This window comes from Gymnodraco acuticeps, unplaced genomic scaffold (genome assembly GCF_902827175.1).
Source record: "Gymnodraco acuticeps unplaced genomic scaffold, fGymAcu1.1, whole genome shotgun sequence".
NCBI classification, from domain to species: domain Eukaryota; kingdom Metazoa; phylum Chordata; class Actinopteri; order Perciformes; family Bathydraconidae; genus Gymnodraco; species Gymnodraco acuticeps.
This window is the reverse complement of record NW_022989803.1, coordinates 1,169,425-1,298,731: the sequence shown is the minus strand read 5'-3', so window position 1 is coordinate 1,298,731 and position 129,307 is coordinate 1,169,425. Positions and strand designations below refer to the sequence as shown.

The 129,307-nt window shown below is 42.2% G+C and overlaps 5 protein-coding genes across 7 annotated transcripts; 2 read left to right on the top strand and 3 right to left on the bottom strand.

Moving 5' to 3' along the window:
* Positions 1-13,222: 13,222 nt before the first annotated feature.
* On the bottom strand, positions 13,223-17,921 carry spast (spastin). 2 transcript variants are annotated; one of them, XM_034227100.1, is made up of 16 exons: positions 16,974-17,921; positions 16,806-16,889; positions 16,635-16,721; positions 16,361-16,518; positions 16,136-16,269; positions 15,939-16,032; positions 15,774-15,848; positions 15,605-15,676; positions 15,445-15,520; positions 15,264-15,355; positions 15,105-15,184; positions 14,978-15,020; positions 14,785-14,864; positions 14,126-14,196; positions 13,996-14,036; positions 13,223-13,903 (listed from the first exon to the last, which is right to left on the bottom strand). In XM_034227100.1, exons 1-16 carry the CDS (start codon positions 17,089-17,091, stop codon positions 13,778-13,780), a joined length of 1,431 nt encoding a protein of 476 aa, XP_034082991.1. In that variant the 5' UTR covers positions 17,092-17,921; the 3' UTR covers positions 13,223-13,777. The 2 variants fall into 2 exon arrangements, with proteins under 2 accessions (XP_034082991.1, XP_034083000.1); XM_034227109.1 differs by having other exon boundaries at positions 16,635-16,718.
* A 25-nt stretch (positions 17,922-17,946) lies between these two features.
* memo1 (mediator of cell motility 1) lies at positions 17,947-25,142 on the top strand. Its single transcript, XM_034227122.1, has 9 exons — positions 17,947-18,376; positions 19,707-19,788; positions 19,866-19,934; positions 20,109-20,221; positions 20,624-20,735; positions 21,788-21,930; positions 22,086-22,162; positions 22,394-22,498; positions 22,857-25,142. The coding sequence occupies exons 1-9, from the start codon at positions 18,316-18,318 to the stop codon at positions 22,986-22,988; spliced, it is 894 nt and encodes a 297-aa protein (XP_034083013.1). The 5' UTR covers positions 17,947-18,315; the 3' UTR covers positions 22,989-25,142.
* Positions 25,143-25,565: 423 nt separating this feature from the next.
* On the bottom strand, positions 25,566-29,440 carry mkks (McKusick-Kaufman syndrome). Its single transcript, XM_034227075.1, has 4 exons — positions 28,019-29,440; positions 27,506-27,687; positions 26,730-26,840; positions 25,566-26,639 (listed from the first exon to the last, which is right to left on the bottom strand). Exons 1-4 carry the CDS (start codon positions 29,001-29,003, stop codon positions 26,211-26,213), a joined length of 1,707 nt encoding a protein of 568 aa, XP_034082966.1. The 5' UTR covers positions 29,004-29,440; the 3' UTR covers positions 25,566-26,210.
* slx4ip (SLX4 interacting protein) lies at positions 29,308-69,523 on the top strand. Of its 2 annotated transcripts, XM_034227087.1 has the most exons (9): positions 29,308-29,555; positions 30,071-30,161; positions 30,909-30,966; positions 40,824-40,913; positions 41,239-41,365; positions 53,012-53,089; positions 54,955-55,043; positions 66,662-66,768; positions 66,852-69,523. In XM_034227087.1, exons 3-9 carry the CDS (start codon positions 30,940-30,942, stop codon positions 67,618-67,620), a joined length of 1,287 nt encoding a protein of 428 aa, XP_034082978.1. In that variant the 5' UTR covers positions 29,308-29,555; positions 30,071-30,161; positions 30,909-30,939; the 3' UTR covers positions 67,621-69,523. The 2 variants fall into 2 exon arrangements, with proteins under 2 accessions (XP_034082978.1, XP_034082975.1); XM_034227084.1 differs by lacking the exon at positions 30,071-30,161.
* jag1b (jagged canonical Notch ligand 1b) lies at positions 68,975-94,877 on the bottom strand. Its single transcript, XM_034227064.1, has 26 exons — positions 94,523-94,877; positions 93,967-94,272; positions 87,601-87,652; positions 84,852-85,109; positions 84,263-84,323; positions 81,961-82,091; positions 81,744-81,863; positions 80,121-80,234; positions 79,920-80,033; positions 79,723-79,836; positions 79,322-79,368; positions 78,656-78,829; positions 78,099-78,249; positions 77,034-77,198; positions 76,811-76,924; positions 76,561-76,674; positions 76,277-76,390; positions 75,721-75,837; positions 75,047-75,074; positions 74,551-74,636; positions 73,851-73,964; positions 73,655-73,764; positions 72,477-72,716; positions 71,721-71,852; positions 71,338-71,485; positions 68,975-70,770 (listed from the first exon to the last, which is right to left on the bottom strand). The coding sequence occupies exons 1-26, from the start codon at positions 94,577-94,579 to the stop codon at positions 70,301-70,303; spliced, it is 3,651 nt and encodes a 1,216-aa protein (XP_034082955.1). The 5' UTR covers positions 94,580-94,877; the 3' UTR covers positions 68,975-70,300.
* Positions 94,878-129,307: the final 34,430 nt, after the last annotated feature.

Genomic DNA, 129,307 nt, shown 5'->3' with positions numbered 1-129,307 from the left:
AGTGAAAGGTTTGTGCCCAGAGACTGGACTCTGGAGACCGTCCTCTGGCCTTCTGGGGATTGAGGAGATTAGTGACCTCCACTGAGGAGCTACGTCTGCAGGAGCCTCCAGAAACTGACAACCTATCACACCGTGGATCTCTTTGGAGCCCACCTGTCCCCCAACTTGATGTGTTGTAACACATTGGCGCCTCTGTGGATGGCAGAAAGGCGTAAACAATCTTGAAACTGTCAGTCAGGATCAAAGTCGCATCAAACAAGCATTTCAAATCTCCTTAAAAAAGCGTGACCCCGTTAACAACATGGATGTTCTCAGTTGTCCTGAACCACCATTAGGGTCACTGAGTTAACCCCTGTGTGACAGGAGGCTGGTGGGCAAGACCCTTATCCTCTCCCTCAGCAAGAACTTGTTATTCTTAAAGATGACTCTGATGAACCATGACACCTGCCTGTTCGAGCCTACTTAAGAAGGAGCAAAACCGTTTTTAGACTGACCTGCTGACCGCTTGGTGAATGTGGCCCCTTCAAGGCCCCTTTAACCCTTTAACTACCAGACCAAGAAAAAAGCTATGGAACAATTATTTGTTTGCATTTTTTAATCGAATGGGACACAAATAACCACTACCAATTGGTCGAGCTGGCCTTTTATGGTAAAACTGCATTTTCAACAATCATCATAAGTACAGTATTTGTATAAAAAGATCATAAATTATAATTGTAAAACAAAATAAAATGTAAAAAAGTAATGTTTAAGGTGGGGTGGGTAATTTTGAAGAAACCAGCTCGAGTGCGCTAGAATTTGAAAATACACAACCGGAAAAAATCTACCACTTCCTTACAGAGCCCCTCCAACACACACGAACGTGCACATGATCAATGAGGGCACGAGATAAGTTTGTGCACAGATGGAAGGCTGACAGGCAGGTAGGCCATCCAGTTACTTTAGCCGGGCTGGCTAATGATTGGTCGTGCTTTTTACAGTACTACGGCTTCCACAGATGACATTTCTTTATGTAATTATTGTCAAAGGAGTTCATGTATTCATTGCTATCGGAATGTTAAGAGCATTCCATGGAATATAACAAAAAGTGTTTCTGAAATAAATTACATGCCCCACCTTTAAGTGTTTTTCATAATAAAAAAAGACTTGCTCATCTTACTGTATATGCTGAATTGGCCTAACAAGAGACCACTGGCCTAACAACAAATGTCTATATCCTGTTGGCCTAACTTGCTCATCTGTGTGCAACTTTGGACTGCATTTCATGCATGAAAGGTGCTATATAAATTATTATCACTCTTTCACTCTGAGACTAATAAGGCAGAACTAGATTTAGTAATACTACCATGAATCTAGCTATTTATTTACCATATTTTATTGGAAAACATCTCTGAAACTCTGAAAAAGTAATATTGCTAGTTTACCATAAAAGGCCAATTGGACCGATTGGTTGAGTATATTTTCCAAAAATGAATTACACCCTTGTTAAAACTTTTTGGGTGCATCAAGTTATCTAATTATGTTCAGTCAGTGCTCTGACACTAAAATATGTCAAAAAGGATATGGTTACCTGACAAAAGTTGACCAAAAAGAGTGATTTCTTCAGCAGTGATTTTTAGCATGCCAACTTTCTCAGTTGAAGCTAGCTGAAGGGCTTTCTGTTCGAACCACAGTGACATCTAAAGGTTGCTTTGTGCATAACATGTCAACCAAAGGGTAGAGCTGGCTGAATCAGATGGAGTAAAACTTTTAAAAATGTTTTTTAACAAGATATCAAGAGACAAAATGTGCTCTACCAAATGGTGGCGCTGGCTGTTAAAGGGTCTTCTGAATTTTCCAGAAGTAGTTGCCTCCGCCAAGGAATTCCTGTTTTTAATTCCCTTTGTCTTTTTGTCTATCAGCGCGAGAAAAGAAAAACCCCTGATGCAAGTTTTTATAAAACGTTGTGAAAGGTTGTAGCATTGGCCAAGTATCCAAGTTCATACACAAATGAAGTTGACCTTTCATTCAAATTGCACGATTGGATATTTGGCATTGGTGGAGTCAATTATATAAATATAAACGAACCAAGTGAATCACCCTTTTTCGTGTTGTTAGAAAGTCAATTTATTAAAACAATGGTTATTTTTCGCATTTAGGGTCACCAAGTATTCACCAGCAGGGGATGGAAGGCAGCGAAATGCTCCTGAAATAGTTTGAACTTATGACTACATTAATTTGCAAAATCAAACATGTTTGCTCACTGTGTGGCTGGAGGTACGTTGAGAAGATCCACACCACTCATGAGACATGAGAGTGCAATCTTCTCATTAGCTCTTGGCAAGAAATAATAAAACAGTGAATAAGTGCATTTTCCAAGGTATCAAACTTCTATTTACAGTGGCTAGAAACAAATACATTTGAGAACAGGCAAACTATGGGGCCATTGTATTGCGTCATGGAAAACCCAATACATTTGGAGTTTTATTGATCACACGAAGGTCTACTGATCCATGCTGAGAAAATAGGTCATTGCAGTAATAGTGTTGGACACTATGGGTGCACCCAACTCTCTCAGGACCCCACAGAGAGGAAGGAGATGAGGTAACGGGAAGAGAGAAAGATTGTGGGAGAAAGAAGAGCTAGAAAGTTAGAGACAAAGGAGGAGAGGGTTAGGCGGGTACTTACAGGAACACAGGATGTTGAACAGATTAAGTTCGGCCCTGTTCTGAAATACACAGCTTATTCAATAATGATGTATTGTAAACATTTTACAGATGAGGTGTACTGGGGACAGGTAACTAATGTGTATGCTGACAAAACATAAACATAAAGACAGATAACAGGCTCATCACAGACAAACTGGATGTGGCCAAGTACTTGAACATTTTTTTCACAAACATAGCCACAACTCTTGTAAATAAATTACCCTCCCACTCAGGGCTTTTTGGAGTAGATCACATCATCACCTACTACAAAAACCTAGGGGTACGCAAAGATGATTTCAGTCTAGCAAGGGTAACAACAGCAGAGGTACTCATTAAACTGAGCGCCCTCCAACCTAACAAGGCCACTGGCCACGACAATATCCCCTCCAAATTCCTCAGAGACACAGCAACCGCCATCTCACCAGTCATAGCTCACATAATTAACCTCTCCATAAAACAGGGGAAAGTACCCAAAGACTTCAAAATTGCAAGAGTAACCCCCCTGCACAAAAAGGGCAGCAAATTGGACCCAGGCAACTACCGCCCTGTTTCTATACTTACCTCCATCTCGAAAGTAGTCATGGAAAAAATAATATATGAACAGGTCGAAAAGTACCTCGCGGAAAAGAAACTAATCTATGAATTTCAATCTGGCTTTAGAACATCCCACTCCACTGACACATGCCTTCTTTATTTGAGCGACCACATCAAACAAGAGGTGGACGAGGGCAAGTACTGCGGCATGGTGATGCTGGACCTACAAAAGGCTTTCGACACTGTCAATCACCCCATTCTGATTGACAAGCTAAAAGCAATTGGTTTTGATAAACTATTGGTGAGCTGGATGCAATCCTACCTGGAGGGGAGAGAACGGATGGTGGAGGTAAATGGTACTCTGTCCCCCCCCCCCTCCCAGTGAGCTGTGGTGTTCCACAAGGAAGCATATTAGGTCCGTTACTGTTCCTAATTTATGTAAATGACATGTCATCAGCATGTGACTGCAACTTGTTCCTGTTCGCGGACGACTCAGCCCTGCTGGTCTCTGACAGGAACAGGTTGCAGGTTGAAAAAACCCTCAGCTCCGAGCTCGGCAGAATCTGCACCTGGCTCGCCGATAATAAATTATCATTACACCTGGGTAAAACAGAGTCCATTCTCTTCGGTTCGAAACATAATCTCAGCAAATCCGACGACTTCTCAGTTGCAGTGGGTGACATTATTGTCACAAGTAAGAAGGAAATTACATACCTAGGATCTATTCTTGAGGCAAACCTCTCCTGTGACAAAATGGCATCCAATGTAATAAAAAAAGTCAATCAAAGAACTAGATTCCTATACCGGATCTCCTCTCTGGTAAACAAAAACACCCTGAAAACTCTGGCAGGAGCACTCATTCAAGGGTACTATGACTATGCTTGCACGTCATGGTACCATAGCACCTCCAAGGCGCTAAAAATAAAACTTCAAACATTGCAAAATAAACTGGTCAGACTACTGCTTGACCTTTCATCTAGAACCCACCTCACCTCTGCCCACTTTGACAACCTAGGATGGCTTAGAGTAGACGACAGAGTACAGCTACTTGCAATGGGCCTGGTCTACAAGATCCACTACACCTCTATGGTACCCATGTACATGTCAAAATTCTTCCCAAAGGTCAAGGAATACCATGATCATAACACCAGAGGGAGCTCCACAAATCATGTGAAACCCAGATTTGGCACAAAAAAGGGGGAATACACGTTTCGCAATTATGCCACATCAAGGTGGAACGCTCTTCCCACAACTGTAAAGGAAAGTAAAACTATACTTACCTTCAAAACCTCTCTTAAAGAGCACCTTCGGGGGAGAGCATTGCAAAACTGGCCCCGGTAATGGTACAAATCTCAACCTGTCGTTCAATGGACAGCTTCCCCCCCCCCATCTATGTATATACTCGCATTTTAGACTCTGTTACTAACTGTATATCTGTAGACTTGGTATGTCTTAATGTCCGGTTAGGATGTATTAGAACGAAATCTAAAATGAAAATTGTAAATAAGCAATCTGTATGTAAAAAACCACCTGTATGTAAATTGTAAATAAGCCATCTGTATGTCAAATATGTCTTAAATGATATGATGAATTGGAAATGGGGGACGCTGATGTAAACAAGACGAAAGTCTTTCTCTGGTCTGCATCCCCTTAACAATTGTATGTTTTGAGCTGTACTGTACTGTACCCAATATACAAGCTGTTAATAAACGTTTCAATCAATCAATCAATCAATCAATCATGTATTGTTTTGTGGAGTACATTGTAGATGTAGGGATCCAAATTATTTTCAGTTAGTTCATTTCTAAATGTTTTAAGATTAAACCTTCAAGAACCTAGTCTAACTTTAGAGGACGTGCTTCCGTGACCACCTGGACACATACCAGACGGTTTGAATGGTGCCTCACTTAAGCGTTCAATGCCCAGCTGTAGAACTCCTGGCAAGATCTGGGCTTCCACTTAAAATAGCAACCACATGGTATTGTATATTAACAGTGTCTGTTTCTGATAGAACGGATGAGACAACCGATCAGATATTTACTCCTCTGATCTTCACTATCTCAATTCAAATCTGCTAAACCGTTTCTCATAACAATTAGTTTTGAAATTGACTTCAAATGTCTTATAATTTGTAAGATCAGAGCAGCCATAAATCCAAGTGAGGAAGATATATAAAATGTGCTCATCTTTTGAGGATCCATGTGGCATATGTAAACGACGCCTCCTGGTGTTACATCAGCCAAGTTAGCAATGTGATTGCAGTTAGTAACTTAATCCTTTCCTGCCAGCATGACACAAGAGTGCTAGATCTTGGGTCGATATAGTTGCTTCAAACATTTATTATTTGGCCATTTGAGGGCAGCAGAAACAAGTTGTGAACGCAGCAAATACATATCATCACCTTTAAAGGCACAATGATCTGTCTTGAATATTAAATAAAAGGCAAGTAACTGTAAAAGATTATAAAGCACAATGAACTACATTCAGATAATAATTCTCTGTTAGTTGTTTACTGCAAACAACGCTATTCAAATTAAGTAATTGTGGTTCAATGCTTCTGAATAGCCTCATAATCACAGGAAACTGCCAGGTTTGACGCAATTACTCTTCCTTGCTTATTAATGCTCTTTGAAGGTGTTTAAATACACCTCACACTGTGGGAACAAGCTCTGTGGCTGCCAGGCTTGGGTGGCTATGCAAGATGATGCCAGTTATCAGTAGTACCACTGGGCACATTGCGGAGGTTAATTCACACTTTACATTAATTATATAGTGATTTACACAGGATGCTGCAATGGTACACATTACACTTTATAACCCTTGGTGTTGCGCTACCCTATGATATATCAAAATCCCGCCTAAAACATCTAATGATCACTGCAGTCATTTACTAGCTCCAGGTTTTCTTCCTGTTCCATATGAGGTGGCATCAGTTTAACCCTTGTATGGTGTTCATATTTTTGTTACTCAGCCAGTGTTCGTGGGTCTGGTGGACCCGCTGCCTTTTTGGGCTTCAGTTCAACACAATCAAACTATTTTATGTTAAAATACTCAACAGATGTTTACTTCATCTCAATTACAAGCAATATAAACAACAAATATGGTTAATATTTGCCCTTTTACATTTGTTAGATCACATTAATTAATTAAAGTGCTACTTGTTTTTTTGCCCACTGACCGGCTGGTCCTGTGGCTCGTCTTTTTTTTTTATCTAGCTGATGCTCAATCTCTTCCTCTTCTTCAAAGTCACTATCAGAATCAGAATTCTCAGAAATATGATCCTCACATTCTAAATGAAGCCTCTTCCTCTACATCATCATCAAATGGTTCTCTCTCTTCCAGAATCATTTGCAAGGCCCTCTGAGCAGAGAATCTTTTGGCCATCTTGATCAGTTGTGATGAGGACCCAAACTGGCAAAGTTTATTTATTGTGTCTTGCCCCACATTTGCAGCTTGGATAGTGTGAAAAAAATAAAGATTGGTTCCCGCAAAACATAATGCGGAAATATGAGAGCAGACAGGTGTCCGTGCTTGAATTTATCAACAATGTTGCAACCTTGTGCAAGAATGGCAGGGGCAGAAACACAAAAGTCTCACACACACACACACACACACACACACACACACACACACACACACACACACACACACACACACACACACACACACACACACACACACACACACACACACACACAACACACACACACACACACACACACACACACACACACACACACACACACACACACAGAAGGCCCAGACAGGTGCAGGACCTACAATTTCCACACTTGTGTTAGCCCCGAACACCCTGTATGTAATGTAAATGTGTAGGGGGGGTACAGTGGATGGTCATTGGAAATGTGTTCTGATATGTTCTTCACAGAAAATGAGCCAAGGCCATTGAGTGTGGGTTTGAAAAAACAATTTATCATATAATTTTTCTTTAGCTAAATAATGAATACCATACAAGGGTTAACGTATTTTCCAGTGATTCGGCCCTCATACATTTATCAGTATGTGTTCAGTTGAGATTTCATTATAGTTCAGTTTGTGTTTACTCTGCCACAAAGTCCAATTTAGAATCACAGTGAAAGACGTTGTGATAGCAGAACATCCATCACCAAGCAGACACCTCAAAGTCTGATGCTGAGGATGAGGAGCACCTCTGTTTGACACAGAGCCTGATACAGCAGTGACTTTTTTTGTATCATGGCAGCCATTTCTGGTAACACAAACTACAGAATTAATCTCACAAACCAAATCTAAATATGTTGGCATGAATATATCAATCTTATTATTTAAAATGACCACCACAGAGCCACAGTGTCACGGTGTACCACAAAGTAAAGAATTACAAATACCACAAGATGTGTGATGTGTCTGCTGTGTTGTGAGACAGTGTGAGATGCTGTAGGACCTATAGGATACAGGGAGATGAAAGAGCTCCAGGCCTGTTCCCGGGCACGAGGCCAAGACTGCCCGTTTTAAAACATCCTGATGAAACCAAACCTCTCCATGGGCTCGTTTCAACAGGATGTCTTTGATGGATTGTGATGTCCAGCACAAATGGCCACTAATGTGTGACCAAATGCTTGAGAACACAGTATGCTGAATACATCATTTTAAACAGGTATACATGACATGGTAGTGGCTTCTATAGTAAGGGAGTGTACACATTAAAAAGTCTGAGGATCTACAGAGATATTTTGTGTTTTTTTGCTCTTTGGTTTTGTTCATACTGTCATATTTCGTAACTTTTATTTCAATGATTTATTAAGATCGCTTAAGGAGACTTACAGTAGGCATGCCAACATGTTCAGATCTGCAAATCTCTGACTCTGCTTCAGTCCTTTTTGGCTCTTTCACTAATGCCAACACAGGAATGTGTGTTTTGATCTCAATACCTGCCAAAGCAAATTATATTCAAAAGGCCTTCATTTAATTGCTTTAATCTTTTCACAAACAAAACAAAACACATACAAAAGGGCTTGCGTACTTTATGATCCTGTTTTTAAAGTAATTAAGATTATTAAGATATTAATTTATCACGAGGAAGAAAAAACAACCTTCTCTGAGTTCACTCAGTCAATGTTGTGTTGTCATTTTTTAAAGTTGGAAAATATTGGTGGTCCATCATTTTTTCCTGAAAGCATCAATGGTCCCAGAAGACGACTCAGAAATACTTTGGTCATCCCCTGACTTTTCCTTTCACCCCATCACAAGGTTAAAACTTTTGGTTTTGAGTGAAATATTTAGGCAACTAATGGATGACTTTTTCAAGGCATTTTCAAGGCATTCAAGGCATTTAAGGTTCATTCATGATGAATTCTAATGATTATGATAGTCCTCTGACTTCTCATGTAGCACAATCATCCTATTAGCATCAGCTGTAGGCTACTACGTGTTTTGTGCTAATTAGCATACGTTAGTATGCTGACAAACTAAACTAACATGGCAAACATGGTAAACATTATTCGTGCTAAACATTAATGCTTAGCATGTTGGCATTGTGAGCTTGTTAGCATGTTTAAATGATCATTTTGCTTCATGAACCACAGTGTGCATGAGGGCTACAACCGGACAGAGCTATTAGCATGGCTGTAGACTCATGTTCAACCGTAGTTTATGGCTGTGTCACCATAATCACCCCCTTGTTCACTCATTCATTACTCCCTCTATAATAATGGACTCTCAACAGTTTAACCTATGGCAGGGGTCACTTTTGAGACTGAGATCTACCTGAAGTTAAATAAATGTAGGCCTACTTGTTTTTAAGTCTTAAGTCTTTTAAGTCGACTCTAAGCAGTAATCTGAAATGTTGGATACTCACCCATAATCTATAGTTTTGTAGAGTAATGCATTGGAAATTCTTGCATCTATTAAATGTGTCACATTAATAATAATAATACATTTAATTTATATAGCGCTTCTCATCTGCCAAGACAAATCTCGAAGTGCTTCACAACAAAGGATACTAATACACTTTGATAGATTAAACAAATAATTGTAATAATAATAAGAAATCAAAAAATAAAATGTAAAATATAAAATAAAGTACAAAAATAAAAGTCGGTGATAGTGATAAAAATGGCAGTACTCCAGGTGTACCATGCTAAAAGTTTATTGGAAGGCCTGCCGAAAGAAGAGGGTCTTAAGGCCGGTTTTGAAGACCTTGGTGGAAGGGGCAGATCTCAGCTGATCTGGGAGGGAGTTCCAGAGGCATTGTGTTTTAAGATTCTTAGCAGAAAGAAGTGCAATTGATACTACATTTTCATCCAATTGTGGAACTTTTTAGGGTAATAGTAGATATATTAACATTCAAAATGTCAACACTCAAATAATACGATGGACTGTAAATGAAGTTAAATTAGAATTGATAGGGAGTGACATTTGCCACAACCTATGACTGACCAACTTCACATTATAGGCTCAGATACCAATACTCACCCAATCAGGCTTTATTGTGCTTCAAGTGGTTGTAGCTGTAAAAAGGTGATAAAGTAACACTGTCCTGTGTGAGTTCATTACTGTCAATAAAAAGCCATTTGCCATAATATTATATTGTAATACTCCCTTTAGTACAACATGATATACAATGATAATCTTCAGATAAAAAAAGTGATTTTAAAGGATTGACTCTGATGGTAGGTAGGTTGATACTAACTTATACATTATGATATGGGAATGGGCTGGTTGCCGCACAGTGAACCTGACCGGGGTCAGAGGTGCAGCTGACTCTGTCCTCACATGAATGACCCGAGGGAAGGGCAACAAAGGGATAAAAAGGGGAGGACAAGAGGGAGTAAGAAAAGCGGAATGACTGTCAGAAAGGGCATTTTTCTTTTGAAAATGCTCAGTCCTCTCTGCACTTTCACTTTTCATCAAGTGTTTTGGCTGCACACGAGCTGAAGGAATGCACCGCAGGGCAGCCTGCAGCTAACCTTGACAGTGAGTGCACCCTTCCCCTCAGCATCGTCTCCCCGCCCTCCCTGCGTCTAACCCCACGTCCCAACATGTCCACCTCGGTCCAAGGCCAATATGTATCCTGAGCATCATCTGGCAAGGGTGTTTGTCCACACTAACGTCATCACTTATTTGTTTGGGTGGCCATCTGGATGTGAGACTAATGACAAACATAGTTTGTTTTGTTTTGACAAGCTGCACTGACTGATATGAAGTCTCAAACATCTGTCAAAGACAAAAGTTTGGCTCCTGATCACCTCTCTGAAATGAATGGCTTTTAGGGTCATGTGCGAGCAAGCCAGAGCGTTCACTCTCCTCTGTCCACCTCACACTTTAAAGCTTTACAGCTTTGTGGCTGCAGGCTGCAGTGGAAGAGAAAATAAAACATGAGCTTAACTGTGTTCACTCTAAACTAAAGCATGCAGACACTGATACATTCTGAGTTTTTTTTTTCTATCACCACAGTCTGAGTGACTGAAAATAATCTCCTTTCACTATGGATCAATCATCTCCATAAATTGCTACAACACTTTATAAAAAGTGTATTTTCTACAGGCTTTTTTTCTAGTAAAAAGGTGCCAGCATCCCAAATTAGATAGTGTAAGACTAGCTATTTCAGACCTTACCACAGACCTATCCCTCTGCGAGAGTGAACATTGGTTACTCTAAACACTTTCCATGAACACAAATCAGGCAGCAAAAACAAACCCCTCTCATTTTAGCTTTGCTACATTTTGTGGATGACATTCTTTCACAATTGTTATATATGTCCCCTTATTGAAGCAATTCCCAATGCTCCCATGTGTCATATCTGACCATCATTTATGTTTACAAATAGGTCAGTCTGGTAAAAACCACCCATGATGATTTATTCTCAGGGCTACAATCTTAAGAAGTAAGGAAAATCTATGCAAGAAAGTGAATAATCAAATTTCCCAAAATGTTAAAATATCCATTCCATCCAAAGTGTCAACTTCACATGATCTTGATTGCAGTTTCCTTATTGCCCCAGGCTAAGGCTGACCTAGTATAAATAGACCCATTTTCACATATATGTTCATATTTATGCAGCCCATTTATTCCACTTTCATACACTCACAAACACACCCACCATAAATAAACAGAGAGCTAAAATATATGAATTTGCTCATAAAAGACAGATGTTGCCATTGGATACAAGATTAGACTCGGCATGTAGCCTCCCCTGGGGGAGAAAGATAACACTTGCATGGTAAATGAAGTTATGTATTGGGTGTTTTGAGGCCGGGGGAACAGTAGCAGCCAGAGCTGGAGAGTGGACACACTCAACCCTGAAGGCTTTCCACTGTGAGCCCTCAACCACATCTTCAAAATAAGGGTGATAAAGGGGCCAAATCCAAAATGTTGAAGGAAGTCCCTTTCCACCAGCTCAACAATTTACAACCAGGCTTTTCTTAAAAAATAGCCAAGCTCACAGCCCTACTTCCGAAAATGCTGCTGCACACAGCCAGTGTACTGTATTAAATCATCTATTACTGTAAGGCAGGACCATTGATAGGACATGTCCTGTTTCTAATTGCTACCTACATAAACTTAAAGATCCCAGCAGCATTGAAGTGAGACACATGCATTCACTATAACAAAACCCTCCCATCCACATGCTGTTTTCATAATGGGCCACTTGAAGAAACACTCTTACTGTTTGCTCAGTCAGTCAGAGGTCCTCACTGTGTTGACTATTATTCTACTCTCTACAGGGTGGGCTATTTCACTGGAGGTATCAAATGATCACCTATTCTGTTTTCCCTTGAGTGGATGTCGTGGTCAAAGCATCAATGAGCCACTGTGGAGGTGTGGGCCTCTGACACGCACCCAAAAAGGGAAGCTGTCAATCATCTCCAAGGTTTAAAACCACCTCAATAATGCTCTGTCTTCTGTCAGCTTGAAATATTAAATTCTGTCTTGTGCATATAACTGCTCTTTACTGTAATTACAGGTGATATTAAAAGTAATAACTTGTAAGAATGTTGATATGAGGTGATAAGCTCATTCTACCACCTGCAGGCATTGATTTCATATTGCCACATGGAAGCTGTGAGAATAAAATGATGAAGGTTCATGCAACAAGTCTCTCATAAAGACCATTTGTTTACTGTGCAGGATGTTCTCAGGGAAGAGTAAACACATCCCTAACACTCGCAATTCCTGTTTGGCATCGTGAAAGAAGCTCTTCAGTCATGACAAGTTTTAAAAACCCACTCCACCTAATATCTTTCCCCTGAGGAAAGAAATAGTCGTAGGTGTGGTTGCAGCAGTGGTTTGAATGTTAACCCCTTTTTTTTTGTATTCCGTCTAATGGTGTGGAAATAAAACTCAGAGATGTTTTATTAATCGCAGAAATAGTTTGCATTTGCAGTCTGTAAACATCTGCAGGGAGGGATGATGCAGCTGCCGTGCCACATTAACCACAGGCAACACCACCGGCTGACCATAGGAAGGGCCTTTGGGAGAGAGGTGGGATTGAAGTTGAGTTTTTCAGTGGAAAGGTTTGGAGTGCACTGAAATAAAATCTCCCTGACTGACCACAAGCATTTACTCAGCCATGCAATACCAGCTGGTAACCCATCCAAACTTCAATCTTCTTATTAATCACAGTTCAGCATAATGTAGCTTCACTTGTCAACCCTGAGATTTTCTCCGTGTAAGTACATGAACACAACATGCAGACGCTTCTACAAGTGTTAACTATCTGACGCAAACTTCAAACTAAATCAAATCCAACACTCATGCTGGACGGTGTTCTGCAACACAGCAGTTTGTTTTCATTCATAGAAGTTTACTGCATTCCACAAACCTGTGGTTGCAGGCAAAATATCGACTGCCTCTAGATGCAAGCTGAGCAAAAGGAAGGAGTTGTGTAACAGATGGAGTGGCAGCACCATCTACCTTCAGGTGAGAGGATGTATAGAAGAAAATGTATTTGAATGGAGATGGGAAATAAAAACAGAGCAAGACCTTAATTAAAGAAGGAAATACAATGAAATAATAAAGCCGAGGATATTTCCACAAATTAATTTATTGATGCATGGGGAAAGTAGGAAGCCGTTGCCATAACTCTCTGATTCCTTAGGGTCTCATACTTTCAAATACAATGAATTTATTTTTCAAGTGCAAGTGGAAAGAAAAGTTATATTACAAATGCACCCCAAATCTTCCCACGACTGTTATCACTCATGAGTGTGAACGGAGAGATTAAACCATCAACATGTATGTACATCATGTTACTAATGGGGGGGGGGGGGGTAACCTTATCTAAATCTGTAGTTATATCAGGGTTTACAGCAAGTTGCTGCCCTCCTGAGGCAAGAGAAAGACCACTTGTAACTTTGCAGGACATTCTTGAGAATAAATAATGAAATTTCAAGTTCTAGAGTGTTTAAGGACAAAATACAGTAAAGAAACCTGCTAGCAAAGTGTTCCCATAAAACAGGAAGGGTTTCCAAATGTCATAATATTTACACATTATAGATTTATCCCCCTACAAAGAGTTTAATTGTTGTTTATAAGTTCAACTGCTATTTTATTAACAGTTTTTCAAACCAAAAGAAAGTTCAAAAAGCTGTCGTGTCCCCAAAATCCTTGTTCCATTTGGCGTACATGCCAAGAGTCCCCGGGCTAACACTGGGCTTAATGCGCTTCAGGGAGTCCTCAAAGTCTTTGAGTTTGATGTTACGCATCTGTGGATACAAGCAATATAGAATTACTATAAATACTGTTACATAATGACACTTCAGAAACCTCTTTTGTGTTGTGAGAACTGTATCATTACCTCACTAGCAGCCATTCTTCGGACTTCGTCTGGTCCCAACTCTGTAAGAGAAGATAATTATACATGAAATAGAATCCGAGTTGATGTAGCCTGAAATATATATGAGCAGCAGAAATATGCAACGCGTTACCTCTAATGGGTCCGAGCGCAGCGTCTTTAGCTAATGACGTGAGATCACTTCCTGAATATCCGTCGCTCTTTCTGTCAAGTTACAAATCCACGAATGTTGAATATTACATTACATTACATTTAGCTGACGCTTTTATCCAAAGCGACTTACAATAAGTACATTCAACCAGGAAGACACAACCTTGAAGAAAACAGAATCATATAAGTACATCAGGCTTCATAGAGCCAAAACATTTCAAGTGCTACTCAACTGGCTTTAGATAAGCCAGTCCTTTATTAGTATATAAGTGCTTTGTTAATAAATCTATCGCTCGAAGTGGAGTCGAAAGAGATGAGTTCAGTCTGCGCCGGAAGATGTGCAAGCTATCTGCTGTCCTGATGTCAATGGGGAGCTCATTCCACCATCTTGGAGCCAGAATAGCAAACCCACATGTTTTTGCTGATGGGAACTTGGGTCCCCCTCGCAGCGAGGGTGCAGCGAGTCGTTTGGCTGATGCAGAGCGTAGTGCACGCGCTGGGGTGTACGGTTTAACCATGTCCTGGATGTACGAAGGGCCAGATCCATTGGCAGCATGGTAAGCAAGTACCAGTGAATACATGAATGCACATGTACACACATAAATGAAAGGCTGCAAGGGTACGGTAATATGAAAAACTCACTTTGCGAGATTGGACAGCTCAGTTTTGCTCAGTGGATTCCCATGCTTTGCCAAAAGGTTTTCCAGCAGTGTTAATCTTGTCTAGAGGGACGACAGTTAAATCCTATAAGTTCATTCACTTTAAAATATGTTGCATTATTAAAGATGACACTGATCATAGTAATGAACTGTGATGAATGTTCAAATGTGTTTACCTCAGCATCCGGCAATGCCACATAAACCCTTTTTGCAAAGCGCCTGTAATATTTACACAAGAGGAATATTGTTATTGAGCTTGTAACAGATGAAAACTGAATAATTGTGTGGAGTGTCATCATTTACCTCAGCACTGCTTCATCGAGCTCCTGAGGCCTGTTGGTCGCTCCCATTACGAGCACCCTGTCGTCCCCTCCTGACTGCACCTGAAACAGAGAAGCACTGTTTTGCTTAACTCCACTCGAAACTCTCTGGAGCTGGTTCACTTTGACATGTGGCTCTTACCCCATCAAACTCAACGAGGAACTCTGTTTTTAATCGACGAGACGCTTCGTGTTCTCCCTCCCTCCTTTCACACAGCAAGCTGTCAATTTCATCTGAATGGAAAAACAAAAATAGAGCTTTATTTATGACCAGCAGATGGGGGGGATAACCCGGAGCACATTTGGTCAATAAATATACAAACCAATAAAGATGACAGAGGGCTGCAATTCTCTGGCAACTGCAAACAGGGCTCGAACAAGCTTCTCACCCTCTCCCACCTGTAATGGTGATGAAATAAAAGGTTAAAAGGCTAAATTAAGGGAAGTCTGGAAACGTACTCCAGGCATATTGAGCTTTCTTACATATTTAGAGGTCAGACTGGCAGCGCTGATGTTGAAGAATGTGGCGTTTGACTCTGCTGCGACTGCTTTGGCCTTGTGAGAGGAAGCAAAAGGCAGTGGTGTATCTGATAAAACTGAGGCAACACCATCAACAACATAATTATAACACAGCTTCTAATCGAGTGCTTACCAGCATTGTTTTCCCATTTCCAGGTGGGCCGAATAAAAGCAAACCACGTGCCGGAGATCTCAGACCAGTAAAGAGCTAGATGGCAAAATGTGACAAAGCGTTGTTAGTACATCTCAAATTGTTAGGATCAGTGTAAGCAGAGAATACATTTTCATAAGTGATCACCTCTGGTCTTAAGGCAGGGAGGATGACAATCTCTTGGAGTGCTTGCTTGGCCAGTACCTGTCCCGCAATGTCTTTAAAAGATACTGATGCCGCACTGTAATGAACACAGAAAGCTGTTTTAGGAGGACATTTTCATTTTGTTTAAATGTACGGACAGCTGAAATGGCAGGTGTTGTTCTATCATTGCTTGCAAATACCTTTCAACAATTTCATTCATGATTAGGGAGGCCAGTTTGCTGTCAACATTTTTGAAGTTTTTCATATCCCTTTTTGCCGGCTGCTTCACAGTTGTGGGTTTTCCATTTTGATGTCTTCCCACCCGTGGGGTCACCTTTGAAGGGACAAAAACATTACACACTTCATCAGAATTAGACGTATTGAAGTGACACACAACTCGACGACTAAATATAATTTGAAATCACCTTTGGATCGGTGGGTCTGGATGGTGGGCGAACTACAGTGGAGGGTCTGATGTTACCTCGCACTGCAGGCTGGCTTTTAGGCACAGGATTTGGTTGTGGAAGACCATGATTGAAGGACTTCAGTGGATCGCTCCTCCTTTTAGATGCCATTGTTGCTTCTGTGAAGCAAGAACAGCATTGAACTTCAGTATCAGCTCAGATAACCAAATCAATTTGTTAACAAAAAGGTAAGTCAAGAATTTAGGATGTCAACAACAACAACAATAGAACTTACCTAACAGACTGAGCCTTTCTTTTGCCATGTTGAGATTTGTGACCATTTTATCTTGAAGTCTTTTTGCTCTGTCATACTGCTCTCCTGCTGAAAAAACATGGGAGTATAATGCTAAATCATGTCAACACTGCACACTGTGGACATCTGAGAGTTATGTTTGTTTTAACACACCCTGTCCCGTGATCTCTACAGCAATCCCCCTTTCAAGCTCAGAAATCCCCTTTTTGTACCACTGCACAGCCTCCTCTTTCGCTCCTGTCATAACAGAAAGCGGGTGTTTGTTACAAGCTGTCACATGACACAACACATCACACAATAACTCATAGACACTGAACAGACCTGAATCATCTTCGTCGATCCTCAATGCCTTCGATACATACTCAAACGCCTGTTTATGGTAGTTTTTAATGACTTCGCCGCTGTCTTTGCTTTTACTTGCCATTGTTTTGGCCGACATCACTATCACGTTCTCGCCAGTTGTAACTCCACGTTAGCCACTTTTAAATGAGGGCAGGGTCAAATAGCACTTATAATTCGGTCAATCCGAAGTCATGGGTTTATAAAACAAGCCATATGCAAAATATGTACCAGTAAGTCCAATGCTCATCGGTCTCATTGCAACAAAAACATTTCCAAACCTAACTTCCGCTTTCCCTTGTGTACCTCGATGTCTTCTTCTCCTTCTTTTTGTTTTTTTGAGGCAGTTGGCATCCAGACGTTGCATTACCGCCTCCTACTGGATAAATAATAAAACTACAATTTCCAAAGTAACTAACAGGAATTACTATATGAAAAGTGGAAACTAAATACACATTTACCTCTTATCGCAAATAATTAGCCTACTACCGTAATAATTGCTCAAAACTCTGAGAGGATATGGAAGCCTCTCTCTGCAGTCGTTATTTAAATGCATTTCATAACCTTTAAAGGGAGTATTTTTAATTGACACACGGTTCACAGTCCTGCAATACTATACAAACATACATACATTATAAATTGCAATACTAATGCAATACAATACAAAGGATCTTTATAGGTAGTACCACATCAAAAACAAAGCATTCCGCACATGATTAATGCTTCAATGCCTGTGAGGTGAACGGGTAATACCACTGGACCCGCTCACTTTACGGGCAGTGCAATTTCGTAACCAAACATCCATTTTAGTAACGGCTACGCCTCTTTGATTTTTCACCAATCACTGTCTGTTGCATAATATATTAACCAATCAAGATATTCTGACGTCACTGCCATAACAGTTTCAGCGACGCCCCTCACCTGGCTCCACACAGACAAACAAGGAATCCTCTGATTCCGTCTGTGACAGCCGCTTTTTCTGTCACTGCTTTTCTGGCTGTACAATATTTGCACAATATACGGGTTTTGTATTTCGTGCCTTTTCGGTTTGCATAATAATAACGATAGACTGTCTAAAAGGTGACGTTAGCTGCTCTCTCCGGCAAACCTATCAACCGGTAACAACACCACGGCCAGCTGACGGAAACTGAGCTTGTTAGCCAACTAGCTGTCTTTCCAGTCGAACTGCCCTTTGTCTTTACAAGCAAGTCTGCTAGCTGGCATTGTTTTTCCTCTTGGTTAGTAGACATCGGCTTTTGCAATTTCACCTTTTTTTTAACTGACAAAAGTTAAGCAAACCAAGATAGGCAGCTTGGGAACCAAGATGTCGAACCGAGTGGTGTGCAGAGAAGCAAGTCACGCCGGGAGCTGGTACTCTGCATCGGGTAACTGTCAATAAAGCACCGTCCGTGTTAGCAGGCTGTGTGCTAGCTGGCTGGGTTTTTTTTCATGGTAGTATGGTTTATTAGCTTTGTCGGCTCTATTTTGCATTGCCTTCATTATCTTAAGATCAAACACTGTCTAATGAAACGCTTGTCACAGCAGACAATGACTGTTAATGTAATAAATGTAACGCTAATCCATTTGATGAAAAGTCGAGTAGCTAACATTAGCTGCTATTGACTGCCCCTTCTCTGTTATCCCGTTTAGTGCACGGTTGGTTTAAGCCTATTCAGCACTTCTCCTCCTCTGATGGTCGATGGAAATCTTCCAAAATAATCAGACACATCAGCTGTTCAGCATTTTGACAATACATTAAATATTCTCTACATAACAAAAGCTAACTTGGCTAATTTTGCAGAACTTCCTGGCCTAGCTGCCATATCTGGTTATAGTAAGAGATTCCCCGAAATAGCTACATTTTAACTTGAGCTTCTGGTATTGCGGTCTGGTCTCTTACTCTGAGTTTGGGAGCAAAATGTTCGCTGATGTGAAACAAAGGACTTGGAAGGGCAGGGCAGAACATTGAAGGTTCATGTTGCACCCCTTCCCCCATTTCACTAGCTATCTGCTTGTTTATAGGTATTTGACGTCGAAAGCCTGCCTGTTTATCCCTTTTAAGCTTGCGGTACTGCATTGTTTGTACAGTACATCTGTCGAACAGTATTCGACAGATGTTTCATAAATATGTTTCTGTTACAAATGAACAATAATATTTCCATACAATACATCTGAAAACATAGATAACATTATCGTCCCACATTACAACTATCTTTTTTCGTTTTATACAAAACAATGATCGTAGTTGTTTTTTTCTCCTGCAGATTTAGTTACGTTAGTTAGCTATGACTGATTGATGTTGTAATAACATGAAACCTTATATAGACTAACAATTGTAGTGTTTTCCAGTAGAGAGTGTTGACAAGCTTATTTTTGTTGTTTAACTGTGCAAGAACACATTAACTTATGCTTTTTGACTACAATTTCCTTAAGGGTCCAGTGTATGATTGCAATGTTCTACATTTTTCCACCAACAATAAAATAACACTTATTTTTTAAATATCACACCAACCACTTTAGCAACACTTTTATCCATCAGGGATTATTACTGTGACATATTACCTTCATTTCCCAGGGAGCTATCCCTTCATCTGTACTCTGTCAACAACATCTCATTTTGATTGTATACAATTTTTGTTTTTGATGCTGTCCCTTAAATGTAGTTATTTTTTATTGGTCTGAAATACAATTATTTTTGAATTTCTACCTTTTCAGGATCCCAGTTGAATGCACAACTAGAAGGCTGGCTGTCTAAAGCAGAGTCCTCCACCAGACCTGCTAGAGCCATCATAGCACCGTAAGCAAACATTGAATAAAATATGTCAAAATAAATCTTTGATGTCTTCTTTGAATTGTACATGCTTTTCTTTGCAGGCATGCAGGGTATACCTACTGTGGTGCTTGTGCAGCATATGCCTACAAGCAGGTTGATCCCTCTGTTACGTAAGTCATTCGGTTTTCATCTCTTTTTCTCCTTGCATTTAAAAAAGGCTTTGTCTTATCTTACATTTCCCTCAGAAGAGTGAACAGATTTGAGTTTAGATAGAAGAAAATATGGTGCTGGTGGTGTGCCTTTTGTGAATAGAGTGAGTGAGATAAAATCCTGTTGCCCTTCAGTCGTAGGGTGTTCATCCTGGGACCTTCACACCATGTGCCCCTCTCCCGCTGTGCCCTGTCACCGGCAGAGATCTATAGAACACCTCTCTATGACCTGAGAATCGACCAGAAGGGTATTCAACGTTTTCACTCCTGAATTTGTAACTGTGACTGTTTTTTGTGTGCGTGTTTGTTGCTCAACCTCAAATGTTAACACATGCTAACAGGTTCATTATATAGGAAGGTATTTATAAGGTCATGTAGTAGGAAGAATAGACACAGTTCAGGTTTGTCAAGTGTAGAATGTAGTCGAGCTGACCTAAGCAAAGTGTAGACCTTTGGAGGTGAAATTTTTTTTTTGGATCATCCAGGCAGTTCCCTCACTTAAGATAAAGGGTTTCAATAATCAGGTTTTTTTTAAGCTAGACTCTTATACCTACGGTAATTTTGTGTGCGGCTCAAAACAATGACTTGATCAGTAGACATGGTCGTTATAACATGCACAAATTAAAGTGAAACTTACCTCTGTTTTACAGTTTATGCTGACCTCTGGAAAACTGGGTTGTTTGAGCGGATGAGTCTGCAGACAGATGAAGATGAGCACAGTATTGAAATGCACTTGCCTTACACTGCTAAAGCCATGGAGAGGTAATGCACATAGGAGTGGCATTCATTGAAACCAAAGAATCAACACTGCATTTGCAGAGACCAGGGTCACGTTTTTTTACATTCAGTGTTTCTCAACAAAACACATTGGGTGTATTCTTGAGCTCTAACAAATGATTTGAATGCATTTACTTCCTCCTAAATCATTTGCTATACTAAGGTGTAATTTGGGCCATTGTAGGTACAATCAAGAATAATTACAGAGGCTTTGAAAATACTGTGAATTAGGCCCATTTTGAAAAAAACAACATTGATTTGGATAAAATGATTTTGTCCATACTGTTACACCTCTTCACTTATGTGGGCTTATGCCATCCCTATATACCGTCTGAATCTGTAGAATGATGAGATGGATCCAACTTTTGGAAATTAACTCAATTGTTTTCCCTTTATAACTTAAGAGAATATTTCTTTTTTTCTACTAGACTTGGTGTTTTTTTCCCCTTGCAGAATTACAAAAAGAAGTGGTACATTTATAGTTTTTTCCCCCAGAATATCACCCTCCTTGCGTGACTCTGTAATTGTTTTTTTGTGCCTAAACATTGCCCTAATTAGCTGTCATATTTGCAAAGCCAGTTTTTAAGTCTTGCATAATTACGTCCATGTTAACTTGCCTGCAGTCTCCTTTCTTGTCTTTGCTAGCGCATTGCAGCATATTTTGTCATGTTTGTGTCACCTGGATCAGTCGAAAACCTGAATGTGTAGTTCTGTTCATTCTTTCATTGTCATTCAAAACGTACTGGCATTCAGAATCACATTGGTTCAGTGACACCTGGAAAGTGTGATGTGCATAATTGATACAGCCTTCTGTCAGGGCTGGCAGGAGTCAGAGGCATTTTCTTGGTTTACTAAAGCAGGGATCGGGTGTTATGAAAGTAAAAAGATTAGCATTTACTCATTAGTCTCAATAATGGATGAAAAATAAACCTGTATTAATGCAGATTTGATTTCCACCCATGGCCATAGGAGAGACCTTTGACAGTGAGGTGCAGATATTGTTGACAAGTTTTTAATTCAATATTGTGATGTTGCAGCCACAAAGATGAGTTTAGCATCGTGCCTGTGCTCGTGGGAGCCCTGAGCGAATCCAAGGAGCAGGAATATGGGAAACTGCTCAGCAAGTACCTGGCAGACCCTTCCAACCTTTTCATTATCTCATCCGACTTCTGCCACTGGGGTAGGTGCTGACAAATTTAAGCACTGAAATATACATTCATTTTATATTATCATATATTATTCTGCATTTAAAGGAGTATGGTTTGTCATCTGAAGATAATTCTGCCTAAATGTCATAGCTGTGACATGATACTGATGCTATGTTTGTTTTTTCAGGTCAACGGTTCCGCTACACATACTATGATGAATCTCAAGGAGAGATCCACAGGTCCATTGAGCATCTTGATAAAATGGTAACCACTAAGCCATATTCAATTCCAATGTGATGATTACAAATAAAAAAAAGTCATTACACAGAAGGTCAGAAGGTACATGGACATAGACTTCTGTTTTGTTTTCTCTCGATCATGAAGTGTGTTTTCTTGAACACACAGCACACAGAACAAAAATGATACAGTATTGCATACATGATTCATTAACAACAAAACAAATCAAAAGATGACCTTTCTTCTGTGCTTGTGAAGGGGATGGGCATTATAGAAACGCTGGATCCAATGTCTTTCACCAACTACTTGAAGAAGTACCGGAACACCATCTGTGGGCGGCACCCGATTGGAGTGCTTCTAAATGTAAGTACCACAGAAGAAGAGCCTTAACAGGTGTATCACTATTTAACATTATGTAGGTCTTTGGATGGGGGTTCAATTGACTGCTACTTGCTTGCATAAATTACAACTGTGAAAACATGAAATACTTGCTTTTAAGACTCCGACCTCTTAATATGAAGAGTATATTCTTACTGCAGACACATCGTTTCAACGTGGAGAAATCAAATCTTGAAAGGATTGGACAATAAATATTTGGGGCAGTGCTTTAGTTATCAGTCATTTGGCCCTGGAGAACTGTTAAATAACTAAATGATTGTTTATCAAGAGAATGACGCATTGTATCCTTATTGCCTGACGTGCTAATGTTGCTGTTTTGCAGGCTGTTGCTGAGCTGAGGAAGTCTGGCTCGGAAATGAACTTCTCTTTCCTGAACTACGCCCAATCCAGCGAGTGCAGGAACTGGCAGGACAGCTCCGTGAGTTACGCTGCCGGGGCCCTCATCGCTCATTGAGGTCGACTTTTGCAGGGGCCACCGCAGCGTTGTCGCCCTGCCCCTTACTATCTATCGCCATAATCTGACCCAGATACCCCAACCCCAGTTACGCCCACCCCTTTGCAGGAAGGACCTAGACACTCAAAGCCAATACAGTCTTCTTTCTCTGTCTCTCCCTCTCCTCCGCCTATCTCCTTGAAGTGCAGTTTTGAGATTATGTAGGCCTAATTGATTGGAGGAAATGGGAGAGAGCGTAATAATTTGGCTCAGAGTTAGCGTTGGGAAGGGGAAATCTTACTTGGGTTTCGAAGTGAGTTGTAATAATGCAATCTTTACATTTTGCCTCTCGATCTGTGCATATGTAATTTGCCTCCAGAAAGGAATGAAAATAAAACGGCAGATCTTAACGGAGCATATTGCAATTTTGCCGGATAAAAAAGAAATGGGTGTTTTGACTGACTGCTGCAAGACACATGACACTTAAAACAGTTTCATTGGTAATTACTACCAATCCTTAACATATGTTGTAGTTGCTAACAAAGGGCTGCACCCACCAAATGTTGCTAACTCCCTACTGTACATACCAAAAACATTTATTACTCTTTTATTATTTTTTTCTTTACTCATATTTTATTCCTTTTATTTCTCCCTACCTTTTATATTTTCATTAGACGTGAACGTATTTACTCGAGTAGTGTGTAGATTTGAACAAAAGCAGTGTTGTTACTTAGGCTCGTATATGGCTTGCCCAATAAATTATTGTGTGCAACACTGCTTCCAGATTCCAATTCTATACCTGTAGCATTATAGATATGTTTTTCAGACTCCAGTTGTGCTACAGAAATGTAATCTAAGCTGGATATCGTGTAAATCACTCCAACACTGACACCTCTACTCTTTGTTTACACTGCCACCTTGAATCTCTGTTATTGAACTGTCAGAAGACTCAAGCGTTAGTTTTATTTTTAGCTAGGTATCTAGAAAATGTCCTTTGTTACACATGCCATTCTGTGAGAGCAGCTAAACGTATGCTTTACCCCGACCAAAGTGGTTAAGGACTCGATGATCTGCTAGAATAGTTTGAAAATGTAAAAGATCGGTTCATTTGGTATTCATTTACAACTCTTTGTTAATACGTTTTGATCTAAGAATGCCAAACCTTATTGAGAATATATAAGCCATCCTTATTTATGTTTGTTTCCAGCATCACATAGACAAGGTTGGCTATGACGAGCAATGGGTGGCCCAGTTTCAAGATTAGCGCATAGCATAGCATTAGCATACTTTGCTACAAGGTTTAACATAACCTAGAAAGAGACACACATTGCTCCTAGATATAAAAAAAAATGTAATTTACAAAATGATAACAATTATTAACAAAAAAATAAAATATGTATTTCCTTTTTAATATAAAATGCTCAAATATTTTTCATAGATTAACAAACGGCATACATATTCTGAATGCTAACACCTCATGATCCATAGTGGCAGTATAGGCTTTAATGACAATATGATATGGATATTTGATTATCTCTGACGCATTAAGCTACAATGTCTTGTTCAACCAAGTGGTCACAGACTGAAAGATGAAATGCTCAGACTCACTTAACTTCTGACGCTAATTTAAGGGAAACTAGTAAAGCATGACACACTGTGCTATTGTGCCTTTTATCACTGTTGTAAACATATAAAGTGTATTCTCACTTTTAGTCTTATTGTAGTAGGTGTACTTTGAGTTTTTTGTTCTTCTACATGTACCCCTGCCTCGTGCCCAACAATATCTCCAGGTAACCCGCCTGGCACTCCAGGAGTGTGTGTGACCTGCCCCCCCTCATCTGTTGGTCTAAAATGGCACCAGCTGTTATCTTTATTCTCCAGCAGGGTATGGTGTTTCTGTTCTCCAACTCACCTCATTCCCGTAGAGACAAAAGGCTGAACCTCAACACTGTTTATTTTCTGTTTATGGATATTTGTTTGTCTTTTAGGAATGGTTTTGTGTATAATAGTTTTTCTTGCTTAGAGAATGGGATCTTACACGTCACCAACCTAAAATATACCACTCCCTACATGGAGTTTTTTGATCTCAGGTTCCACTGACAAAGCATCCCAAAAGGCTCTTCAGATAAGGCCTTGGATTCATGTTACAAAACAAGTAAAATGTACTGAAAAGCATGTCTGCTCTGGTGTCTTGTTCTTCAAGTATTTACAGTACTAACCTTTCCATGCATTTTATTTGTTATGATCTATCCGAAGTCGCAATGGATTAGTAGCCTCTTCAGCCTTCTATTGTTAGCTCTACAGCAGATAAAGTGTTGAGGGTTAGTTAGCGTGTAAACTGCAGTTTTTAACGTTGGATGATAGTACATTTACAGTGCTGTGCTACATATACTACTTCTCATGTAGATATTCACTATGTTTCGTGTGTCCATTTAGTGTGGAGACAGTTAGAAAAGTCACCACCAGAGAGAGCCAGATGGTTCAGGGAATAGTAAAATACACATTGTACCTCCATCTAAAAAAATTAATTAAAAAAATACCAGATAGTATTGCATATCATATGCTACTGTATGTATAGAAATAAGGCAAATGTATGTGTCAGCTTAAACTAACCAGGATCAGTTTTATTGCCAAGTATCTTTCAAATACAAGTCATTTGCTTTGGTATAATGGTCCATAAATAAACAGTAAGAGGAAGACATTTTTAAGATAGGAGCAAATATAGAACCATTTAAAAAAACATTTTTAAAAAGGAGGAGAAATGTAAACAGGAAATATAAATAAACAAAAAAGGAAATACAATAACACTGACAAACTATAATGAAATAGATGAGAATGGACTTGATGGCAGTGTTGGAGTTCACCATCAATTACTTCGGCAGTTTGTACTTCTTCAGCTGATGCAACAATAAGACCGACTGAAGAGTCACACGGGGTGATGGGGACGTGTGGGGCTGCGTTCTTACGGAAATCCAGAATCATTACGGTTTTCGTTTCACATTAATAGTATACATCAGTGTTTATTATTGATATTGCTGACAAGTAGGATAGCAAGTCCACAGATGATGCAACACATTTCCACTAACTGATGCCTGGTTTCAATCAGATTTTCACTCAAGGCAATGCTTACATCTAGTGTCACAATGTAGGCTATATGTATATATATATTTAAATATAAAACCCCATTCATTCCTCATCATGATCAGAAACCAGAGTTGCACAATGGATAATATACTTGTTCTGCTAGTTCACATCCTGAATTAGATATCGCACATCCAGTGCAAGATTAGCAGTTTCTACAGCAACTTGCAATGCATTGAGTTTAGCCGTGAAGGAGTCAAGCACACGTGGCTGCACAGAAGCGTCTTCAGACAGAGGTGCAGGTGAGAACTGTGGGTATTTAGAGTTTAAATAAGTCCACTTCTGATTTGGGCTACTTTCCACAAGTCCACAGCCACAGGAGCCCAAGCTATCCCCCATGTGTTCTGTCAGGACATCTGCAGGGTGAGACCAGTGGTGGGCATGAGTGAGATCCATTAAAGAACTCCCACCATCGTGCTCCAGCGCCGCGGCAACAGCCTCCAGAGAGCGACAGAATCCCTCCACGCCGAGGAGACACTCCGTCTGTGAGCAGCCTAGCGCAGATACTGTCTCTGGGATTTCATTCATGCTCTGAGATGAAAATATGTCATTATTAAGACATGTTTGAATCAGAACACAGTGACCATTTGTAATTAGATTAAATACAAGTTTGGTTCTTACCTTGTGTCTGATGTAAGCAGCTAAGTGGGTCTCTGTACACCCACCCCCAAGTAAAGCAGATGGTTCTCTGAGGGTGAGCCTCAACACATGCTCTGTTTTCTGGCACACCACCTTTGACAGACGAATGGAAATGAACACATCAGTTCATTGGTTAAACTTGCTTCATATTAATAGACATATTTTCTTTCAAATACCTATTTTTATTGAAACGCTTTCTCACCATTTTCAGGTTTATGTTCTATTCTGAATTATTGAGTAACGCTGTTTGTGTTATCATCTGTTGGTTTTTCGTTTGTTCTTCCTTTCCCTGTTTCTTTTAGTATTTTACGACAGTATTTTGCATTTTATTGTTGTGTTTTATGTGGTCGCTGTAAAACACTTTGTAATGATGGTTTTAATAAGTGCTATACAGACAAATTGTATTGTTATTACCATATTATTATTCCAAGCCAATGTCGTAAATGCAATTATTATTTGTTTTTAAATGACCCTATAAAAATAATCTATGCCCAGTTGATGGATGCTTTTCACAATAGTGCTGTGGAAGAATTAAATCGTTCCCCCTGGCTGTGGTAGGAAAACACTCCACATCAATGGGCTTTATGGGGCTGTATTGGTTAAATCATATTTTTGATTTACGGAATAATATCTAGATGAGATTGCAAGTCTTAGTGGGCGTGAGATCCATCTGATGTTAGGAGTAATATAACAGACAGTTGGTTTGCTCTTCTTGTGCGTTAATGACTGAAAAGTTCTCTCTCTCTACTGTATCTTACCTTCAGCTCACTGAGCATGGTCTCGTTCCTGTGGCAGAGTATCATTGTGCAGATCGCACACTCTCCAGGAGGATGTAAATGCAGCATTGTCTTGGATCCAAATGTCCTGATCCTTAGATCCCTCACCCTCCCGTAGGCCTTGGCTGGGATGGTGGTGTGCAATGTGGCCACGGGTTGAGCCCCTGTTGGTTAAAGTGGACAAAATGTGAAGAGGACCTCAAACACTCCAAAGTAACAGTAGAATATATACCGGACAGTACACTTTACATATGTTCATCCACAATATCACACCCGAAGGAATGCAGGAATCTCATAACATTAAGTAGCATTTAAGAAGTTTCAAATTTAGATAACATATTTTCAAACACGCATATAAAATAATGCATCTACTTGTTCAAGTGCTTAATTAAAGCATCCATCTATTGAAGATATATTATGACTATAAATGTGTTTTTCTACAAATAGTTTCAGCTCTAAAAATGATATTCCTTTCAAATAAAGTATGGCACCTACCTGTGAGCTGAGTAAGGGGCTCCATGAGAGTGATTCCCAGTCTTTCTATCACTATGATACCATGACCCCTCAGGTATTGCTGCAGAACTGGGTGAATGACCTTCTGGCACACAAAAAGCTTCACCTCATCTTTAACCACCTGTTTGCCGAGCTCCAGGAGCTGATCCAGTATCTGTGAGTCAGTGTCTACACCTGGATGCACCTCGATGATCCCATCTCCCAGTTCAGAAAGGTCCCCAGCAAGGGAAGCACTGAACAACACCATGCGCAGTGCATCTGAAGGCAGGTTCTCTACTTTATCTATAGTAAAGACATCAGGCATGTCCAGCAATACACCTGGAAACACTGTTGAGTTGAGCACACCATGGCCTTCAACAGACACAGTCACTATTTTGCCAAGACTGACTATACCTGGGCTGCTGCAGGGAACAGTCAGCAAAAAAGCCTGTACAGCCAACCTGCTGATGTGAAGGGTCTCTGGCTCTGTTAGCACACATGTTGGTTTGCTGGAGATAACACTGCGGGCCAATGTGATCAAGCTCTGGCTGCTGCAGAAGTCGAGCTTCACTTTACAACCACAGTCTTCTCCTTGCAGGTAACTGGTGCACAGACCCAGCAAGTGCTTGTTCACTCTGATGGCCACATTTCCTCTGAGACCAGACTGCTTTGCCTGCTCAATAAGAGACAAACAAAGAATGGCAGCGAACAAACCACAGTCACTGAAACGAGAAACGTGGTTGAGAATGGAGGTTTTTATCAGATTGATGAAAGGCTGTGAGGAGGAAATGGCTGGAAGGAGAACTGAGGAGGTTGAGGTGGTCACTACGTGCCCCCCGATGTTGTTGTGGACTTGTTTTAGTCTACCTGTCGGACCAAAACAAGATCTCAGGAGCTGCCTCAGCAAATCAAGCTTTTTACAAATATCCGCGTTGTCCAGAGGTAGATCCGTACACAGAGATGGAGATTTCTTGGAGAGTCGAGACATGTCCTAGCTGCAAATTCTCAATCAGAGCAGGCTAACATTATGAACATCCTCGACAACTTAATATTTCAGAATCACATTTGCTTCGGTATAGTGAAGCTATTTGTATTGCCTGCCCTAAACTAGACACATTTGGGAATACACCCTTTATATAGCACAATAAAGCAATATAAAATGTGTATTAGATGATAAAGGGACTATAATATGTGAAAGAAAATACTATTCAGACACAAGTTTGACAATCTAAAACCAAAAGTTGCATACAGGCTCTCTCAATACGCAACTTGTTACCATGGTAGCGCACAGAGCCTGAGGTCCTAAAGGGGTCCTAGTCGCATTCTCCCGTCAGTTTGGAAACATAAACCTTAACTTTATACATTTACACTAACCTACTTTATAAAAGAGAAAAGATAGTTACCTTGCTACCTTACTTACATTTCACGGTGTATTCTTAACCAAAAGTCAAGCTCCAAGTCCGACTGGTTTTGCAGTAGTTGGACTACAAACGATGGTGTGACGTCATCATCGTTTGACAAACATTCAAAATTGGTGGCGGTATGAAAGTGATCTTTTCCTAATTTTGATTAACTTACAGAATGTATTACCAAGGAAATGTGTTTGATTCCATCTTTGTCTTTGCATTAACTTGACACTTTGTTAATACTAGCATTGGTTGGAAGCATTAAGGTGTTACTTAGTAACGTAAATAATGATTGTTCTTGTATTCCAGCTGTGCGACCGTACGGAGTGAATTAACTCTATAGATCTTTACGTTACGTTTCCACTAACTAACCCTGTAACTTCCAATCATTCTGAGGCTTAAGTGCTTTAGCTTGATTTCAGATAAATTGGACGAAACTTTGTAGTCTAAGGTATAAATCATATTAGAAAAATGAAGGTAAAATATGTAAACCAGCAGTGTTAGCTAATAATTGCTAATATTCTGGATTTTTCCTTTCTGGAAAGAGATGTTTTGAATATTTGGTGAATTGTTTTAAAGATCCTCACCAGCATGTCCCCAATGTTGTCTACTGGGAGAGTATCCTTAACACTAGAACTATCTAAAGCAGAATCTGGCTATCACTGCTGCTGGAAATATTATTCACAACTGACTGGTTTGAACTGATGGCTGGATAATGCGCATACTTGATGATCAATATGGTAAATAACAAGACAGGAAAGATATGAACACGTCTGAGATAATTTGTTAAATAAAAAAAGTAAATATTTGCCTTTTTTATTTATTTAACAAACTTCAAATATCAGGATATATGGGATGTATTATTTAATACAAAATGATTATGTTGATTGTTATGTTAATGTGATTATATGTACATTATGATATGTGTCCTTATTATCCAACAAATAAGGACACTTAAGCTTTAAATAAAAGCTTAAATAAATTAAAATAAGCAACCTGTTTAGGTTACTGTTAGAAACATGGCAGTGTATTGTGTTTTAGAGAACCCTTATGCTGAAGTTACTATTATAACAAACCTACAAATTATCTTTGCAAAACATGAATTATACACGGAAACAACTGAAACGTTGACTTTGATTACATGTATTATGTTAACAGATTTCACAGAACTGTAATAGTTAAGTTGACAGCAATAATATTCATTTTTTTTAAATGTAAATTTAATAATATTGCGTTCAACTAACTTAATTCAGTTCTGTGAAATCTGTGGACATAATTTACATTTAATTAAAGTCAACAGAGTTTTTTAAGTGTAGAGTGAGGTAAGGTAGGTTAACTGTGGAGTACCAACATACCATGAGTGTCTGTCTATGATAATGCAGTCACAATTATTTTCTATTGAGGAATGTACTAAAACCAGCCTACCAGTATTGTGTGTTGTTTTTAGGCTACTATGTGTAATGTATGGCTTTATACACTTGTTTCAGGTTTAACAAGCTGGCTGCTGTGTTCACTGCAATGACTCCCCTCAAGTTTGTTATTAAGGTAAGTGAAACAAATATATTCAGCATACAATCGCTTGTGCTGTAGTGTTGTCTTTAAGTAATATACTGTATAAAATGCAATGCTTTACATTTGTTTTTTGAGCCTGCTGTGTTTGACTTAACATTTATTTGTTTGAGTTTGAAGTTCTGTATAACTTTCACGTTGAGAAGTTTTAATTTTAATTTTATAAGCACAAGTGAATCATATTCTTTAGTATCTTGGGAACATGTATATTTCTTATTTCATATTTGGAAATTTGTTATTTCTAAGCAAAGAAGCATTTAAGATATTTTCATGGGTTGCGTTCCGATAATCCAAAAATCAGCTCCTAAATTCTAACCCTATCTCCTATTTCCTGACCTCTGAGTGAAACGTCACGGGGTTAAGGGATAGTGGATAGGAGAATTCAAAAGGACTTAGGAGAAGAGACCGCGGTACTTTAGAGAATCCGAATGCACTTTCACTATCCGACGTGTTTATGATGCGCCAGCGGACGTCATGAATGTGCGTCTGCTGCTGTGGGGGAACTATGGAAACTACAGTTTTCTATAGCGGACTACAACATGGATGTTTAATAAGAAGGAGGGACTACTGTAAACTCATCTAGAGACTCTGCACCGTGCTCTGATGCTGTTGTTTTATGCTTTATGAACGTGGACAACAGAGAAACATATTCTTCATGACCAAAGTTGGAATTTAAATAAAAAAGGAAAGTGAAACTTATGCTCGTCACCCTCTCCCTCCGGTCCACATTAATACAAATGATCCCAATATGTATGATTGTATGAAAATATCTTAAAATCATAAATGTATTTATTATAAACGTTAGTCCTTAACATCTATCACTGTGTATATCACCATTCAAACATCTTTTAAAAGTTGAACAAACCCCACACAGCTCAGTAAAGACTGTGAGATGTTGACTTTATTTGATCATTTCAGTAAAAACTAACGTTCATATTTCTCTTTTTGATTATAATACTGATGAACGTTCAGAAAAAAGCACTTTGGCAACTTACCACATTTGTTTTAAAATGCTTAATAAGCACCGTAACTTTCATGATATAATTTCTCCGTCATAATCGTTTGTTGACTGTTGTGTGACGGCAAATGCTGCGGCTGCAATGCATTGTGGGGCAGCATTTTCTCCTCTCCTTTCGGTTAGGGAGGTCCAGTGGTTCCTAAGCTAAAGGAGGTTATAAAGGAAGTTTGAAACCTCCTTTCCTTTCATTTAGAGAATTGGAACGGCACTTAACATGGCTGCCAGTGACGTACTTCCGGGTCATTTCACTTGGTTAGGAAGGTTCCCAAGCTAAATTGACTATTGGAACGCAACCATAGTTTCATAATAACTCGTGGGATAACATAACGTTTCTCCACAAAATGCACACAAGAAAAAAAAAAATGAACGTGCATTTGATTAAAGCTTTCCAGCTTGTTTAGCCAGCTGTCACAAACAACAGTTTTAGATAGAATTTGAATTACTATACTATAAATAACTACAGACACTTGTTCTAAAGTGGTGTGAGCTATTATGGTCTATTTTAAACCAGCTGTTGTGCAGTCGGGGAAAAATGAAACACAGGGATAATTGCGTGCTTCTTGTTTTCCAACGCCTTGCATGTTGCCATTATTCTTAGTTTTGATCTTCTCAGTAGCCAATTATTTGGCCACTAGAGGGAAGTACAGACACATGGTATAACTGTGTGGCCTCCACATTCTGATGTTGTTATTCATCCGTTTAGAACACGTTATTCAGAGTTTCTGGTCACCTTTTGCGAATCTCAACTGACTGCCTCGCTCAGTGCGTTTTGTTAATGGACCAGCCATGCAGAGCAGAGGAACCTCATTCTATTAAAAAGCCAAGCTGTTCATCCTCAGTCTGAGGCTCTGTCAGGAATAATGCACATCAGATGTTTTTGTTAAGTGCAGGAAAAGCCGCTGGTCTCTCTTTTGTTGATGTTTCATTTATTGAGAGTTTTGGATGAGGGCTGCAGACATTTGCACTGATCTCTAACATCCTCTGTAATGCCATGTGTGCCTCGTTGACCAGATATTGCATTCACTCCCTTTATTTGTTTCATATGCATGCCTGCATACAGGCTGCCCCACCACCCCCCTCAGCTGGTTGTGGGAGAGTAAAACCCCCTGAGGGTCACGGAGGGTTCCTTCCCACTGGGCACTTAATGATACTGTTGTGTTACTCTGCCTGAGAAAATGCACACAGCCTCGACCACGCTTAACCAACTGACCACAAACAAGTAGGGATCAGTCTAAAACAAAAGCATTCAAGACGCTACCCGAAGCTCCTCTATCGCAGAACAAACACCAATACATACCACCATGTTTTTTAATAAAATAAAACTGCACAGAGATTTTTTTTGCTCATATTGAAATTGTTGTTATCTGGCTTGCACAGAGAGCAAGTATCGTTGGAGCAGTTATGGGTTATGTTCTTGGATTCGCCATGCCATGTTTAGTCGGATGTTAAGCGATTCTTTTTCCTAGAATGTTTTCAAAGCAGCTCTCTCCCTGGTCTGTGAAACTGCAGGAGGTGGTGGTATGCTCCTTCTTAAGTAGGCTTAGACGATATAGTGACCTGCCACTTCTCAGACCTCCCGAAAAGGGCCTACAGGCTAAAGCCCTGATCCACTGAAGCGCTCGCTGTCTGCCAGGACATTACTGAAGCAGAGCCCTGCAGTCTGCCTTCTATTAGCAATATGCACTGCTGACTTTCTAACCATCTAATGCAGTAGGTTGAGACAAAAGTGTTTTTAAGAATACAAAAACGGAGATATCACAGAGCAGTTTAATGTCAGAGGTTTACGTGCTGTTTAGTGTTGTCACTCTGTAGATGAGCTCAAATCGGACCACACATCCTGCCTCTGTACAAAATCATCGCAGAAACATTTTGACACTTTCCAACTTGGGGAATCTTTCACAAAAGACTGTGACAAGGATTTCAAAAAGAAACTCCCTTTCATCTCAGCACTGCCCTACATTGCTGTACATAATTCATTTTTCATAATGAGGCCAAACACTTCTCAGCCTGCTATTTCTCTCAGTCTATCAATTATCAATTTCTTAAGGATGTGTCTTCCTGAGTTTTGTTTGCTGTGTGTTACCTGGAGATATTCCTGTCTGTTCTTGCTGCTGGAATTCCTCTCCTGGGTTGTGTCTCTTTCTATTTTCAAATAAGGAGGACTCAGGTGTGCTAACATTCACCTGAATAAAGGGAGCTTGGCAGACAAAACACTTCCCGAAACTATCTGTAAATAACCTTCGCTTTTAAAATAATCAAATCTCAAGCTTCACCGCTCAGTATCTGGCAGTTGGAAAAATTGGAAAGTGAACTGTCTTTTTCTTATTTATATCAAAAGGGGAAACCCAGGTGACTCACAGCAAAGAGAGAGTGCTGGGAATGAGACAAATAAAGCCGGAGAGCAAGATTGTCACACCCACAGATCTAAAGAGCTCCCCCGGGTTCTTTGCAGACTTGCAGAAAGAGGGAGAGAACGTCAGAAAAAGAGAGAGACAAAGGGAGAGATGCAAGTTTTATTGAGTGAGACCGCATCTGCTGCCCCTTCTCTCCCAATGTAAACATCTGCGGCTGGTTAGTGTTAGCCTCTGAGCTAAGTGCAGTCCGAGAAGGTCTGCTTCTTATACGGCGCGATAGTAATGGCAAAGGGCAGCGAGGTGGGGAGGCGGGTGAAGCTGCTCGCAGGGTTTGGGCCCCGTGCCCAACATGGAGCAGTACAGACGGGAGGACGAAGAGCCGGGTCTGGGAGAGAGATAAGGGAAGGTAGAGAGTGTTTTGGGAACTGAGAGTGATAAAGACCAGAGCTCCAAAAACCAAAAGGAGCTGTCGATGGGTTTGAGTGTTTATTTGCAGACAGAACATATGAAGGAATTTTCTGATGTTGACCTGTGAGCAGCTTGGGTCTCCAATGATTTCCCTTTTTTCTCCTCACAGCTCATGACTGTCAGATTGGCAGTGGGGGGAATTAGGATAGAGAAGTTGAGCTTAGCCTGCAGGAAGATTCCGTCCTATTCATTCACCGTGTGACAGCGCACAAAAGATGGCACAATAAAGGATTTGGTATTAAGTAGCACTCCTTGCCGCCTCTCATTCAGCCTCTGTTCATATCCCTAAAAAGCAAGACGGGGAACAAAGCAGTGCTGGCCCACTTTAGTGTGTATGAAAGGACTAACTTCCTCTAGAATGTGGCCCTTTATCAAACCTGTCTTTCCAACAGTTGCACAGAGTATTGCTTCAAATGAGTCCGAGCAAATGACAAAATAGGAGCGCTCATGAATTTGATAAACAAACATGTAAGGTTCATTAATCCTTCAGGGTTCTGCTGATTGTTCTTTAAAGATGGTGTTTTAGAGAAAGGCAATGATGGTGGGATTTGCAGACAGACCGTTTTTGAAGTTGCTAATCCCGCTGTATTTCACTCTTTCAAATAACCTTTCTCGAGGAAGACAAGCTTCTTGTGGTCCAGATTACTGCATTATCTCACAAAGTATTAGGCCCTTCGCAGTGATCTCACCAAAGAGGGGCCGTAGCAGGGGTCATAGTTCATGGCAGAGTTCATCTTAGAGATCCACTGGTCACTCTTTGGACACATTTAGACCACATGATGTGATTGTAGTCGGAGCCTTTGTGTTTAATTAGATTCTGCGTCTTTTTTGTCTTATCTGCCACACTCAACACAACCTCCTTTTGTAAAGGCTCTGATAGCTGCACCTCAGAAGTGGAGCCTTGACTCGGAGATTGACACTTCTGCAGGAAATTCGGGCCAGATTCCAAATACATTTGTTCTTATTAGGCTTATTGCATTAGTTTGCTGCTTTCCTGACAACAAATCCCCCATTTCTGAGAAACCCAGGGAATCACATGCTGTTTTTGTGTGAGGGACAGACCAATGTTTATCATTAAAGTCGCAGTTCCCAGTTGGGTCTTGTCTGCTGCTCTAATGTGATAAAAGGAAGTTAGTCTAACGCTTGCTAGATGTCTGGCTTCTTGCCCAAAACATAGACTCAATCAGAAGTTTAGAAACCAGTTGAGGGGATTCACCCTGCCGCGTCTCCATCAGTGCTGCACTCCCTACACGGCTCTCTTCTTTCCATGATAGTGATCAAATGAACCTTGTGTCGCTCTTTTGAGCTCACATTAGCTTGTGAGCCATGTGATCTTGTGGCCCCTATTATGATTAACATACGTGCAGGGGTCAACATGTTTGAAAAATCTATATTCAAAGCAGTCCAATGCCACAAACATTGAACTAAAACCTCAACAATTTCCATTGAAGTAATTTACAATTTCTCTGACACATAGTCAATATTTAAGTTTCACAAGATTGATTGTAAGGCCATTATATTAAACTGCTAACTCATGCATAGTGGCAGCGTTGCTTTCCTTATCCCCAAGGCCAGGGACGTGCACAGGTACGGGCTATTGTTGCCCGGGCAACGGCCCGTTTCCCCTTTTTGGCTGACCTGCCCCTCTGGAGAGAGCGAGAGTTTATTATTTTTTTTCTGTTGTGGTCGAATCAACATGATAAGCCCACAATTAGTATTGTAGTGTCTCGCTGCGGGAAACACACCAGCTTAATTCTTCTTCTATAGAAAACCTTGATCATTCTGTTCTCTCCAACTTTAGACCTATTTCTAAGCTTCCCTTCCTGTCTAAAGTCCTAGAGAAAGTGGTTTTAGCACAACTGCAATCACACCTTGTTTTAAACTGCATATCAGAGAAGTTTCAGTCTGGTTTTAAATCACGCCACAGCACGGAAACTGCTCTTCTAAGAGTTTTGAATGATCTTTTTTTAACTGCTGATTCTGGGAATTCTGCTGTGCTTGTGCTTTTAGATTTGTCTGCTGCTTTTGACACTATTGACCACCAAATTATTTTATCACGCCTTGAACTGTGTGTTGGTATTAAAGGTAATGTCCTAAAATGATTTCAATCCTATCTGTCAGAAAGGACCTTTCTGTGCATCTTGGCCAGTATTCTTCAGCTGCAGCCCCACTAGCATATGGGGTCCCACAAGGCTCTATCCTAGGCCCCATTTTGTTCAGTCTGTATTTACTACCTCTGGGGTCAATTTTTAAAAAGCATAACATTTCTTACCATTGCTTTGCAGATGATCTGCAGGTATACCTGCCTATAAAAGCAAATAAGGAATCTAGGATTGCCTTGCTTAGCTGTCTGAAAGACATAAAATCATGGATGGAAATCAACTTCTTGACTCTTAACGAAAACAAGACAGAGATTATCATATTTGGACAGTCTGAACTCCTGGATGGCTTTAATAGTGTACTCGGCCCCTTAGCCTCCTATAGCCGTCCCTCTGTCAGAAATCTTGGAGTCATCTTTGACAACTGTTTTCAATTTGATAAACAGATAAGCTCAGTTGTCAAGACAAGCTTCTTCCAGCTGTGGCTTCTGGGGAAGGTAAAAGCCTATCTTCCTAGTAAGGAATTTGAACAGCTAATCCACTTATTTATAACGTCTCGTTTAGACTATTGTAACTCCCTCTATATTGGTGTTGACAAGTGTTTGATCCGTCGCCTGCAGCTGGTCCAAAATGCGGCTGCACGCCTTCTTACTGGGAAGAGACGTTATGACCACATCACACCCGTTTTGGCAGACCTTCATTGGCTTCCTGTCAGTTACAGGATCCAGTTCAAGTACTTACTTGTTGTTTTTAAATCATTGCATGGACTGGCACCACATTACCTGTCTGAGTTGTTGCACCGCCATGCTCCAGCTAGAGCATTGCGCTCAGCTCAGCAGAATATGTTGGTGGTTCCTCGGAGCAGGAAAAAAACCAGAGGTGACAGGGCCTTCAGTGTTGCAGCTCCCAGACTGTGGAACAGCCTCCCAGCACATATCCGGACTGCTGAGTCTATTGAACTTTTTAAATCTCAGCTAAAAACTCACCTCTTTGCACTGGCTTTTAATACTAGTTGAACATTACATTTTTATATTTGTATGTGTTTTTTAATTATTTATTTTTTATATGTTTCTAGTTATTGTGCTTTTTATTATCTTTTTAATTCTCCCATTGTGTTATTTAATATTGTAGTTACTGCCTGTACAGCACTTTGGTCAACTGAAGGTTGTTTTAAATGTGCTATATAAATAAATAAAGATTGAGATTGAGATTCTACTACTACTTCTTCTTCTTCTCCTTCTTCTTACATGTAATTGCCCGCATGGTGAACTCCCTCGACTGGGCCGCTCGCTCTCTTCTCTAGATCGCCCCCTCTCTCTTCTCTTGATCGCCCTCTCTCAGAGAACACTTCACTGCCCGCTTCATTGTAGGATTTTTGCCATGTCTCTACTTTAATTTGACCATCTCTGTTATTATGTTATGGAATACTAAATAAATAAGTAATTAGATACCTTACACATTACTGTGCTCATAAAGAATGATAAGAATAATGCGTATTGAACTGGTTTCATTAATTAGTGAGTTTATTTAAGGTAATTATAGAAGCCCTATTTTATCAGTATGTCTGCAATAGTCAAACTACATTGAATTGTCCCCATTTTTTCTTTAGTAGTTACTAACATTAGATATTTTAATGAGATATGGACCGCAAAACCAAAAATGTCCCTGGTTTTCATTTAAAAAATCAAGTCACCGAATGCAAGTAGTTGCCTTAGCTTATTTTGTTATGAGATGATGATGTGAATTACTGTTCAAATTAGTTAATGTAATAATCGTTTTGGTCTTATATTTTTTTTCAGGGGGGAGGCCCTTTTTCCAGTTTAGAGCAATAGTCCCTCCAAATGTCTGTGCACGTCCCTGCCCAAGGCCTTCCTTCAGTCTCCAAAGTCAAAGACTGCGATCAGGATTCCAGGACCCCTCCAACGTGTGTCAAGTCCAACCCCAAGACACCAGGGTGGGGCTCATCCGTTAGTCGCTCCCTGTGTTTTGATTGACAAGGTCTGACCCTCTGTTGCTAGGCTTTCCCACACACTGGTGCTTGTTGAAGGCAGTGAGCTGAAGCCACCAGTCATCCGTGGGCCGCTGTGAGACAAAGGGCTGAAGATCTGTGGGGACGAGCTCACTCTGACAGGCAACATGCATACATTTTATACAAGACGAGCTTGCACATAAGGGGGGCTCTGTTCTGGTCCATGGCATTTTTGTCTTTGTGAAAGCATTTTTCTTTTTTTATAGAGACTTTAGTTTATATTTACGTTTGTACAGAGAATAGTTAACAGTTTTGTATTTGTGACTATCACATCCTGATGTTTGGACATATTTAAAGATATAAGTCAGTATCACAGATGAATGCATGGCATTTCTAAGGAATTATAATAACATAATTTTCCCATTAGTCTAGGTGACACCGGTGCCAATTAGACATACTTAAGAACAAGTTGGAACCCATCAGGGCTTTAGGACTTGCCATATCTTGCAAAAGAACCGTGTAAAACAGTGCAAGCTATGACTGAAATTGAATCAAGTTCCCTGATCAGTCATATGGGGGCGCCCTCTCCTCTGGTTAACCTGTTAGGAGAAGTAAGGAAGCAGCTTCACTTCAATTATTACTGGGAAAAAAGTCCCAGAGAAAGGAAAATGCTCAAAAAAATGGTGAGCTTGATTTGCTCAGAGGCGTTATTCAGACATTTCATGTAATTGGATCAGATGTAGTCAATAAAGCACCCTCAATCTTCTTCTTTGACGAAGGAGCTAACCTGAATCCTTTTAAGAGGAGGGGGCAGCTGGATGGAGTAGTGAAGTATAGGCTTGTGTCTAGAATTAGGACCTAAGTAGCGGGGCCTTCCCGTTCCCGCACACACCCTGTTAATTCTTTCTCCCGCGTCATCCACAGAGCGGGGCTGTAAGAACATCCCTCAGTCTGGTTTGTGAAGTTCAGTCATTCTGTCTGCAATACTTTCACCCAGTGGGAATCGCCTGGCCCAAAACAAAGCTTTGAGTGTGCATAAGTATCCCCAGTTACTAAATGAATAACCTCTTCTGTTTGTACACACTCTCTGCCAGTTCTGCACTGCAGAGCTTCAAATCTGTGTCTGGTTTTGTCTTTATATTACTTTGTTTTTGCTACCCCATTCAGTTTGATGCTTTTTTTGCTGCATGACCACTGTGGGTCTTTGGGCAGTTGTTGCTCCTCTGTGTCAGGTTGTGGGTGGTCTCAGTCCATCCATTACTTCCTTGTCCAGGCTGAGGCGAAGTTCACACGAGACCCACGTTCATTTGCTCTCTGCAGCGGGCAGCTTTTGCACTCATGTGTAAACCATAATCAGGCTAGCCTGAGAAAGATGTAACAGCAACTTAACCAGCCGAGGCATTTCTGGCCTCCATGTCCCTTGTAGCTTATTGTCATTGACACGGTGACGTAGCGCTTCAGGAATCCACTCTGCAGCCCCTCTACTCAGCTTTCTACAGCACTCAGAAGTTGTAGTGCAGAAGTGCTTTAGGTTAGATTGTGGGGTTTTACAACCACTTGGATACATAGTTGGATAATCCTAATTTATGTGGTACATCGTCAGACTTTTTTGTGCAGCCTTCTGGGACGTGAGGCAGTAGCTTTATTGGTAAAGCCTACAGAACAAGAATATACGCTTAAAGAGGAGAAATATGATTAGACAGACAGGGCCATGGTTTACTTGTAAAGAGATTGGTAAAGAGATGGCTAGACAGAGGAACTGGAGGGAGGGCAGTGCGGTGAGAGGCCTGGGGCGATGTTTGAGGACATTGGGGGGTCGTTGTGGTTTGTCTCGCTGTCAATCACCCACACTCTGATTTCCTTTGTTGTCTGTAAGCTCAATGCCCCTCAGCAACCTGTGGCTGTCCTTCCTCTTTGTGTTACAGTGTGGGAACTTTGCTGTGCTGGTGGATCTCCACGTTCTGCCCCTGGCCGGCCTTGAGGACACCAGCTGGTTTACTGCGCACCACATCGAGGTACAGACACAGGCAGAAGGGCGTGCGTGTGAATAAAGTGTGTGCGTGAATGTAAGGCTTCTGTTCTGCTTGGGGCCTTTTCAAAAGTCTGCAGCAGCGTGGAAACTAAAATGACTCTGAGCCTTCTGTCTGATCTTGTTAGTGGCTTTCATTGTCGCATAATTGTTCTCATCGCCACTTGTTGAATTACCTTTTCCGACCTTCAAAATGAGACTCCTACTCTCCTGTTGTCTGCCTTTGCATTTCATAAATCTAACTTGTAAAGTCAAATAAAATAACTTCTGTGTTGTAAGTTGAGAAAAGATGAAATATCTTCACACTGTAGGAAGCCACAGCCCTGGTACGAGATGCTGTGGACCGCAGGGTGAAGCAGTACGCAGAGTCCCTCCACCACAGAACACAGCCCAAACAGAAAAAGGAGCTGCCACCTGCTCCAGCCTTTTTGGTAAAAGGTAAAACACCTTCTTTTGACCCTCAATACACTGCCCCAGAGCAAAATAATCCACTATTACATATGCTTATTATTGCCTTTTAACAATCCATAATATGAGTGACATTGCTTATTCATGTGTTTACTGGTAAGTGAGTCTGAATTGTTATTATGTAATGAGAACAATGTTTTGATTTCCCTATTGCTCACATCTCAGGAATGCAGTCATCTTTGTCTTCCCTTGCCATGTCTTAGGTGTGTCTATCATCAAGTCTTGAATAGGAAAAATGGTTTACTTTGGCTTTGAACTCAATCCATTATTTATTCACTTGGCCCTCAGAGCAGAGATATCGCTGCGTGCATGGGAGTGAGCCACTGAGCCCTGAGAAGGATGGGAATGGAGTTGTAAAGCACAAGTAATGTCATGGCTACCTTTTTTTTTAAAGTGTGGGAGAAAAGACACCAGAACTAGTTGGGACACGGTGGCTTTCTACGCCCAGGGTGTGACCAGGAGGTGAGAGCTGATATGAGTTCTTATATTGTGCAGCACTGTTTAACTTGGCACATAATGTAAGTCCATTAAAAATGGCTAATGTTTGTAACCCTTCGTGGGGGTTGGTACACCTGTGTTTATCTCTACTTGTGGTTAGCCTAAAAGCAGTTGCCCTGACACATATGTTCCCGTATAAATGACGTTTCAATATGACTAGGCCAATTCAATTCATCCCTATTTATCCAATGCAAGTACATTCCCTCAGCCACCCACGCACATGCCTTTAAAGCGTTGTAAGCCCTGCTTCAGAGTAACCCCCGGCTGCGTGTTGTAAGGCAGACAGGTTTGTCACAGGTAGCAGTTAAGGGCAGTTAAACCGCGCTCACTCAGCAGGGCAGAGAGAGTGGGATTACAGGGCAGTTGGCTCCATAAAGTTTCTCCTGTGGCTGCAGCTCTGCCTCTCACGCTACTCCCCACCCACTCAAACCCTGCGTTCACATGTGCATTTGTTTTCAAACACAGATGCATGCGTACATTATTCAACTTTTGTTGTTTTCTAAATTGAAAGTATTGTCGTCACAGGCAGCATTTGCATACTTGTAGCATGCATGTGGATGCTTACATGCACAGAGGCGCTGATACTCGCCAGAAACATTGAGAAACAAAAGGAGCGACAGTGCGTTGGAGAGATATATCCTCCCCCTGGGCTAGGTGTGAACAGGCTCACAGTGTACGGTTACAGAATAGCATGTATCATATTTCCCTTGACAGACTGAGGAGAGACAGACATCTGTAATGATGGAGATCACAGACTGAGGTTACACACACACGCACGCACGCACACATGCACGCACGCACGCACGCACGCACACACACACACACACACACACACACATACACACACACACACACACACACACACACACACACACACACAGACTATCAGTATTTCAGCAGGAAATCTGCATGTAAAAATTATTAAGCTCCTTGCAGCGTTGCCAAAAAGAATGTAACCAGTGGAACATGACTCCATACCATACTGTAGAATTCCCCCCCCCTCTCAGAACATGAAAAGGTATCGCGCCTCAAACAGGCCCACACAGTTCATGTGCTCTAGTCCTATTAAAGGTCTTAAGTGAGTGTAATCACATTCTTGGTCTTTTCATTGTCCCATGTGAGGGAGGCGGCAGAGCAGTAAAGGTGGAGACTGTGACTGTGAGAAGTTAGCAGGCAGGCAGGAGCCATAAAAAGGGAAGGACAGACTATAGGCTTAGGGAGGGAAGCCCAGCAAACCTCAGGGTAGGTATTAAGTATTGGGGTCGTCCTTTCTGCAGGCAGGTCAAACGCTAACATGCTAAGCCTAACAGGACTTTTAGCCCCGTCCATAGCGGGAAGTGGAAGCCGGTTTTCTGCATGTATCTGTTTCAGCAGAAGACCTTTTTTAACATCTGTGTGCAACATTATGACATTTGAGAGCAGAATTAGGCTAGAGACCCTGAAGTGGGACATGTGTATGTGCTGTATCATGTGCTCATGCATGTTGTTACACATAGAGAAAGGTGTCAGGCAGGGTGGCACTGATGTCTGGGCCAAGAATAGGCAGATGGTGTGTGGTGCTATGTGTGGGATGGTATGGGAGGGGGATTGTGGGTCCTGTATGAGGCGGTGTTTGAGCTGGTGCCAGTGTGAAATCACAGGGGCTTCCGCCAACAGACAGCAGTAAGAGAAGCGTAACAGCCTCAGCTGTTGGCACTTCAAATGAGCCATCAACAGCTTTTTGCATTCCAAGGCCCTTCAGTGCAAATGCTTGTATCTGAGTTATCTCTATGGGTTATTGTATTTATGTATGTGTGTGGGTGCATATGTGTCTGTGTGTATTGCACCCACTGAACATGTCAGAGTGGGGCTTATCTCATGTCTTCTGCCCAACATAAATCCATCCTTTTCTTCGTATCTCAGCTGCAGAGGCCAATTTCCAACTGTCAAATCCCAGCCCCCCCTCTTTTTTTATACCCAGGCTACTTGAGACTTCATGATTAGCTCATAGTGATGTGATTTATTTATGTTTTCAGAGAGATGAACAGGGGGAACTTTTCCCACCAAACATCTTGGCTCTGGACAGGCAGAAATGGACATGCTAGACTTTAGAAGCCCAGGGAAGGAGAGCTTGGGAGAGGCCTGTCGCATTCTCCCTGGTAGACCGTGTTGAACACACCCACATTTCTCAGGGTAATTACAGATTGAAAATGAGTGGATAATAGGTTCTCTGTGCTTTGAGGAATACATTTTTGTCATTTAAAATGATATTCGAGGAAGGAAGCTGGTGCACGAGTGTCACAGTTGTCCTCCTAGAGATGCCACTGCTCAGCAGAAAAAGAAGCCAGAAAGAAAAAAATGTTCACTTCAGACATGGCACAACACAACGTGCTGTACATACTGCGCAAGAAAGTATTTGTCAGACATTACGGATATACTCACTGTAGATTAGATTGTGTACTTGATTTCCGTTTGCTCTTGTACTAGTATTGTTTTACCACAAGGGGATATAGATTTTTTGTCCATAATGGTGTATATATTGGTGTATGAGTGTAAACTGAGAAGGCCCATTTTACACGGATTTAGTTAGCATGCAATTTAAAACTGCCAAAGCACATTACCAGATGTCTTGCGTTTACTATTATTATCGATTCAGCCGCATTGAACCCTCCAAGCCAGGCCAAGCTCGGGTATATCGTAGCCCTGGAGTTTGAAGCGCTTCCTACCAGTCGGAGTTAGAGGAGTCCTGGCAAAGTGGCACCTTGAGTCCATTCTACCCCATGGCAGAGCTGGTTCCTTCTTCCTCTCCCTGCACAGGTGCCAGGGCTTAGGGGGAGGGAACACCTGCCAGCCTCTTTCCCCATGGCCACGGCAGGCTGGAGAGGCATTTTCCCAGGCTCCCCAGATGAATGGTCACTAATAGCCGTGGGAGAGGGCTTTGCGAGTGCTGCACAGTGTACCACTGACTCCTCTTGGCAGCCCTATGAAGGGGGCTTAAGGCAGCCTGGCCACGGCCAATGCGGGAAAAAGCACAAGTGTTGCTGGATAGCTTTACGGTTGGAGAATGTGTTTACGAATGACCATCTCCCTCCCAGTGAAGAATGCGGAGGATGAGTAGAGACTAAAAGGAAGATGGTTAATTTTTGCACCGCCATGTCATAGGTTGTGCTTTGTTTGGCTTCTCGGGCTCTTTGAAGGCCGAAACAGTTTATCACATTTTTAAGTGCTATTTAGTCAAATTGTGAGTGTTAGAAAAACAGTTGTATGGGTGTTTTTCGGTGAAACATGTCATCCTTTTGGGCTCGCACTGCAACAGTTCCATCACTTTCTGAAGACGCAGAAAATACTTTTAAAGTGACAACCTGTATTAACCCACCTTGTGTCCCCTCAGTGCTTCCACAGCCATTACTATTTCTGTGATGGGCTGTTATGCGGGGTCTGCTCTGTAAATAGAGAGGCATGCATGTGGCAGAGTTACCTGCCCCGCTCTGTGTTACTGGGCGTGAGGCAGGCTGGGATTAAGGCGAGGGGGAAACGGAGACCTGTGACAGGAACAAAGGAATTCCAAGGCCCAGGCTGGAAATGGATCCTGATCAGAGTAGCCACTCCAGCCAGTCTGCCCCTCTCCCTGCTCGCCCTCCCTCCCCTGGCCCCTGCTGGGCAACCCCCTTTCTCCTGGTGCTTTGTGGTGTTGCTGTGGCTCTTTAAATCCTTCCTGTAAGCCCCTGGCCTTACTCAGCAGCAATACATTGCGCAGTCTGACTCCAATGTTAACCCCCCCTTCCCCATTATTGCACACTACAATCACACTTTCGCTCTTTTTCTTTGTCCTTGGCATTTTCGCACCTCTATCACTCCCTCCTCTCGCCGGTGCCATCGGTGCCTTCCTTGTCCACTCTGCTCAGCTCTTCTCTTGTCGCCTTTTAATGTTTCCTTCTTTCTCTCCTTCTCCCTCTCCGCAGGGTCAGCTGCACTCTCCTAGGAGACAACCGCAATCCCAGCCATAGCTGTCACACCACACTGTTTTCCCATATAATTAGGGCCTGAGTCTGAGCCTGAGCACGGATCACATTCAAGTGACTGTTCCCATTCACCACATTCTGGTCGGGAGATGGCACACACTTTCTTGAACTCATGCTGTGTGTTCTGCACGACCAGAATGCCTAGTTCTAGCAATTACTTAAAGGTTTTCAGTGGATGTTTCCCCTCTGCTCTTTGCTTCCACTTTAGAGGAATGGACCCATGTCATGTGCTCCTATGAGCTTTGTGGTTTTTCCTGTGGACAGATGTTATAGGACTGCTGCCATACAGTATATGCCTTGTGTGGTCAGGAAAAGGTCACCTTAAAATAGCATTTAACAAAAGCAACACAGTTTTATTTTTTCAGGGCCTTTGCTCAAGTCAATTCAACACATCATGTATTTGCATGGCCTTACCTGCTTTGTATCATCAGTCCCCCATAGCAAAACCTCAGATAGAATTGCCATGTGTGCCTAGTTCACCTATTTGGAGTTATAAACACAGGCTAGCAGATTTGCAAAAACCCAGCAGCCTGGTTCCAATGAGACCCTGACCTTGGATTTTAAAGCCACAGTGCAGAACCCAAGTCCAAAAACTGATCTGCACAATATGAAACTAGAGGAGCATATTTTAAAATAAGCAGTTAGCATCCTCCTCATTCTGAATGCTCTTAAATATAAACAGTAGCAGCACTTATAGAGATGTGTGGCCTCTTGGGCTAATTAAGATATAATGATGATTTAAATATGACATTTTGTATTGTGACTGCATCCCTCTCATCAGATTATGTTTCTGAGGAATGGATTCTTTCCCTCGATAATTGCTCTGTGCTCCAAAATGCTCCCCACCACTTTAGTCACATGCTGCATTATGGGTTGGCCTGAGCTACCATGCTGCGGCGTATTTTGTAACTGCGATGAAGGGGTCACCCAAATGTTAAATTGAACACTCATGTGCAAATATTGTTTCAGGTGGACGTTGTGCAGGATGATAAGGCACAGTGCTCTGCTACGGCCGTAGTTACAGTTACACACAGAGAGTGATGTCCTTCCAGGAAAGCCCCCACTTGCATATGGGTAACTTCCTCAAGCTCTCTCATCCTCCTCCACTCCACCCCTCTCTCTCGCTCTAAGCCCCAACTCTCCACCCACACTTGAGGACAGAGGGAGGGGGTCCACATCAAAGCGGAGATGTCAAAAGAGCAGGATTTTCAGGCACTGATGTCTGACTGTCCTGCTGATTCAACTCCTGTTCATAAAGGGGTTTGCGTGGGAATTGCAGTTCGCCTGACACACAGCCACTACATTTACATGCATGCTAAAAACGTGGTTAATAGGAGGAATCAGGTTACCGCTGGAAAACCGAGAAGGTCTTTACATGCACTGCAATAACCAGGTTACTGTAAAACCTGATTTTACATGAAGCTAGTGGATACTCAGATTTATTTCCTTCTCATTGCCCTCTTTGAAGCAGTTTTGGCAGAATTGAAGTGTATTAATAAGAGTGCACAATTGATAGTAGTTGTAGCCTGAAGAGTTCTTTTTTTTTGGTGGAAACATTTGACTAACTTTTCCCTCTGCACATCCATTTGAACCATCTTATTTTGTATTAATTTAGTTTAATTTAAGTTAGTCTTAGACATGTTATTATCTTTCCCTCCATATTTTGGTCATGCTGCTGTGCCATGATTATATTGATGTAAAAAGTCCCATCATGCATGGCAAATAAATTGGTTTCCTTAACTGTTGAAAGACCCTTTCACATACTCTAAAAAAAACTTGGATGGTTACAAACCAAATCTCATTCTCCTGTCCTATGCCCATTACTTCCAGGACACATATATTTTTGCGAAATCCTCACTATTTAAATGACTTCCAAATCACCTGTCCTTGCAGCCATTTTTAGATTCTTTGTTCATCTTGGCGGCATGCAATAAACCCATTTCTTCCATAAATGATAGCTAACATGGAGTGAGTAATTGATAAACTAGTATTGTTTATTCCTGGTAAAGGCCCTAGACATACTGTGGTCAGCCTAATACACGGACAGAACGTTTAATGATCTCCAGAAATTCTCATGGAGTCCTGCAGGAGTCACAACAGCATGGGCTGTTGGAATGCGGATGGCGAGAAGAAGAAGGCTGTGTTAGCTATGGCTGTTTTTAATGATCTCCTCAGGATATAACTGAAGTTAATGAAGTCTGTTCCATGGGGGCTTACCTTTGACCCTGCTCTGAGAGTTTCTCACCCCTTTCTGTTCCCTTTTACAGTCCTCGTCACTCTGGATGCCTTTTGGTTTGTTGACTTTTCTTTCCTCTCATTGTTTTCCCAGGAAGCGGTGAAAGCTGCAGGGATGTGTGTGTGCATATGTGTGTGTGTGTCTCGATAGTACAGTATTCTAGCCTTGGCACCAGCACTGTGGAGTCTGTCTTTTTCCCGCAGTTGTTCTGTGGTATATTACAAGATGGTATAACTCTCAATACAAGTGGTTTCGATATTATCTACCACATTTCTGAAAACATGGCGTGCTGGCTTGTTTACTGTTTGATTTGACCTTGTTATAATATTGTTGTTCATCGGGTTTCAAAACAATTAAGCACGGCCATCTTCTCTTGCAGGAAGTACAAATGAAATCCTTTAAAGTCTCCACTCTGCAGATTTGAGTATTGCACCACTGTGGGCCACAGTTGCCACAGAAAGGGGCCACTCATTCCCAGAGGAGGCACTAGCAAACTGTTTGTGAAAGAGAAACATGAATGCAAGCTTAGCACGAGAGGACCCGGGCAGAGGGCCAAGAGCAACTCTGCGCTGTGCAGGACGTTATTAAGTTGGAGCAACAGCTGATGTCTCGGGCCATGGCGTTGCACTGGTTCCCAACTCTGTGTCCAGACGTCCCTGTCAGACTTGTCCTGGGAATTGGCTAGCTTGGCCCACCAGGGACACCAATGAGAATACTTGTAAAGCCAAACATGAAGTCAAAGAGTCTATGGAACAAAGATCTAAGCTTCTGAAAATATAGAAAGCCATGATTGTTCAATGAATGATGCTTCCCTTCTGAACCAAGAATGGGCAGAGAAAACACAACAGAGATTCAGATCTGCATTCCTCTCTGGTTAGACATCCAGAACTGGCGATAGATGAGGACTGCTTCCCTATTTTAAGAATAATAGAATATCTGAAGTTCTTTCCAATAAAGGAATGCTGCTATTGTTAACTACAAACATGCTCAGCATAGCATACAGCGTGTTTATGCAATTTTCCTTTGGGATCAATTAACCATTCTATTTAAAGCTTGTTGACTTATCCTACATACTTTGTGAACATCACTTATTAAGGGACAGACTTGCAAAGACCATAACTCTAAAGACAATTTAGTGAGAGCTACTCCAATAGCATTTATACTCATGAATCTAGCAAACGACAACCATGTGTCTCCTGGTTCAAAACGTCCACTTTGTACTGTATAGTCCACAGGAATGACTAATCTTTTGGTTGTTTGGCCATGTAAATCTACTGATTTCAATCCAACATATTTTTTACTTGCTGAAGATCTGACTTAAGCCCCCCAAACAAACAAAAACTAAAGACGTCTGCATAAGAAGCCTGGAAGACCTCCACTAGTAAAATAACCAATATGTCAGCGGCTTATGCAAAAAATATTTGCAACCCAAATACTATGTTAGTGGTATGTTTTATGTTTATTTGCTCAACTGCATTATGGACAAAAATACAACTACTATCATTATACATTGATGAACCCGCTGAAATTAAAGGGGCCCTATTATGCTAATTCTCAGGTTCATAAATGTTTATGCCTCTACTACTGGGACATGTTTACATGATTTAATGTTCAAAAAGGTCTTTTTCTTATTCTGCCTGTGCTGCAGCACCTCTTTTCACCCTCTGTCTGAAACCAGAGCCTAGTCTGCTCTGATTGGTTAGCTGGCCAGCTCTGTCTTGATTGGTCAACTGTTAACAGATTTCCCACCCGTACAATGTGTTGGAGCGTTAGCCACTATAAGCTGGAGTGTTACACATTGATGTCATTCTTTTACAGAAGTAAACAAAGGACTACAATCGAGGCGTTTCAGGCGTTTAGGATTTCAGCCTTTGCAGACCACAAAAATACAACACACTACAGGAAAGGGTAAACCCAACAAAATATAATAGGGCCCCTTTAAAGCTAAGTTAGCACTCAGTCTCTATTCGTGCTATGCAATTATCTTGTAGCCAGTGTATCCATGGCTGTATCAACTTCACTGCCATGTTCGAATAGTCACGATTATCCTGGTAACGGAAATGTACAATCAATGATTCCTATAAATATCTATTATTCACCAAAATATGTCTTATTACTTATTTGTCTCTTCAAAGCTGAGTGAATGCTTTGAGTTGGTGCCCTGCATGGTGTATAAATCAGTCCCTGATTATTTTTGCTAGAATGAAAAATAATGGAGCAGAGAAGGAATCTAACACTGACCTATAATTTGATGGATTAGATTTTGTTCCGTCTCTTGAGAGACTTTATGTATGTTCACACATCTTGACTAAGCTGTCCAACTTGTGGATTTAGCTGAAGGCTGAATCTTTACTTAAGAGCTTTTGAGGATCAGATGTGTTCCCATAGGTGTAGCCTGTCACCTAGGTTCCAATTACATTTGATAGTTTTGGAAAAATATTGATCGTAATTGCTTGGTATCAAAGTAACAAACCGGTATCCATATTTCAAAGGCACTTTGATCTCTCAATTTAGTTTTATTTCAACTGGTATTAACTTTAATTATAAGGATGTATTCCTACTTGAAAAATGGAGCTTGGTTTGTTGAATCGAATTACTGATGTGTTCATTTGATGTATTATTGTTTTATTCGCTACTCTAAGAAGTGTTTGCTAGTGAAATGATCCTAGTTCCTGATTCATCCACAAACACTAAGAAAAAGAAAGCCATGGTGGGCCGTTAAATCACTGTCCAGTGTATACCTGTGGCAGTTTTGTGACACACTGTCTCTGTAATTGTCCTTTGTTTTCTGTCATGTTTGTATTAATGTTTGGAACTAATTGAAGCAGGTCACCATTGTAAAAGAGGTCTATGATCTCAATGGGTTTTATCTGTATAAATAAAGGTTTTGAATTGAATTGAATTGAATTGTAATTACATGTCATTATCCAAAGAATCCCAAGATGGTTTCTTTTTGAAGACGATAATGAAATGCTTTGAATTGGTGCTGAGATGACAACAGCCAGCGGACCAGGAGGAATGTTATTGAAGACCCCCTCACACAACGCTGTTACCCTGCAGTCTGCCCTGAGTGTTGTACAGTAACAATACGTGTGGGACATACAGTATTTGTCATAGCTGAAAATCCACAAGAGGAGACTTGTCCAAGTTTTATTTACGAGTTTCTCTCAGTGTTTTTGCCGAACGGGTGAAAACCTCCCCAATTACAAAATGACAGCCTTTCAAAGCCTCGTTTTTTGCTCAATAACAGTTCATATTTGACATTATCCAGGGAGTTCTGAAAGAGCCTCGAGTGCAGAAGGTCAGGATTCTTCTCTAACTACGAAGATGTGTAATCCTTTAATTGACCTTAAAATACCAAAAATCCCCATAGTTAGCACTTACGGAGGTTTCCACACAGCAACAGCTACATAACAAAGCCAGAAAAATAAACATGAGTGGTAATGCTCGAGTCAAAGAGGATACAACATTACAATTATTTTAAGGAGAAGAAGGAAATGGTAGCAAGAAGGTACAAAAGGGTAGGCAGCCACTGTCACTTTCCCAGAACTGTTGTTCTGTTTACAAGAAACAACTGCATAGCGTGTTTGCTCGACCCTCACTTTAAATCAACAAATCCTTACCAGATGAGGCAACAGGCCTGTGACTCTGCCTCGCACGTCTTACATACCATGACAAACATTCCATGACAAATGGAGCAGAGGTGGTTTCTCTGTTTGTCCCAAACTGGGAGGTCAACTGGATTAACACAGAATAAATAGTTTCTTACTGCAGGGATGAGTCAGATGCTTCAAAAGTATGGCCCTTAGATTGAGCATGAGATTAAGATTGGCAGGACATTAGAAGATCATATTTTAAAGGTCCCGTGACATGGCCATTTCTACTGATCATAATTCCATTGTTGAGGTCTACTAGAATAGATTTACATTGTTCAATGTTCCAAACTCACATTGGTTTCTCATACAGCATCTCTGTATAGGATGTGTATTCACTCTGTCCTACACGGCTTGTTGGAGCTCCTGCCCCCCCTCCCTATGAGCCCACTGTGCTCTGATTGGTCAGCTCGCCCACTCTGTTCTGATGAGTCCACCACCGTTACAGCGGAACATCAGTGATTATGTGTTACAATGGCGTTTGTTAGCAACCAGAAAATGACACCAATAATGACAAACAGATGAGAATGCTGCGTGGGGTCTGGGTGCCGTGTTGGCGGGACGTTGCGCGGCTCGCTGCTCCGCCCTTTGAGGATCGAGGAGCAGACAGTGTGAGCTGTATTACTGGTGTCGTTTCCTGGTTGCTGTGTGGGGTCTGCGAGACACCGCGGAAATCAGCCTGAGCACACACACACTCACAGCCAGGCTGGAAAAATGGAAAAAGAGAAATCTCCAACGAGGCGTTCTGGGGCAGCATAGACAGGTATTTTCTGTGTTCGAGTTTTACTCGCTGCAGGGTGTACTTTAAGGGTTTGTGACTCTGCAGACCGTTTACATGCATAACAAGCTACATAACACACAAGGGGGCTAATAACAGGCAAAGCATGTCATGGGACCTTTAAGCATAGCCTATAGAGTTTATAGTACAATAATGTGTAAGAATGAGCATAGGTTGTTGTGTTAAAGCAGTAGAACTGCTTTATCCCTGAAGTGTTGACCTAAGTTTGAGTCTTAGAGCTGACATTTTTGCAGCCCAAGAGCCCAATCTCATCATAGAAAGTGCTTTCAATCGGAATTCAAATATTTACATAGTGTGTCCTTTGATTTACTCCTTAAACTACTTTATATTTAAGCCTTAGAAACAGTGTCACATGCACAGGAGTTTTTCTAATGTGTCTTTCTGCTAGTTTTTACTCTTAACTGTGTTTCTGTTTTGTTTCTTTTATAGGAAAAAGTTTTCACCTGGTTGCAAATTTTCTGAAACGGCACTTCAACCTCAGATGTATCGTGAAGCAGCTCTATGGGGGTATGTAACCTACATGTTCCATGTTTTAAAGTATCAACTCCCAGTTAAATGAATCAGAAATAGACGTCTCAAAGGCACATACTCAGCCACATTTCCCACAGAACGAGTAAGACATCAGTGGTTTACATGTTGATTTTTCTCCCCCTCACTTGTTTTTATGTCCTGTCCCTACCTGCTCGGGGTGTTGTTGAGAACAGGCAGCCATTAAGTGGTTCCCTCGAGAGGCTACTGAGAGTGGGAGAGAGAGAACGATTGGAGGGCTGTCTATGGAGGGCAGTGAGAATCTATCTGCATGGCCCATCTAGTGCCTGTGACCCTTGGCCACCTTTTCATGGGACCAACATGGCTCCCTTCCTGTCAGTAAAGTTAATATCTGTTCCCTGGGGGCCTGAATGTTGAGGCAGCACTGACCGGCTGCAGACTGAGATGACGGCTTCTCTCAGCAGGTCCGTTACGCATCGAATTAGAGCCCGTCTCCTGGGGTCAAAGGTTGTGTAATTCAGTCCTCTGAGTTAGCTGGACAGAGTGGTCAGGCCATCATATATTATACAGATGGTTAAAAAGGTTTTATTCTGATAGTTATACTTGGCAAACTTGTATGCTTTGAATCAGGTTAGGAAGACTACTTGGTTAAAACACAATCTAATACTATACATGTAATTAGCCAGTCAGAATGCAGTGGTATTTTTCTGATTAACTACTTTTTTTAATTTTACCCTACAACACAAACATTCCAACAATGTTTCTACTCTTAGTTGAGCAAAAACTGTCAAATCTGTCCCAAGCTGGCCATTAGGGGAGCAGCAAGAAGGTAATTTATTCCATTCGGGGACATAATATTCTCAGTAAATGTCGTGGCAGTCTGCCTGTTGTTTTATGAGATATCAATTGAGTACTTTCTAAACTTTCACTGGTGTAGGTCTAAAGAAATGCTTGTGGAATATCCTCTGATCACACCTTTGCTCAGTAAATGTATTTTTCTGAGAGTTGTAGGTCTTTTAAATATTTATTTTACAGTTTACATGTGTGGCCTGATAGTGGACAGGGAATTCATCTTCAGAGGCCAAGATTTGTTCCTACTGTTTTTTGTTTGGTATTCTGGCAAGTTATAGTCCTAATTGACATCCAAACCTCCCACCAACAAAGTCATCCTTTTCAAATACTGCACACCAGTTGTGTTTACATTATACAGGTGTTTGTATGCAAGTTTATAGCCTGCTTATTAACCAAAGTTTGTGTCTTGGCTGTGTTTATTAACGGCTGATCCACACAAGTGAAGCAAGACCAATGTATTAAATAATGGCCACTGAGGAGGAATATGAGCTTTTACGGACTAATACTAACCCACAGCTGTAAACTCTTTGCACACACTCTGTGGATCAAGAATGCAAATGGAGAATATTGTAAGATTGTGCCAACGCTCCTGTTATTTGTTCTAGCAGGAAGTGACTTTTTTGTCAATATTCTTTTTTTATTGAGCCCGCGAGAAACACATGGTGATGCAGAAGACAGAGTAATGTTACAAACGTTCTGGATTGCTTACGGACAGTTTGATTTATTATCATGATATACTGCGTGTAATAGTATTGTTGATGTAAATGGTCTCTGCCTTTGAAGCCGATGGAATAGTCTTATAACTCCCAAGAGCCGTTTTGTGATATTTCATGCTGCTTACGCGGCTAATAAAGCTCAACAGTTATCTCTGAGCTGCCATTCTCTCCTTGGTCTGAGCTGAATACTTGGTGTTTGTAGATGTACATTTAAACCTTCACCACAATTCCCTCCGTCTGACTTTGACTCATAATTAGAGGTGAGCCCATGTTATTAACTAGCATGGTCTGTGTTGTTTCTTTGCCTGCCTTCAGATATGCGTGTGTTTCCTGAACGCTATGTAGTGTGTGTGAGCTGCCCGGAGGATGCCTCAGCGCACTATGGAAACCCGAGCCTGGCCGCGGTGAGTGCTGTTTATACTCCTCTATTTCCTCTTCCAGTCGCCTGGCGAAAAGTCCTGCATGGGCCTGTGTGTTATTATAGGGATGTGTTGCCAAATTGTGCTCTCTATTTAACATGTGCTGCTGATCCTCGTTACGTGAGGCGTGGAGGGAGGGGGGGGGGGGCTATAGTGCGGAGGAAGGAGATGATGGCAGGGGGATGGAAAAAGTGAGGTGGGGTCCAACGATGCAGAGTCATCACTTCTTCAAAATGTCACTGCTCTCAAATTCTGCCAATTCACCCGAGCAGTACAATTTGGGTTGTTGTTTTTGTCAAGCGCAAATGTGGCTTGTTGCAAACCTCAACATTAATGGGTCGTCAAAAATATAGCCAAAACTAATTTAGCTCTTGGGAAAATCAAGAGAGATCTACAACGTTTATCCAACCTCATTGTTGCAAAATGCAGTCAATGTTTACATTGTCAGAACATGTAATTTATATTTGAAAGAAATCAGAATTTTGTCTACCCTTTAACCACAGGACGTTTTTAAACACATAGTTTGATATACACTAAATATAATGCATCATTAACACATGATTTAACCCGTTTTAAAGCATATCACTCATGGCTCGACTAAACACTCACACACATTTTTACAGTAGATTCAGGTAATGTGATTGTGTGCAGTTGACTCTCATGTGCCTTGATCGATTAGTTTCAGATGAAGGTGGGTTCAGTTGGTCATTTTCATGTAGGAATTCACACTGTATATATTTGGATGTACTGTCATAAGACCTTTTACTGTACATTAGTTCCTTTTTGTCCATTCATATTATGGACAACTCTCCTTTGGCCAGTGCTCACTTGATCTCAAACTCCCAGGAGTATTATGGGAAATGGTGGAGGAGCCTCTCACCTTGGCACTCACATCAAGGACAGACATCTCTCCCATCACATCCCATGATCAGCGGCCTGCTGTTTTTCTTTTGCTATTGTTTCCCTTTGATAGGTCTCTGCACTATCCACAGTTTGGCTTCCAATGAAAGCAGTGATTGTAATATTTTTAGTGGAGCAGCACAGTCGTCAGTGAAAAGTTCAGATTGTGTAACCAATTTTCCAGTTCAAGGAGGCATTGCTGTCGATTGCGTTCCTCTCCTCGGGATGTGGTTCTCAGGGCTCATACAGTACGAGCAGAGGGAATTGGAGGGTGGGAGTCCTGTGGTGGAGCTCTCACTAGCCCAGCTTCGAATGTGGTTTGTAAAGGGAAAGATACCAGACAGCAGGGCGAACGGTTTTCACATGACAAAAACAATCATTTGTTTAAATCGTTTGCTCCGTTCCAATTTGTCAGAAACTTCAGTCTTGGCATTTTCAGTGTTGCCATGAAAGAAAAAAAAAAGAAGAATGTATGCAGTGAGTCACGACTGATGTAGGGCTTAATAATGTTGCCATCTAAAAATAATGGAGCCTATGTCAATGTGTAAACAAATATATTTTATTCCACAACTTCTGACAGCACTAACCTGCTAGTCCCAAACATATGCCGCATTCCCTGTATTTAGCGGTGTTTTGTTGTGAGGATTCATTTTGTGTGACTTGCTGAACAAAAATCCTTAACCACAGTGGAAATGTAGCCTCATACAATTAGCACTTCTCATAGGGTCAGGGGGTTATGTTGTGAGGGAACCAAGGTGACATGATGGATGACCCTTTGTCCTGTCAAAACCAACATCTCAGTCACACACTTCATCATACTGTAGTCCTGTGGGCTGTTATTAGTCATGTTTTCGGCTGTGGATCTGTTAGAAGAGGAAATAGTGATATTTAGTCATTTCCTTTAGCGTAGGGGGTTAGATTTATTATAGATTTCCAAAACCTAGAGTCAATACCAAAATACAAAAAATGTAAATATTGTGTGCTGATTAACCACATCTCAATAAATGTGAATGGGCTTGCTCATAGTGACAATTTTCACCCAAATGTGCCGTTCCCAACAACTCTACAAAGTGTTAGCTCATCTGTTTGGTTTTACATCAACTTTACTTTTAGATGGAATCTCACAGCTCTCATCAACAACATGTCCAGCAGGCTCAGGCATCTTTATTCAACAAAAAGCTCTGATAACCACACCAAGCATACACACCAAGCACCAAACAGACACATTTAGTGACTAGCAGGTTATCTTATTTGAACATGTAGTAGCAGGAGCTTGTGGGAAAAGCAACAGATCTAAAAGGGGAGTCACGTTTAAGATTGCTAACTTGCTAAAATGCTAAACATCAATTTAAATATTGATAGTATGTCAATTATTTTTGTTTTTGCTGCCCCAAGTGATCAAGTTCAGCTTGAGGTATGCTCGGAACAAGCCCGTTCTTGCGACATGTCACACAACCTCGTCTGAAGGCATAGACATGTAAAGCTGTTCCAAACTGCCACACCTGAACCTGGTGTGAACAGTTCTCTGACAGTCTGTACTGGAAGGCATTTACAGTGCTACACTAAGTATGCAAGAACAAGTTAAAGAATTAGTTGTATAAACAATGAAACAAAACAAAAAACACCTTAAGAGAAGAATTCAATCCCTGTTTATTTTCTAAACTTCAGGCACCTGGCCTATCACGATGAAGACGGTGTGAATGTCAGGTAGGAAAGTTGAAGAAATTGTTGGATGCACTTCAGTTTAAGCATGTGTACACCTTTAATTTCATGTCTGGAGATGTTGAGTCATATTAAGAGATTACTATAACACTTACACATCCTAAACCTAGAACTCACTGTTGCTCTGCAGAGGTAGGGCCTTTTTAAAACAACTATATTTTCATGGGAAGCAAACATCTCATAAACAACGTTTTTCTTCTTCTTGACATTTTAAGATTCTAATCCCTCATAATAATCTTGCTCCCATTGTGAGTCAGCACCAACAGCGAGGAGGGCAGCATGGGAAGGAAGAGCTAGTGTTTAGGATTGTGGCCGATGTTTTGTAGTCAGGCACAGAGTGGGCAGCCGAGGTGAGTGGCGTGCTGTGCCGCAGAAGTTTGGATCAAAGGCAGAGCAGATGTGTTTCCAGTCCCCCCCCCCCTCTTCTGAGCCGTGGACGAGCCTGTGTGTTTACTCATGACCTCAGCACGTCTCTGTTCTTCAACAGCTAGCAGCAGAGCGTTCCCAAGCCTCCACTGTCTCTCCTCTCAAGGCCCAACACACGGCTGGGATCTCTTTACACAGCCATGTCCCTTCATTCCTCCCTGTCTTAGGCTGCTTTCATTGATTGATTCATTGAAGAGTTAACAGCTTGTCTTAATCCTTAAACATGGGCGGATCCAAAAACGTTTGTCATTGTACAGGGATAAGAACCGTGCTCTTTTTTGAGTCAAGTATGTGCCCATGCATGTTTGTTGACTTTGTTTCAGGGAAGATGTGGTGAGCTTAGACAAACAGGGCATGTTTTCCTCAGTGGGAGCAGGGTGGGTGGAGGGTTGGATGAGGAGGGGGGGGGGGATTCACGAACATCTCTGCAGGAGGTATATCGTCCCTGGCAGTTAAATAGTGTTGTTGTTTCTTGGTGCCAGTTTAAGGATTTTGTATACTTAGTTGTACCATCATAAAGCTGTGCAGAGGCTTTTCTGTGAAAGGAAGAATTCCGTTTTTACATCTCGATTCCTTTAGGGATTCAAACATTTCAAGTGGTGAGAATCATATTCTTGACAGACGAGTGAATAACTGCCTTTATAGGACGGCATCTCGCTGGCTTTGTGTGTGTTGGGTGAGATCAGACACAAACACATTAGAGTAATCCAAAAACAAACAATCCCCTGTGGCAGATCACAAGCAATGTGAGTTGATGGTTCATCGGACCTTTTCATGCTGAGTTGCTTTCTGACTTTTTATCTTGTTTTGTTCCTCTGGTAGTTCCCATGTTTGAACTTTAAACAGCGGGGCCTCTTTCCAAAACCCATTGGATAAAGTAAAAAATGCACGGTTGTCAAGCTGAAAAAAGTATTTACTGATTATACAGAGCCAACCTCTATGTATGTCTGAGTAGCTTACCGAATAAGTGATGTCTTTGGATACCAAGAGGGGTTTTGTCATCCTATGCTGCAGTGAAGTATTTTAGACTCTTTAGAGACTATTTAGCCATATCAGGTCATTACTTTCAAGTGCAGCTGCCTTAAAAGATAGCCAGCTTAATCGTCCTATCTGTGTTCCTCCTTATCTTGGATGGTTGAGGAGAAACTGTTCATTCCCTGTGTTTTATGGAGCCTGTAGCCAGTTATCTTTTTGAAGTTGTTTCCAGGAGTCGTCCAGAGTTGGGGAGAGCTCTGAGAATCAGTCCTGGTATCCTTTTTAAAACCTAATGATTCACTCTCCCTGCTCCTCTTGCCCTTTTTGCCAGGCTTATCTCCGTCTGATCTGACATCCAGATGTGCCGTCTCGCTGCAGCTCCCGTGGTGGAGCCGTGTTGTTCTGGAGGCTTCGGGGCCGGGGGGGGGGGGGGGGGGGGGGGGGGGGGGGGGGGGCACCGTTGGTCGGTCCGCTCTATGTGTTGCATCACGAGTGTTTTGCAGCCTCGTGTGGGGGCGAGCAGACTGGCTGGCGGTTAAACCCTTGTTGCTGAGGGAGAAGTGGTGGTAGAAGTTGTTATTTACCACCATCCCTCCCCCTCCCTGTTCACGGGACGCGCTCCAGCTATTGGGAGTCTGCATCATTCCGTACGAGATTAGGCCACCTCGGTTCCCACACAATACTTACTGTTTTATCCACAGAGCTTGTGATAATTATAATGTTGTTCATGCACCGGTTTACTCCCCCTCTCTCCCCCCTCCTTCTCTCCATATAATCCCTCTACTTTCTTCTGTAGTTGCTATACACAGAATATCCGACCCCTGGTGATAATAATTCATGCATCATTTCTCTCTGTCTCGCTTTTCATCTTTCTCCTTCAATGTCTAACCCACCTCTTCCTCTCTTCATGCTTCTTCCTCTCCATCACTCTGTCCTCTCTCTCTCTCTGTCTTTCTCTCTCTGCTCGTTTGAAGTCGTGCCGACAGGAACAGAACAGGCACACAACTTTCCCAGAGAACCCCTTGGTTTGTGTTGATTTTTCTTTCAAGTTCATTTTCAAACGGCATTTATTCATATTAAACAGACGCAAATACATATCAAGGCCTTGCAATGCAAATGATGGCACCCACATCTTTCTCACAATTGTTGTTGTTGTTGTCGGGGTGGGTGTGTGTGCACGCAAGCAAAGGCACGTTTGGATGTGTCACTGTCCCAAATCCAAGGCGAGCTGCATTTGGATATAAGGGAGCGTAAAGAGGCTCTGCCCACACTCTGTAGCATGACTCTGTCTCTGCACAAAGAGCAGCCTGTGGAGGACTTCCTGTGAGAGGATTCTTGAGTTTGTGGGCATGCTGGAGAGACTGTTGGGGTCAGACGATATGACTCCTGGGGGTGCCTCTACTTTTGTTGCACTCCCCTATAAACTCTCCCTTTCTCTAATTCCTTCTGTAGTATCTTGTCCCCTGTTCGTTCTCGTCCCCGCCTACCTCCCTGTTGCCCAGCCTCCTTATCCACTCCCCCTCCTCCCTCCCTCTGGCCTCTGTATTCCGTCCGCCGCACCACAGACCAGAGTGTAGCTACGTCTCAACACCCGGAGCAAAGCCACAACGCCCCAGCCTGCCCGTGCAGCTTGGGACGATTACTACTTCCTCGTTGTCATTGGTATCGTGACATGAGGAAGTAGACATTAAGGATTTTTTAAGGCAGCTGGTGGAGGACAGAGTTTGCCAAATTCCCTCGATCATTTTACCAACCAGTTTATGGAATAGTAATGATTTGAAAAAATGGCTGATATTACATAAACATAGTGGCCACAACCTTGGTAGAATCAGACAGAAGTTTTTTGTTGTATTTTCCCAATGCAAGAGTCTTTTTAGCCACGCTCCATGGACGGCAATCTGTCTGTCAGGCCCATAGTGAAATATTTTAACAACTACTGAAGGATAGTTATTTAATTTGGTGCGGGCATCCATAGTGATGAGAGGCTGAATCGTAATGACTGACCTTTCATCAAGTGCACCAGCAGGTCAAATCTTTCATTCAAGTGAAATACCTCGAACTTTATGGATTGGCTCAAAGACATTCGTGGTTCCAAGAGGATGGATTGTACTGACTTATCTCATCCCCTTGCTTTCACTAGCTTCACAATGAGGTTCAAATGTGTGTTATAAGAGTGAAATATCGCGACATCTATGGGATAGATTGCCTTGAAACATGCTCATGCGTTCATTCCTCCCTCAGGATGAATTGTGATAGCTTTGGTTATCACTTTATTTATCAGCTAATGTGATCATCATGTCAAAATGTGTCCATTATTTTGGTTTATGACCAAATACCTGCAAAAATTGCATTTCTATCTGCCTTAAAAATAACAGGTGCCTATTGCTGATTAGCATTTGTTAGCATTCGATGACGATAAACATGGTAAATATCATGCCAGCTAAACATCAGCATAAAGCATTGTCAATTGGGACTAGGTAGTGTGTGGGAAACTTCTGTGTAGCAATGCAGTGGGAGTCACTGACTCATGAAGGAGACACGGGATGAGCATGAGCTTTGATGTCAAACACTGATGGTTTATTTAGGAGTATCGGCCGGAGGATTCACATCACAAGTGACGATCTGACTGCACGGGAGAGTTGCCACGTCAATTCTGGAGCGCCTCTCTCTTGCTAGACCTTTTTAACTAGTTTCACAGAGTAATCAACATATTTGAGAAGATAGCCTAAACAGCTGGGAACACTGAGTTACTTGCGTCTGACACTTATGGCCTCGAAGATTTCACACCTTGGAGTCCACAAACACCAAGAAGGAAGTGTTCCAGTGTACCCACAACAATAAACCATCTGTGACCGAGCGTTGCCCGGTCATAGAATGGGAACAACAACATTATGGCTGAAGCAGCCCATTTCCTTAAGGGAGATAACAGACGTCAGGGTTGGTCATACACGTCAAAGGGCAAACATTTTAGATATCTAGGAGTCTACAGGGCTCGACAGTAACGGTTGCCATTGGCAACCATTCAGAAACAATTTCAACCACTTCTTGGCCTTTGGTTGCCATCAGTGGAAACCAGTAATAAGGACAGCAAAATGTGCACCCCAAAATAGATAAATGTTAATTATTTATTGTATTAAGAGTGATATTTAATTATTGTTGTGACCAGTCGGAGCCTGATACTCAAGTTGCACATGCATTGGTGTGATTACGGAGCCAGAAAGCGATGCACGTTTACTCGCGTGCGTGGTGCGCTATGTGTTTGTTTTACAAAAAATGGCGAGGCAAATTAAGTTGTTTGACTGTGGGGTAAAAAGTTCGGCCAACCCGTCAACATCTCAAACGAATGTTCAAAGTGATTCAACTGATAAAGCGCAAGGTGAACCTGAACGAAAATCAAAGAGGAAATGGGTAAAGTCTTGGGAGGCGAAATATATATTGGCCGTTTCTCAATCGCGAGGAAACTGGCTTCCAAGCCAATATTTCAAGAATACTACGTCATCGAGTGCCGCCGAAGGACTGTTCCAATCTCCAGCATACTTGGAATTCCACCGAGGCCGCGTCCTTGGTTTGGGGGTAATTTCGAGGCTGCACATGGGTAGACTTTGCGTCCTTCAAATCCCCACAATGCTTTGCGCACGGACCAATTTCCCCAAATCTGTGGCGGAAAATGTAAGGCGGGGACTCTCATATGACGCACACTTGTTAGCCTGTTCCACTCTTCGTTTTCCGAATGCCAGGAAGGATTCTTGCCTAGCTTCTGAAGGAAGTGACTCGGAAGACATGTGTACATTCTGCTCCGTTTTCCATTCACTTCCGGTAAAAGTTCCTTCAAAATAAGAGTCCCGATCGTATTACTACCAAAATAAAAGTGCAAACGAAACTTTACCATAGGAACATATTGACATACAAATATAATCACTTACATATTAAAGCTAATTTACAGCATTAATAATGAATTCTTAATTGTGAATGGCTTTCATTTATTTACAGTGACGTGCGGTGAGGTTCATGGCTGGTGAGGCACTGACTCTTTCAGAGTCAGATTTACAAATATTATATTTTGACCTTAATCGAAATATTGGGTTATTTTCAAAAGCTTTTTTAGTCTGATGCTTCGATTCATTTTAAACAGACCGTTCAACAAAAGGATACCCAACATCTAAATATTGGATTGTTCTTTCTTGGTAAGATGCCATTTGCATTACAATTGGGGTCTTATCTTGACTTGAAGATGAAGTCCATGCTATCCTTCTGGACAACAATCTCTATTACTTTTTTGTAAAAGTCCTCCTTATCTTCCTCTAGTTTCAAAAGTCTAGTTTGTTGTTCGCGTCAGTCGCGTCTACGGTCCCTGCGTAGAATAACAGTAGCAACAAGAACCTGTGGGCTCACTTGCGCCCCCTTCAGTGCGGCAGAGGTTATGGCTGCCTCCCATGGTGCTTTTTTCATTGCCATTGTATGATGAGACCAGCGAGCCTAAATATCATATATACGTGAAATAAGTTATTTAGAGACTATAGATGGCGAGGATAAATGTAATAAAGGGATCTACAAACATTACATTCGTGACATACAGTGAGATGGTGCAGTCATGCGCCATGCGCCGCTTAGGGCCCGCTTTCCAGACCGTTTCTGTGGGGTGACGCATTCTGAGGTGAGGCAGAGCTCATCTGTGCCTCACCTCACCACACAGTAATTGGCTTGAGCGCGTTCACAAAATAAGTGCCCGCGTTAAATTAGTGCTCGCGCTCCAGCCATTTACTGTGGGCTTACGAGAGGCAGAGCTCGTCCCTGCCTCACTTCTCATCGCTACCCGTAGTTGTAGCGGAGCTCCGCAAATTTGCTGATTTTGACTATAAAAAGCGATTGGAATCATACATAAATCACATTTACAACACAGATCAGTGGAGACATTTTATTATTATTACTATTTAGTTTTCTTTAGTTGTTTTTCCGTTACATTGGAGTATGACAGGTGAGGCTCTGCCTCCCCTGCCTCCCCTGACTGCACGTCGCTGTTTATTTAACATTAGAAATGTATTAGTCTGGCCAATCCAAGGGTGTTTCTCAATCTCGAGTACTCTTGATTGGTAGCACATGTCTTCCGAGCGTCTTGCTTCAGAAGCGAGGCAAGAATACTTCCTGGCATTCGGAAAATGATGGCCGTTTCTCAATCGCGAGGATACTTGCTTGGTAGCACGTCTTCAGAGTCACTTCCTTCAGAAGCTAGGCAAGAATCTTTCCTGGCATTCGGAAAACGAAAAATGGAACAGGCTAGCAAGTGTGCAGGTGTGCGTCATATGAGAGGCCCCGCCTTACATTTTCCGCCACAGATTTGGGGAAATTGGTCCGTGCGCAAAGCATTGAAGGACGCGAAGTCTACCCATGTGCAGCCTCGAAATTTCCCCCAAACCAAGGACGCGGCCTCTGTGGAATTCCAAGTATGCTGGAGATTGGAACAGTCCTTCGGCGGCACCCGATGACGTAGCATCCTTGAAATATTGGCTTGGAAGCCAGTTTCCTCGAGATTGAGAAACGGCCGATGAGTGGAACAGGCGAGCAAGTGTGCAGGTGTGCGTCATATGAGTGGCTCCGCCTTACATTTTCCGCCACAGATTTGGGGAAATTGGTCCGTGCGCAAAGCATTGTGGGGATTGTAAGACTGCGGAGTCTACACATGTGCAGCCTCGAAATTTCTCCAAACGAAGTACGCCGGGCTCGGTAGAATTCCAAGTATGCTGGACATTGGAACAGTACTTCGGCGGCACTCGATGACGTAGTATTCTTGAAATAGTGGCTCTGGAGCAGCTTTACTCGCGATTGAGAAACACCCCAAGACTTCGATGCTGAAGGGCCAATGGATCTATGGTGGGGGTCAGCACAAAGGTCAAGAAAACCCACATTTGAGAAAGGGAGACAACGGATGACCAATAAACTAGTGACTTGCTCAATTCATTTGTGAGGGATCTGTGAAGACCATGACAACTGCTGCACTACTGGTAGTGGTATTTTGTATACCAGCAATTGAGGATGGACAAATAATTGTGTTAATTACTTATTGAAAAAGCATTTGAACATTATTTTGTGTCACATGTTCCTTATTAAGTTGATGTATAACTGTATAGTATCTTAATTATTTAAAATACAAGGTGACTAAAAATGGCAACCATATTTCAGTTTTGGCAACCAAAAGCTGATGCACTTTTAAAAGTTAGCGTTGAGCCCTGGGGAATTATTCCCCAACAGGGACAACAGTAGTAACAAATATCACAATACTTTTGAAAACATGACTCGATCGATTTTGTAGGATTGACTATTAGTAGTTGCATAACATACAGTATATACACAATGAGCTTTTACAAACAAATCTAATATGTACATAACTTTGCTATGATGAAGTCTTTAAAACCAGGAAAAGACAACACTTACACGATAATATAATATGTTGAGATCCAAAATCGAACACAATACTATCTAGTCTCATATCGAGATATCAATATGAAATCGATATATTGCCTATGCCCAGTCCTAATTCAACACTTAGCTCGAAGCACTGCTGTGCCTTATTGCAGTCTGATGGAAATAGTTTACCAAGTGTCACTCTGATCATTTAGCCTTTCAGCTGTATGCTGCTTATCCAAGTTCAACAAATATAGTCCAAACCAAATCTACTCTGATATTCTCCCTCCAATTTTAATGCAATTATTTCATAATAAATTGGCGTGTTCTCAGCCTTTAAGTTCTGCTCAATTTCCCACCAGCGTCTCTCGTTCCCTCATAAAACCAGAGTCTGTTCTGGGTCAGCCAAGGAGAGGACCTGTGATTAACCTTCATTAGCGACCTGTTGAGGGCACACGTTAGTGAGATGCAATCTCTGGCCAGTTCCCTGTTCTGCCTCAGAGGGTCCCCTCTGTAAGTGGGTGTATTGAACTTTGAACCTGCAACTCAAAGTGCTGCTACAGTCTACTAACCACAAGGCAATGTTTCCTACTTTTTGATCTTCTGTCCTCACAGTGGCATTTTGCTTGATATTTGCGTTTTTCCTTTTAAACGTCTCAGTTCCATCATCCTTTCTGTGATCGATGTTTTAACCTTTCAAAATGGTTTCACCGTTTTGTAACCCTGCCTCAGGCTGAGAGCATCATTCCAAACACAGACAGCAGACCATGAAACACACGTCACTCCATGACAAGCCAGTGATTATTTCCCAAAGCCTTGAAGGTGGTTTCTTTGGACAGTGTTACGTGGAGGCTAATTATTTGTGCCAGCTGGGTGGTTACGAAGTCTGTATAGGCATCACAGAAAACATTCCTGTTGTACTGTATCATAGGTCAAGAACTAAAGTGGCCGCACTATTTGGAATTCAGTCAGAAGAGGATAGATTTATATGAAATATCTGTTTATGATATTGGAATTATTTTAGTTAATTGTAATTATTATAGTTTTACAGCAGGTAGTGAATGTTTTTTTATGTCCGACAATCCCAGATGATGACAGCAGTCAGCTGTGGAGCCAAACATTTCCAGGGGATGCCAGGAATAATATTTTCTGTTTACACCGTTTCTGTTTGTCCTCTCTAGACTGAGCTGAGCGAACAAAGCCAGTCAGAGTATTTTTCCAGAGTGGGAGAAACCCTAGAGCCTTCAAACATCCCCACGAAAACAAAGAAGACTGTGCTTCAAAAGATGTGAGTATGATCTAATGCAAAACTTTCCAACCCCGGCAGTCAGAGAGGACACTTTAATATCCTCTTGTCCTTTCATTTCTCAGAGCCATACAAGCTGGTGTCCAGCGAGAGCTCCATGCTTCCAGTGCGGGGGGGGAACAGCAGGTTGACCAGGGAGACTGTCCCCAAAACCAAAGAGGGAAGATTAAAGCTGGAGACTCAGAATCAAGCCCAAAAGAGACCAGCTGTGGTCAGAAGACCCTCCCAGAGGCAGACCACATGGTGCCTTGCCCCAGTGCCTTAAATGAAGCTGAGGTTCAGATTGGGACAACTCAAGAGCGGGGCCTGACCCGGGATCAGCAGACCGGGAACAGTCCTCCAGACAGCATTAAACCAACCGGAGTCTCTGAAATCAGTCACGAGACGAGAAAGAGCAAGAGGAGCAAGCCAAGCGACTCAGGGGAAGACTCTCACCCACAGAGGGCCAAGAGAACGTGCCTTGAAAGACCTCCAGCCACAACTCCTCACAACGAGTGCTCCACACAAACATCCAGGCATGACCTTCCTCCTCTGCTGCCTCCCCTTCCTCCTGCCGAAGCCAACGCAGAGTCCAAGGCTTTCCCAGTCTCCGGGCGCACCAAAACCACAGTGGAAGTAGAGCTGCTTACTCCAGGGAAACGGGCCCAGAGGCCCCCCCTCACAAGCAATAACACGGCACAGACAAACCAAAACAGGCTGGCCGCAAGTCTGAGGGGCCTATCTGTCAAGCCTGCATCCTCGGGCTCCTCTATTAGTTCCAGATCCACACTCGCAGAGGAGGGGAATGAAAATGTGCCCAGAACCTCGAGATTACGGCGACTGAAGAGGTCCTGAGGGGGGGGAAGACGAATACAGTAAAGATGCCTGACGCCACGGAGATAGATATGATATTGTGTCAGGCTACATGTTTACCTCACATGATGTGCATTTGTACACGTGTCACATTTTCACCACAATACATATTGGTTTCACGTGTGTGTGTGCGCACACACGCTGAAGATATTAAGGCATTTCTTACATGAGCATTTGAGTTACACTTTGTCAAATACTTGAAACAGACTTTTTTCTCTCCACCCATAAGTAGTGGTGGTCAAGTAAGGCTCGCAAATGAAAGTCAAAAAAACCTTTAATTGGAGTTTAGATTTGGTTTTGTGTTAAAGATTGGGGATTTCAGACAGGCAGGAGCCATGCAGTACGTCATGGCTCTCCGTCTCGAACGCTGGCTCCTACGTGTCTGAAAACTGTCCACTTTCCCCGCTGAAGCTCCGCTGTGATGGATGGCTGTTTCCAGATTTATTTCATCACCTCATTCTCAAAAATCACTTATGTAGTTAGATTGCATTCATGCACAATTTACAGTTATTAGTTGCTAAGCACCTGAAATGTATCTCTAAATGTGAGGGTATTATGTAGCTTTTATATTGAACCAAATAAGTGTGGGTATATTAGTGGTTTTATTTGGGAGTAGCAGGTCATCTCTGGTAATGCAGGTTACATTTTTAGCTGCTGTCAACACCCAGTAATCCTGATTTATTTGGAGTTTCCTGGAAAGACATTTTGTGTTAAATAAATATGCAAACAAGTCACTACTTTACTGGAAGCAGCGAGAAACAACATGAAGATTTCTGCACGTTCTTTCCCTCCCACCCTGCAGACTGGCTGATCTGCAGTGATGTTCCTAATAAACCAGTGTTTCTCTGGATCAGGGGGTGTAACCTGAGATGAGTTATTTCTCAAGAGCCAAATCTGTTCTTATCAAGACAGACAACATGGTGGATTAGTGAAAGTGACCCGTCTGGTTTAACGTTGTTCTCTAGAGGTGTTGATAATCTCTCGCTTTAGATTTAATCCTTTTAAAAGAGATTCTGCAGAAAAATTTCACAGGCCTGCTAGTTTAAAAAAGGTTTTATTTAAGCCCGCTGCTCTAACCACACCAACAAGGGCCACATTGTGTGAGGATCATGAGGGGCTGGGGTATTTTTGTCTCCAGGATCGACCTAATGCGAGGATGACTTGCTCAAACATAATTAGCTGTAAACACATTTGGACAGAGTCTCTGATGCGTCTCCGGCAGCGGTTCCCACGGCAGCGGCATGAGAAAGCTCTCATATGAGCCGACATGTTTGTCTCGATGCATCACAGACAGACTCTTCACTCGCGCTCCAGAACAAAGACAACTTTAATTCTCTTTCCATACAAAATATTTAATAAATATGACTTTCAAAAATATATTGCCAGATCAACACATAATTCTCAAGTTCATAACACAAAGTCAAAAATAGAACAAAATGTTGCCATGATCTCAAAGGGTTAACAAATGAGATAAAACATGTTTGTCTTTAAGAGCCTCATTTAAAAAAAGAAAAGAAACTAATTTGCACAGAAACAAAGCGGAGGCAGTGTATTCTATTGGATTCTACAGTGTTCCCATTGCCCCCCTCCCCTCCAAGTACTCGGTCTAGCTTTTGATATTACGCTGACTAAAGCAGATGGGAATTGTGGCGTCATAATGACGTGACTTTGAAATGTTTTGATGGTTTAAACTGAAGCTGCAGAAGGACTTTTGTTCCCTTAAGTGTTTATCATTAGTGGCAAGCAATATGTCTGCCACCATGTCCATCCCTCGCAGCAGCTGATCTGTTGTCCTAACTTCACTGCCTTCAATCAAGGTCCTGGCAACAAGTAATAATGAAATGTCAAATGTGTGGAAAAACGACAATAAAAGTGTTTCAGACCAGACGTGCCCATCCTTTGTCTTCTTTGAAATGTGGCTTTTTTATAAAATGCGTTGAAAAATTAAGTCATTGAAAGAAATGGTAGACTTCCACAGCTATCAAAACCTTCAAACTAGACAGAACATATAAATAAAAGGGAATGATATCTTAAGGCTCTTGATTATTAAGTTAATAAATCAAATATACACAATGATTAATAAAAAAATGTACATATCTACATGTTCTAAATCGACATAAATTCTTCATATTGGCAGCAACTGCTGACATTGAAACCTTCCCCTCCCTCCCCGAAAAATAAAAATAAATAATAAAGTTGATATTTTTTCTCATTTGACAGTTGCTGAAGTCTAAAAGCTGAAAAGGCACTTTCTCCAAACAGAACTAAAAATAATTCAAAAACATACTAAAAATAATTATCTAGCATTAAACATGTCGGGTCGTTTTAGTCATTGTACAACAATTACACCAGGAGCCCCTAACATGTGTCCACTAAATTAAAATAACAAAAAGGGAACTGAAATGCAGAGGAGGACACTTGCAGCTAGTTCTACAGTGAAATGTATACCAGTGCCTTGTGTTTCCAGCCAACCAAAGCAACTGTCACTGCCAGTGTAAGCCAGCTTGTCAAAACTTAAATTAACACGGGGAATATCTGAAAATACTGTGGGGTCACGACTGACACGACAGTTTGCTAACTACACATGCCAAAGCTCCCCCGTCTCACCCACCACCGGGGTGTGAAGGCATAAGGCTTGGTTGCACAGCAACACAGCTGTCTGCTATACAATGTAGTCCATCCTGTTTATGCTGTTTGCTGTCTCCAAGTCTCTGTTGTCCTGTTTATTAGTCCAATTAGGGTTTTTGGACGTGGAGTTGGAAACCGGCGTCTTCTCGTCCCGCTCCACCAGTGTGTATGCTGGCTGTTTGGCGAAGCGGCCCTTCTGTAAGTGCCTCTCCTTGTCGTCCTCATTCCCCTCAGGATGATTTGTCCTTATTTTGGCAATGATGGAGTTCTTGTTTTCGTAGTCTTTGATGGCCACCGTGAGGCCCGAGTGCTTCTCTATAGGGTTCTTGATCTGGTTGAGCTGCTCCCTCACGTTGTTGGTCGTGTTGTCCTCGGCGCCGGTGGCCGGCGGCCCGTTGTGGTTGCTCTGTTTCCGCCTGCGCCGCATGCACCACAGCAACACAGAGACCAGGACGAGGACCCAGATGACAATGAAGACTGAGCTGAGGAGGGGCACTAGGTAGTCTGAGGGAAGAGAAGAAGACAGGTCAAAGAGATGCCCCAAATATAAAGGGTGAAAGAGTCCCAGTTAAACAATACACAAAAGGTTCTATTGTATTACAATGTCAAGCTTGCTAAATAGTTAGCATGCTTTTGCCAGTGCAACCTGACCTCTGAGCCCTGGACAAGGAAGGAGGCTGCTTCTATTTGGCTGTGGCGGCAGTCTGCTGTCACTGCGTTGATGAATGGTGGACACATGCGGGGGTCTTACTACGAGTCCAGCCAGTCGCAGTGAGCCAATCTAAAACCACGTAGCCAGGCAGCTCTGCTCTTTCCATTCTGACCAAAATATTTTTAAGCTCCCGTACAACTGCCATGAGATGGCAGGACCTGGCCGACCAACTTATGTGGGAGGATTAGGAATTACTTTTCACACGTGCATGACTTTTCTTTGGTACTAGGCATCACTGTCATTTAAGGGCCTTGGCTCTATCTCATCTGATCTTATCATTAAAAAACAGAATGCTCACACACTGAGTGAAAGTCTGGGAAACTCACAGGAAACAGCCAGAGTTTGGAGGCGGTTCTTACTCGTTTTGCTGGGGCTTGGCACGCGCACTTCTATGATGGCGGCGATGATGGTGTTGTTGTTGTTCCCGTTGCCCTTGCTAACCAGGTCGATTATCCTGTCTGTGAGCTCTTTAATAGGACTACGGTCCAACCGATGGTCCTCCATAGCCTAGAAGAGTGAAAAAGAAAGTAACATTTAAAATCTGTGGCTTTAGGTTTATGTTCTATTTTTCATTAATTGTGTTCACCTGACACAAAACAACCCAACCTAAATCCACAAACTATCCCATTAATGCTGCTAAGAATGCACGCTGCAGGCTATAAATCAAAGGGGATTTTTCTGAGCATACATTAATAGAGGCAGGCAGGCATATGGCAGACAGGGAGTGGGAGGAGGTACTTACGATGCAGACGTGGATTTCGTTGCTGGCTGAGAATGAGGGGTCACAGGTTATGGACACAGAATGCTCCAAGGAGAAATTCTTCACCACGTACAGGCGCCTCAGCTGCTTACACACATCCTCCACGGTCAGGCTCTGGACATGGAGAAGAAGTAAAGCAAATGTTACAACACAAATGGAAACAAATACAAGAAGAGAAGAAAGAGCTCGGCCTGCACTTTTGGCAGTGGGGTCAACATGGTGGGGATCCACCTCATTTAAATCAAAGACCACAGGCTCATATGCTTGTCACTGTCTGCTGTCATGCTTGTTAGGCAGCTGGCGAGTGATGATGCTGTGTGGTGACAGAGTCGCCAGTGGTCCTGTTTAGCTCAAATCCATCTGATCCTGAAATTAATCTTGCAGTGCGGTCAGGGTTAAGAGTGGATTGGCATGAAGTCGTGAATGCCTGATTCTCAGGAACTTGGATGCAGTCAACAAAAAGAAAGGGGACAAAAAAGAAAGAAATATCCCCGCATTTTTTCTTCCTGGAGCGAAATTAAATACATGGCCCGATTGTTCAGGAGTCTTAGACGAAAAATCCTTTTGCCAGGAGGGATGGTTGAGCACTTTTGAAAACCTGATCTTTCACAGTTTGCTGCTCCCATTCATGTTATAGAGGTGATGGTGAGGAGGGGGGGGGGGGGGGGGGGGGCTTGAAAAATGACCCCAAAACCCCTACAATTCAATCTCTCCCTCCCTGGTGCCTAGGTAACTCACTTGAGGCATGGTCTCCTTGTTGAAGGTGAAGGTGATGTTGGCGCAGCTGTTGTCCTGGTAACTGGAGCTGGGGTGGCATTCGGTGGGACGCGGGGGAGGGTTGGAGCGCCAGCACTCCCCCAGGCCGACGCAGGGCTTCACAAAGCAGTGGTCCTCCCTGATGGGGACGCAGCTCCGACCGGAGGGACACCCGCCGGGACCTTTGGCCCCTATGTGGCAGGACATAAGGCCACATGACATCTGGAGAGAAACACAGGACAGGGAAACTATGTTAAGACTTTTTCCTTATAATTCAACAAATATAAGGCTATAGGGCTGATGATACTTTTTCTTTAATCCCAGCTAGTGATGTGGCTCTAGAGATTGCAAGGTCTGTAGCAGGAGCGTTGGGATATTAATAGTATTGACGATAATAAAAAAAAAAAATCCAGCACCTCTTTAATAATCTCAGTTTCTTTCTGTTTTTACTTTGTCTCCCTCCCCAAACAGCGAAATTCATTTGCCAAGATATATCGTTGTCGTGGTTTAATCTGTTTACCACTGAATTAATACAAATATATCTAATATCTAAATAAATATTGAACACCAGAGATTAAATCCCAGGTTGGAGTTTACAGTTGTTCCCAGTCACAGATCAAATGGCTCTGTAAAGATACATTTCTCTCCCATTCATGTCAAAGGATACGCTTCTGTAATCCGCTAAAGTGCGGTAAAACCCACACGTCACTGTGTTCCCATATCAGACTATATTTACCATGGAAGTTTGCATCTCACATCCTCAGGTCGTTTTCACCCCATGATGCATTTCTCTCCTGAAGGGAGCAGTGTCAGTGAGGCGCCGTTGTTAATTTGGCAGTTAAATGAGCGTGATAATGATAGCACTACTTCGGGCCTCTACTGTATATCACCCAATCTTCACCCGGTGAGACTTTGGGAGATTCAGAGCTGGCACCTGACACCAGTATTTTCGACACTGCCATTGTGTTTCTTTCAAAACACATGTCATCATCTCTGTACAGAATGTGATATTCCCACGCCAGCTCCACCCTGTGACACAATGTTGTTGTAGGCCCTACCTGAAATCTCTGAAGACAGAAGAGCCTGAGATACATCCACCCACGCAACCATTTATACCAAATACTTCAGTTTTACATTATTTCACATAGGGAGGGACCTACCTTTGTGCACACAACTTTCCCGTTCGAACAGTGGCAGGTGTTGCAGTCTTCGTCCCATCTGCGACCATCGAGGACGACAAGTCCATTAACAGAGCAATGTTTTTTCGTCTCTGTTAAAAAGAATCACAGTATGAGATCTGGGAAGGTGTTTGTGATGTGTGTAATTTGTCATTTATTGTGTCGTGAAGACTTGTACCTTCATGACAGTGGGGTCCCGTCCTGTCCGGGGGACACAGGCAACGATAGCCGTTGATCTCATCCACACAGTTGGAGCCAAAGGCACAGGGAGAGGACTGGCACTCATTAATATCTGTCACAGGAGGGGAAGAGCGAGAGGTAAGAAGTGGCTCTGTTTGGGAATAAAGAGAACAGCCAGACAGCGCACAAATATTAGGTTAAGCAGTCGGCACATCAATCTAATTCCTGGAGGTCATGTGTCATTTGAACAGTGCGTACACATACACGGCAGTTAATAAAAAAAACAAGCAAACATGCTTTAAATCAGTCCTGGACCTTTTTTTTGTTGCCCCATGCAGCTTTATTAAAAAGGCAGCATCATTAGCAGGTATGCAGGAGCTGAGGGCTGGACTTAGCAGAACAAAGGGTTTGCAATGGGAAAGAATGTGGCCATCTGAAAGCCTTTAAGAGGGAAAACAATCTGTGTAATCAGTGTCAGAGAGCATGGCTGATTAGCTGTTGGCCCGCTAAGCCGGTTTCCCCCGGGGACAGCAGCAGAGCCCGGTGGAGCGACACCAAAATGGCTCGGTCTGGCCTGCAGCCCAACGCACAGATAATTGGCCGGCTAGACCTTCCATTTGGAGCGGCTGTGATGGTCCCGGGCCTGCTCTAACTTATTGGGGATCAGGGATGGGTAGGGAAGCCGGGCTAATACTTACTGATCCGGCAGTCTGGACCAGCGAAGCCTGCAGCACACTCGCAGCGGTACCAGTTATCCCCGTCCACACAGGTCCCGCTGTTGTAGCTGCAGAGAGAAAAAAGGAGGCAATGGGGCGTCAGTTTTTAATCTGGATTTGTTTTACAGACTAACATCAATCGACACTCATTTTGCATCAACACATTTCTGGGCTGGAATTTTCTCATCACTCGACTATAATGATCTCTCAAAAGGTAATTGATGCAATCAGACTTTATCTTTGACATGTGCATGTGTTTGGGAGTGAGCTCCAGTGGTATGTGGTTATAAAAAGAGTCCTGACAGGGAGTTCCAGAAACTAAGATAGCTGATTGCTTCCCAGGAATGACAGGGAAGGGTGTATGCCAGTTTCTCAGCGAGAGAGAGAGAGAAAGCCTGCAGGTGAGAATCTACGACGCAGGAGGAGCTCCCTGTTTACATCTGTCTAAATCTACAGGAAATGTTTGGCTTCCACTTACCATGGGTGGGGACTGCAGTCGTTGGTATCTGAGAGAGAGAAAATAGGGAGGGAGAGAGAGACAGAAAGCAGTGAGTGTGTTTGTTTTTTCTCACGTGTGTATGAGCACACATGACAGCTAAAAGCACGTCTGAGCTTGCGTGTTGGGCTGGACTCCGCAGCGCCTGATTACTCTGCCTTATTACCATCGGAGCAAACAATCCACTCTCACACTCAAAAATACATTCTAGCCCCCCCCTTACACCACACACATTCACACCGATATTCCTGCACCGGCTAGTTCTCCCTCCCTTATAAAAGTCTGGGGAATTTATGTTTTAGAGAACATGCGTACGAGGGCAGGGATCCCAGGGAAACGAAGGCTGTAGAACAAGCCGACATGTCACTGTTTGGACAGGAATGCAACAACGAGAGGGGAGAGACTGGTGTGTGTTAGACGAGGAGGGGGAGGAGAGGGGGGAGAAACATCTGTCTCCACTTTCTCCTCTCTTGGCCGGCAGCAGCCAGAGAGAGGAGAGAGATAAAAAAGAAACAAAAAAGGTACAGATCAAGAGGGGATGGGAGTCGGGTTTAATCAGATGCAGGTTTGCCTTGACTAGGTAGCAGGAGGTTTATCATCATTTAATAGCAATAACTGTCCACCTTTGTCCCATCCACACTTTAAAGAGTACTCACTCTGGGTGCACGTGGGACCCTCCCAGCCTTCCTTGCAGACGCAGGCGAACGACTCTCCTGTCACCACGCAGGTTCCTCCATTCTCACACGGGTTGGGAAGGCAACTTGAGTTTTTGGCTGACAGAGAGAGAGAAAGCTGTTTCGTCAGTTTCCTCTTACTTTTAAAAAGATGTTATCAGTGAAATCAGTGATCATGAACCTTAAGAACACACAAATGTCTGATGTTGGTTTGGCTTTTTGTACTGTCGGGTTTCCATTTTCTCTGAGGGAATCTGCATTCCAGGACTTTGAAGTGTATTGTCTGTGCAATCAGGGAATTTTAAGCAGATGTCTGTCAGCACTCACAGGAGAGGGGAGAAATGTACAAGCAAAAGATGGGAGGGAGTGTTGACCGAGTGAAGGGCTAAAAACTGTTTGTGGCCCTTGGGGATCTGACAGATCTGATTAATATTGGAGACAAGATGGAGCTCTCCCACGAAGCAGTCTTACGTGTGTGTGTGTGTGTGTGTGTGTGTGTGTGTGTGAATATGAAAATGTAAACCAAGTGGTGACTCACCTATGTTACATGTGGTACCCTCCCACCCTGGGGAACACTTGCACTGGAACGTGTCGACCTCGTCATGGCAGGTGCCACCGTTGTTACATGTGGCTTCATCGCACTGACTTTCACCTGAGGGGATCATTTACAACCATCGCTTTAGCTGTGCACTCACATCCATTCAGAATAAACACACACGGTATAGAAGATTGAGTAATTACATACAGCCATAAGTACATGCCATGAGCCTGCACAGGCAGACTACACGGGTGTGGAAGAAAGAACAAAAAGAGAGCTCTTACGGGAGTGGCAGGTCTTTCCCTTCCAGCCATTTTTGCATTCGCAAAAGAAATCAGTCACCAGGTCTCGACATGTCCCTCCATTATGACAGGGGTTGGTGCTGCAGTCATCGATGTCTGGTGGAGACATTGGACGGGAGTGTGATTAATGGGCGGCATTTCAAACACTGTTTTTATGTTGAAGCATGGATTGCACGGTCCCATGAAGGAGGTGTGTTTGTGTGGAGGTCACGGCACGAGCAGTACTACTCACTGATCTCGCAGTGGTCGCCCTCCCAACCGTCGCCGCAGATGCACTGGTACACGCTGACTTTGTCGATGCAGGTGCCTCCGTTGCGACATGGGTTACTCTCGCAGTCGTTGATGTCTGAAATAAACAAGACAAATGTGAGATTGTGAGTGTGAGGTCAATCTGATATAGCACAATCTGTGGTGCCTTGTGTTCTGCACTGTGAGTGTGTGGGGTCTGGTCTTACTCTCGTGGCAGTAGGTGCCTCTGAAGCCCTCTTGGCACTCGCAGCTGAACTGGCCCGCGGCCTGGCTCCGGCAGCGCCCGTGAGGTCCACACACATTGGATGAAATGTAGCGCTCCCCTCCCGGCGTGCTGTTAGACGCCACAGACACGGTGCAGCTGTCAATCACTGTGAAGAGAAGAGACAGTAAAACAGCTGACATTCCATGTTTGAACAGAAACTTGTTCCAAATCATAAAATAGGATTTATGTTTTCCAAGTGATAAGAATTTATTTTATTGCTGATATTCACATGAGAGCATCCATCTGATCTGAGCCCATCATAAAAAAGGAGATGAGAGCCAAAAAGTGACAAAGAAAGCAGGAGTGAGCATGAGAGAGGACGAGATTAGGAAATATCTACAAGTACAGGCCTTAAAATCCCCTGAGAAAAATGTATCAGTGAGAATGTGAAAAAAATTAATGACGGGAGAAACAGCCATAAGCTGTTATGCTTTCATAAGCAATTCAGAGTGATCTGTTTCACTCTGCGCTGAAATCCCTTCCTTTCCCCCTGTCTGATCAGGTTAGAGGAACGGGGTGGATTTTCTCCCCTGTAATCACTTCATTCTTGCCAAGAGCAAAGAGAATCTCACCGTCTGGTATCTGACTCCGTGGTTGGTCCACTCAATTACACACATGCACACACAAAAAAGTTGTGCACACTCAATGAGAAAAAAAAAAGGAGAAGTAGCCCACCAAGTCATTACTAAGAACACACACAGTGCTATCAGCCTTTTGCCAGATTTTCAAGGAACTCAAGAGGAGGGGAGAATCATTGGAAAAGCTTTGCTGAGAAGATGGAGGGGGGCTACACAAAAAAAAAAACCTTCTCACCTAGGCCAAAAAACTTGCAATGCTTAAGACTGATGTATAGGTTTTGCGCTCATGGGACATTTTTTGACAAATGCTGAAGACCTGGCCTTAGTCAGCATTTTACTACAGCAGTTTATGCAGATCAACTTACAGAAATGTTCTGGAAGAAGACAAAGCGTGAAAAGGTTGTGGTTACTGCAGGCAGGAGACGTACCTTTACACGTGGTAGTGCGACAGTGGTCTTTGAGGTGGGAGCAGTTCTTGCCCTCGTAGTCCTCGGGGCAGGCGCAGTAGTAGTCTGTGGCCAGGTTGAAGCAGGGCGCTCCGTTCTGACACGGGTTGGGCGAGCAGTAATCGATATCCAGCTATGGCAAAAAGGTATGGAATAGAGAGTGGTGAACCTGATAGCTCACATGGTTTCTGCTACACTGAACAGAGCAAAACCCACAGCATCCTCCCTGCAGGCTGTGCCAGGAAACAACACACGCACAGTGCTTGGAGGAAGGGGAAAAACAAGGCAGAGACATAGGAGCCGTCCTCTGAGTCTGGGCTTCAGCACTGAGGAATGTATCCCGCTGTAGCCAGGAGCAGCTTCAACAAAGCACTCCCTTTTAAAAAAGGAGGATTGTGGAACAACAGCCATTTAAGAGGGTGGGGCAGGAAAACTTTACAACGAACCCAAAGATACAGCAATGCTGGCAGATAGGGGGCCAAGAAGGCTTAAGATGCTAAACGATAGCAGGTATGATAGTGGTGGGAGTTGTGTATTACCTGGCAGAGGTTTCCTGAGAAGCCTGCCAGACACAGGCACTGGAAGCCATTGACTTCGTCCTGACAGCGGCCGCCGTTCAGACACGGCGCGCTCGCACACTCGTCGATGTCCCTCTCACAATGATCGCCGGCGAAGCCAGGGGGGCACGCGCAACGATAGCCGTTAACCAAGTCCTGAGAGAGCAAGAGAGACACAAGGGTTAACCTAATGCAGGCACACACTTGATGAAGTGCTTTGACAGGGTGGGGTGCAAACAATAACTGTTAAACCAGGGAACAAAATGAATAGCTATAGCTGAGAGGGGGGGCCGCGGCAACTTTAGAGGGGACATTATCACAGCTCAGCAATTATTTCAACACATTTTCCTGGCACGGGCGCAACACAATAATGTTTATGGTAATTCTAGCCAGTGTGGTCAAGGACCTTGTGTGTCCCTCCCTTAGAAACCCCTCTGAACCCACTCCCCTCAGATTTGATTTCATAGAGGAATTCCACAACAATTCCACTGTCGGTTTTGGAGAGTACCGTTTACAGCAGCTATTTACGCAACCGCTGTAAATGTCCCTGGTTTTCGACAAAGAAACGCAATAAAGCAAACAAACAAGCTGGCAAACGAAGTAGCGATGCCAGATAAAGCTAATAATGCTTTTTGACCCGAAACGTACCTTGCAAGTTCCCCCATTCTGGCACTGGTCCTTGCAGTCGTTAATGTCTGCACAGGAAAACAAATATGAGGATTAATACTGAACAGCTTGAGAGAATTGTCTGTCTTTGAAAACAAGTCTGTGCTTTATGTCTCCCATGCTAGAGGCCTTTGAAAACATTGTCAGAGCGAGAGAGAGTTGAATAGTGGTGTGCAGAATCCATGCAACACAGAGTATTGAGCAATCCTGCCTGCTGCCAAGTGAAACTGGTCCTGGGATTGTCCCCACAGCATGCACACACAGGGCTTATAACATTATAGCAGACTCATTTAAACTGCAGGAAAAGGCCACACTCCACAGACTAAATCATTAAATAAATAAAAAAGGAGCTGGACAGGTGCATCCGACAGCCTTCAACTCACTGGTGTCGCAGTTCTGCCCCGTCCAACCAGGGACGCACTCGCAGAAGTATCCACCAATCAGGTTGCGGCACGAGTTGGCATTGACACAGGGCTTGCTGTCGCATTCGTTGGCATCTACAGAGGGAGAGAAGGGGTTAGTGGCATTTGCATGTGCAGTTGACAGGCGTGGCGTGGTGGAAGGAGGAAAAGAGGCTCACCTATCAGACACGTCTTCCCCGACCACTGTGAAGGACAGTGACACTTGAAACCGTTCACTTGATCCTGGCACGTTCCCGCGTGATTGCAGGGGTTTGGAGAGCAGTCGTCAACATCTAAAAAGAGGAAATCACTTGTGGTTATTCAACGTGATTTTATGAGGGTACTGACATTTAATGGCTGCAGATTGAGTGGAATCTTACTGGTGGTGCAGGAGGGGCCGCTCCAGCCTGGTGCACACTGACATTCGTAGCCTTGACTGGTTTCTGAACAGCTCCCTCCGTTAGAGCATGGATTGGATAGACAGGCATGTTCCGCTAGAAAGAGAAACATTTTTTAAATCACTCCTGTCAATCACTTCAAAAAAATAGAAAATCCACTATTTGATATATGTGTGATTTGATCCTTTTTGGCCGATAAGCTGATATTTAAATTGATGTTTTTCTGATGTTGTAGCTGCCATGAAACTAATTCACTCTGACATCATATGGTGTACTATATTCAAAAGAAAAATAAATCAGATGCAAATATCCATTCAGCTTCTGACTCTCATTCCTGGAAAACTGCACGCCTCTGCCCGCTGTCAGCAGAACACACCCAGGGGTCGACTTCCCTCACCCATCACCTAACTCCTTGCCTCCCCCCTGGCCCAAAAGCGCGCTCAAAATCCCTCCCATCTCACTCTCATTACCCGCCCGGCAGAACACACCACCAGGAAATCATCTTTCATGCTAAGTTGACCCGACCAACGCACCGTGACTTCCCTCTGACTCCCCGCCATTCTTCTTCTGAGAAGGGGCACAAGATGAGAGAGTGGCGGGAGGGGGCGCGGGAGAGAGGGGGGGGAGGATCTGCCCCTGGAGTTTCTCCTTTATGGACGAGTTAAGGATGAGTGGGTCCCAAATGAATCAAAAATGAATGATTCACTCTGAGAATAACTAGGCAGTTGGAGGTGATCAGTGGTATGCCGTGGGGAGGGGTGAGGATGCGGCCCTGCACCCGGGGGCTTCTATGTTACAATAGGCTGACGTATCCCCTGCTCTGAGGACCTCCTGTTACGAAGGGCACGGTTTCCTGACATCTCCGCAGTTAAGCTGTCAGCACCCCGCGAGGCTCAGATTTAATGAGGAAAAACCATCATCTCCATGGTAAGTGTTTGCAGCAGCTGAACCTTAGCACCACACCCATCTGTCTGGAGGGCCTGAGGAGCGGGGGATGACCGGCCCCTGAAGATCAAACCGGTGGATTACCTGACTTGGGGGCCACTCATGCTGGAGTGGAAACAAGATTATTGCCGAGTTACCACCTCCTCTGATTACAAACTCAAGGCACCTCTGACCTTTTGTCTGCAAGCTAAGAAAGCCCAGAACCTACCCACTTACTCTAACTGCAAGCATAAGGATGAGACCCCATGAGATTCAATCTTCTATTTAAACTTGGGTTGCACAAGTATATCGTTTGATAAGCAACACCGAAAATAAGGGGGTTTAGGTGAATCTTGGAGTCTGTATTTTGGCAAAAAACTGATAAACAATGAAAACTCTAAGCGGCGGAGGACAGGACATTCTGACTTCTAGCCTTTGAGTCCACTTACCAACCTCTACAAAGATTGGTTCCTAAATGTCCCACAATGCAACTTTGGAGCATCTTTTTATCAGATTCTCCATGATGACATTGTTGTCCTAATTGTCCTAATTCTCCTAATGGAGCTCTCTCTCTCTCTCTCTCTCATTACGAGAGACAAGTAAACAGGGTGAGTTTTCTAGTCTCTTAAAAAGCTACTTCCAAAGCTTGCTAGCAATAAAAAGACTCAAATTGACACTCACCTCTCTCACAGTTTGCCCCAGAGTAGCCTTCAGCACAGGTACACTGGTACTTGTCAGGCCCTGTGTTGATACACGTCCCTCCATTCATACATGGCTGGTGAGTGCCACAATAGTTCAGATCTGAAAAGGGAGAGGTTACCACACCTTTAGTTTGTTTTTACACAACACAAGCTGCTCTTACGGTGACCTGCAACTGAAATTATAGATGGGAATTAACCTTTATCGCAAAGGTGGCCGCCCCAGTTGGTGTCGCACAGGCACTGCCACGGCTCTACACAGGTGCCGTGTACACAGCCGGGGTGGGGGATGCACTTGTCACAGTACTGGCCCTGCCAGCCATACAGACACCTGCAAGACACAGAGTCATTTCATTAGCCTCAGAAGTGTGAAATTAAGTAAAACAAAAACATAAGCACATACAGACACACACGCCAGAAGAAAAAACATGCAGAACATTCAGGAAAATTCACAACAATCACAGTGAGGTCAAATAATCTCTTATGGTGTCTGAAAATATGAATAGCTTATTGTTCTGTTTATTTAAAATGACTCAAAGCAATACAGTAATAATCTGAATGTAATGAACACCACAATAGTGGATGCAACATGGCGCTGCACAAATGAAACAAACCAAGGGCCACTATGCTTGCCCTCACAACAACTGTGCTGTGTCTTAATAGACCACAAATACACCCCAAGTAGCAGGGTGTTTATGCAACAGCTTTTAAACAATACTTGGGGACAAGAAAACAGAAGAGCATTTATAATTTTACCAAACAGAAAGAAAAAATACTAAATTACAGTTCCAATGGGACCTGTAGCACAGCTAACATTAGCATGCGGCCAGACGCTCCCTTTAACAACACCCTGCCTGTGGCTTGGCAGTAGAGACAGAGAGGAGTGTTCGGCTGCTTTCGCTGCTGCTCATCCTGGTTCCCATGAGTCAGGAGTCAGGCTCGTGCCCCAAGGCCGAGGAGGGGGGGCTCAGCCTTCTGACCACTGAAATGTCCAGGTCCATAATTACACTGATAACGCTGCCCTTTTCTTCCTGGGCTCCATAATTAAGAAGGCAATCCAGCCTGACTGATAAGTGTCTTTTTTAAAAGGTGGCGATACAATTGCTGCTGTGGAGCCTAGCGACAGGAAACCTTGTCCCTCTGGGGGGAGCGGCGCGCTGATTAGCCCGAGAAACGGACAGACTGTAAAAATAAACGCGGTGGTTAAGTAAACCTCGGCCTGTGATTAAAGGGGCTATTCTTAAAAGTGTGCTAATCCTCTCCATGAGAAGCAGAGCAGGATTCCCCAGCAGGATCCCAAATCATTTACAGTTATTACGCAGACAAAATACTGGGGAGTGACATTACATTGTCTCGCTCTGCTGACGCATATAACTGTTTTAAGTCCTGACATGAAAACAGAGTGTTGTTGCTGTGCAGTTAATGATTTTCAAGCCATGAATCTTAGTCCACAGGTGCACTGTGTCAAATCTGAGGTATCAATAAATACACCAGACTAAATTAAGTTCCCATGGAGCGTAATTAGCAGTGGCACCACTGACATCAACTTAGCGACAAGGTGACTGCCATCGCCTGCAGCTCATGTTGTTGTGTTCAGCTTTTGTTTAACGCTGTGCAGCAGCGTAACGATGGGAAACTGCTCACTGACTACAACAGTAGAAGAGCTTGCTTGGAGAGTTTTTTGGCACGCGGAATATAAACAGAGTTAAACCCAGAGCTTTAAATATAGCCACACCTGTGCAGAGACTAAAGGAATTCAACTCTCTTGTTCTGCCGGTGGCCACACAAGCATTTACAAGAAACATAATGATGTCAAAAGCTTGGGAAAAACAACATCACTGCTCGCACAATGCGATCAAACCTGATCGTCCTTGTGCTTGATTTATGGCCAAATCAGACAACTAAGAAATCAGCCAATGCCTGAACTGTGGGAAGAATTAGGGCAGAGCAGGGCCTCCGCCAGGATGAGATACAACTGCACACAATGCCCCAGCTCTGATATCCATCTGCGCCGGGTTTTTCCTCTGGCTGTGTGCATAAACAGCATTACGAAAGCCATTAGCTACACAAACAATACACTTTAACGCTCATCCGAACGTTACATGCGATTTGCCTGATAACACTCGCCTCATTAGAGGGAAACACATTACATTTCCAACATGGAGACTTGGCAGTTGAGCCTCTCCCTTTTCTCTGACTGGCAGCTCCGGTCCAAAGCTCCACGAAAGATTTACAAGCAGCTCAGCCAGCATCTCTGTTAAAGCCCTGGTACTGATAGTCTCTTGGCTAGAAAACGGAGCACGTACAGGGAAATATCCATGCCATGACTGAACTGGTGCTTGGACACAATCCCTACACATCGGATTGATCCACACCACAGGCCTCTGGCAGCGGCCTCCGTAAGAAGTCAAATCAACCGTGTTTTACATTTTATACAGTACATAAGCAATAAATCCTTGATAACAGACTAATAAATCATACAAAATGGCCTTTGTCACTTACTTGCATCCACCTGGCTCCTTACATGATCCATGTTCAGTGCTGCAGCCTTGTCGACATATAGCTAGAGGAGGAAGAAGGAAAACAAAAAAAAAGTACTGCCTGGTAACTAGGTTCAAATTTAGCTCCATTTGAAAAGCACATATAAATTATAGCCGTAAATTATTTAATTACTACCCTCTATCACATTTCAACATGAGAACACATATTGCTGTCGACAAACAACGAGGCATGCTCTGCCATGTAACACAGTAAAATATTTATTGAGGAATAGACTGCAGTCCAGGCTGATTTCCTAGGGATAGAAGTTTATTCCTGGTCATACGGGCAATGAAAAGCTTTATTTGATTGGAAGAGGAAAGAGAAATTATGTGAGAGTTCAGAAACAAAGGCTTCCATTCAATGCAAACCACACAGCAGACAGTGTATCGGCATGATTCACAGATTACAGTCTGGCTGATAGTTTAAGAAGACCCATTCAGAGTCATAAATACCAATCTGACTGTCTCGAGCTGCTGGTCTGATCAGCATTTCCATTTTGAAGTGATGTCACCCACCCATCTCATCATGCTGACATTTCATCACTTCTTACCTGTGTTGCAGTCAAGTCCGGACCAGCCTTCCAGACATGTCTTATTTCCATTGTAGTCGCATGTGTAATGCCCGAAGAACTCATCCCTCGGCCGACAGAACTTGTTGCAGCCGAAGCCATAGTAGTGCTCGTCACAGCTGACCCGGATCTGGTACTCAAACTGGGCCACACGGTCGTTGTGAGTCAGCTTTTGCCAATGCGGGCTGGGGTTGATCATGCCTGAATGAGAGGCTTTCTCTATCAACTTCCCATCTGCACCTAAAACATCCATTGAGACATGATTAGCATAACAGAATTAAATGCTTTCCTCAGCTATGTTAATAGTCATCAAATGTTTGAGCCAGGGACAGGATAGTGGAATGCAGCATTCTACTTTATGCATTTGGGAGTTGCAATGTTATGCGTGATCATACAGTGGGAAGTGGGAACCCAAAATTGCAGAAGATCTCCGAGATAGCAGATTATATGCAATTAAACCAACTATGTGTGCTGGAGAGGAAGAAAAGTAAAAGGAGGAAATACAGAAAAAAGGGAAAGGCTGCCTGTAATGAGCACTCTTAACTGCTTTTTTCTCACGCTCCCTCTCCAACTCTCCCTGGTTGGGTTTCTGATTCTCAGGTTTACAGCTTGAGGATATTACTGGTCTCAGATGCTGTCCTCTGCATCGGCTCAGGCTAAGACAGAACCGCAGCCGCCATAAATTACAGCGCGAGGACACCGATGCCACAGTCACTGCTGGGACGCCTGCCAGAGTGCCATCAGCACTTTTCGCCCCCATCACATTCATTCGTGTACTCAACAGCAGTCAAAAAGGACTTGAGTCAACTCTTTTTTTACACTCTTAAAAGTATCCAGCTAAACTTCAAACAGGAAGCAAAGGCCCAGGTTATGTTGTGCAACAACCAAAGGCGACTTAAAAAACACACAGACCTGACCCAGAAAGAGACTTATTTTCCTGTCAAACATGAGGAGGTCACGGCCCTGTCAAACGGGCAAGGACTGACCTGAGAGCCCAGGGCTGTAATGAGCCTCACACGCCGAGTAAACACACTCAAACTGAGCAAACATGCTTAGCCTAGACTCCAGACACTACACTGTACACATACATACAAGACCTGCGCCTTAACACCTCTCATTCACTCACACAGGGAGCACTCGCTACTATATATATCTAAATATTCCACCTGGGACTGGGAGAGAATGAAAAATATGTCAAAGTCGTTATTTACTGCCCTCACATGAGCAGAGGTGGCTGACCGCCGGGTGAGTCGCTTCTCTGTGTAGTATGATGCAATGCAGTGGGGGACGGTTCGCTGTCATTTATTTACTGTGCTGTGGTGTGTATCAGGGGCATACTGGAATCACATTGCCCAGTAACATTTCACAGTGGTCTGGAATCCAGAGCTCAGCTGTGAGGCATTTCTCTACCGAGTGCTGACCTGCAGTGTCAGGAGTCACACATCCTTACTACCTGCTGCCTGGCTCGGAGCTAAACATAAATCAGCCGCTCTTTATAAAGCTTAGAGCGGTCGTGTTTGAGCATCATATTCAATTTAATATCGAGAAAATCTAAATATTTAAGCTGTAAAAAGGGGACTTATTTTCTCACACACTGGATATAAAGTCATAGAAAAGTAATCTGGACAAAAAGGGAAACAAAGAAAAATGTACATAACTTTAAAACTTAAATGAAACTATTAACTGTGTTTATGAATCAGTCTGCATTCAAACATCAGTTAGGATGGTCACAACATATGAAGCTATCGGAGCTGCGAGCTAGCCCAGTGGAGCTCAGAGGGGCTTAACCAGCATTGACTGTGTACATTCAGAGGGCTTTTCACACCAATGCCCTAATAGCTCTCTGGGGAGCGGCAAATACAGCAGAAAAGACCGAAACCTTGTTGACCTCGAACGGACCTGCATAAACAAGCATGGGAGAGGGCCCTCCCTCAGCTGGGATCACTGCGCTGTCGCCAATCTGACCGCTAACCAGCAGGAATCCCAGCACAGTTAACGACAGAAAACCAAACCTGCCATCCAGAATTTGGATTCAGCATGTTAACACCACGTCAGTTCATGGGAAGAACACCCACGGTGTTCGAGTACTACACTGTAAAGTCTTCCGCTGTGAGCTCAGCATGCAACCCAGGTAAGGTAACTTTAACCTACAAGGCAGGATAACTCTGAGGCCTTGCCCCCCGCCCCCACGCATTGTGACTGTAGGCTAGTCCCAGCGCCGTGCTGGGCGGCCGGATGAACTCTGTGTTTCACGCCTCAGTGACAGTGAGACTGTGTGACCCCGACCCTGGCTGGCAGCACCTGCCATCAGTCATCGGCCAAATGAAAACATTTTCATAGGGGGTTAGCGTGGCCCCCTCTGTTCTCCTCCCCTCCTCTACCTCGCCACACTTGCTTCTCTCTGTCTGCACCCCCACCTCACTACCCCCGGTTTGCCCGGTCCCCACTTCTTCTTCTTCTTCTTCTTCTTCCTCCTCCTCTTCCTCTTCCCCCTCGCTTCCCTGTCCTGCTCTCCCGCCTTACAGGCAGCTGTCAACACACTGTCCTAACACAGACACACACGAACACCCAGTGGACCATGTGGAAGAGGCCAGGGGGTTCAGGAAGAATAAACTTCCTTCTCCGACCTTCAACACGACTACTCCCAGACGTTGCCATGAGGGTAGCGGGGGGAAGACAGAAAAAAGAGGGGAAGGCAAGATGGAGATGCCAGACAAGGACAAATACTCACCACCGGTTTCATTTTTGAAGTCCAAGGCTTCCACTATCAAAGTGTAGGACCTCTGGAAGACAAAAGGGAGAAACAAGGAGTGTTAGCCAAGAGCAGGATCATAAAGCAATCATTGTATTATGAATGAGTATAAACATTCCCCTTTAAAGATAAAGTGATAATTATGTCAGACGGGTATTGTGAAGAGAGCCACAGAACAGTGTAGAGCCTTTACCACCAATTTACTTTTCCAAGTTTCTAACGACCTCACCAGCCTTGCTAATGAAGCTTACTTCTCCCTCTCGTTGAGTTAGCTTACAACAGGACCCAGGACAGAAGCAAACTGCTAACTATTAGCTTATCACAATGGTCCTGTTGATCTGATTAAGAGAGGATAAGCTGGCGGTGGTGCAGAGGTCTCTGCATCTTAACGATTAGGATGAGACAAATGGGCAGTGGGGTCTGGTTGAACTGGACATCCACCCAGCAGGAGGGTGCGTCTGTCTGATGCACTTGAAACCAGCCAGATATAACAGCGCTGAACTGGACCAATTACTATTATAAGTCAAAATAAAAAAGGGGATAAAATGGTACATTGGAAATGATAAAATTGCTCCCAATAGAAACAGGATTTCACATTTTTATAGTCAGTTGATGATGTCCAAGTCAGTTCTGTTTTATAAAACTATAGTGACCTGTGCAATGACTGGTGTAAAAAATAAATAAATCAAGTCTAAAGTGCTAAAGCAAACTGTTGTCTGCGAGAATTAAGTCAAGAATTAATTGACATAAAAGTGTTTGGGACTGATGGTGAGGAGGACAGGCACCGAGAGAGAGACCGAATGAGTGCTACACTCTGCAGGGCCTGTCTTGATTTCAGCACTCCCGAAAACGCTTTGTCCGATTCAGGGTCGGTAGCGCTCACACCAATATCAGCTTACACATTCGCGCTGCCCTGTGCCACAGTCTTGAGAGAGTGAACAATGTGCCTGTGAACGCGCATGACAGAGTCAGAGAGAAAGTATGCGATTGTGAGAAAGTGTAATCCACTTAAGTGCTCAAGCATCCACTAGAAAACACCTACTTGTTATATTCACACACATGCTTGCCCCCAGCAGCGCTGCCTGAAGGCATTTCAGAAATTCTGCATTGCTACTATGGCCTTCTTTGCTGCAGTGACTTCATGGTAAACAAACCTTTGCTCGAAGGAAACCCCCTTTTCACTTTCCAAAGGGAGAAAAAAATAACAAGGTATGACTCACTTCTGGACCGATTTCCATGGCTTTACCTCGTTTTGTAAGCCATTCAACTTTCAATCTTACCAGGAGACATTTGTCTGATCATGTGCCAGAGTTTCACTGCAATCAGAAGGGCAGCTATTATTTGAAATGCAGTGCTCATCAGCAACGCAGACTTTACGGTATATCCTGACTCACAATTGGCTGCAATCACTTGACACAGAACTCAAGTGAGTGAGTCAGAGGCAGCGTTTCTGCCAGGGGGGCGTCTTGCCGTCATTTAACAAAAAAATAAAATAATTCGAGGGAAGATCGAGAGTTTTTATCGCTTGAAATGACGAAAAGGAAAAAGGACGCCGTCTGTATAACTGTACTTAAGGTACTTGCACTCCCACCTGCATGTCCACCTAAATCTTTGAATTAATTGAGGATGGCAAAAATGTATTTGAGAAAGCTACCCAAAACAAATCCCACATATGACGCATTGGGCGCATTGTGAGTTCATCCTTCGAACGGGAACTGAAATGCATCACAACGACACTGAACTGTCTGAAGTATATTGCCTGACACCTCAACCTTTTAATATTAGTCATTATTGCAACATTGAATTGGGGTGGTTGTGACTAACATGAGAAGTAGGAGAAGTGTTACAAAACTTGACTAGAATTTGTAATCTACTAAATCCCTTCAGTGAAACTTCAGTAACCTCTCAAACAATGCAAGCATATTTGATCAACATGTTATCAGTTTACAGGCATTAGGAACAATGTATCCCTGCCAACTGAAAAGTAAAACAAGCCTGATTCACCTGCTACACAAAGAAACTTCACATTCTGACGGGTGGAAGTCAAATAAATTAAATCACTTTGTGGTGAACTGCTGTCAAGAGGCACACATTTTAATGGGTTATTGGCTGATTCCTTTACAGAGCAGTCCAACAACATAACACACCCAAAAACTGCATGATTTGGAGTTGTCTCAACATGGAAGCTGTTGCAACATCATCATCATCAACACACACTGATGACGTGTTAGTACCACAATAACATGATTGACAACCCAATCAAATTAAAACCCTATAACCCTGTGGCATTAGATAACAATGTTTTCAATTATCTTATTGTCTTTGGTGTTCGCATTAAGTAAACTACATCTGAACATCCACAGGCGTATCAATGAAACAATAATGTTTTAGTGGATTGATCTAACAAGTAGCATTGCCATTATTGAGATATTTGGTTCCAGACCAAATAACAGTGAGATACTGCCAACTTGTCATTCACTAACACTCCATAACTTCTCGGCGGTTATCAGCTTTGAACTGTCTGCCACTGCCAGGTTCACTTTTCCCAGGCTCCCAGCTGACTCACAATTTCTCTTTGAACTACAGAGCGCGCGAGCACACACACACACACACACACACACACACACACACACACACACACACACACACACACACACACAAATGTCCAAGTGCAATAAGTGCGGCCATATGTCTTCTTGTCTTTCCTGGACAAGCAGGTACTGTCCAACAGACAAGTAACATAAGCGATAAAGATCACTCCAGTTTGAAACACAATGACTTGCCAAAGAACACTACTGGATCCTCTCAGTAGGGGAATATTCCCAATACACACACACTGGCCTCTCATCCTGCCCTACAATGAAAATGGAGCCATTTGATGAACCATTGCAAGGTAATCCAACAAAATACAAAGTGAGGCATGGCTCACGGAAAAACAGGCATAAACCAAAGGTCTAAAAAAAAGAAAAAGGCATGGCACAACAGATTAGACTGGTCTGAGCCTACACTCAGCACACAGGAAATGTCAACAGTCCAGTCAAAGGGATGTTAACCTTCTGTATCAGTTTCCCTGAGTCAATCACTTCAATAGTATCAGACTGAGATCTAACCAATGACTTGGGACTGCTAGGTAACACACCCTTGTTTGACATAAAACCCAGTCATGAAAAGACAACTCAATCATAATCACATTCAAAGCCATGAATGCATTGTTTTGCCAAAAGATTTTCATCAAAACAAGAGTTGCAGAGAGATCATACAATCAACAGCTTATTAAATAACCTGTAGAGGTTCGTTAACCCCGGGAACACGATACAACCTCACCCAGAGGAAAGAATCTCAACTTTTGCCAACTGAAACAGACGCAAACAGATTTTGGATCTCTCACAATGCGAACAAGATCCAAACCAATGAACCCTAGGAATAAAAGTCAATATAAAGCATTTAACTAAACAAACAGCCAGTCATCCATCTTTTGCAATGGTCACTGGCCATTAATGGAAACAAAAACAAGGCACAGGTAAACTCCAATTAAAAAAAGGCATTTTCATTGGATGTCACGCTCCCATACAGCGTGAAACAACTTCGATAAGCAGCAAAGCTTCAGAGGGCATTATGTAACTTCACACTCACACAATACTGCAAGTTCACTGAGAAAGTCCTTAAAGTGAAAGATGGGGTTAGGTAGGAGGGAGAAAAAAAAAAAAAGGAGAAAGAACACGTTTCTCTTCCCTCTTTCACTTGAGTAATTTGCACTTAACTGCCACATCAGAGCAGACTATATAAAACAAACATGTCATTACCCAAAAAGCAGCCGGCAGCGCTTACCCTCCAGACTGTGCTGACTATTGTTCTGAGACTCACCTCTTCCCAGTTCTCAGATGGCTCCGGCTTGTCAACAAATCAATCACAGTGATGCATGTATGTCTCAGTTCTGACAAAAGATGTCACATCATGAAAGATGAAGGAAAAATGAGCTATTCAATTAGGGGAATAATTAAATCAAATTTGAGCAGAATGCGGGGTGCCAGATCAACTAGGGCTTGAGATGTAAGGCAAGATATTACTTACATTAGAGTGTAAGAATATACACTATAGTTGGGACGTGAGCAAATAAGTGCTAATACAAGTTCAGTCTAACTTATGTCTTCCATTCTTGTATAGGTGCAACATGGGCAAATCTGCTGAGGTGGCCACAGTTTGCTCCGAGAGCAAACTTCATCACTGCTGAGTCTACTACATCTGCTTCCTGTTGCTTGCCCTGCACTGGCATTACAGCTGCACTGCCTCTATTATGCTCTATAATCCTCACTGTAGTCACTGAGGGCACACCATTGTCCCTGCTTGATACACTGTGAGGGACCTCACTTCTCTGTGGAATAAAAGCACAGAGCAGACATTGGCGAATCCATACAGGGCACGGCACTCATACAGATGCCTGGCTCTACCTGATCTAAGCACATGTGTGTAGCCTCATTAAGTGCAGCAGTTACTGTGGGTGGCAAGGTTAAAGGGATGAAATGCCTGGGGTCCAACAGAGCGTGACTTAAACAAAGCCCTTGGCCTGGACAAGAGGCCAACTTCATGCAGCTCACAAGAGAGGATGAAGGGGGGGAAAAAGCTTCATGAACTCGGAGTACCTAACAACCCAATTGCACCACACTGCCATCTGTCCACAACAGCCAATCAACTGATGAAAAGGACAAAGAGTGATATCATACCTAACCTGACAATTGTTAATGTGCAGTGAAGTAAAGCACTTGAAGTGAAGGATGAGAGAATCTAACGAGCTGCTCTGTTCTTTTCCAAATCTCAACCTAGCTGCTCCAAAAACAGTTTTCTCCAATAGAGTTGAATACAATTAATGTATATAGACACAACATTTCTTAAATGATACATTGACTACACCACATAATCATTTTCTACCTAAATCAATGGATTTATGACTTTAATGACAAGGACATCAGCCATAAGGTCTAAGACATGTAGGCCATAGTTTACTTTTTATCACTAATATATAAAAAATAAATGAGCAAAGCAAGCAGAGTGCTTAAATATGAAATGGCACAGGTTCCATTTCAATGTCAACAAGTGCCGTTTTCAAAAGGAAAGGGTTTATAACCAGTAAGATGAAACTAATCTGGAACTGAGGGTTCTTGCCAAGTTAGTAATGCCATGGCGTGAACATAAACAGAAACCTCTGTCTTTTAAAAAAGGTGCGAGGCGCCAGTGTCTAAGTGGAGAGCAAATAAAAAATACAGACCATATCAAATGGCATGCTACCCATTGTTGAACTGGCTTTAACATCATAAGGAAAACACACAAATCTCAATGATCCATTCTACCCCAAAGGTAACACACTTGTACAAATGTTGTACTCAAAAGTATTTCACATGAGATTTTCCAGTTCTATCACTTATCTGTGCCGTGTGAGGCCATCACCGCTTGAAATGACAAGAACTTCCATCAAGATTGTGGTAAAAATAGCCTTGATGTAATTGGACACACACATACCAGTGGACTGTGCCTTTCACCCATCAGGCACAGAGAAGGAGTTTGCGGGCCAAGCTGTGGGGCCAGTCAGTCTGTGAACAGTCCTACTTTTTTCACTACATCGAAATGTGCTCCAGCATGGCAAATCATATCTTGCAGAGCTACAACTCTCCCACAGGCCTGTCAGGCCCATTTATTTACTCTATGAAGAAGAGCTGACACTTGAGGAAACCAGAAAGTGGGCTTTCACTCTGGAGTTACTGAACTGTGCAACATGAGCAGCTGCCAGGGAATTCTGGGAGAATGCAGCTAACCCACCTTTATACCTCAACTTTTTACTTGTTGAACTCAAGCCAGACAAGTAAAAAAAACATTTACGAGGAACATTTCAAGAATACATTGTACAAAGAAGAATCCTACCACATCCATGGTGGAGGCAATAAACTAAAATAGATTATCTTGAAAGATTTGATGGTTTTTAACTTTGGGTCATAATTAGACCATATATTTTAGAATTCCCCATGGATTGTGACCACTTTAGGTTTTATGATGATTCAACAAGCAAAGTTCTTTAAACACCATAACACAGACAGGCCTAGGCCAAATTGCGAAAAATGCACCTGGTTAATTGGCGCAGATAATGAGGAGACCAGGGGGGTCTTTCCTCAAAAGGATAATTCACAGAGAGCTAACTACCAAAGAAATCCACTTTTCGGGAGAGTGAGAATGAGTGACGGACAGTAATTGCACATAACTGCCCTGCAAACAAACATGTTCTCTCCAAGAAGAAGAGATGGGAGAGAAAGAAGCTCATCAGGACATTCAGAAATGTTTTTAAAGTCTCCAACTCACCGGCCAGGCAAAACTGAAGGCCAAAACAATCCTCGATTTGTCATTCCTGACAGAACTCTTGAAAGAAAAGGTATTTCCTCCGAGGACAGGCGTAGATCCCATTCCGAAGCTGCAGGGCCCTGCAACAGAAACTCTGGACTGGTATTCCTTCAGGCAAACTCTGAAAAACGTATTGCACTGGTCCCGTGTGCATTTTCTATCCGCCGTGGTCCGTGTGCCATCACAACACATGCCGTTCAGCAGCTCTCCGTTTGCATTGTGCATCGATAAGATTTGCAACTCGAATTGTCCCGATCCCTCTGACACCTGTTGAGGACAGAAGAGTGAGTGCAATGGAAAACGTTGACCCCATTATTTAAAAAAACAAATTGTGATTCAAAACGGGACGTTCTGCCGATAGTTACCAGACATTATTTGCACTTGCAGCAAGCTAACTTTGCATGTGGCATGTAATGTTAGCATAGCCGTGTGCATAAAAAAGCGACAATCAAAATGTATGCAAACAGCTGAACTGAGTGACCCTTCCCGCTGTTTTACCCTGAAGAAGTCCACATACCTTGGCCAGAAAGCAGAGTAAAAACGCAGCAACGACTGAGCCCCGTCTCAAAATCATGCCTCCGGACTGCTGTTTGCACTCGCTCGTTAGTTGTCGTCTGGCCGACACACGGCACCAGAGCTCTCCTCTGGTTTAAACATGCACGAGTGGGAAACAACACTTTGGTCAGCGGAGCACAGGTTCCCGGTTCATAGAAGACCTCTTCCTCGTATGTCCCTGAACCACTCCGTGAGTCTACTCTTCTTCGTTATCCGACACTTTGCCCCTGTTGTTGAAGAAAGTTTTACACAGTGGCCATGCGGCAGCGAGCCCACTGCTGACTGACTGACTGACTTACTGACTGCTGGCCCGAGCTGGTGCTGCCTACACAAGTTCAGCAGGGAGGGAGGTTCCCGAGCCGCGAGCCTCCATATTCATGAGCAGGGACCAGTGAGCCCGCCCCTCTCACATCATGAGCATAATCATACACTCTTTGGCAGTAAGGTGGTGGGGGGAAAAAAATAAAAATTAACTATGACCTGCAGTCATATTGATAATCACAATTCATCTCGACCACAAACCTAAATAAATGAATTAGATTTTTTTAGAAAAGCATCAATTGACCCTTTATCTTCCTACATCATGGCTGCATTAGTTGCATACTAAACTCCCCACATAGCCTACACAATTTGTTTACCTCTGTGAAATGTATGTGAATTTAAAAGGTGGGTAGACTGGCTTTAGCTGGTTTTACTCTCCCCTACATTTGAGACATTAGGTAACGTAATGTGAAATCATGTGGACTGCAGAATAAGATTGCATCAAGGCCGGTGGCTGAGTCAAGGGCATTTTGTTAAATGCATGGTATGTTTGAAATATTTCCTCATGAAATGCAAACCTTGGATTCAATTCCATTGTTTGTTTTTTTAAATAACTGCACATTTTCAGCGTAGTTTCAGAAATACTTGACTAACATTTTTTCAATTTGAATTCATTATGAACATTTTAACAACATGTTATTATCACAACAGTGCCCCAGAGTGGCAGACCTGCAGCTTTTTTGCTTTTTTTTGCCACTCTACATCAAGTAATAAATGACTTCATCTTTCAAATAATCAATTTGTAGTTTATGGCCTCACAAAATGTATTTCAAGATGGATATTAGCCTGATTGAAACCAATGCTGACCAGGTCTACTGCTTGAACATGGATATGATATACAAAGATATTATTTCCCCAGTATCCTTTTGGTGTCGAAGGGCAATAGCGACCAGGTGTACCTCTGCAAGAAGGTAATCTGTGAACTGGATCAGTGACTACACATTAAAACACACACACATAGCCACACACACAAACACCTATATGAGAGGATGCATGGGAACCCCCTCTGCCCCTGTGGTTACTGGTTTGTGTGGACCAATTACACAGGTCATGCAATGGGTCACAATCTAGGAAACACAGTTGGGAACTGTAGCATTGCAGAGAGAGGAGCGAATCAATCAGTAACTACGTAATGTTTCACCATCACACTTTATAGCTGCGTTTGGAACTGATAAGCAGAAAGGTCTGGTAATTTCTCTCTACTTGTGATAGAAAACATACAAGGAACCAAGATCTAGTTCATTGTTTTCACCAAAGGCACCAAAGAGTGAAATAGCTTATCTTTTTATCTGAGATGCTTCGAAGATTTGTACGTTAGCTTCTGCAGGGAAAGCCCCATTTGTCATTAAGAATTGGTTTTTAAATGACACAAGGCATTAGTAGTAGTAGGTGAAGTATTGTTGGACTAAAATGTATTTTTATTCAAAAAGGGAAGCTTGTAAGTGTTATTTCCAGCGTATTAAATCAATGCGTTCAATATTACAATGTCACCTTTTCTTTGGGTGAACTTCAAGATGAAAGGTATAACTTCCTCCCGGCGCTCAACTGATACACATCTCAGGTTACAGGCCTCATTGAAATGCTCTCTCTGTGTAATTAGGGTTAATTGGGAAGTTTTTAACCCTAGGGAGCTTTCTTTTCCTTGGTCGCTAAAGACAAAATTGAGTCTAGAGATTGTAGATGGTTTGAGGGGGGGATGTGCCCCTGTGACCTGCCCAGAGGTGATGCTTGTGTTGTGATGACGACAGTGGTGGGAAACAGTGGTGGTGTTACTAAATGTCAGTGAAAAGTAACCATGAGATATACGTATATTGGGCTATATGGAGAAAATCAGATAATCAGGTATTTTTAAACATCTGGACAATATCTTATTGTCGGTTGACCTCAGTAATGATTGCGCATATAATGATTTAGTGGGTAAAAACAAATAATAATGAATACATTTCAAATTGACTATTCATAAAGTATTTTCCCGTGTTTAGACATTAACCAAAAATTACATACATCATTCAAAACATTTGCTTTTTTAAACAGATGTTTCCATTTTGTACAGCCATGAAGGTTGCCTCCTTGCTTTAACCAGCTCTTCCATTGGAATACCAGCTTGCACGTCCATTTTACAGCTATCTATGCACCATGGTCAGTGTTCCCTGTAAGCATGGTCTGTCGTAGTCATGGAGCACAGACAGGGTTTCTCCTCTGAGGCCATGGTGCTAATCTCCTGCAGCCTTAATGTGATTATGGTAATGATCACACAAATGACCCCTGGGCTTTGGGGGATCCGTGGTTCACACATCCTCCCACGGCGGCTGCACAGGCGCTGTTACTCCACTGGCCCGCATACGAGACCACCAGACAGAGCCCGTCCTGGTGGCCTGCCCCTGTTCTTCTGTCCTCGCCGGGCTTGGAAGAGGAGAGTGAATGACCAAATAAATTCCAGCCAGGAACAAAAGAGCTGAACAGCCATGAGAGAGATGGATATCCTTTGTTGTCTGACACTCAATGCCGTATTCCAATCCAATTACCTCAGCCTTTTGCAACCCCTCCTATCGCAGTGCATGGCATTGAAGCCTGAATTCAGACTCGGACCCCTAACAAGAATGTGGTGGATTAGGTGCTTAGTGAGCATTCCCTTCCCCCTCTACCTTTACTAACATCTATGGTGCACTCTCTCCTAAAAAGATTTACAACTACCAGCCTTTTACTTACATGTTATTCCATTTATTTTCATGACATCGTCTGGCTCTCAAAGACACAGAACCAAATATCTTTTCTCTTGAATTATTTTATGCAAAAGTAAGTTGGCTATGTTGCATCAACAAGGTATCTCATTGTGGACAGTCAACAGTGAGAAATAGGAAAGTACCGCCTGACAGTGTAAAGGCAGATTCACAATTCAGCATCACGACGCGGGGAAAGTGACGTGAATGTCAACCGTCACACCTCTTCATATGCTTCTACACGAGACTGTTGAGGGTGAACACAATGTGGAGCAAGTCCTTCAACGCAAACATGTGTTTTTCTTTTTTTTACTTATACAGTAGATGTTTGAGCTTCACTGTGCAGGATGATGTACGAGTAGGGATTACATAAAGAAGGAGAAAGAAAGTTTGATGTGGAAAGTAAAGTAGTACAAATAGCGTCCAGCAGTATTTAAATCATCTTTGATGAGAATTAAGAATTATTATCAGGGTAATTTAACTTTTTTTAATTATTTAAAGCATTTTAAGATGTTACGAAATATTTCTTGAGGGGATCTGCTTAGTGGTCTAAAGTCCTTTACAGTAATTCAGTGGTGCCATGTAGGTAAGTGGATTAAGCTAATTTATTGTATATACAGCAGTTAAAACTGGCTCCAACAGGACTGGCTACAACAGTAAAAGGCTGCTTAGGCATACTTTTACTTGATTAGGATTTAAAAAATATATTTTAGTATATACATTTATGTATTGTTGTTACTTTTACTGAAGTAAAAAATCCATCTTCCACCACTGTAAGTTATGCTGCTATTAAAGTTGTCCATTGAAACTCCATCTTCACCATGAATGCCACTCCCAAGTGAATGTAGGAATGTACTGTCAACACAATTACTTGAGGTTGAAAGTTGAATGCATAACATATCCTATTAATGTTTGACTCATCCATCTGGTGTTGTGGTACTGCTATGATGATCAACGGCCAAAATCTCCAAAAATAATTTAATACACAGCTGCAAAATCATTGTGGAAAACCTAGACTCGTGGAGGCATAAATAGTTAAATTAAATTAGTGGATTCACCCAGTAAAGTCAGACTTTCTGCGTGTGAGTGAAAAATGTGCGAGGTGAAGAAGCACATCTGAAGAGGACAGAAATGGAGGATCTCTGTGTAGTTTAGTGTCCGTCCCAGTTAAAAGAATCAGTGTTTACATGGTGTGTTTATGGGAGCCGCTTTTACAGAACGTGTTACAGATGGTATCAGCAATCGGCGGTCAGATAAATATTATTTTCCACTGTTAAAGGTGGCCACTTTGTTATTTTCAAAGTTTATTCGAGAGCCTGTCCTGTGAGGTGATGGTATTTTGATGTCTGAGTGTGTTTGTGGTGAGTACCTCGATGCGGTTAGAGCCCAGCTGCTATGTGCTAGGTTCAGTTAAAATTGGATTATAGAGGGTTAGGTTGAGAGCATTGGTTTTTATGTCATTTCTTTCAAACTGTGCTTGATGCTGCAGGTGAGTCATTTATGTGAAGTTTATTCGAATTGTCTTATTTTTTGCTTGTGTCATAGAGTATGTCAATGGCACTGGGGAACTACAGGGGATCGGATCAGCATTCTCCGTTAATAACCTGTTAATTGATCATCATACTGTGTGTGTCCTCGCACATCCATAATGCCCAGAGGTGTTTGATCCTGAGAGGGGAGTGGAGGCCAGAGGGCCACAGTCTGTGAGACAAATCAGATTATCCCTGCTTAGGCTAGCATTTACTACTCACCAGCCTAGCATTTCCACCTGGCTGACAATACCAGGTCTCATACTGCTGAGCTGACCCTTGTGATCATGTGATTAAGGTATTTGTGTGTGAGTGCCTGATATGTCATTGCACAGTTGTTTCACTGTGGAGAGTCAGAGTGTGTTCGATTAGATTTGCCGCTGCAGTAGAAAAAAGAACAAGCTGTTATGCCAAGGAATGTTTACGGCTTAAATCATTGATCAACATGACAACGTCTCAGGTGGGAGGATGCACCTATTCAGGCAGGAAGATTAGATCCTTTACCCATCACACCATCCAAGGTGGTCCCCTCAGAGTTTGGAGGGCCTGTGTGTGTGTTTCCCCCAGGATCAGTGAGTCAGAACAGTGCTCTCTTCAAACAGGATATTGGCTGTGCTTTAGATGACTGCAGCTAATTACCTGAACTTCCTATCTGGAGGAGGTGACACTGATAAAACTCTTCCTATCTTTTGTCTCTGCTTGTCGATTATGTAGCACTTTAGATCGTGTGTAGGGGGAAAGAGAGAGACAATTATTCCTCCTATTGCTGAGAAAACCTGCAGACACGTCCAGAGGAACTTGATGTACATGAGCCCAGTCAAAACGACCTCCATTGCCAGCCTTGAAGGAAAATATTGATGCTGGCAAAGTCTTGACATCCCTTGCAGCATGACGTAGCACTTTTTCCATGACACATTTGATGATTGCTTCCAAATGGGCCTGTCAGTTTTAATATAGGCGACCCCGGCATTTCACTTTCCTCTAAAGTAAACAAAACCCAACGGCTCTCCCACAGACACACACACACAAATGCACACACACCATACAGAACATGTGATCACACACCAGGAATGAGTCCTGAGATAGAACAGGCATTCGCTATAGCTGATGTATGTTTTCATGTTCAATCTTCTCACTCCTAAGGCGGTTCAAATTTATGTTGTTTTTGTACGTTCGCAGCTTGAAAGCCACAATGTTATTTCAGGAAACTGGATGTAAGGCATTAAAAAGTAATATGTGGTGTTAGGAAGTTAAAATGTGACCAATATGAGATTTAAATGCAATAGAAGAAGCCTGTCAGAATGTTTACTTTGCACTTTTCCTCACAGTAATTAATTACAATTTAGTCCAAGTGTACTCTGTTAATCTTATGTAACAATAAACATATTTCTAGTCATAGATAAAGTGCTGGGCTAAGATCCAATGCTAACAGTTAGTGAGTCAATATACTGACAATTAGATTATACAGTGTCAACTAACAAGGGAAGGACAATATTCAGTTTGTTTATATACGTGTATCTGGCTGCGCTGCAGGAGAAGTGGAGCAGTCACAAAGAACATGGAAAAATGTGGGAACAGCTCCATTACAAGAGCCATGGCAGAGCTGAATATACGACGGCCCACTTCACTGGAGCATGTCAAATACCTGTTAATGTTAAACTAATGAGCCTACTTTCATTCCCATTGTGAATGTGCTGCTAGTTTAAAAGCTCTGACACACAATGTACAAGGGTACTGGTAGAAATATGCAAACTGTTGCTGCATGTGTTGGATCCTAAGTTTATTTAACACGAACTTTTCCACAATAAAATCCTAATTTGTCACTACTTTAATTCAATAGTTTAATATCTTGGGTATGCTTCTACATTATTACGTTTCCATACACATAAACTGCATTGTCAAATTGTCGCATTTTTAAACACATAGCTAATTGAAACATGGTTTGGCTTAAAATAAGTAGGTTTGTTAGGTGAATTAAGTTAAATATTTTAATTAAAGTAAGTTTACCTTTGATTTCAAACAGGACACAAACAACTGCCTTTTGGGTTTGTTTGAACAACTCATCAACCCCAACCTTATCTTTGGTAAGAAATGTATTTGTTACCTTTCAAAAACAAATCTGAGACAAAAAAGGTTTACAATGCATTGAGCACAGTTCAGTTTTGTTGCATTGGAACATCATTTTTAGGAGACTGGGTTGTTTTGTGTATTCATTTAATGTAACATGTTGATTAGCGAGATGGTAGGCTGAGTTGGCTTCCTTTCACCTGAGCCATGTCAACTGTTCCTAGTATTTTTCCAGTTAATTGACAGCTAGCTCTTTTTTTGGCCACTAGGTAACAGCTGAATTCCTCACACACAATTATATCTTGATATGGAGTGGGTTTGTTACTACAAGTAACACCTTTAACAAACATGGGATCCATTGTTAATAAAAAACATATTGATTATGCACAAAACTGGATTTACTAATGCTTTGTTGGATCCTATCTTAAGCTCAGTGTGTACCTTGGTGTTTCCCCACTAAGTGCTATTTTTCCAATGTATTGATAAAACTATCACTTTATTTTAAACAGTATTTCCACGCAGCCAACAAACTTAACATTAAACAAACTTGTAATTGAGTAATGTGCAGCCTCTGCCAAGTTATGAAACTGCACTACTAACATCTGACTGTTGTTTTTTTTGCTTCAGCTGACAGACCTTTTATCTTAGTACAATATCCTGTATTGTAGACCAATTAGATATTTTTCAGTTTGTGAAGACAAAGCAATGTTATGCTTCTGTTTAGCCTGTACAATAGGAGCTGTGACACTCGATCAACGGTAAACCTCAGTATGGTTACATTTCACTAAAGCTTAATAGGCAACAGGAGGGTTTTATTGCCATCTCTTTTTTTTCTTGGCCATGACTCTCAAAATGCTGTGTGAAGTAGTCATAAAGCTGTCAGTGGTAGCAATATTTTCCACACAGCATAATGAAAAATAGCATGTAGGCAATGCATGTGTGGGTGTAATACAGACAACACACTGTACTAATGTGTAATATTTTTTTCCAAATGATCAGTTTGTCTGATGGGGTTGTAGTCTGCAGGCTGCTTATGTTGTTGCTGTGGGAAAATAACAAATAACTATCTAGTTAGACTATCTGGAGTACTGCATTATTGCCATTTCTTGGTGTTGCTTATTCTTAGCAATGTTATTGGCTGAGCTAAACCTACATTGAGTCCAAGGTTATAAGTTACTTATTCAAGTACAATTCCAAAGTCATAGAGTTAAAGAGCTAATTATATGTTAACAGAACTGGGTAAAGACATGTACATATTCATAAGTTCTTCTAGTTTGAGTTATTTAAAAAAAATGCTATGTATATTTTGTGAATTCGCTTTTTGCTGACCTTAAAATGAGGTCAACTGTCACTGTTTGAGATGAAAAATGACAAGGTAGCGTAGCTGAACATGTTAGCCACATAATTTTTTTTCCAAAATCCTGTGAAGGCAGGGAAATACTGTGCACAACAGCACTGCAATGTGTACGCTCATAATTTCCTTCTTCCTGTACCTAAGAGCATTCTAGTGCTTATAGGAATACATACACACCCAGGAAAAGTGGTGTATTCATTTGGCTGCCTTCAGAGTAGACAAGTACAACACAATAAATGAAGACTGGAAATGTACTCCAGTGTTGTGCTCTATAAATGTATCTTGAATTAGGTCAGACGCGTAAATGGTTTCAAAATTCTAAAACATGTTGCTATATATTCCTTTATAGCGTTGTCAAGCTAAACATCCAATCAGCTTAAAGTGTGAGAGCGAGTCTTGCCTTTTGAACTCGGGTCAGAAAGAGGATACCTCTGCATGCTTGGCAGACCCGCGGCCCTTTGAAGAGGTGTCGGTTTGCAACATACTGGCATCTCTGCTTGGCTCTTTCCTCTTGTGGGTGCTCCATACTAAATGGTCCAAAACACAAAAGCAAAGTGTTACAATTAGCAGCACAAGAGGGAAAAAAATCCTATTTAATTATTGATGGGAAAATGCAAAAACGTGAGAAGGCGGCACATGGGAATGGAATGACTTTTGGAGAGAGGAGCTAAAAAAGAAAGGCTGTAGATCAGAGGGAGCCAAAGCATGTAACAGAAGTAATATATGACTGTTGGCTGCTGCCTTACAATGATAAGACACACTGCTCTTCTAATGTGTTGCATATGTTGTCATACAGAAGAGCATGCTGTATACACAAATATGTTAGTGATGTTTAGGGTGAGTGTTACTGGGCCTTGCTGTGTTATCTGGGGCTGCCTATAGGCTGGCAGCAGCAGACAGTGTTTTGACATGAAGGTGCCTGTCTGTCACTGGCTGAGTCCACTTGTGCTGAATGAGAGCAAACCGCTGGCACGTCTCACAGGATCTGTGAATCGAGGTCGGCACAGCAGAAGGGGCTCAGTGTTTTCTTAATTCACTGACAGACACAGCTAACTCTGTTTATGATGATGGCTAAACAAAAACAGTCTGGAAACCATAGACTCCAAACCTTGTTTTAATTATTTTCATTTGATAATGTTTTGCATTCTGAACTAATCAGAATCCCAGAGTGTTTTCATGTGGTGCGCAAATGCTGGTGAGTCTCATCTCCCTTAGTGGATTATGCTCTATGTAAATCAAGGGAGGGAAAAAAGGAGATCTTTTGTGTCAGCACATCTGACATTCCTTTGTGCTAAGTTAAAGGCTTGTCTTGTGAAATCATGCTCCACTACTATTGTGGACTTGTGGTTCGTGCACTTCATTATGAGCAGCCAGCGAGTGACATTATGTTGAGATGTTGTGCTCATTAACAGGCTCAGAACGAGTATGTCCCGTCATTCACCACAATAATGTCTGCTATGCAAAGACAATTAATGAACGAAGGACAACGTGAACATTTACTCATGGTCAACTTGTACAAAGTTTCCTTGCCAAACTTCATATTAATTCTGGCTCAATTAATATGGAGTGCATTCACGTTAACCAGCAATCATTACGCTCCAGTGATCTAAAGGCCATTGTCACACAGGCACTTGAAGAAGTCTTTTGTGTAACAGAAGAATGGCAGAGTGACCCCCGGCCGTGCAGAGCAAGGCCAGGGAGACGTTTCTTCAGCCCCACCGCCCGCTCCTCTCAGCAGCCCGGAGTAACATTTCAGGGGCTGAGTGGCCATGAGTGTTGCTGAGTGATAGGCACAGAGAGGAGACCCTAAACCCAATAGCTTTGATGATTGAAACACAACACAGTCCCCCCAGACTATAGCCTGCAGGTTTGTGACTATGCACACCGTCATGCTTGTATGAGTAACTATCAGCTACCAAATGTCCCACTGTTGTGCCTTTTTTTCTGTATGTGTGTACTGTATGTGTTACTATAGATGTTTGGATAATAATAACTCAACACCAAAGCTACAAACAAGTCCCTAATATATAATCCATTATCATCAATCAACACATGTAGCAGCAGCTTCACTGATGGCACGCAGTCTTGACAATGGCAGTGATTTGGTGAGGTCAAAGGTGGATCGCTGGGTCACAAAACTTTGACCTTCTATGAAATAAAAAGCCTTTTTTTTTATCAGCTCCATCTCCTCCATTCACACCCGACAGCACATCAGTAAGCAGCTCTGTCTCAGAAAGTAGACTATAATTCACTCTGCTGAACTTGTACTACATTCAAAATGTTTGTACAATGCAGGAGGAGTGATGTTTTCATATTGCACAAAATGTGTAGGGGGGTGGTACAAATAATGGCACTTGTATCCTCGGGTCCTTTAACCCATGTGTTGTTTATTTTAGACACCGAAAACACCAAAGTTCAAGGTTACTCATGCTTTAAATCAGCATTGGGCGTTTCTTTATTTAATTTTGACCATGAGTGCCTAAACATTATTATTAAACAGTGAATAATGCTTTAGTAGCCAGGACCAGGTATTGTAGGTGAAACAAAGGAAATCATGACATCATGTCAGTGTCACTTAATTCATTAAAAGTCACATAGACATGTGGGAAACAGCAACAGATTGTCACGATTTCCCAGAGTTAGAGAAAGTTTAGAAATGCTCTTCTGTAACTCCAAAACAGTATAGCTGATGCATATTTTGGCCAGTGAAATATTTGTTTACCAAACACGCGGATGTGGATAATATTTCCAATATTTTGAGGCATAAAGCATGTGCTGTGGGTGGGTTTCCTATACTGTAGGTGTGGCGACCAGCAGACAGCTGGGTTGTGGCTTTTGAGGCTACAATGTTTGGAAATGTTAAGACAATAACAAATGTAGAAAGCAGTACGAAGAAAAAAATTAGAAGCAAAGATTAGCATGCCTCTACCCCCGGCCTCACAGTCGCTGCTGATTCCAAGTTGACAGCTCATCAAGATAAGTGGTACGTTGGGGTGGAAGGGGGAGACGTAATGATAGTAACGATAAGGATCTAGCTTACTCAGTTGAAGGGTTGAATATTCTTTATGTGAAGTTGGGATGCAAAATCATAATGTTGCCTACAGAAAAAAGCATGTTACTGCCACCGCTTTTTGTACACTTTTAGGGCATTTAAGGTAGCAATAAGACACAATAACAGCTACCGAGATTGTGAAATATGTTGGACGTGAACAGTGTGCACACATGTTTACTATATCAATGCTTCTGTTGTGCACTTATGTTGCTAATTATTATCTTGGCGGCATTGCGGAAAATGTATTTGAAGGTTTTTTTGGTGTTTCTTAAAGGCATCACAGATGTTAATTGTAGCTTTTAGGATTGCAGTGTATTATTTACTGTTTATTAAATGACAAATGTTCAACATCAAAGGCAGAACCAATCTGAGTCTCTTTGAGGGTGGATTCTGCCATAAAAAGAAAATAATTTCAGCCTTTCAACTTGCTGCACGCTCTTCAGGATGTATGAAAGAGGGAAAACACTGGACGGTAAAACGTTCCAGGTTCACGGGATGTGTTTAAATCTGCCGTTGCTCAATCAAAGAGCAGATAGCAGCTCCCTCTCATTTTATTACCCTTTAGAAACATAGTCAGAGTATTATGTTATCAAACTGGGGAAAAGGGGAGGGAGTGCACAAACAGCTGAACAAAGGCAATGCAAACAGCTGTGCCAGTGCAAACAGCAGTCAGATTATTGTTGAGGGGAAAGTTAGACAGCTATCACTAAAACATAATGCTGCCATCAAATCGTTACAGCCCTAAGTGCTCTTCAGCTGTGTCTGTTTGTGGATTCTTTTGTTATGTCAAACATTTTTTGAGAGCTGACAGTATTGAGTTGATGTTAGTTGTTAAACCACATGCTCATTGGTATTATACCCTGATTAGTTCAATATCCAACTCAACTGAATGGCAATGGTTTTGCCTGATGTCTTCTGAAACGCACTCAGAGGACGGTTCTCAGACTCGATGGTTTCTCACTTGAGGTGGCTGGCTGCAGTAGGAGGACCAGTGTTGATACAGCTGATCTCTGTTATTCCAAGTGAAATATATGGCCCTGTTTGTTTTCAGAGATAGACCCAACGCTTTGCCTCAAGTTCATATTTATCTATCGAGGGAAATATGTCAGTGCAGATTCAGTCTGTACTCTCTTACACAGTCTCTTCCCCTAATTATGCTACTGAAGAGGAATTACTGATGTGCTTATTACACACAGTAACATCCGATTTGAAAGTTTCTTAATGGAAAGGATTATATATCCGACTGTTCAGCCATCTCACCTCTTACAGGATTAAAATAGAACCGCACTTACACACAATTATGCTCCTGTGAACTGCATTTGATGAGAGGTGGTGGGTTTTATGAGCCGTGTTGCAACAGATATGAACATTGTTACCCACAGTGTTCTGGGCCATTTAGAACCAACACCCCTCCTGAAGGTGTTGAAACGATGCCAGTAACAGTGGATAGCAGTAATTTGGTTTGCAGTTTAGAGTTGCATTCAAGAGACAGCCTGTCCTCCTACAAAAAAAGACCATATAGGCCGATTGTTCATGCCCTTATTACGACACTGAGACACGTTTTAAAGTGTATGTTGTTTCTTACACGACCACTAGAGGTGCTCTAGTGGTCGTGTAACCCCTAGATTCCACCGGGTCCGTCTGCGGCGTGTTACGGCCACGGCACGGCGCTCACGGCGATCGCGCCCACTCTAGTCAATGGGTGCTATTCCACCACACGCGTCGTGTTACGGTTCAGCAGCGTCCCAGAAGCGTCCCAGAAGCGTCTCGGCGCAGGGCTCCTCTAAAATTAGGATGAATCCTATTTATGACGCGACGCAGCCGTAAGGTAATGTCGGGCAGGCAGGAAGTGGAACGTTCAGAGCATATATAGCATATATATATACTGTATATACACACACACAAACTAATTTTGCAGACCCTATCCCTCCGTAGTCTTTCAAGTAGGAGGATAAATGCCAGCGTTCTCCTCCGGTTTATAGGCACTGTGTAAATTATATATATAGAATAATTATGATGATGAATGCATTTTTTTACCACTAAAATACAGCAACACATCTTTGATTCATGTCGTTTATAACTGGAATATTACAATTATTATTAACTTTGTCTGTACAAAGTAGCCTTTGCAGGAAATATGCCCAAATCAACAAAAACTGCGAGCCGGCAGGCAAGATGTTCCGCTTCTGAAATGCTTCTGAAATGCTTCTGAAACGCGCCCGGTAGGGTATGACGCCGGAGGAGGCCGGACCAAAACTGCGGCGCTGTCATGGTTTTGGATTTATGTTTTCCACCTTTGTTTTGAAATGTTTTCCTCTTTGTATAATGTCTGGTCCCTCTCCCTGTGTTTTTCCTCCCTGTCGTTAGTTTCCCTGGTGTGTCTAATTGTCTGAGTGTGTTCACCTGTTGCCCTTGTGTTTCTCCTCCCCTGCCCAGCTGTGTCTTGTGTGATTACCCTTCTGTGTATTTAGTCTTGTCTTCCCCTGTGCTCCATGTCTGTTCGTCGTCATTTCATGTCACTATCACCCATGCTTGTCCGTGTCTCCTGCCTGTTCCCGTATGTAAGTTTGTTCCTGTCTGTCGTCCTCCCCGGTTTTGTTTCTGTTAATTAGTTTCTTGTTTTTTCATGCCTTCGGCTTTTTATAATAAAGCTCGCTTTTTGTTAACGAACCTTTTTTTGTATTTTTTAACTGCACTTGGGTCCTATTTTCCCCAAACCTGACAGTACGAACAGACCAGTATGGACCCAGCAGTTTTTTCATTTAGCCAAGAGCTTTATGAGCTTAAATACAATCTGGAGTGTATTTTCAATGACTGGAGGAGGGCCTCATCCAGAGAGGCCAAAGAGGCTGCCCTTAACGAGGTTGCCTGAGAAGCTAATAATTTTTACTAGCAGCCCTGAGTGCCAGCCTCAAGCCTCAAACCCCTTCTTGGGATCCCGCCTTGCCTTAGGAGGTCCACGGAGCCTCCAAAAGGTCTCTAGGAGACGCAAGGCCAGGATTCCAGCCGTGGCCCTAGCAGCCATGGTTCCAGCTCCAGTTCTGGCCCCAGCAGCCATGGTTCCGGCCCTTGTTCTGGCCCCAGCAGCCATGGTTCCAGTCTCAGTCCTGGCCCCAGCAGCCATGGTCCCTGCTCCAGAAACGGCCCATACAGCCATGGTTCCGGCCCCAGTTCCAGCCATGGTTCCGGCTCAAGTACCGGGCCCAGCAGCCATGGTCCCGACTCCGGCTCCTCATCACCTGTTGACTCTTCGGCCGACGCCAGCTCCCAGTGTCCTGTCGGCGTACCGGCTAACTCCAGCACCTCGTCTCCTGTTGGCTCTCCAGCCGACGCCAGCTCCCCGAGTCCTGTCGGCATACCGGCCGACGCCAGCACCTCGTCTCCTGTTGGCTCTCCGGCCGACGCCAGCTCCCCGTGTCCTGTCGGCGTACCGGCCGACTCCAGCACCTTGTCTCCTGTTGGCTCTCCAGCCGACGCCAGCTCCCCGAGTCCTGTCGGCGTACCGGCTGACTCCAGCACCTCGTCTCCTGTTGGCTCTCCGGCCGACGCCAGCTCCCCGAGTCCTGTCGGTGTACTGGCTGACGCCAGCTCCCCGAGTCCTGTTGGTGTACCGGCCGACACCAGCTCCCCGTGTCCTGTCGGCGTACTGACCGTCTCAAGTCACCTCTCCAGTTCCCTCTCAAGTCACCTCTCCAGTTTCCTCTCAAGTCTCCTCTCGAGTTTTCTCTCGAGTTCCCTCTCGAGTCCCCTCTCAAGTCATCCCTCCAGTTCCCTCTTGAGTCACCTCTCGAGTTCCCTCTCGAGTCACCCCTCGAGTTCCCTCTCAAGTCACCTCTCGAGTTCCCTCTCAAGTCTCCTTTCGAGTCACCGCTCGAGTCCCCTCTCAAGTCACCGCTCGAGTCCCCTCTCGAGTCCCCTCTCAAGTTCTTTCTCAGGTCCCCTCTCGAGTTCCTTCTCAAGTCACCGCACGAGTCCCCGCTCAAGTCACCTCTCGTGTTCTCTCTCAAGCCTCCTTTCAAGTCACCTCTCGAGCCTCCTCTCAAGTCACCTCTCGAGCCTCCTCTCAAGTCACCTCTCGAGTTTCCTCTCAAGCCTCCTCTCAAGTCTCCTCTCGAGTTCCCTCTCAAGTCTCCTCTCGAGTGTCTTCTCAAGTCACCTCTCGAGTTCCCTCTCAAGTCTCCTCTCGAGTGTCCTCTCGAGTCCCCTCTCAAGTTACCTCTCGAGTTCCATCTCAAGTCCCCTCTCCAATCCCTACTCAAGTCCCTTCTCTAGTCGCTACTCAAGTCGGGGGTCCTGCCAACCCTGTGTCCTGTCCCGTTGGGGGCCCCGCCGACTACTCTCCTGCCGGGGGTCCTGCCAACCCTGTGTCCTGTCCCGTTGGGGGTCCCGCCGACTACTCTTTTGCCGGGGGTCCTGCCAACCCTGTGTCCTGCCAACCCTGTGTCCTGCCAACCCTGTGTCCTGCCCCGTTGGAGGCCCCGCCGTCACCTGTCTCGCCGGGGGTCCTGCCAACTCCTTGTCCTCTTCCGCCGGGGGCCCTGCCTACTCCTTGCCCTGTTGCGTTGGTGGTCCCATTGACATTATGGGAATATATTTCCAGATTATAGAAACCGAGTTTCTCTTTATATATTTCCAAGTGAAGAAGTTAGCATGGGCAAGTGAGGGAGTAACAATCTGGGCAAACATTTCTTGTGCATTTTCAGTTAAGTGACGTCTAGTGGTTACCTCTTTCTTAACAATTGTATGGACGGTAATAGAGCTCTCAAAGAAAACACAGGAATGGTCGGAGAGCGCAACATCAGTCACCACAAGCTTAGAGATGTTCAGACCCTTTGATACAATTAAGTCCAGGGTGTGCCCCTTATTGTGCGTCGGACCCTTGACATGCTGAGTCAGTCCAAAATTGTCGATAACACAAAACAGTTCTTTAGCCCCTCTGTCCTCAGGGTTGTCAACATGGATATTAAAATCGCCAACAATGATTAAACGGTCAAAGCCATAGGTTTTTCTCTTTCGATTCTGAGAGACACCTTTCTTCTTTCAGAGGTTTTGATAGGCTAAAACATCGATTGTTTTAGCCACAATGCATGTAGGGATATGGTGTTTATGAGATATGAAATCGGAAAAACATTTGTTTTAAATAAAATAATACTTTATTCCGAGTGTTCTTGCTTTTCTCAATGGAAGTCATCACATAACGGCATTGTAATACACGGTTCGGCTGCATTAAATATTACATATCTGCCGTAGATATTTATTTATAGAGCCCTGATCAGAAGACCTTTTGACAAACTGTAAGAAATGCCGCCAAAACTGAATATGTGACGTGGGTCATAAACAGAGTTGGGTGTAACGCGCTACTTTTATAATTCAGTAATCACAATACAGTTACTAACATTGCCCCGACACGCGTTACTTACTAAAATCAGTCATAATCAAACCTCAACAAACACCTGCAAATAACACATGCTAAGGTGAAGCTAACGCACAGCTATTTGTTGTTTGTTTATATCACGTAGTCTGTTCTTCTTCTCTGTTTTCCGGTTGTTGCCTGTTTTGAATGACGAATACACACTACCGCCGCCTGCTGGTAAGGAGAGTTATTGCCACTCACGCATGCGCAGTTCGTACGTGCTCGGCTGAAGTCTTTGCGGTGTCTGGTTCCAGTGCAACACATGGCCAACACGCAGGAGAACACGCCGACGCAACAGCGTGAGCAGAGATAGACTGCGCAAAATATACAGATAGCAGGAGACAGAGGACAGCCATGGTCAGATAGGAAAACATTCAGGATCTGGATCAGTCTTATGCGACAATGGAAACTGAACTAAAGAGAACATTTGAAACTTTAGCAGTCTGCGTGATCTGCCTGCAGGGAGGGGCGGGCCGGCCCTGCGAGTAAAGTAACGAGTAAAGTAACGAGTAAAGTAACGAGTTACTTTATGTAGAGAGTAACGAAGTAGTGTCATATATGACTTTTTTTTAAAGTAATATGTAATATGTAATATATTACTTTTTTTTTAGTAACGACCACATCTCTGGTCATAAATATATTAGCAATTAAACAACATCTTTCATTTATTTTCACACAATACATCTCCTTGCAGTATCAACACTAATTCGGCTGACTTTTATATTTGATCCAATTGGTAGAGGTTATATTTACACCATAACGGTGCACAGCTGATAGAAAGGGATTTTTTTTGAAGTTTTTAAAGATATTTACTGAACTACCTTTCCAACTCCTCATGCAGTTGACTGTTACAGGTCTATACAGGTTCATGGTACAATGCATAAGCTTCAAATCGAGAGACTGAAACGGTACCGTTCATGTTTCCTTTACCGTTCTGTTTTAATTTCACAATAACGTTAATAGTCATATGTTTGATATTATTATGTTTTATTAACTACACCACTGGTTTTTTAAACCCGCACCGCCTAGTGGTTAAAGCACGTTATTGAATTTTGTTGTTCAATACGTTTTATTTGATGAAAACATTTAAATATTAAGAGTAGCCTACATACTGAGGGGAAAAGTAGAAGGCATGATATAAATTATCAAGAAGATACTGTAGGGAATTCTACCACACTGAAATGTGATTTCTACCACTAGAGCACCTCTAGTGGTCTTCTAAGAAACAACATACACTTTAAAACGTGTCTCTGAGTCGTAATAAGGGCATGAACAATTGGCCTATAAGGCTGTGGCTATTGTGTGTTTCGCAACATGTTCTATGGCACGTCTCTTTATAAGATGTTTTCGTATTTCCCACAATTAGAAGTTGCCAGTATTCAACTGTGTACACCCTGGAGGTTTAGGGGATACGAAACACAGTGGTGTTATCAAATTTAAAACATATAATTAATAAATGGGTGAATTCATATACCCACATGACACCTAAGGTCAGAAGAGCTTTATTTAACAGCTGGTCTTATGTCTGTGACCCCTCCTGTTGTTCATTGATAAGCCTGAAACATGCACTTGTCAAGGTTCAGAGGCACATTTTGCAAATATGGCAGTAGCCATCGATCATCTTAAAATAAGATAAGATATACTTTATTGATGCCAAGTTGGGAAATGTTTTTGTTACAGCAGCATACTACTTTGTTCTACTCCACTACAATTCAGAGGTTAACCTGGTATTTTTACTGCACTAGATTTATTTTAGTTACTTTGCAGATTCTGATTAATGATGTGAAATATAAACAACCTTAAATCAGACTTTAGTTACACCTGAGTCAAATTCAGGGAAGGTGATTGTCAAGTAACAAAATAAACTATGCAATATATTGGACGTTAAGTACTTTGTCAGACTTCATATTTATCTGTGGATAACCAATGTTTTTTTCTTATTCAAAAGAAGACCTTAACTTAAAGTATTCTTTAATGTTTAAATAAAGCCTTATTAGTTTGTCTGTTTTGCACATCCTCCTGTTAATATCTTTGGACGTCCTGCACTAAACTGTTTTATTGTAGAAATCACTACAGTATCTTCTTGATATTTTCTATTCTATATTTCTATCATGCCTTCTACTTTTCCCCTCAGTATGTAGGCTACTCTTAATATTCAAATGTTTTCATCAAATAAAACGTATTCAACAACAAAATTCAATAACGTGCTTTAACCACTAGGCGGTGCGGGTTAAAAAACCAGTGGTGTAGTTAATAAAACATAATAATATCAAACATAATATGACTATTAACTTTATTGTGAAATGAAAACAGAACGGTAAAGGAAAATACAGTTTCAGTCTCTCGATTTGAAGCTTATGCATTGTACCATGAACCTGTATAGACCTGTAACAGTCAACTGCATGAGGAGTTGGAAAGGTAGTTCAGTAAATAATATCTTTAAAAACTACAACAAAATCCCTTTCTATCAGCTGTGCACCATTATGGTGTAAATATAACCTATCTACCAATTGGATCAAATATAAAAGTCAGCCGAATTAGTGTTGATACTGCAAAGAGATGTATTGTGTGAAAATAAATGGAAGATGTTGTTTAATTGCTAATATATTTATGATCCACGTCACGTATTCAGTTTTGGCGGCATTTCTTAGTTTGTCAAAAGGTCTTCTGATCAGGGCTCTATAAATAAATATCTACGGCAGATATGTAATATGTAATGCAGCCGAACCGTGTATTATAATGCCGTTATGTGATGACTTCCAAAGAGAAAAGCAAGAACACTCGGAATAAAGTATTATTATTTTTTTATTTTCCGATTTCATATCGCATAAACACCATATCCCTACATGCATTGCGGCTAAAACAATCGATGTTTTAGCCTATCAAAACCACTGAAAAAAGAAAGGTGTCTCTCTGAATCGAAAGAGAAAAACCTATGGGAAAAATACAAAAGCATTGTACACAATTTAAACCAATCAATATTGTGTAATTAAAAGGATAAACTGATGTTTTTTAGTGGATGAGTAATGCAGATATCACTGTGTAATCATTTGACAGTGAGGGGAATATATCCGGTTTTATTATGAAAACTTCGAGACCGGAAAAACTGTTTTCACCCACGCTAACTTTACATGGAAGCTGCATATCCGTTATCCTGGCGAGACCTCAAATCATCTTCGTAATATCTATCAAACTATAGATCCTGCACATCGACTGGACGTGGATTCTAAGAGTACAATATACACTTCTTGCCAGAAATCGAATCAAAAAGCATTTTAATGGCCAAACTATTCCACAATTTAGGAGTTTCCAGAGAAGGTTATTTGTGAATAAACGTCCCTCCGGAGCGTCTGCAATGAACAGGCCGGGAGCATGTTGTTTCTTACACGACCACTAGAGCACCTCTAGTGGTCGTGTAAGAAACAACATACACTTTAAAACGTGTCTCTGAGTCGTAATAAGGGCATGAACAATTGGCCTATAAGGCTGTGGCTATTGTGTGTTTCACAACATGTTCTATGGCACGTCTCTTTATAAGACGTTTTCGTATTTCCCACAATTAGAAGTTGCCAGTATTAAACTGTGTACACCCTGGAGGTTTAGGGGATACGAAACACAGTGGTGTTATCAAATTTAAAACATATAATTAATAAATGGGTGAATTCATATACCCACATGACACCTAAGGTCAGAAGAGCTTTATTTAACAGCTGGTCTTATGTCTGTGACCCCTCCTGTTGTTCATTGATAAGCCTGAAATATGCACTTGTCAAGGTTCAGAGGAACATTTTGCAAATATGGCAGTAGCCATCGATCATCTTAAGATAAGATAAGATATACTTTATTGATCCCAAGTTGGGAAATGTTTTTGTTACAGCATGTACTACTTTGTTCTACTCCACTACAATTCAGAGGTTAACCTGGTATTTTTACTCCACTACATTTATTTTAGTTACTTTGCAGATTCTGATTAATGATGTGAAATATAAACAACCTTAAATCAGACTTTAGATACACCTGAGTCAAATTCAGGGAATGTGATTTTCAAGTGCCAAAATAAACTATGCAATATATTGGACGTTAAGTACTTCGTTTAAGACTTCATATTTATCTGTGGATAACCCAACGTTTTTTTCTTCTTTTTCTTCTAAAAGTACAATATATACTTCTCACTAGAAATCTAATCAAAAAGCGTTTTAATGGCCAAACTATCCTACAATTTAGGATATTACAGAGAGGGTTATTTGTGAATAAACTACCATCTGTAACGTTAGCATTCAACGGGAGCACTAGAGGGCGAAAACTTTAAAACGTAATTATAGGACGTATTAAGCGCTTGAACAATCGGCCCATTTGGTCGTATGAGTTGGAGGACTTGTTGTCAAGAGACAATATACCTCATGGAGCAGCTGTACTGTACATCCATGTGATGGACTTCCCCTTAAGAAGGTTTGATTGATATCTATCGGTAAAACATGAATATGACTAAAAGCATTGCTCGATACTCTTGGCGTGAGTCAAGGTAATGCTTTGTAGAAAAACTCTCAGCCGACTAAAGTTACAAGCAGAGAAAACCTTGCTACAGAGCACCGTGAGATCTATTTAGATGCAATAATAATCCAAGGGTTGCACACATTTCCTTGCTTTTACATTTCTGAGGATAAATTGGTGTTTGCATATACTCTTGGACACTTCAGACGATATTCAGGTTAGCCTGCGCTGAAGTAATGATATTACCTCAGTGGTGCATGAGGCAATACAGTATTCCTCTACGTCTTTGGAGGGAAGGGGAAGTCCCCGCGTCTGTGAGCTGTTGGACTGGACTGGTTGAGTAATGCAGCCTGGGATTAGGTGGAGCAGCCTCACAGCAGCAAACCCTCCCTCACACTGATCTGTCTGGACCCACACAAGTGTACGGCTGGATCAGAACCACAGCTGGCCTACGTCCTTCCACTATGTCCAACCATACTGGTCTAAAAACACATGTTTTAGCGCAAATGAGCAGCCTTTACAACCCATTATCAACCATTGCCAAATATCTGCTACGAAGACATGTATTCACCATTTAATTTATGTTCATTGGCTATGTTTTTCCCAATGCGGGAAATGTAACATTCCTAAACCATAGAGAATTTGAATTGACAATAAAACATGTTATCACAGCATGTTTCCTACAAAATGGCCAAGCAAATAGGTTGATTATGAATGTAATTTTCAGGATAAGAAGTTGACATTAACGTGCTGTGCCTCGGTGACTCTGTGTGTTCATTTCAACTCCCCTGTCGGCCATAAAACGGAGTGATTTTCCACATGTTTTATGAGCTTTTTAAAATTTGTGTTAGAAAACATGTCTGGAATTGCTAGTCTCGGAGTGAGGAGAAAAAGTTTGCATATTAAAGAAGAGTGAACTTGCAAAACATCGGATGAGTTGAATAAAGACTTGTTTGTTGATTTATTGCTGACACCTTTATATAGGTAAGAGCTTGTGGTAATAATGTTTGCATATTAAAGAAAAGGTAAACTTGTAAAAACTAATATTTCTTCAGAGACCTTCACTCTCTTGTTTCACCAGCAAAGTCAGTGGGAGTTGTGTTGCAAGAGCCTCTGAATGTTTACATCAGTCAATGGATTTTTTTGGCCAGTAAAATATTTGTTTACCCAACATGGATGTGGATAATGTTTTCAATATGTTGGAGCATAAAGCATGTCCTGTGGGTGTGTTTCCTATAGTTGTGGTGACCAGCAGTCAGCTGGGTTGTGGCTATTGAGGCTCGTGGCCGCCGAGTTTGGAAATCATAGTAATCACAGTAACAAAGGCAGAAAGCAGTGGGAAGCACAAAAACAGCAAAGATTGACATTTCTTTACCTCAGACTCATGCTGAATGCTAATTCAAAGTTGACAGCTTATCAAGATAAGTTGTGCTTTGCGGTTGGAGGGGATAGCTAATGATAATAATGATAAGAATCTTGGGTATTTTGCAGTCTGGCTTTTCATTGTGTTTCCTACAAATGGAGGACTTGGCTATGGCTGCTTCGGTACATTATTTTGCCAGTCTTGGTAATTCAAAACACAATCTGTTCCAATGGGCAATACATACTTTAGTGGACTGACAGACACTAACAGAATGTACCCGGGTCTTGCCGTATCAAGTTTAATATGACGCAGAGCAATAATTTGGTTTAAAATGAATTACAACGCTTCATTGCATCAAAGCATCAGAATATATCAGTGGCAGAAAAACAACTCACTGTGTAATATGTCAGCATTAAATCATCAGACAGATGTTGAGGATGGCAGTTTAAAGGCTCGGTTAAAAAATGATTAACGCTGGGATGTGACAGAATGTGAATTAATGAGCAATCCAATCATATAAGTGGTTAAGCAAACTGCCAAAGACAGAAAACACCCCTCATTCAGTGTTGAAAGACAGCAGCAAATATGTAACAGCCCCCTCCCTCCTCAGCCATCTTCATTGCTTTCTTACAACATCTAAATGGAAAACTAATCAAACTGTAATTGACAAATGTATAATTGTGTATACAAAGGACTGTGTTGCCTAATCAAAAAAGAAGCAATGATTACTCTGTGAGACAAAGGAATGGGAGGGAGAAAAATATGTAGAGCATCTTAATGAGAATTAATTGTTTATACTGTACCACTGGGACTTGTCACATATCTTTCATAAAGTAGTATGATACGGAGGGAAGGCTCGATTGCTTTACCAACTCTGCACCAATCAGCTGTGTATAACAGGGTGGAAATTGGCTGTATATTATCAAAAGATTACAATCTAAGCAGTGCGGTGCGTGCATGTAATTCATGCCATATCCTGCCTGGGGTTAAACAGACAGACTTTAGCTACAAGAGCGAGACTTCAATCAGTGTGAGGCCCCAACAGCATAAAGAAATTCTCTGCTGGCAGTTCATCATGAATGACATTAGTTTAGACGAAAATGGAACAGCTTTTATTAAGAAAATGTGTTAGTTGCAGAGAGTGGGGTTTTTGATTGAGAAGTGAAATTTTTACTTGAGACTTTACTATAGTAATGGCATGATGAATTCCAAAGGCATCAGTGAGCAGGGTGAAGATGGAGGTGATGGATTGGGTGTGTGTTGCACACAGCTGGTTCGTGTGTTTCTCCTGAGGGGGCAGCGGCAGCCTCTCGGGGGTGTCTACAGATGAGTGTCCTTGGTAAGGCCCAGATGGACTCCCACGTTTGGGTCCGGGCTTTAGTCCCAGCATGCAGCGGTGTGGAGTGACAAATTGAAACGTTGAGGGAAGTGTTTAACCCCAACCACCCCTCCAATTAGCCAACTTGCTTCCCATTTCCTAAAAGATCTCGCGAACATATTAATTGGAGTTAAGTTTTGTTTAGATTTAGTCCTTAGGTTTAGGCTAGTAAAAAAAAGATTTTGAGAATACATTTTTTTTAAATAGCATATGCTTCAAACTTCTGAGTGGGCATTTCTCTTGGCAATGGTTGACTGACATGTAGGAACTCATAGGAAACACGCTGTCAACGCCTGTCCTTATGTCATGTATATCCTACAAATGCTGATTTAAGCAATACGCCATCTAAGATGAGTGTCACTTTAGCACATTCCTTTAAGTTCAAATTAATATTCCACTTGCAAAATGAAAGCTAGTGAGTCCACACTAATGCCAACTATTTCTTAATAATCCTTTGTATTATTCCAATATCTTCTGAATCATTAACAGCTTCTCTTTTGTTTTCATAGTTTCCTGTAACTTCAGCAGTTTCCATATTCCATTGTGCTGTTAAACCACAGAAGGGGCTGAGCAACTGCAATCTTTGTCCACTTCCATGTCTGTTCAAAGTCATAACCAATAGATCAGGCGCATTTCCACTAATAAAAGAGGCTCAATGTACTTTTGACTGAAGTACATGAGTTGCAACAAACCAAGAATAGAAATATACACATTTCTTAGCACCAGATGAGTTTGAATTTAAAGAAACGGGAGCATATTTTCTTTCTAAGAAACTAAGATATAATTACGTCTTTCACCTGTTCTCAGTGCTGACACTGACAACAATGAGGAGGAAATGCGGTGGTGTTAAGGGATAATAACTCTTTTCTCTACAGGTTTTCCTAACTCTTAAAGGCTCCCAAGCTGCCAATCAGCACCTGATTAACACCAAAGGCCTTCCTTCTTCCCTCCACACTTTCATCTCCATAGTGACTTACCCTCTGAGTGAAATGGAGACTGTGGACTTGTCAAAACCGAGTCTGTGGACACTCTGCATCTTGTTATTAGCACCTCAACAGGTTTACCGAAGCCAAGAAGGAATAAAACGTGGTCGGGCTCGGTTGCCTTTTCTTTCCTTTCTTCTCAAAGTGCCATGAAATGATCATAATGTTTCATCATTATCTCAAAGTTTGTTAGAAACATTTTCAAACCAGCTCTTGATTTCAAATTGTTTTATTTGACCTTCCTTCTCCACAAGATTGCTTTGAGCTTTAATGTCCGAAAAGGGGACATTCAATCTGACTCACTCAAATACTTTTCATTGACAGCTCAATAAATTCCCCCCAGGTTAATGATAGGTCAGCCCTGAGAGGGGGACTTGGATCTATACATTCACAGAGTCTCAGGAGAGGGGCTATCTGATGTTGCATCTGGTTAGAAGGTATAATAGGACCGGGTCACAGGTGAGCCACAGATGGTAGATGTATGTCTGTCGAGATCATAATGGCCCCAATGATTCATAAACTACTGTCAGTAGGCCGTAGGGTTATTTATTTTTTAACTGTGAGCCTACAGTATGACGCAACTATTTCTGAGGTATTTATCTCAATTTTTCAGTACCTATTTTTAGAAAAAAACATATTTTACCACTTTTCACTGTATACTGTATATAAATATATGAATATGCTTGCAAAGCTGCTTATTTATTATTAATAATTAAGCTTTTCATCTGAAAGAGGAGGAATGTATCAGTTCTTCTGTACAGTTACGTTTCAAAACAATATATCAGAGGTTGCAGTTCAGTTGCTCAAGATTATAAGAAGGTTTTCTTATGAATCCCCATGCTCCAAAAATGAACTAAAAAGATACAAAGTTTTGAATTAGAATTAAGTCATTTTTGCTATGATGTATTTTTTCCATATGTTACGTCTACTTCATAAAAAACTCTTCAAAGAATGTACACACACACACACACAGATATTAATTCCGATGACTAGGCGCTTTCTGTAGGTTTGCCACACTAGGGGCATGTTTATTTGAGTCCGGCTCAACAACACGTGCATGTAGTATTTTATTACTAAAGCATCCTCATAGGACTTTCAGGGGAGATTTGGGGTGTGCTTTCAGGAAAACACAACCACTTATTAAAGTCTAGACGCAACATAAAACCATCAGAAGTCCTATAGTAAGCACTCACAGGCTCTCGTGGACAGAAACGTCAGTGTCTGCTCAACCACGTTGGCTTTCTGCCGCTGTCTGTGCAGTTTGAAGAGATTTAGTGAAAACATCAGTGCATAGGTGCAATGGATGGTGACAGAACAAAACAGCATACAGTAGGATAGCATATAGTACAGTAGGACAACCAGAACACAAATAACACCTTGGTCATTCTCTTATCCACCAGTTTATGAGCTGTGGTCATAAAAAGCCAATGGTTTACAAGATAAGGATTTTACATACAAAATAAAGTGGAAATCAAAGTTGACGGAATACAGACTCAGAAGCATAAGTCCTTTTTTTGTTTAAGATTACCCATGTTCATTTGTAATACTTACAACTCTAACATATAGTTGTTGTTTTTTGTACTGATACTCCTCCAACAGAGCCAAGACATTCCACAATATCCACAGTGCTCCCACCTGCAGCACAGTGAAGATATCCAAGATGTACAAGCTCTGTAACTGCATTCTGGTGGCTGAACCTGCATGCCGGAGAAAATAAACCTGCGGGCAGGGCTCAGGGGAGTTAGTAACATTTAGTTTTAAAACAATTTCCTGTCCCACATCTCCTATAGGCAAGTACACAGAGAGCCATATACACCAGACAACAGATTCTCTTATAAGATAAACCCACGAGTTTAAACAGATCATCCTAATATCATTAGTCTGTGAAGCAGGAATTTATTTTAGATTCTCAGTAGAGGGGTGCAGTCATTAATTTGTGAGCTTCTTATATAACCAAAACACTTAGGTGCCCTTATTAGTAATGCTACAGTAGCACACTACAACTTAACGTTGTACACTCACAAAAGAGCAAAGAGATAGTACTACAAAAAAAAAGTATCTAATGAATCTGTAAGTATTGGAGCTGTCATTATGAACAATGACTCATCATGCCGGTAACAATGACTTGGCGACCTTTAAGAGAGAAGAAAATGTGAGGGCTGTTTGGCTTAGCCTCGGGCAGTATCTTGACATTCAAAAGAGAAATTGTGAGCACTTTTGGAATGAAAGCATTTCTCTAATCTTTTAGCGAGACATTGAGATAGAGAACATAGCAAGGTGAAAGGAATGGGGCTGCCTGTGTCTGTGCACAGGAACAGGTCTCAGGAGTCCGGAGGTCTGGCCCACTCTTCAAATGGCACAGTGTTTGTTGGGGAATGTGCAATTATGGAGGCCAGGCCTTTGATCCGGGTTTTCCATCAGGGCTAAATTGTCCTCACATTGAGCGCTGCAGTGTATCCTTGGGCACTCCTTTATATTCTGCTGCTCTTTCATGTGCACCCCTCTGGAACTCAAAGCATCCCCTCTTGAAAAGTGAGCTTTGGCCTGACCATGCTCTAGTGCAGGACGAAGGGAGGCCAGTGTGTGTGTGTGTGTGTGTGTGTGTGTGTGTGTGCGTGTGTGTGTGTGTGTGTGTGTGTGTGTGTGTGTGTGTGTGTGTGTGTGTGTGTGTGTGTGTGTGTGTGTGTGTGTGTGTGTGTGTGTGTGTGGTGTGTGTGTGCAAATGACCATACAGTATGATACAAGTCATCTTACAGAAAGAGTTGAGAGTTTGTTTATGTAAGAGGAGAGTTCTGGGGTAAAACAGGACATAGTAGAGCTGGTGTCAATGGACATGTTTGGATGGGTTGAATTTCATAGTAGCGCATGTGTGGAATAAGTGTTTGTGACAGGAAGTTTGTGTGCCTTGCGTGTGTTAAGGTCTGTGATTGTGATTCTTACCACATGCTCCACTGTGTTATCTGTCCTCCTCATAATAACCACCTCTGTCAGATTAACCAGAGGGACTTTCTCCCTCTTCCTTTTCATTCAAGATAGCGACCTCAGTTAATCATTTTATTCAAACATCAAGGTAGAATCGTTCTTATGCTTTCTCTTTCATGAACTTAATGCCCTTTGAGTTAATGCGGGCAATAGCAGAGGCTAATTCATCTCATTGTTCACCTTAAATCATTATATTGGTTTCCACAACCGGATGGAGATTATGTGCTGTCCTCTGATGTGTCCTCATGCGACCTAATACTTGACGCTACATGTGACTCTTTATAATAATCAACTGCAAAGTGAGACCAGATGTTTTATAGGGAAGTAAAACAAAAGTGCCCATCGAGGTGTTTCACTGGAATGTCCTATTTAAGTCCTTCATGATTCACGCTTCCATCTATAATTACAATCATTGGTTGTCTCAACTTCGTTTAACTGTGTGTACCTTGGATTCATTTATTCTGAAGTCGTCATGCATCGGCAGAGGAATAAAAACAGTTCTTAAGCTCAACGAGCTGTGTATAATTCAGTTTTATTCAAAGTGTTCCTGGGAGAAATGTTGCATTGATGTGTCTTTTGGACAAAATGAATAGCTCTTTAGATTGAAACTAAAATCTTAATCACAGCAAAAGAAACAAAACAAGGTGCTGTTTAGAGTTATTGTGTCTTGTGTTTAACTAGGGGCATGGTTCTAGGGGTGGCAGTACATCATCCAACTCTTGAACACAACTAAAATATATCATAAAACCTAATGGATGGATTGCCAGAGATTCACGGTCCACAGTGCAAAACATATATTTGATACAATCTCGCACCACCATAAAGTTGAAACTTTTAATTTAAAGTCACATATCTTCAGAACTACATTACCAGTCAAAAGTTTGGACACACCTTCTCATTCGAAGGTTTTATTTATTTGAATAATTTTCTACATTGTAGATCGATCGACTGTTTAATTAATAATAATCATTTCTTAAAGTAATGATGAACGGTCGTTTCTCTTGACTGAGTTGAGTGGTTCTTGCCATAATATGGATTACAACAGTAGTCAAATAGGGCTCTCCACTGTGCACTAACCCAACCTCTGCATAACACAACTGATGGTCTCAAGCACATTAAGAAGGCAAGTAATTATACAAATTGACTCTTGACAAGGCACACGTGTTAATTGAAAACCATTCCAGGTGACAACCTCATGAAGCTGACTGAGAGAAGCCAAGAGTTTGCAAAGCTGTCATCAAGGCAAAAGAGGGCTACTTTGAAGAATCTAAAATACAAATCATATTCTGTATTTTTTAGCACTTTTATGTTTACTAGATAATTCCATATGTGTTCTTTCATAGTTTTGATATCTTCAGTATTAATCTACAAAGTAGAACAAAATGAAAATAAACAAAAACCATTGAATGAGAAGGTGTGTCCAAACCGTCCAAACTTTTGATTGGTACTGTACTTTGACTACTCTTTAGATTGCTATAAAATGTTGTACAGATGTCCATGAGACACATTTTCAGATTTTGATGTTCTGGGGATTTTTTTCTCTAGCACTGAAATAATTTGGTTTATAACCAAAAACAAGCAAAACTAAGACCATCATCAGCATCGACTGCTGTTTATTATTAACCAGAAAATGTTACCATGTGAACACTTCTTAACAAGAACAATCTGCTTATTAATAAGACTCCACATAGCTTTCCCAAGGTAACTGTTAATATGTGGTACAGTATTACAGAGCATGATCCTCTATTCTTTCATTGTGAAATGGATGCCATTCTAAACCGTTCATTATTACAAAGCAACGCTAAATATCACGTGCAAAAGAAGCACTCCTATTAAAGCTTGTGAATCATGTTTATCTATAGGTGTGTCAATGTATATGGCTGCAAGGTGAGTACAGACAGATCCTATTGTGACGAGCTTGTACTTGTCATGGACATCAATGTTTTAACTACCCTTTCAATTGCTTACCTTTTCAATTCTAAGGTAAAGGACATTTTGTGCCCAAGGGACCGCTTCTATCTTTGTAATAAAAGGTTACTACTTATTATAAGTGGCTCTCTGTGTCGCATTCTTGCATGCCAATTTTTTCTCATCTAATGATTCTTTGCAAGCCTTAGTAATGAGATGACCGTGATAAATCATGGTGTCAGGTAAAACATAAAGTACGATAAAAGTTAAGACCTGTTCAGGAACACCCAGCTCAACGAGAGGTTTGGTGGAGTTAGAAGGTATTATGTTTCATCTACTTCCTGTGGTTAAAGTAATAATTCAATCCCACAACCCCCCATACTGTATCAGCCTTCTGCACCCCTAACCCAACCAGTTCAACTGAAGACCTCAGCTGTTGAGCTTTGTTGAGTCGCTGTGTTAAAAAGCAGCAATAATGTGTTTTAAGTGGTCTCTGCGTTTTGGATGAGGTGAAGCCACGGCTCTGCATTTAAAATCTTCTCTCCTCTCTCGGCTGGCGAGGTGCCAGGCTGCTGCAGGGTGGTGGGTCCCCTCTGAAGGTGATGTTGTATGAGTGTGTGTGCGTTACGAGCATGTTGTGTGGAGCGAGCCTTCGTTTGTGGCTTCCACTGCGGTGTAGAGAGCTCTGACGTGATGTCTCCTGTCCCTGAAGTCTGGGCCATCGCACTAGTGTTCACTGTCGCTCTACTCCAAAATAAACATGTATCTCCTACACACCCAGAAACCATGGGTAACCTGCACCATGTCAAAATATCCACTTGGCCGTCTAATGGATTTTTACTGCTTTTTATCCACCGCCAGCCGCTCATTACACCATCCAGTTCTGCAACGGAGAACTCATGATGAGGAATGTTTTTTCTCTCATGGGAATAAGCCAGTATGAGTATTAAATAACAATTACATGAATTGGATATCAAACAAACTTCAGATGACTGTGACACAGACTCATCTTGTTTGAATTTACCAACACAGCCACACATCCAGAGATCCTCAAATCCTTTGCTGTTGAACTGAAGGTTTCAGGAAGCGTGAGTGGAAAGAGATATTTCAGTCCTATGAGACACATTCCCTTCTGATAAAAGTGCATTACCACAGACAAAGGGAGGCGCTTGGTAGAATTAGATCGGACTGGGACTGGTGCCGATGAGAGCTTGGCCGGCTGCCCTGGCAAGCCACACATGAGCGTATTTAATTGCCAGACAGACCAGAATAATTCTTCTATAATCTGAATTTATACAGTCACTTGAGTGGGACCATAACACGCTGACAGGGTGTGTTGGGTATCAAGATAGAGTGCCTGGCGCACATCAGTAGAGGCAGATGAAGAGAGAGAGGAATAATGTGGGTATTGTCGAGTCGAAAGACCCCATCACTGTACCAGTGACTGTACTGGCCGTGAACAAGCACTCCTTCAGAGCCGACCTTCCGCCTCTTCGTCAGACAGCAACATGGAAACATTAAAATTGCCCTTTAGCCCCTGACAGACCACACTTGTCTGGAGACCTCTTTTCAATCTGGTTATCTTGTGAAATGCAGACTTGCGAGGCCTCTCTGTGCCCTGCAGAGTCAGAGGTAGGAGTGAGAGCGGCCTTGCTTCCTCTCAAGGGTCTTCTGAGTACCACATTCATTAGAGACCTCCTGTCATGAAAAGCGGATGGACAAGTGTGTGTATGGGTGATTCCTGTGTGCATGTTCGGGCATGTGCATATGTCTGCTGAGGTGCCAACATCTTCAGTGAATGATAGATACCTCCAGTAAGGTCAACACTCCCCCTCCGAGCGTCCCTGTGTTTTTTCCTTGACCCCTCCAAGGGGTCGCCTTGCCTTGTTGCATCTGTCCCACTCTGGAGACACTCAAGGAGAGCGAGTACTTTTAAAAGGCAGGATGCAAGGCTAGGCTTCTCGTCCAGTTGTAGATCTTTCATGCCTGCATGGCTCTGTCCTTGAAGAGTCACGAAGGAAGATTCTGTGTGGTCCAAACTTTCTCTGATGACACGTCTGTCAGTGCAACTTATTGTCCCGGTTCCTTGAAATGCAGTGGGACTTTTAAAGCAAATTTAAATAAGCGGTTTGCTAAGAGCACATGTTCCGAATCTATATTAAATGATATTCAGTGATTCAACTCCAACCTGCTGGCACTTCCTAAAGTCTGAAAGATTTCACAGAGGCCCTTGGAAACATTCTTATTTCCTCCCTAGCTTCAGATATTTGCATAAAGGGATGCAGGACAACATTTATATTTAACAGTGAACATTATTACTTGACCATACCTAGTTTTATTTGGTAATGAATTTCATATTTGATTAGCAAGTTGAAAGAAAAGATAAATCTGCTAAATATTTCATATAACACAACTGTCTTTTATTTCCACTGTATTTTCTGCCATGCATGGTTTCAGCATCAATCTGTCCACAGAATTATTTTGTACTATCTTTGGTTGGAATTCATTGGTTTGATATCTCTATCCATCTCTCTAACTAACTTTGCTGAGCAGACGTTGCTTAAAGTGTAATTGGAAGTTTTTTTTTTTTAAATCTGTGGGCAAAGCTTGTCATCTGGAAAGTACATATTAGAGGTGCATCTGCAGGTCCATCTGCTATCTACATCCAGCCCGTGCACAACATTAGATATTATCTTCCGGATGAGGTGGATCTGTTTGGGGTTTGGAGGCAATCTGATGATTTTTTGACTTACTGAATATATTCTCTCCTTGACCAGGGGGTAAGTTTCCATCCGTACCTCTTCTCCCTGTGATGAATGGTTTGGCCCCAAGTGAGCAGTAAGTCCTTTTCATTGCTGAAGGCAGTGCATGATGCCTGCAGCCAAGTGTAGCTGTTATTGCTCTACGCAGGCTATTCTGCAGTCTGTATGTTCAACTGAAGGTGAAGGATAAACAAGCGTGCATATACCTCCCCCCTCACGCAATCTCAGAACTAATCTCTCCCCCGAGTATGAGGCCTAATTAGAGCTCCCTACCTCAGCTGGCCCATCAGTAACATAATCCCATCCAGAATTATGGCTAATTGAAGGTGGGCGACCAGAGGTGACTCTAAAGCTCAGCTTTTCCAATATAAATTAATTTAGCCCACCATCAAGCAATTGCATAAAAAGAAACGCAACCTTTCCAGCTCAATAACAAATTCAATTGCAAGCTTTCCATCCCCACACTCTAATGAAACAACTCAAATATCAAATCTGCTAGATATTCTTATAACTCTATTTTATTGTGGTTAGCCATGAAAACCGTAACACAGATTTTTCCAGACTTGAACAACTACATGATAAATGTGTCTGACAAATACAATAGATGGACTCTTGGAAACTTCAACATGGAGCAGAAACTTGAGACCTCAGTCGTTGGTGAAGGGGTGGACGCTGCAGAGGAACCCCCTGCTTGGATACAATTAGACGTGAAGAGGTGCACTCTTTATCTTCTGTCTGTGGCCCACAACAAAAGAAAAATGGACTCAATGTCAGCAACGGCGGCCTTTCGGTGTGCTAACCCTCTTCTCTTTGCACATATGTTACTGTCTTTCTTTCTTAAGCTAATAATAACACAGAGAGATCTTTCTTTCCGGGCTCTGTGTAGTCTGCATGAGTCAGCATAACTATAAATGTCGCAAGGATTTCACAACACAGTATGCAAATCTCATCTACCGTGAGATTGATAGCCTGTATTTCATTTTGGGGATTAAAAGAGAGCTGAAACAAGAAACAACAGCACATGAAGAAAGAAATAACATATAAAGAGTTGTGGAATGTTTTAATTACAGTAATTTAGATGAGGAATTACATGTGGCTACTGCGCTCTGGGTGAAATGCATTGTATGCACTCCATGGCTAGGCTGTCATCAGTGAATGTGTGGGAGGACCTTCACAGCATGAAGTTGACCTCACACTGTAATCACATGTATCCAAAGGTTAATAAATATTCACTGCCAAGGAGGGAAAACAAAAGTGGTTTGCTAACTTCTAAAGCTTCCTCTAACTGCCTGCTTTATCATTATGGATATGTTGGGTTGTGTCTGCTGTTATAGTTCGGCCACAGTGTTTTATAGCCCCGAAGTGTTGTATGTGACTGTGTCAAAGTTTAAAATCAGTCACAGGATGTCGAACTGTGAGAAATCTGTGTATGAGTGAATACATGAAAGCCAAGCAGGGCACTGTGGTTCACAAAACTACATATTGTGATAGAGATTGAGAATGAGGACACGAGCGAGGAAATGGGAGAGAGAGAGGAGGGGAGAGTTCAACAGTGAGGGAGTTAGTGGGGAGGGCAGAGGGAGGGATACAAGCAGGAGGCCCAGACAGGCTAGAACAAGAAAGCAAAGAAAAATATCTAATTGGAATCAAGTGTCCTGACAGAGTGCGTGGGCGACTGAATTCCGCAAGGCGTGCTGCTTTTCCACTTGCAAGAAAGAAGTGTAAGAGAGCGAGGAGGGGAAAAAAAGTATTGAAAATCCCCTTGCATGTAGTGATTTTATTTCTGGGCGGGTTTGGTAAAGACAAATGATAGTAGGGTGGGGAGGATGGCCACAACAGTATTTCCATTTCAAACTGCTTGCTAAAAGGCATTACACACCACTCTGCCTGTGTGGTTGGCCTTCTGACGGAGGAAATGCTAAACGATGACAAACTGAAACCGCTGATTGAATTTCCAATTTCTAATGAATTCTAACTACTTGTGTGTTTCTCCGTGTGTCTAGAAGTGTGTTCCTGTGAGGAAGGATGGAAGGGGTCAAAGGGTACTGCTGCCTTTTAAGAGGTCAGTTTCAGAGACATTTTTCTCAGATGTAATGCTCTCCTCTGCTCATCTGACCAAAGCCAAAGAAGTGAGATTTGTAGGGTTATCCCTGAACACAAATGTATAAGATCACACTTGTACCTCCAAACGGGGTACACTTTATGATGACTATAACCCCACGATAAATGATCTACTTTGTCTACTTACCTGATGGAAATATTCCACATTTTGGAAAATATGCTTAATTCGATCACGTGTTTACTCTTTGACAAATTAGCTTAGCTTAGCGTAAAGACTAGCAACTGGATGAAACAACTAGCATGGCTTGCCCACAAATAAGAATGTTCATTGAGTAGATGGTCACTGTTTGTGGCCCCACACGG

Bases quoted from the DNA above. Each gene is read 5' to 3' on its own strand.
- jag1b (XM_034227064.1), bottom strand. From the start codon at position 94,579: ATGATTTTGAGACGGGGCTCAGTCGTTGCTGCGTTTTTACTCTGCTTT. The intron at 84,324-84,851 runs GTAAGAAGTGAT...TTCCTCCTCTAG, and splicing joins CGGACTTGACTGCAACACAG to CTATATGTCGACAAGGCTGC. The intron at 70,771-71,337 runs GTAAGAACCGCC...CTCTTCCCTCAG, and splicing joins GCCAAGCCCCAGCAAAACGA to ACTACCTAGTGCCCCTCCTC.
- memo1 (XM_034227122.1), top strand. From the start codon at position 18,316: ATGTCGAACCGAGTGGTGTGCAGAGAAGCAAGTCACGCCGGGAGCTGG. The intron at 18,377-19,706 runs GTAACTGTCAAT...CTACCTTTTCAG, and splicing joins GAGCTGGTACTCTGCATCGG to GATCCCAGTTGAATGCACAA. The intron at 20,736-21,787 runs GTAATGCACATA...GTGATGTTGCAG, and splicing joins ACTGCTAAAGCCATGGAGAG to CCACAAAGATGAGTTTAGCA.
- spast (XM_034227100.1), bottom strand. From the start codon at position 17,091: ATGTCGGCCAAAACAATGGCAAGTAAAAGCAAAGACAGCGGCGAAGTC. The intron at 16,722-16,805 runs GTGTGTTAAAAC...ATGTTTTTTCAG, and splicing joins TGTAGAGATCACGGGACAGG to CAGGAGAGCAGTATGACAGA. The intron at 16,519-16,634 runs GTAAGTTCTATT...CTTGCTTCACAG, and splicing joins AGAAAGGCTCAGTCTGTTAG to AAGCAACAATGGCATCTAAA.
- slx4ip (XM_034227084.1), top strand. From the start codon at position 30,940: ATGACTCCCCTCAAGTTTGTTATTAAG. The intron at 40,914-41,238 runs GTACAGACACAG...TTCACACTGTAG, and splicing joins TTACTGCGCACCACATCGAG to GAAGCCACAGCCCTGGTACG. The intron at 53,090-54,954 runs GTATGTAACCTA...GCCTGCCTTCAG, and splicing joins CGTGAAGCAGCTCTATGGGG to ATATGCGTGTGTTTCCTGAA.
- mkks (XM_034227075.1), bottom strand. From the start codon at position 29,003: ATGTCTCGACTCTCCAAGAAATCTCCATCTCTGTGTACGGATCTACCT. The intron at 27,688-28,018 runs GTAGGTGCCATA...TTTAACCAACAG, and splicing joins GCCCCTTACTCAGCTCACAG to GGGCTCAACCCGTGGCCACA. The intron at 26,841-27,505 runs GTAAGATACAGT...CGTCTGTCAAAG, and splicing joins CCATGCTCAGTGAGCTGAAG to GTGGTGTGCCAGAAAACAGA.